The 110610-nt window shown below is 38.9% G+C and overlaps 3 protein-coding genes and 3 non-coding genes across 7 annotated transcripts; 5 read left to right on the top strand and 1 right to left on the bottom strand.

The window, feature by feature from the left end:
- Positions 1-13279: 13279 nt before the first annotated feature.
- On the top strand, positions 13280-25763 carry LOC117299676 (monocarboxylate transporter 12-like). Of its 2 annotated transcripts, XR_004520089.1 has the most exons (5): positions 13280-14108; positions 17417-17560; positions 18481-19326; positions 20678-20909; positions 25583-25763. XR_004520089.1 is itself a non-coding variant. In XM_033783227.1 (4 exons), the coding sequence occupies exons 1-4, from the start codon at positions 13877-13879 to the stop codon at positions 20827-20829; spliced, it is 1374 nt and encodes a 457-aa protein (XP_033639118.1). In that variant the 5' UTR covers positions 13280-13876; the 3' UTR covers positions 20830-21071. The 2 variants fall into 2 exon arrangements, 1 of the variants encoding a protein (XP_033639118.1); XM_033783227.1 differs by lacking the exon at positions 25583-25763 and having other exon boundaries at positions 20678-21071.
- Positions 25764-33682: 7919 nt separating this feature from the next.
- LOC117299467 (nuclear pore membrane glycoprotein 210-like) lies at positions 33683-73282 on the top strand. The gene is made up of 24 exons (XM_033783007.1): positions 33683-33857; positions 37352-37488; positions 39559-39690; positions 40232-40328; positions 40486-40636; positions 42158-42290; positions 43434-43562; positions 43693-43755; positions 44898-45010; positions 47059-47199; positions 48962-49102; positions 49793-49948; positions 51053-51161; positions 53593-53679; positions 54597-54742; positions 58770-58941; positions 59303-59423; positions 61442-61541; positions 64009-64201; positions 66906-67012; positions 68017-68118; positions 70495-70596; positions 72372-72500; positions 73136-73282. The coding sequence occupies exons 1-24, from the start codon at positions 33688-33690 to the stop codon at positions 73265-73267; spliced, it is 3063 nt and encodes a 1020-aa protein (XP_033638898.1). The 5' UTR covers positions 33683-33687; the 3' UTR covers positions 73268-73282.
- On the top strand, positions 71898-71970 carry Trnas-aga. The gene has a single exon. It is a non-coding gene; the product is annotated as a tRNA-Ser (tRNA).
- Positions 72158-72230, top strand: Trnas-aga. Its single transcript has one exon. It is a non-coding gene; the product is annotated as a tRNA-Ser (tRNA).
- Positions 73283-89211: 15929 nt separating the features above from the next.
- Positions 89212-97538, bottom strand: LOC117299702 (growth hormone secretagogue receptor type 1-like). The gene is made up of 2 exons (XM_033783253.1): positions 95438-97538; positions 89212-91423 (listed from the first exon to the last, which is right to left on the bottom strand). The coding sequence occupies exon 2, from the start codon at positions 90521-90523 to the stop codon at positions 89522-89524; it is 1002 nt and encodes a 333-aa protein (XP_033639144.1). The 5' UTR covers positions 90524-91423; positions 95438-97538; the 3' UTR covers positions 89212-89521.
- Positions 95250-95322, top strand: Trnas-aga. Its single transcript has one exon. It is a non-coding gene; the product is annotated as a tRNA-Ser (tRNA).
- Positions 97539-110610: the final 13072 nt, after the last annotated feature.

Genomic DNA, 110610 nt, shown 5'->3' with positions numbered 1-110610 from the left:
ATTCAAGTGATTGTACTTGCCAATATTCCTGCTGCCCAAAAAAGCGAGGTTAAGCTGCACGTTACGCTGCAAAAAAAAAGTGAACGTGAACGTCAAAATATTGTTTGTTTCTGGGTAACGTCACCACTTCGGGCGTTTTGCATGCTCATGTATAACGTCTGCGCGCACGTACGTACCTGACGTGACAAATTTTAACTTCACGTACGCTAAAAACGTGAGACTTTAACGACACAAGTTCCTGACGTTTACGCGGAACATGCAGCTAAAGGCCCTGTCACACCATGGCGTATCGCCTGAACGTATGCCAACGTATGCACAAAATTGTTCGAAAATGTTCAAAGTCCAAGAACGTCCAACTGCCCAAATAGTTGCATCACAAACTTTGACGCAGGCAATGGTGCGTATGTACGCGCGGCCGATCTAGTTCTTTTAATTATATATCTATGGTGTAGAACAAGTTTTTGTTCGCCATGGACGCGGTAAAAATTTCACGTTTGAAAGGTTACGCGCGAAAATGAACACGGGAGATAGACATTTGACGGCAACGCACAGAAAATGTACATGGGAGATAGGCTATGGCGGCCCCCATGCCAGAACCCGCGTATGTACGCGCGGCCGATTTAAACTTAGTTAGCCTATTCTATGTTTACAGCATGGCCATGCCACGCGCTACCTACGACCGTTGCATGTGTGTGTAACGTACTGCGACTGTTCCATGAACAGCCGGGATTGTGTATACGGGGTGCATGGCGCCTGTATTAAGCAGCGCTAGAGAACACTTGCACACTGATAAACGACTCGTCACGTCTATGCTTTAAAGGTTGTTGAGCTTGATATCTTCATTTTTAGAAGTATCTCAATGTTATTTAAGTTGTACATGACAATTTTGGTTTAACAGGCACTGCATGGACACTATTGCTAATTACTCAAAATAATTGTTAGCATAAAAACTTACTTGACAAGCATCGGAGATCGAGAGTTGATGATAGTATATTAAAACATTGTGAGAAACGGCTCCCTCGAGAAAGAAGTTTTCCACTACAATAGTTGAATTTGATTTCGAGACCTCACAATAATTAGAATTTGAGGTCCCGAAATCTTGCATCTGAAAGCACACAACTTCGTGTGACAAAGGTGTTTTTTCTTCCAATATTATCTCGCAACTTCGATGATTATTTGAGTTCGAACTGTTACAGGTTTGTCATGCATGATGTTGCGCTACACCAAAAGAGAAGACTGATATTTGACAATATTATTACCAAGGGTTTCCAGTGTTTTTTAACAATAATTCAAACATTATGATTGAGTTGGGAACAAAAACTGCACCCAAATGTATCTATCAATAGCTGATGGCTCAGAGGTGCCATGAAGCGAGACTCACCAGTCTATTGAATTCCAACACATTATGTAGTCTACTCCTTAGTACTAGATCATTGTCCGAACACCTTTAGGTACGGATTATTTGTCGCTAAAGTTTGCTGAAAAGATGTCTAGTTTTTAAGATTCGAACAGTAACTAAACCGAATCGTGGTTTAAGTTGCAAAATATATCATTGGACCCAACGAACATGTATTACAATACATGTACATTCATATAATGTTTTTTTAACAAGCAAACATGTTCGTAAAATTTGACTGCGGAATGAAGGCAAGATGAACGGCACATCACCGTCAATATATTGACCTGGGCTCGAGGCAACTATAATGGCGTGATTCTCGAGCCTGAGTATGACGTCAGATGTTAAAGCTATATGGCAGTCTTGGCTTTATAATTCAAGGGCCGAAATGGTTATGTTTGATAACAACGTAATGATTGGTTGGTGATGTTGGTTTGACTAGCTCCGATCCCCCACGCGGTACTAGTGCCAGTTAAAGACCATGGACACTATTGGTAATTGTCAAAGACTAGTCATCTCACTTGGGGTATCTCAACAATCATATGCATAATTAATTTTCTAGACTCTTGCAGTAAACTACAAGAAACGTGGTTTAAATTCATTTCAAAATATAAATAGGCTTGATATTTTAACGTAGAGTTATCGTACTTTTCATGAATGATGCCGTTTGATAACAAATTAATTCTGGCCCAGAAGTGTGAATCATTAGGAACAGTCAATAAGCGATTTAATCAATTACACAGGTAATTTATCCAGCCTTTGCACGACTATTCACCAAGTCCTAAAACTTCGACGTAGATTGACTTTTAACCATTTAGGCACTGGACCGCCTAGCCACCTAAAGCGATACACTGTATTATGCGGTAGGAGGAAACCTCGCTATAGCTTTTGTTTGTAGAAAATAAGAAACATCAAAATAAAACTAGGTAGTTAATAGTGTGCCTACGCATTGGTGAATCCATCTAGTTATTTATAGATCATTATTAATTTTTCTCTTCACAGTTGACTTGACGAAGCTAATGATGATGGAATAATTTAGCACTTACCCAACAAAACGCTTATAAGTAAACACAAAGGAAACTGTATTTATCACTCATGGTGATATTGTCGAAAACTTATGCCTTCGCAAATAATCAGCATTGAGCCAGATAAAAGCCTTGAAAAGCTATTGTATCCATTTTATCATTATACAAGAATAATCGTCATAAATATTACCGTAGGTTTTTTTTATTGTTCCCCAATGAGGACTTGTACAAATATTACCGAAAGGGTCAAAAATTGTGCGTTTAATTATAAATAATAAGCCTTGGCTTTCTTTAAAAAATTTGAACTACGATTTCAGTAAAGTTACTGCAAGAATCTTGAAAAGAAAAACAAAATTATTTCGGCAAACTCGGCTGATGCAGGGACTAGAGGGTTATAGCCGCTAAAACTAAAACTTGACTGCTAACTGTTCATGATTTTTTTTGCAAATAAATGAACGTTACAGAATTGGTGGAGATCACAGATTCACACAAAACTTACACGGTCTCATGGTGATGACAGTAGAAAACGTTCCTTAGAATATTTCTGTCTGAAACTTCATATTTGATGAGAAATAGATGAGCGTTTTGTTCATTTTTTTTTGGCGTCGATGCAATGCAAAGTTTGTAATCGGTTTTTCACTTTTCTCCCGTGACCCAGATGGCCGATCGATCTCGAACTTCTACAGGTTTATCAGTTTGTGTATACGGTGGATTACATAAAGTGTTTATACTGCCTGCATTTGGTTTGCTTGCTAAACCAATTATGTAATTTTCCTTTAATCATTTAAAGAATATTAGCAATATTAATCAACAGTAACACCCCTTTTCATCAAACGCTAAAACATGTCACTCGAGAGGTGCCATACATCTATGAATAAAAATGAGTATTTCTTAAGCAGCACGCTGAAGGACTGTGAATCTTTACAAGATGGTGTTTCTTATCTAAACATTTTACTTCCGACGCACGGTAGAGCCAAGCTCTAAACTGATCATAACAGTTGACAAAGCTATGTGTGTTAAATGCACTATTGGTAATTACTCAAAATTATTATTAGCATAAAATCTTACTTGGTGACGAGTATTGGGGAGTTGTTGATGGTATACAACGGTGTGAGAAACAACTCCCTCTGAAGTGACATCATTTTCGAGAAAGACGTAATTTTCCACGAATTTGTTTTCGAGACCTCAGATTTAGAATTGAGGTCTCGAAATCAAGCATCTGAAAGCATACTACTTCGTGTGACAATGGTGTTTTTTCTGTCATTATTATCTCGCAACTTCGACGACCGATCGAGCTAAAATTTGTGAGAAGAGTGGTCTTTGACAATTTCCAATGGTGTCCTGTGTCTTTAAAGACAGCAAGCCTTCATCGCTGATATCTAAACTTGAACCCCTCGCATAATGTCAACAAATATTGATTGCTTCGAGTAAACATTATAGCTGGCATGGTACTGTTTGGTCTTGTTTCGCACGTTGGCTTCTATTAACATATTTTAAAACAAATTTGTTTGACATGTACATCACTAAATAAGTACGTATTCATAAAATAATACCCAGACAGTTTTGCTATTCCTATTTGTGGGGCTGTTTTAAACCGGTTGTTTTTTAAACCGTTTGTGCGGGTTAACCCAAAACCTCGTTCACAGTGTGGGGAGTGATGGATCTCGCCGTGCCATTTTAGCCAATGGATACGAGGATGCAAGGCGCGCACAAATACATTATTCGAAAACGGTTTCATAAATTGCACCACACGTTCTATGGAACGCCAAAGAGGCATTTAATCATCGGTGATGGTCTGTTGCAACCGGCCTTTTAAAAGGCCAGCCCCCGATTTCACGAAGCGCTGCAACGCGTCGCAAGTGCAAGTTGCGACCGGTAACACGTCGTAAGTTGCGATGCGTATGAAATCGATTTCATCAAAGTTACGATGCGTTGGATGCGTCGCAAGTTTCTTGACAACGAGGAAGAACACGTCGTAAGTTACGACGACACATAGGGTCGTCGTAAGAATGCTATGTTTCATTTGTTTACGCACAAAATGCATGAAAGAACATAAAAATTACCACACGTAACTTCCGTGAACCAATCGGGAAGACACTAGACAACAAAATGGAAATTTACCCCCCCCCCCCCAATAAAAAAAGGACGGGTAATAGAAAAGAAAACAAACACACGCATAACAAACGAACACACACAAACTAAAACAACTAAACAAATAAATAATTATAACCCCCCCCAAAAAAAAAAAATACCTAAACACTAGTCCGAAACGGTGTAGTGTCTGCCATCTTGAATGAACTATAATACACGACTGCTTCATGACCAAGTTGTACACAACATAAAACAGCCGCAGAACTTTAGCAGTTCATCCTCGTCCAAAGGGTTGTTTTTATTAAGAGTGAAAATAGTTTGTATTGCGACTCGTCGCGCTTACGACGTGTTTGGTGAAATGTATTGTGGAACTCGTCGCAGCCGCGACGTGTCTTAGGTCTGCGACGCATCGAAAACCCTACGATGCGTCGCTACTTGCAATGAGTTTCGTGAAATCGGGGGCAGGTCACAGGTCTCGATAACGAAAACGAAAACGATACAAATGCACGCCCTTGATTGGCTGAATGAGCGTGGGCGTATTCTGCGTGGAGCAATTCAACCAATACAACGCGCGGTTTTTTTTTTTTTGCGTCGTGATCGTTATCGTTGTCGTTACCGCTGCAGCGTGAAGGTCGAGTTATAAACCGGCTGTAACTCGGCCTTAATACCGGCATTTTCGTGGCTGTGTGATAAGGGCCCCAGCCGAAGGAAAATTTTTGTTTGTTTTTGTATCATTCACAATTAGAAACTGGGAATGCGGAGAGCAATGGAGAGCTGTTGATAGTATAATACATTGTGAGAAACGACTCCCTCCGAAGTAACGTAGTTTTCGAGAAAGAAGTTACTTTCCACTAAAACAATTGAATTTGATTTCGAGACCTCATAATTAGGTTTTGAGGTGTCGAAATCAACCATTTGAAAGCACACAACTTCGTGTGACAGTGTGTTTATTCTTCCATTGTTATCTCGCAACTTCGACGACCAATTGAGTTCAAATTGTCACAGGTTTGTTTTTTGTGCATACGTTACACCAAGTGAGAAGACTGGTCGTTGAAAAATTACCAAAGGTGTCCAGTGTCTTTAAGAGTCACGTGACACACTCAATAATCACATATTTGTATACATGATATTCTTAATCAATGTTTTAATCTGTATGTTTATTGTTATACATGTTTTAGTGTTTTTGTCTGTGCTGTTTGAATCATGGCCAGTTTTAATTTCCCCAGTGTGGGATAATAAAGTTCTTATCTTATCCTAATACTTTGAAACGTAAAATGGTGGAACGTTGTTATATCACTTGGTATAGGTAGTCTCGCTATACAGTATATCGTACTAGGCATACCTGTTGGAGTCACCTTGGCATTTACATAACTTAATATTGCCACGGTAATCAATTAACCGAGTCGTAATAGAACTTATTACTTATACACGTAGGTCTACTCCACCCGCCGATAATTAACGTTTCGCCAGTGACTGGATAAAGTTTTCAGTTAATTGTTTCCCTCGCCCGTTTACCTTCAAAGATGTATTTACTAACAATGAAGCAAGCCCCGTATACGAAATTTACACTGTTTTCAAAGGCACTGGACACTATTGGTAATTACTCAAAATTGTTAGCATACAATCGTATTATTTTCGTAATTAACGAGCAATAGAGAGCTGATGATTGTATGCAACATTGTGAGAAACGGCTCCCTATGAATAAACATAGTTTTTGAGAAAAAGGTATATTTCACGAATATTAAACGGCTTCAAGTACATTTTTGTTGAAAACTTCGCAACCTCGATGACCAATTCAGCCCCAAGTTTCACAGGCGTGTTATATTATGCACATATTGGGATACACTAAGTGACAATACTGGTCTTTGCCATTTTACCGAACGTTTCCAGTGTCTTTAACACAATAATTGAATTAACTATTTGGTCGCACCGCCTCGCGACACCAGCTCGTTTGTAGTTGCATCAAGTGCGGTGTAATTTGATTAAAATTTGATCGTAGTTTTAACTAGTCTGTTTTAACATGTTAGTAGTTAAGGTAGTCTCTCGGGTACACTTTGACCTTTGCCCTAGAGGACAATGAGAGGTCAAACTGTACCCAAAATAGGGTAGAAATATGGAACACTTTGCCCTTTGCCCTAGAGAACAATGAGAGGTTAAACTGTAGCCAAAATAATTATGGAACACTTTAAGTTGACCTTCCTTCAGAGAGGTTAAACTGTGCCCGAAATGGGTTAAAAACAGTTAAAATGTCTCGTTGTGGTGCAATGCATAGGTAGTGTGTGTGTGTATTGGTATAGCAGTTGACAGGGGAATCCCCAAACAAAGAGTCGCGTGTGGGAATGACGTTGCAGTATGACTGGTCAGTGCTGGTAGGGAATAATATCCTCTGACAAAGAGGGCGTGTGGGAATGACGTTGCTGTTTTACTGAATGGTTGAAGGAAATAAATCCTATTGATCCGTTGAAGATGACGTTGAAGTATTATTAGTTAGGGTTATACATTGTATAAATTCCACCCGCATAGCCCATTGACTTATAAATATTATTTTCGTTGAACTATTATAACATCATAACTTTGGTCAGTTGTACGGTCATCATGTCTGCAGGAAAACATCATCGTTCGATAGCATCTTCAAGGGTTGAGCCAATGTGTAGCGGGTTGCGTTATCTGCGTCAACAAAACCAAACGGAGATCAGTTGTCCGCGATTAGTTCATTTATCTACACGATTAACGGAAAAATACGATGACCCAACAGTCTGTCAAAAGTCATGGGAAAAAGCTTGTATTTGCGTGGGAGTGTAACGGTTTGTTTATACAAAGGGTAAATAAACCAGTAGCCACGATTACAGGTGGTGGTGCAATGTGTGACGTCATGGGAGAGAATAGCTTTTAGGAGATAATCTCCGGGACTAAGCGGGCGCGTGCGAATGGCTATGAATGAGGAAGTTAATCCTTCACTCGATAGTGTTGTATTGATCAATTCACTCGATCAACTATACGTGGGCCCTATATATTACGTCTATCATAAGATGTGTTGCAATCTACCGAACTTTGCTTATACTTAGCTGTAGGTCTAAAACATGAGAATACTATAATGAAACACATAATCTGATGAGACGGGCGTGTTATTAAAATGAGTTGGGGTGTTTATTTAATAATTTGTGTTTATCGGAGTATATTACCTCGTGAACATCTCAGAATACAGGACTAAGTTTACTTTCCGTACATCGGAGTACCATGCAATACAAGATGAATGCAATGCAGATCATAAAGGAGGGTGCGTGGGGGTTTTTGTTCGATACATGTGCCAACATGACGTTAGTTTTGGTTAAATTTACTGTAAATATCGAGTATCTTACTCAGTCGATGGGCAATTGGCGGTGTATGTAAGTCAGACTGTTTTACGCAATGGAACGACTGTTCCAAAATTATCCTTTAAAGTCCATGGAGTGTTAACTATTCTCCCAAAACAGATTGAAGAAGCTAAGTTATCATTATCTTGTCCAACAAATTGTAAGTTCTTACATATCCAAGCTACATGTATGTATACACACACAAAGTAGGCGTACATACAGTTACATCCAATGGACACAACTTGTTTGTCCTCAAAACATCGTTGTAGCCTGCACACATACCAAGGAAGCAGGTTCAGTACCCTAGGTTTAATGAACTATCGATCGATGCCTCCCCTTCCTGCGAGAGTTGTGACTAAAGAGTATCACTCAGATAACTTATTTGCAAGTTTTTGTAGGCCCCCTAGACATCCATGCACAACACACGTTTTATAGACTAAACAACCATCCCTCCTATAACTCTGTGTTTTTACATATCAAGGGAACGTTCCATTCGATTCTTTTGAATCGAATATTTCGGCAAAGTGAAATCTTTGAGGTTTCATTCCCAGTTTGTTAAGATAGAAAAAACACTCACACCAATATCGTACTACCATTCATTGCATTAAACTGCTTTATAACGACAGATCGATGGGAAAACAAGTACATCCCTTCGTTTAGTGTACAAACAAATCTAACCCGTACATTTACCAGTTTAGGCCTAGATTGTTTGTTTTCCACAAGTTATCACAAAAAGTATTAATTAACTACTTGGTCCATCAAGACTCTTTTTAGTTGTGCATCATTACGATTAACATGAGAAATAAACTCACAAAAATCAGATGACATGCATGACGATCACACGTTTTTTGCACTTTATGTTTTTTGACGGTATCATAGTAAGTTCATTGATCTAAGCCTCTTTCCCAATACTTCTTAACTAAGTTGCAATAATAATGCTTGTTTTCGAAGTAAAAATACATTCGAGCATTAAACAATGATTTAAACACGCACACAAACGACTGAGTTGTCACAAACCTTTACCCGGAACAAGGGAACCGTAAAACAAATTAACCATTGCGTCACTCATCAAGAGTCCCCTTTTGTCCTTTTAACAAGACATATACTATTTTGTACACAAACAAGACAAGAGTTGCCAATGTTTGATGGAACCGGCTGTTAAAATTAATACGAAAACACCTTGTTTTCACTAAATGCAGTAGGCCCCCCCTACTTTCTTAGACAAAATTGACTTCGCCTTCGTATTGAGAGAACAAGTCTGGGTAATAAAACAAACCAAATGACTGGAACAAATAACGAATATCGAAACACATATTAAGAACAATTTACAAACAATATTGATATTAGGTAACCACAGAGAGATTGTTCGTCCGAGTAGGGAGAAACTGTGGATAAAGCGCCTTCAGTCCATTTTAACCCCCATGGCCTCAATATCCAATAAGGAAATGACTATGTCTTGTCCTTGAGTCCTTTTCCCCGCAGATATACCGCCCTTTATTCTGCCTCATTCACCAATTAATTACTTGTTTGTTCTCCATCTTCTCATCAATTTTGAGTTTGTCTTTTGTGCTCCCATCCGCCTGTGGTGAAACCAGCCCCTTCACTCTAAGCCTTGTCACAACCTTCTTTGTTTATCCCTTGCTTTTTCTGTGTGCTTTCATAACTTTCCACGTGACTGCTTCTGTCCTATACCTGATTACGTGTGTGTGTTGTATTTTCATTAGGCCTTCGAGCTAAGGTCGAAACGTCTGGTCACTAACTTTTTTGTTTTTACAAACATATTAAAATAAAACGAGAAACTAGAGAGAAAACGGGGGGGGGGGGGGGGGGGGGAAATGCACAAACACAGCAAATCAATACTTATCAATGACGAAATGAAGAATCACATTTATTGTCCCGCGCCATAGTTTCTGTATATTTATGGGCCTACATCGTTGCAATCACAAGTCCAGACACTTGGAAACCTCTCACAAAAATAGTCATTAAACAAAAAGTAAAAAACAAATTTAAACATAAAATAAACGACTGACAACCTATTTTTTAAACATTATGTGAACGATAAACAAGAACAAACAAAGAAAACGAGCTTAATATGAAATATTAATTAAAAAACTTGACGTTTTGAGCGTCACTGGGTGACAGATTTGTGCGCTATTATAAGAAGCCACTATTGGTAATATAAGTACTAGTAAGGGAAGCACGCCATAAAGGAAACTTAATGGACGTCAATCCTGCTTTTTTTCTGAGCTGTGAACTGCTGTACCATGTCATGTCATGCTCGATCCAAATATGGCGGCCCCAGGGCGGGCTCCGTGACGTCACCCACAACAACAAAATAGACTTAAGCAAGTCCTTTATTAATACATTACACAAACTAATTGAATCGTAATTGAAACTAATTTAATTACAACAATACAACTAGAAGAAGAAAATAATCTAAATCAAATTAACCTAGAAGTAAAAAACTTGAAAACGAAAAGCTTTATATAAAAAAAAAATAATAATAATAATAAAAAAATATATATATATATATATATATATTAAAAAAAATAATATTAAAAAAAATAAAAAAAAAAAATGAACACTTTAAAACTAAAAAGTAATTGTTTTTAAATAAAATTCTAAAAACAAAAAACTTCACGCTTAAAACACAAAACAAAACAACAACAACAAAAACAATTACAAATCATAACATACTTCCACAAGTAAACTTTCACGTTTGCAACTTACACATACTTTACAATTAAGTTATAATAGTAGACAAGCTTGGGTTTTGAAATTCCAAAAGTCACTTTTTAAAGATGTAAAAATACATAAATATGGAAACAAATAAACAAATAAATAACGATACTAATCAATCAATCAATAAATCAATAAATTGTGTATGAATAAATCAATAATCAATTAAATAAATATAAAAATATATGAATAAAATGAGTTTTTCGATCAAAACAAACAAATAATCAACTAAATAAATCACGTGTGATGTGTTTAAAATGTTATCAACTTTGTTTAAAATGAGTTTTTCGATCAAACCAAACAAATAATAGTAAACAAAAGTACGTGTGATGTGTTTCAAATGTTATCAACTTTGTTAGTATAAATGACGTAATACAACAAAACCTAGCATATTTTGGTAATTATTGCGTCACATCTCTGCTTTCGGTGTCTTTTTTTCATAAACAACAGATTACTGTTGTATACATTCAGAGTTTGTATGTGTTTAATTTTCTTAGCTAATGATTTTGAACTTAGAAGTTATTGTGCGGTAATTTTGTTATTTACAAGTAATTTTAGGATTTTTTCCTGTGACGAATGTCATGAACTATTTTCGAGGTGTAAAAATCGTAACCGCCATCTAGCCCGCCATGTTGTTATCAAACCACAACAGTGGTGAATGCGGTAAAAATGTTTGCTCAAATCGACATTAAGCTTTTGCAGACATATGCAAAGTCAGCATGTGCCTCAAATTGGACACATGACTTCAACCTGACACCAAAAACACCCTAAGAACCAAAATATATTTGGCGGTGATGTCAGAAACTTATATATATTACGTCACGAAGGTGAATGAAGTTAAAGTGCAGAAATTCAACATGAAAGGAACTAACTAGACGGTGAAATTCAAAGATAATTTGGATATTCATGATCCGTCAGACATTCTTGGAAACTTTACACATTTTACACCTAAAGATCTCGTCCGCACTCCGCTTAGTAAAATTACTTTACTGTTCAGAGTTAAATTACTCCATACAATACATTCGATGCCAAGGATCATCTGACAGATGTGCATATATGTGATGAGAATTGACATGGTTATGACATATTTTTACCAAAAAGGTGAAATTTTACCCGAAAAATGTCGGATTTCAGTGGTTTCTGCCCTGATCACACGTAAGCCCGATCGGGCTAAACATTGGTGTGCATTCATTGCTCATAAGGTCTGACATGGAATGACCCATATTAAAGAAAAACATTGTGCTGCCTGCCTTCAAACTCGATAGCTTTAATGTTTTATGTTGCCTCCAGGTTAACCTATGAGTCTTTAATAGTACATGTCAAGTGAATAAATAAAAAGAAATTGACTCATCATTAAAGGCAGTGGACACTATTGGTAATTACTCAAAATAATTATTAGCGTAAAACCTTACTTGGTAACAAGTAATAGAGAGCTGTTGATAGTATAAAACATTGTGAAAAACGGCTCCCTCTGAGGTAACAGTTCTTGAGAAAGAAATAATTTTTCACGCGTTTGATTTCAAGACCTCAGATTTAGAATTTGAGGTATCGAAGTCAAGCACCTGAAATAAAGCTTCTGTCACTAACATATGTGTTTTGATGAGTGGAATATGAATAAACAATTAACTAAGGTTTTAGCAAATTAGTTTCCATGTTATTTACAAATTTGAAAATAAGCCCGACCCGAGAGGGCGCTGTTCGTGACGTCAATCGAGGCACGATGAATCGCATGCAGTGTCAACACAAGATAGTGACCCTTGGCGCAAGCTAAAGACATGCCCTCAAAGTTGAAACAATACTTGATTTTTGTTCACGTTAGGCAAATGCTCCTTTAGGTTCGTTACGTCTTTCAGGTACCTTCTTCGACTTCCCTACTAGCTGGGAAAATTGTTGGAATGGCGTCATGCTTTAGAAAAGAACTTTAATTTCTCTTCATGTCAAAATGTGTAGTGTACTCCGGAAGCACGACGGCTCGAAGTGTTTGCTGCACAGCGCTGGAAAAGACGTCGGACCGGACCACTTTGCAAACTGACCCCATCTTTAGTTGTTTTGCTGCATCCAGCAGCAATACACCTGGTCGAAATTGCCAGATGTTTGATGTTCGATCGAGGCAAAGTCTGCCTCGATTGACGTCACAAAAGGGGTAGGCGGAGTCACCCCCACACAACTTCAGTAATTGTTTTAAACATATAAGTCGTTAGAAACAATTACTCAAAAAAAAAAATTATTGTCAGAAACATATACTCTACTGTTTGAAGAAAAATAATTTATATTTCCAGGTGACTTTAAGAAAAAATGCTTTGTATTTAAAAAAAAAATGTGAAGTGTAAAAAAGTGTAGTTAAATGTGAACCTGTTTTTTTAATTTTTATATTGCTTAAATTTCTGCCATCGGCTGCCGTTGTTCAAATTAACCTTGAATCATACATTGAAAAACTCTGCGAACACAGGCGACGTATTGTATGCTTGTCAAACACGTATTATCCCTTTATTTGTAATGTGTCACAATAATAACACAAATAAGTGACCTCTAAAAAGCACCCAGGTTCGTCACGCATGACGCTTATGGCGCTTCCCAATTGATATTACATATTGACTAACTAAGGTAGAGGTGCTGCAGTGCACACAGTTCAATGAACGTTGAAACAGAATTATGAAGCGCACAGATGGGTTCAGAGTAGTTGTTTGAAAGAACTAGCGGAGGAAGCTTGGCGACGAATAAGAGGCAGATTTTTCTAGACAGATGGGCCTGCGTGGGAAAAGCTGTGGTCACCCCAAGAGTCGTGCGATCGGGAAACCTGAATAAGCACAGAGTGTGGTAACCGTATAGTCTGCGAGATAGTTGATATACTACAAAACTAATGAGTTGAATCAAACACTAACTTGCATGAGTTCGGTGAGTGACTACACTTTGAACAAGTTGGATCCAGTGTTTTAATGTTAAACGTTATGAAGGTACTTCATTGAAAATCGTTAATCTCAAAAAAGTAACTACCACCGATAACCTTTGTATGTAAGGTGGCCCATGGAGTACACTTTGTTGATCAAGCTAATGCTACTGACGACACGACACCACACAAGCAAACTCACGTAAGGGAAGTTTTATGCGGACTGTCCGCTTTGCCTCAAAGGTCGCGTAGTGCATTCATAAAACGTTTGTTAACTTAGTGTCAAACATTCAGAACAGAAACTCTGAGTTTGAGTTATATCTGCTTGCCGGTATCAAGGACTGTTGATTATCAAGTCGTTTATAGAATTGAAGGTTGTTTAAAAATGAAGCCCGGCTGCTTTAAAAGCGTTTTGCACTTTTCAATTGATACGTTACAAGATGGTGGTCTCCATGGTTGGATTGCTGTGTTGGGTTTGTTTACAACCAAAGTAGTTTGGAATATTTTGGTAAAAGGCCTGGGTATGATGTTACCTGCCCTACAAGAACAGTTCGACACTTCAACTTGGTTAATTGGCTGGATGGTTGCTTTTGTCAACGCAGGAGGATGTTTCACAGGTAAGCACGATTGAGTTTGTTTTGGGAATACGACGTTCAGCTCAAACTATCACGTTTACGTCGTTGATAATGGGTGCGTTCGTTTAGCTTCCCTTGGTCGACCCTTGACTGCCCCCGGTGCGTTCGAATAGCTTTGACGTCATTCTAGGGGCTCACCCGGGTCAGCCCTCAGTGCCCTGCTTGTGGAATGGGTCACTTGGGGGGGGGGGGGCTGGCCCCAGGTTCATGACGTCACTACGAGAGCGGTGAGTGGTCGTTCGTTTAGCTCTTGTCGAGGGCTCACCCGAGTGAGCACCGCGGGGTAGACCTAAGCCCGGTTCATACTTCCTGCGAATGCGAATGCGATACGAATGTTGACGTCACAAATTCGCAACGAATAATTCGCAGCAGTTCAACTTTGTTCAACTCACTTGCAAATATCGCTGCGAAAGGAGGGTTGTGACATCAAATTTACGTCAAATTCGCTTCGCATTCGCATTCGCATGAAGTATGAACCGGGCTTTAGGGAAGCTAAACGAACGCACCCTATGATTGGTTGGGTTTCAACGGGGACACTTTAATGAAGTCACCACTGTGACAGGTCTCACCGACCAGTTGGTTTTTCATCTGCCACATCTGGAAAAAAAATCCACTGGACCTGCTATTTCAGTATATCCTGTACTGGGGCATCTGTCAACACCTTAAAGTGGAATCGCAGACTTTGGCGCCCAATTTAGCCTGGGATTAGGAAAATAAAGCTAGTTAGTCCATGAGTGCGTGTCTTGGTGGTTGATATTACTAAACAGTTTTTGCATGGTAAAACAAAAATTAAATAATACCATCCACATTAACTCAGGATTATTATAGCATTATATAGTTATTTTCAACGAATTTGATTTCGAGTCTTATTTAGAATTTGAAGTCTCAAAATCAAACATCTGAAAGCACCCACTTTCGTACGAAGGGGGTGTTTTTTTTATTTCATTATTATCCCCTCGCAACTTTGACGACCGATTGAGCTCAAATTTTCACAGTTTTGTTATGTTATGCATATTATGTTGAGATACACTAACTGTGAAGATTAGTCTTTGACAATTACCAATAGTGTCCAGTGTCTTTAAACATCAATGCTCGAAAAGTGTTAACAAGCAAGTCAGTTCAGAACGTGTCTATCAGAATTTCCATTTTATTTTCACAAATTTTCAAACCCCCCTTCCGATTGTTCTGGCTATACCGAATAATTATGTGGGTAAAAGTGATCAGCTTCCTCGTAAAGTCTGTTTTGCTTTAGAATTGTTGTTATAAAAGACATCCTAACAACGCCACTAAAGGAGAGATTTGGAGCCAAGACTGTGTTGACAATGAGTGGATTAGTTGCTGGTATCTATGGTGGCTTTAAAAGGGACATCGCAAATATATATTGACGCCAATATTGACGCCAATATTCACGACTTGGCCCTATGTCGCAAATATTGACGCCAATATTGACGCCAATATTCACAACATGGGTCAAATGTCGCAAATATTGACGCCAATATTGACGCCAATATTCACGACATGGGCCCTATGTCGCAAATATTGACGCCAATATTGACGGCAATATTCACGACATGGGCTCTATGTCGCAAATATTGACGCCAATATTGACGCCAATATTGACGCCAATATTCACGACATGGGCTACACGTCACAAATATTTACGCCAATATTGACGCCAATATTCACGACATAGCCCAAGTCGCAAACCCACTCAGGCGTGAATTTTTTTAAAGCTACTTGGGGAGTCTGTTTCCCACACAGTCTGGCACCCAGACCCACCGATCTCTGGCTGTACTTTCCTACGCATGGCGCGGCGCAGCACGAGTAGTCCTTGTTGTATGTGTACATTGTTTATGTTGCATGCAGCGCTCTGTTTTGCTGGCGGTGCACGACGTGTTCGAAGATCTTTTGCTGAATTTAACCCGAGTTTTTATATTATTGTCAGAGCGCGCGAGCGAGATCGGGACCAGTGCGCCAGACTATTTTCTTGCCCATCCAGCTACCTAGGTTGCTAAAAAAAACAATGAATATTCACGCCTGAGCTGGTTTGCGACTTGGGGCCCATGTCGTGAATATTGGCGTAAATATTTGCGACTTGGGGCCCATGTCGTGAATATTGGCGTCAATATTGGCGTAAATATTTGCGACGTGTAGCCCATGTCGTGAATATTGGCGTCAATATTGGCGTCAATATTTGCGACTTGGAGGTAATGTCGTAAATATTGGCGCCAATATTGGCGTCAATATTCGCGACTTAGGTCATGTCGTGAATATTGGCGTCAATATTGGCGTCAATATTTGCAACTTGAGGCTATGTCGTAAATATTGGCGTCAATATTGGCGTCAATATTTGCGACATAGGGCCCATGTCGTGAATATTGGCGTCAATATTGGCGTAAATATTTGCGACGTGTAGCCCATGTCGTGAATATTAGCGTCAATATTGTCGTCAATATTTGCGACATAGGGCCCATGTCGTGAATATTGGCGTCAATATTGGCATCAATATTTGCGACTTTGGGCCAAGTCGTGAATATTGGCGTCAATATTGGCGTCAATATTTGCGACTTTGGGCCAAGTTGTGAATATTGGCGTCAATATTGGCGTCAATATTTGCAACTTGGGGTAAAAGTCACGAATATTGGCGTCAATATTGGCGTCAATATATATTTGCGATGTCCCTTTAAAGCCACCATAGGTATCTCCATGATAACTGCGTCATCACTATCCATTTTATACGCAATCACCTTCATCTTTGCCCTGTTTTCTTTAACATTTTGCTCTTTCCGAACAGGTGTCTACCCCACTAAAGGAGAGATTTGGAGCCAAGACTGTGTTGACAGTGAGTGGATTAGTTGTTGGTATCTCCATGATAACTGCGTCATCCCTATCCATTATATACGCAATCACCTTCATCTTTGCCCTGTTTTCTTTAACATTTTGCTCTTTCCGAACAGGTGTCTACGCCACTAAAGGAGAGATTTGGAGCCAAGACTGTGTTGACAGTGAGTGGATTAGTTGCTGGTATCTCCATGATTATTGATAACTGCGTCATCCCTATCCATTGTATACGCAATCACCTTCATCTTTGCCCTGTTTTCTTTAACATTTTGCTCTTTCCGAACAGGTGTCTACGCCACTAAAGGAGAGATTTGTAGCCAAGACTGTGTTGACAGTGAGTGGATTAGTTGCTGGTATCTCCATGATAACTGCGTCATCCCTATCCAGTTTTGTTTGCAATCACCTTCACCCTTACCCTGTTTTCTTTAACATTTGCTCTTTCCGAACAGGTATCCTAGCAACGCCACTAAAGGAGAGATTTGGCGCCAAGACTGTGGTGACAGTGAGTGGATTAGTTGCTGGTGTCTCCATGATAACTGCGTCATTCCTGTCCAGTTTATACACAATCACCTTCATCCTTACCGTATTTGCAGGTTAGTATTACAAGACTCTGTTATTACGAAAAAAATGTGTCCGCATATTGAAGATTGGGGAAAGTTCTTAATTTCAAATAAAAATCAACCAAACTTGACAAAAACCACAAGTGTACGTTTAGTGTATAAATCTATAGAAATTGTGTACTTTTTGTCCTACAAAAAGTACCTATACCCTTTAAAGGCAGTGGACACTATTGGTATTTCCTAGTAAAAGTAATTATTAGCATAAAACCTTACTTGGTAACGAGTAACGGGGAGAGGTTGGTAGTATAAAACATTGTGAGAAACGGCTCCCTCTGAAGTGGAGTCGAGAAAGAAGTAATTTCCACAAATTTGATTTCGAGACCTCAGATTTAGAGTTTGGAGGTATCGAATTCAAACATCTGAAAGCACACGACTTCGTGTGACAAGGGTGTTTTTTCTTCCATTATTATCTCGCAACCTCGATGACCGACTGAGCTCAAATTTTCACAGGTTTGTTGTTTTATGCATATGTTGAGATACAGCAAGTGAGAAGACTGGTCCTTGACAATTACCATTAGTGTCAAGTGTCTTTAAAGGCACTCAACACGTTTGAGCTTTAATTTGAAAATTTGAGCTTAATTGGTCATCAAAGTTAGGAGAAAATGATGAAAGAAAAAAACACCCTTGTTGGACGAATTTGTGTGCTGTTAGGAATAAAAGACTCAGTTTCTGGCAAGAAGTTTTTTTTTTTTTTCATGAGAAATTACCTCTTCATTAAAATCTTTGCTACTTCAGAGGGAGCCCTTTCTCACAATGTTTTATACTATCAACAGCTCTCCATTGCTCATTACAAAGTAAGTTTTTAAGTTAATATTTGTTTTGAGTAATTACCAAACGTGTACCTTCCCTTTAAACATAACTTATATTTCCAGCTTGTGTGTTCTTTGTTATAGGATCAGCTGTTGGCATATCATTCGTGATAACGAAGCATCTGATTGGAAGCTGTTTTAATAAATCTGTCACAACAGCCTATGGCGTGGCGGGCCTAGGCAGCTCTGCTACCTTCCTTGCTGTTGTTCCCTTGATACAGCTTTTCCTGGACATCTACGGCTGGAGGGGAACAATGCTTCTACTTGGAGCATTATCATTACATCTCGCTCTCGTTGGAGCTCTGATGAAACCACCTGCAGATAGTGGGAGTCAAGATGGTTATGAGGCAGCTCTCACAGACGAGGAGCAATTAGAGACAGAGGCAGACAAAGTGGCACCAAGCAACCGCTTTGGCTGTTCTTGTTTTGCCAAAGTCTTTTCATTAACTAGAGATACATTCCAGCTTGAAGTGTTCTCATCCATATCCTTCTTGCTGGTTTTATTTGTGTTCATCGTGATGGAACTAACGTATTGTTCGTGGTTAATTTACTATGTGCAGTACACTACTGTGTCGAAAGGATTCACACTGGTAGACGCCTCACATTTTGTTGTCGCATATGGAATAGGGAGAACAATAGCTTCCATTGTGATTGGTCCATTGTTTCAAGCTGTGCATGTTGTCAGCGCATACGTATGGCTTACTGGATCTTTACTTATAGTCGCCATTTATTATGCTGTCGATCCATGGTTGACGTCATATTGGCCGATTGTTGCGAGTACTTTCTTTTATGGAAACGCTCTCTCAATAGCTTTTATACTCATAGATGTTGTCACTAAGAAGATATTCGGTAAAGAACGGTTGGGGCATGCTGTGGGGTTAATGGGACTTTCGTCAAGTGTGACGTCACTCCTTCTATTATATTTTCCAGGTGAGTTTTTGTTTTCGTGTGCAGCGACAACACCAACACCAACAGACTACAACAATTTTCAAAATGAAGCACAGTTATTGCTAAACATAACTTTTCAAAGTCAAACTACAATAAATTGTACAATTTATTCAGTTCCCGTTAACCCTGGAAAGCGCCCACTATAGTTTGCGAACGTGGAATCGTTGCTGTGTGATTGCTGCAGTCCCTATGGGGTTTTCACATATAATAATTGAGTTCTGAAATATGAAAAAAAAATGTTTTAATGCTTTTTCTAATTTCCTATGAATGCTTTACGATTCCTGAGGATTTAATTTTTGATTTTTGGGGTTGAACAAAGAATTGACTAGAGTGGGATTCGAACCAACGACCTCCGGATTAACGTTTACCGATTAAATTACCCAGTCAGTTTCCCTTGTGGTTTATATTGATTATTTAATTTTTGAAGATTTTTTTTTTACCATACAAAAACTGTATAGGGACAGCAATATCCAAGACAGGCACTGACGGACTAACCAGCTTTATTCTTCCTAACCCCATGCTAAACTGGGCGCTAAAGTCTGCGATTCGACTTTGAGGTGTTGACAGATGCCCAAGTACAGGCTAACATGAAATAGCAGGTCCAATGGATTTTGTTTTTCCAAATGTGGCAGATGAAAAACCAATTAGTCAGGGAAAAGGTCAAACAAAGCAAGGTTTTGTTGATGATTGCAAAACACTAACAGACTACAACAAATTTCCCAAATGGAGCACATATCTGATGAAACACGACTTTTGAAATTCAAACTATAGTGAATACAATATCTTCGTTTCTTTTAGACCAAAGTCAAGCGAAGCATTCAAACTTGTCCGTAGATTTACATTAAACTTACTCAGTTTGAAGATAATGATGGTAGAAAGCTTCCCTTAAAATATTACTTGCTGAGGTGTTGTTGTTTGTGTGGAATGAGTAAAACAATGTCAGCATGTCACGCGTAAAAACGTATTCACTGGTTAATAATAAAACGTTTTTTGCATGCGAAATAGTTTTCGTCTCACTAAGAGTGAGACGAAAAATATGTTGGTGACTATTTTTTCTCATTTCTCAAAAACTACACCACCTCAGCAAGTTATATTTTAAGGAAAAATGTATACCATCATTATCTTGTTAATCTGTGGACATGTTTTGTGTTTTAAAAAAAGTACCCAAATCCCTTAACACAGTTGCCTTTTAAGTCGCGTCATGTAGTTAACAGTTGGTTAAATGGATGTCTGCTTTTTACTGCTAATTGACTATGAGTTGTTTCAATTATTTTAGTGTCTTTGTTTCTAAGTTTCTCACATTGTGATATTTTGTTTTGTGTATACTATCCAGGATTGATTTACGACTTAACCGGAGACTACACCGTGGCTTTCAGTCTAATGGCTGGTGTACAGTCACTGGCTGTTGCTGCTGCACTTGGTTTGCGCTGGAGGCAGAAACACCATCCCAGTTCATCTGAGGCATCCCATCTAGGAACTACATAGTTTTTACACATATATCGTAACCGAAGGGCTTCAAAACAATGTGAGACTTTTGGAACGCTTGGTGGCAGCAGACTTACCAGGTAAAATCCACACGGGGAAGCTAATCGAACGCACCCGATATCTCCGTAATATTCACTACATCAATCACTTTAGCGGTAACAACGCGACAGGACTAATTTGGTTTGCGGTAACACCATGTGTGTATCTACAATCCAGGAGAGTTTGTTCTTTAGAGAACTGTCTTTCTTTATTCTACTACCGTGGAGTAGATTTATCGGATTGTTCGGGAGACTTCTCAGTTCTGAAAAAAAAATGTCCTGCTTTTTACCTACTATCCGGGCGGAAGGTAGCGAGAATTGGCGGGAACTACTATGCTTAAAGCCATTGGACACTTTCGGTAAACAGTATAGTCCAAGACCCACACTTCGTGTATCACAACTCATTATAAATAACAAACCTGTAAAAATTTAGGCTCAATCGGTCATCGGAGTCGGGAGAAAATAACGGGAAAACCCACCCTTGTTTCCGCACGTTTCGCCGTGTCATGACATGTGTATTGCAATGTAAATCTGTGGACATTGTGTTTTTTGTTAGGAAAAAGTACATAATTATACCCTTTAAGATTGGTTGGCTTTATCACATGGTGTAGTGCAGGCTGTGAACCAATGATAAGAGTAAAACTGCAAACTGCAAATGTTGATAAAGGAGATTGTTAAAATAGCTATTTAAAAAGTCATTTTGAGGGTGAAAGTATTATATCACTTGGTGCCGGTTGTGGATTTTTAAAATGCTAGCCTTGCTCTAGGCCACCAGTCGCATTATTCACTCCAAAAGAGACGCCGTTGTAAACCCACCGTATACTGTGCGTGTATTGTGTGTAATCACACCGCGCCACCCACCCGTATACACTGTCGGATCGCCCAGCACCCGCCGAACGACTACTGTGTACAAGTCATTCGCACACGTACCACTATATCCGTCAGCGGATACCGCTTAGGCCGACGCATGCGGATAGTGTATGGGGCGTCGTGTGGTGATAACATCGCACAGTGATTGGTGGGTTTTTACAGCGGCGGTCTTTTTCGGAGTGAATAATTCGACTGCCTTGAGCAAGGCTGTTAAAATGCTAAAAAATTAAGTACTTTTAATACACATACAATGAAATTGAAAATTGTTTACAAAGTGTTAAAATCTGATTGAGTATAAGGACACTTTGATCTGATTTGGCACTTATAGAGCTATAAAAAGCGTCTGACAACGCTGGTTTATGAAATGGATATTGTTATAAAGGATGTTCTAAAAGTAGAAAGATCCACTCAAAACTCGACTTGAAATTGACCTGGTGAACTTACAATATAAGCCATGCTTCGACACGCGGTATCAAGTACTGTTATGTACCGTGCATGCAGTATAGTATATATTATTGAGTTCTTGAATTCAGAGCGGGCCCGTGCTTGCGTAAACATCCATTGTCAGCCATTTCGTAGAACCAACTTGTTTGACTCCCACAAAATGGTGGACCGTGTTATTTCACGAAATGATATCTATACGCAATTTCAAGATACAGGTCTACAGTTGTGGATTTTAATATCATACGTAAATCAATATGAAACTGTAATCAACTAACTACCTCAAGGTATTGTTTTCTGACAATAAGTATGTACTAACAATAAAATGTGCACTAAATTAAATTCAAGCTTTTCTTCATCGCATTATGTACAAAAGCTCAGTACTAGTCTTGATGCAAGACGTTTCTCGTTTTCCTTTCACGCACAGCGCGGCCAACTCACCAACAGCGCCCGCATCGCCCGTATATACTCACCAAAATAAGCCCACTCAGGCGTCACACTAGAATAACGCCATAGACCTGCCTCCAGACCGGCGTGTATTTTCACCTTTGACCTACATTCATTTCACATAGAGATAGATACGCAGTCAAAGTTTATTGCGGATTGACAGCAGTGTACTTTTTGGGCATCTATGGAAAGCTCATGTCACTGCACGTTTATCGATGATATCACTGTATCCAATGGAATCATTTGATCCGAAGAGCAGGGACCTGTCTTTGTCATTGCGGATAAATACAGGGTCCCAGTCTAACTCACTACATCCATGCACTCACCGCTCGCGTGGCGTTGAGTTCGCTGGTCCCCCATCGCCTTGCTTTAACCAAAGGCAATGGGATGGGCAAACGTATCATGCACTGTCGTTGGTTTAATAGTTGACCGTCCCATCATGCATCACACTCACACTGCACCATGGGTGCGTTCGTTTAGCTTCCCTGGGTCTACCTCGGGTGAGCTCCTGACAAGAGCTAATCCAACGATCACACTCGCCCTCTTGTGGTGACGGCATGCACCTCAGGTCACCCCCATGTGGCCCACTCCACAAGCAGGGCACTTGGGGCTCACCCGGGTGAGCCTCGTCTAAGCTATTCGAACGTACCGGGTCGACCCAGGGAAGCTAAACGACGCAGCCCATAACAAGAATCTGTGCAAGCGATTAGCCCATCCCAGCGGTCCTGGATAGACTGGCCGCTGGGGACGAGCGAAGGCGTTGAATGGGCTAAAGTCAGCTGGGTATTGTACGTGCGGTCGATGCGGGCGGTGTTGGTGAGTTGGCTGTGCTGTACGTGACTGGAAAACAAGAAACGTCTTGCACCAATACCTGTTCGTCGTTAAATAATTGTTTTTGATCTGTACATCTAATAGTGGATCATAAATAAATAAAAAAATTATTCATGTAAACAAAAGATCTATGCTAATTTAGTTGACTATTAAACTCACTGAACACTTTTGTATTGGTAAATTGTCAAAGACCAGTCTTTTTACTTACTTGGTGTATCTCAACATAAGCATAAAATAACAAGCCTGTGAACATATTGGCTAAATTTGTCATCGAAGTCGCGAGAAAATGATGAAAGAAAAAAAACACCTTTGTTGGACGAATTTGTGTGCTTTCAGATAGGAATAAAAGACCTCTGGCTAGAAGTATTATTTTAGTGGGAAATTACCTCTTTCTCAAAACTTATGCTACTTCAGAGGGAGCCGTTTCTCACAATGTTTTATACTATCAACAGCTCTACAATGCTCATTACCACGTCAGTTTGTAGGTTAATACATGTAATTGTTTTGAGTTATTACCAAACGTGTTCCTTTCCTTTAATTGTTCAGGTTCTTGATCTCCTCCTGGTTGAGGAGGCGATCAAAAACCATGAGATTGCTGTACGCAGCTGAACCACTGTACGTATCAGATTTGTATGCTTGCCTACATGTGTTGGTCATACCCAAGTACAGCCTAGTACAACCATCAACACTACTACCACTCTGGGTGTTGATTTTATTCCCATTAATTAATTCCCCATCAACGTAAAGCTTCAACACATTCATTTCAATCGTTAGCACCAAGTGAAACCAACTCTGTAATGGGATCTGTGACTGTTGGTATTTGTTGGCCATTATGGATGTGGCCGTACGCACACGCAATACAAACTTATTTGTTTTGCTTTTGTACAAAAACGCAACACCCCTGGCTATACCGGTTTGTCCCCCGGAGCTTATGTAGTACCGGTTCTCTGTAGTGAAGCCTGATGACGTATCTATCTTCAGCCATAAAGACCACGTCATAGATTTACAGAGACCCGGGTCGGAGATACAGGTATTATTGAAGTCGCCAAGATCCAGGTATGAACCGACCTCAGCATACACTGCGCATGCGTGACCAGCTACATAAGGACCAGGAACCATCTTCACAAGGTCAAACTTCCCTCTGACGTCATACTCGGTGCTGATGACCGTAGTAGAGTTGCATTGTTCAGGGTTGCCGTCTCGGCGAAGCGATCGGTTGAGAATTAAGTGCTTCTCGAGGAGATCTGTAGGTTAGTTTGAGAAATCATACACTCGTTTTGAATTGTATGTTAAATTACACATGGTTTGGAACCGTTCAACGCGCAATGTTTTTGAAAGCAAGGGGCGCGCTTGATGGTAATGTCTTACACTTACGGATGTATATTCGATTCGTCCTGCACAGTTTGTATCGGCTTTATGTTTATGTTGTTGCGCCTTAGTTTTTAAGTTGCTTCAGAGGTAATACGGCTCCTTCAAAGGCAGTGGACACTATTGGTAATTACTCAAAAACTATTTGCATAAAACTTTTCTTGGTAACGAGAAATGGGATAGGTTGATAATATAAAACATTGTGAGAAACGGCTCTCTGAAGTAACGTTGTTTTCGAGAAAGGAGTAATTTTCCACGACTTTAATTTCGAGACCTCAGAATTAGCTTTTGAGGTCTCGAAATCAAGCATCTTAAAGCCACACAACAACGTGTGACAAGGGTGTTTTTCCTTGTATAGTTATCTCGCAACTTAAACGACTAATTGAGCTCAAATTTCAAAAGGTTTTTTTATTATTATTTGTATGCACATGTTGAGATACACCAAGTGCGAAGACTCGTCTTTGACAATTACCAATAGTGTCCAGTGTCTTCAAAGGTCATATTGGCCGTGGTGACTGTTTTGGGTATGAATTATTATACACCAAAAGTAAAACGTTTGAAAGCGCCATCACACGGTCAAAAGTATGGCGCATTACGTACGCAGGAAGGTATTTCCAAAAAAGGAAAACACAGTCTGAGAAGCGTCACCGACAGTAATGACCTTGTTTTTTTGGGCAAGACATCTGAAACATTTATTTTTACTTAGACAGTGTCGTGAAGTGATCTCCTAAACATTGTTTTGTTTTCTTTCTTTTCAGATGTGCATTACAATATTAACTAAAGTTGTTACGCCAAGCACATTAACAAGGTATTTTTTGTTTTAAATATGTAAAAGTATCGAATGGTCTTCATTTCAACATTAAAGCCATTACAAACGCCTTTCACAAGCATTTTACAGGCACTTCCGGTTTAGAGAGGTACCAAGGTCAAGAAAGGGTCACCAACCAATACATTTTTGTGAGGTACTGCAGCCCTTTCATATGTTGTATAGATTGTCAATTAAGCTTATGTGGTTGAGGAAATAATATGAACTTTAGACTGTAGAAGAGATGAACTAACCGACGGTGGAAATGTATGATTCAAAACACCTTAAAGGTCGTGGACACTATTGGTAATTGTCAAAGTCTAGCATTCACAGTTGGTGTATCTCAACAAATGCATAAAATAAGAAACCTGTTAAAATCTGAGCTCAATTGGTCGTCAAACTTTCGAGATAATAATTAAAGAAAAAAACACCATTGTCACACGAAGTTGTTTGCGTTTAGATGGTTGTCGTGACCTCAAGTTCTAAATCTGAGGTCTCGAAATCAAATTCGTGGAAAATTACTTCTTTCTCAAAAACGTTGGCACTTCAGAGGGAGCCGTTTCTCACAATGTTTTATACCATCAACCTCTCCCCATTACTCGTCACCAAGAAAGGTTTTACGCCAACAATTATTTTGAGTAATTACCAATAGTGTCCACTGCCTTTAAACACGGACTTTACACGAAGCTACATAGCGCGCCCTAGTGCACTGGAGCGTGACTCTGCACCGCGCACACTACACGTTGAACGTGTGTTACGCACGATTGTGTCCGACGGGAAACAATGGTTTGTGGGACACAATGGGTCGGACACAATGGTTTGTAGGACACAATGGGTCGGACACAATGGTTTGTAGGACACAATGGGTTGGACACAATGGTTTGTAGGTCATAATGGGTCGGACACAATGGTTTGTGGGACACAATGGGTCGGACACAATGGTTCTACGGACACAATGGGGCGGACACAATGGTTCAAAAATGATGTCGGACTTAATCGTCACCGTCGGACACAATCGTGCGTAACAAACGTGTAAACTATGTAAGCACCACCAATGGGGAAAATACATAATTCATGACGCATGATTTTTAATTCCATCAACCATGATGAACACACTGTCGAAATGGGGTTACTATCAAGCGTTTTCGCAGTTTTTAACGATTCACCTCTTTTTTTTTCTTAAACAAATAATACTTGGCGAGACAACTAACCTGTGCAGTTGAGCCATTTTCGGATCTCTTCTGCGTTGTCACTTTGCATGAAGGTGTCATAATAGGTAACGCTGTAGTGCCTGCATGGTGTGCGAGTATTCAGACCACCAACACGAAGCCTGGTGCACTTACAAGGGTCATCAACAGGAATGACCCAGCGGTATCTATTGCCTTCATTAGGGTCCCGCTCTTGTCCAATCGAACAATCGAAACCTGAAACAAAACCATATACCATGAACAAAGAAAACGTGAAAAAAAGTTAAAAAGTGAAGTTTAAAGTGTTATTTTGTCCAGCGGTTTGGGTACCCTTTTGGGTAGCAAAAGTCGATAGCAAAAGTCGAGAAAAAACTAAAGAAAGACATAAGAAACCGCAAACAAGTTGGGAAAGGCCCTCGCAGCTTCGCCACTCGCGTGTATGGTCTCCCGTTCCAGTCGTTTGGGACCGCGGCATTCGAAGCTGTCCAAGCCACGAAGGCATTGACAAAAGGCTACCGTAACGGCAAACAATGGGTGCGTTCGTTTAACTTCCCTGGGTCAGCCCCGGTCTGCCCCGATGCGTTCGAATAGCTTTTGACGTCATTCCAGGGGCTCATCCAGGTCAGCCCCAGTGCCCTGCTTGTGGAGTAGGTCACTTGGGGGCTGGCCCAAGGTAAACGACGTCACTGCATGTCAGGGGCTCACCCGAGTGAGCACAGCGGAGAAAACCCAGGGAAGCTAAACGAACGCACCCATTGTACAAGTTTCTGTTGAAAGCGCCATGTTTTGAATGATCCTCTCCCAGCCCACGTTTATTTCCATTATGAGGGACAGAATCTCCGGTGGGAAGATCTTACTTGGACACCGGCTTACAACCATTAAACTTTCCTCGGCAACTTAGATCAAATTAATGTGTGATTTTAGCGTTTTATGTATGACTTTTGATTGAGTGATTGATTAAAGGCAGTGGACACTATTGGTAATTGCTCAAAAGTAATTATTAGCATAAAACCTCACTTGGTAACGAGTAATGGGGAGAGGTTGATGGTAAACAAAATTGTGAGAAACGGATCCTTCTGAAGTGCCATAGTTTTCGAGAAAGAAGTAATTTTCCACGAATTTGATTTCGAGACCTCAGATTTAGGACTTGAGGTCTCGAAATCAACCATCTAAACGCACACAACTTGGTGTCGCAATCGTTTTTTTTCTTCTTTCATTATTATCTCGCAACTTCGATGACCGATTGAGCTCAAATTTTCACAGGTTAGTTATTTTATGCATATGTTGAGATACACCAACTGTGAAGGCTAGTCTTTGACAATTACCAATAGTGTCCACTGCCTTTAAGGTAATGGTATAAAGCATCTGTACGTTAAGCATTGACCTCTCTCTAATAGTAATACGCTACCGGTAAAGCACACTACCGATAAGGTAAGGAACCACTGCAGTTCCAATACCGTGTGTTGGCACACAAGCAACCACCTTAGACTGGTCCCATGTAAATACAGGCACTGGACCCAATTTCATGGAGCTGCTAAGCACAGAAATATGCTTAGCATGAAAGTTTTTCCTTAATTAAAACAGGATTACATGTTCATTTGTTGCATACTGCTTGTTACTGTGTATCCGACTGTTGTTTGCTTCCGAATTCCTGAAAATCACGTGGAAATTTGGTTGGTCATCATGATTTTATCGAGGAAAACATTTCATGCTAAGCAAATGTTTGTGCTTAGCAGCTCTATGAAATTGGGCCCTAGTCTTACCGGACCAATGACATCGGTGGATATGTGCAACGACGTAGGCTTTCAGTATCCTTGGTTAGTCTGCTAGCTCCGTAGTGACGTTGTTTGTCGCTTTATTTCCGATCATCCGCTGACGCATACTAATATGCATAACGTTTGTTGGTATGTAATCAAGTGTAGTCTTTAATTTTACACGTGTAAATTGAAGCAAAAAGGAAAAGTACATCTGACATCTGACAGGATACCGCCAGGTAATCAAGTCTGGCATTACTTCACAAGCCTCAAAGTGTGACGTCAGACTTTCAGGCTACGGCCACCTACACTTCAAAGACCCCCCATGCCACAGCTACGGAAGTGTAAAGAGGACATGGTAAAACAAAACAGCGGATTGTTAATTCGGCCGCGGGCCGGATTGCTATTTTGCCCGGTATTCCGCCGCCGTCCGGGCGAAACAGCAATCCGCCCGCGCGACTAGCAATCCGTTATTTGTTGTACCATGTCCTCTATACACTTCCGTAGAAATCACTTTAAAATCCAACAAACAATAGTTGTCAACTCATAGACCTTATCGCAAATACCAATGCGCAAGCGCAGACTGTTGAATGAGGTGCATTGTGGGATATATATGGATCAAATTTGGATACCAGCTAGACCACAATGCACCTAATTCCAAGCTTTACGCGCGCGCCCCGGTATTTGCGAAAAGATCTATACCATAGATATAGAATTAAAATAACTAGATCGGCCGCGCGTACATACGCGCCGTTGCCTGTGTAGAAAATAAAATTGTTCGCCATGGACGCGGTAAAAATGTCACGTTCGAAAGGCGACGCGCGAAAATTAACACGGGAGATAGGCATTTGACGCGCTAAATGTCACGTGCTGACGGCAAAAAGTCACGTGCTGACGGCAACGCACAGAAAATGTACACGGGAGATAGGCAATGGCGGCCCCCATGCCAGAACCCGCGTATGTACGCGCGGCCGATCTAGTTGTTCTATTCTATATATATGGTCTATACGGGGTTGGGTGCGTATTCCGCGGCCGCCCGGATAAAAAAAAATCCGCCCGGGCGATAAAGCGATCCGTTATTTTGTCGTACCATGTCCTTTCTGTACTTCCGTAGTAATTACATAAAAAAAACCAGCAAACATTAATCGACAACCTCGGAATGGTTGGGGTTAATGCCCCCGCGACAACCCCCATTCCCTTAGGTGTGCACGTTTTGGTAATTAGTTACTTAAAGGCAGTGGACACTATTGGTAATTACTCAAAATAATTATTAGCATAAAACCTTTCTTGGGGACGAGTAATGGGGAGAGGTTGATGGTATAAAACATTGTGAAAAACGGCTCCCTCTGAAGTGCCATAGTTTTTGAGAAAGAAGTAAATTTCTACAAATTTGATTTCGAAACCTCAGATTTAGAACTTGAGCTGTCGAAATCAACCATCTAAACACACACAACTTCGTGTGACAAGGGTGTATTTTTCTTTCAATATTATCTCGCAACTTTGCTAACCGATTGAGCTCAAATTTTCACAAGTTAGTTATTTTTTGCATATTATGTTCAGATACACCAACTGTGAAGACTAGTCTTTGACAATTACCAATAGTGTCCACTGCCTTTAATTGACAACCTCGGAATGGTTGGGGTTAATGCCCCCGCGACAGCGCCCTTTCCCCCAGGTGTGCATAACTCATAATTAGTTACTTAACGGGTGAATTTCGAACACGAACTACTAATCAGGATCCTGATACTAGTATATCCTTAGCAATAACTTATAAATTGCAATCTGGTATTGTGTGTTCTTTTTTTCCCTGTTGCATACACAGTTATAAAGGCACTGTACATGTTTGGTAATTATCAAAGACCAGTGTTCTCACTTGGTGTATCTCAACATAACCATAAAATAACAAGCGTGCGAAAATTTGGGCTCAATTGGTCATCAAAGTTGCGGGGTAATAATGAGAGAAAAAAAAAACACTTGTCACGCGAAGTTGTGCGCTTTCAGATGCTTGATTTCGAGACCCCAAATTCTAAAATTGCTCCTTTCTCGAAAACTACATTACTTCAGAGGGAGCCGTTTCTCACAATGTTTCATACTATCAACCTCTCCCCATTATTCGTTAATACCAAGAAAGGTTTTTTGCTCATAATTATTTTAAGCAATTACCATTAGTGCCTTTTGCATCATTTACGTCAAATTTGTTTGAAGATATTTGTTTGGTCTATAAAAAAGCGTTTGCAACCGTTTGTTATAAACTGCATATGGTTGGAAAGATGTTTAAAAAGTAGAATACAACGATCCACACAAGTTTGCCTCGAAATTGCGTGGTTTTTCCTTTTACTTTGCAAACTAACACGGTCGGCCATTCATGGAGTCAGAAATATGACTCCCACAAATGGCCGACCGTGTTAGTCGACGAGGTAAAAGGAAAACCGTGCAATTTCGAGGCATGTTTGTGTGGATCATTGTATTCTACTTTTAAAGCATCTGCCTACCCATATGCATTTTATAATATTGCGTGGTTTTCTTTTTACCTCGTCGACTAACACGGTTGGCCATTTATGGGAGTCAAATTTTTGACTCCCATAAAATAATGGCCGACCGTGTTAGTTCGCGACGTAAAAGGAAAACTACGCAATTTCGAGGAATATTTGTGTGGATCATTATATTCTACTTTTAAAACATCTATCTAACCATTATGCATTTCATAAAAAACAAACGCTTTTTATAGACCAACTCGTCCGATCCAAGGCAACGTATTCCTTTAATTTCAAGATCACGATTTTTTTATTTCCACAAGTCGCGTTGAACAACAACATAAAATTAGAACGCAACTTTTCCTATATTTGGCTTCATCAAACACAAACTTGTTATTTCTGCAGACATGCAGAAAACCATCACAGAACCACTGAACCACATTCTACTGGGATGTATTTTACGTGAGAATCACGGTGATAATCTTCTTTCTTAACAACTACGTTACTTCAGAGGGAGCCGTTTTATCAACAGCTCTCCATTGCTCATCGCTACCAAGTAAATTGCCAACATTGTCCGGTGCCTTATGTATAAATTATATATAAAAAAAAAAGAAACCCCCGCCATGAATGTGTAAACGTACTACCTTACCTTTAGCGTTTTTCATCAGTAGAAACATATAGAAAAGGGCGAGAACTCCAAATCCATCCATTTCGAATGATGTTCCAGCAACAAGTGATAGCAGCCACGAGTCTATCCACTGAGTATCACTATTGTTATGCGTGAAGTTCATTTAAAGGCAGTGGACACTATTGGTAACAACTCAACATAATTATTAGCATAACACCTTTCTTGGTAACGAGTAATGGGGGGTTGTTGATGGTATGAAACATTGTGAAAAACGGCTCCCTCTGAATTAATGTAGTTTTTGAGAAATAAGTAATTTTCCACAAATTGGATTTCGAGACCTCGGATTTAGTAGGTCTCGAAATCAAGCATCTGAAAGCACACAACTTCGTGTGACAAAGGTTTGTTTTCTGTCAGTATTATCTATCAACTTTGACGACCGATTGAGCTCAAATTTTCACAGGTTTGTTATTTTATGCATTATGTTAATGTACACCAAGTATGAAGACTAGTCTTTGACAATTACCAATAGTGTCCGGGTCTTTAAAGGCACCTGACACTAAGGGATACTTTTGGGACGCTTGGTGGCAGCAGACTTACCAGGTAAAATCCATTCTTCTCGGTAATGTGCGCATGCTCAGAACTAAGTAAACGACTGAAATTTACCTGGTAAGTCTGCTGCCACCTAGCGTTCCATTTGTAATAACTCAACAAAATTGTCATCACTATAAAAACTTACCTCGCAACAATTAGCAATGGGGAGCTGTTAGTAGTAAAACAAAACAAAAAAACATTGTGAGAAACGGCTCCCTCTGAAGTAGCGTAGTTTTTGAGAAAAAAAGCTACTTTCTCACTTAAATAACATTATTTGATTTTGATTCCGAGACCTCAAAATAAGATTTTGATAGGTCTCCAAATCAAGCATAACAAAATGTGTGTGACAACGATGAGTGTTTTTCCTCCATTATTATCTCGCAACTTCGACTTCTACTTCTACTTCTACTTTCTACTAGGCAAAGTCCCATGATGGGATATCACGCCAAGATTAGACTACCACTTGGGTTCAAGTTTGCACAGGTTTGTTAGTTTTGTGCATAATATTGAGATACACCTAGTGAGAAGACTGGTCTTTGACAAACCAAAGGTGTCCAGTGTCTTTAGCATGGGTTACATACACCATGGAGGTGTCTATATACCTCCATGCATAAACAGGCTGGGCTTTTACAATCCGGGGGGCAGTGAAGGATTGGTTGAAGCTCCCTCCATGTACGACTAATGGACTGATCTACTCGGCCGTCGGCGATGGCGGCCTGGGCATGGTCAGATTTGTTATCTTCGACTTCCTTCGGATCGAGTTTGCACTTCTCGCGGACTTTATTATCCAAGATTTCCGCTACAAGTATCTTCTTCTTAAACTTGTAGAGGCTCTGAACCCGTTTGTACTCACTTTTCTTTCCTGGTTTGGGGTTGGATTTGCCGGTGTACTCCTCCTCGTACATCAACTTTCCGCTTGTTATTTTTCGCCCTTCCCGATCGCGGTTTCTTAGAGGTCTTGTCGTTGAGTAGCCGTGTACTTTCCGCTTCGATCTCTTGCCAATTTGAAGGCTCGCTAGATCGAGCTTCTTTGGCAATGCATTTGCCCAAAAAGCAAAGTAGCCTACTGTCTCAATATAGTCTAAGTTTTGTAAGTTTCACCACCACCAACACATATCTTTGTATCTACACCTTTTATTTGCCACGTCTATTTAGTTTTTGTTTTCTTTCGGCACCTGTGAGTTATTGCTGCACCGGCTGATCGGTCAACTCGACATCGGCAACCTCCCAATTTAGCCTTCGAAGGCTTCCTTATTATAGGAGCAACCCACTGAAGACTGAAGCAGTGTTTTATTACTATTTTTGATGAACGTTTGAGGGCGCCATATCATCGGCCCAAAAGCGCACGGTTCCCAGACGTTGACTCACGAGAAGCTACGAATATTTATGTTTGGGATCTGACTATTTACAGTTCGCCATTCGACATGTGGAAAATGGCGCTCGTTTCTAATAAACTCGTCCCTTTTCTTCTAATTATTTCTTGTTTCTATGTGGCTGAGGGGCACAAACTCAATGTACCGAGGATAATGTTGCCCTACTTTGCTACTACACCGATAAATTTCACTCTAGAAGCAAGCGATGGCTGTTACCGGTGGTATGTATCAGTTGTTTTATTGTCCCATTCCGTCTCCGTGCGTGTGATCATGATGGAGTTGTACTGTAGTGTCTACTGCTGTAGGCCTGACTACTCCTAGAACTATTTCGGTTAAGAGAGATTTCTGATTCCAAATTCATTGAACCATGGGTCGTTAAACGCATGAGAGATGTTTGTCTATGATGAGGTTACGGGAGACGATAGCTGGACGAAACCGAAATAGTTCTAGAGTAAGGCCTGACTATCTCTTCTATGTACCCACATTGGGACGCACTAAAAACCGAGGAAAAGTTCCGTATGGTGCCACCACTTTTTCATTCGATATGAAATAACATAGTATCTAATTAACCTCAATCAATGAGATATCCCTTTTTGTAAAAAAAGAGTGAAAAAATGGTGGCGCCATACGGAAAGTTATCCAAAAGTCAAAACGGACAACTGACGACCCCTCACTCACGACAACTGACGACAAAAATGTTTCAATTATTTTAGGAAAAGTTCCGTATGGCGCCACCGGCAACCACTTTTTCATTCGATATGAAATAATAATAATAATAGTAGGGATGTCAAAACGGGTCACGTGACACGCGTAAAAATGGCGAACTTTTTCACGTCCAGTGTCAATGTTTCATCTTCCAAAAATTATTTTAACAAAATGGAGGAGAATAAAAAAAATTTTAACAAAATGAATGTATTAAGACCACTTTGATGTAGTACTTGATTGAATTTGACACTTACTATAATTTTAGTTTTCTAGAATAGGGCAATTTAAATCCGTACTTTGCGCTGAAAACATCGCTTTTCTGCGTCCCGTCGATTTATTAACTTTTTGTTTCCGAGCGTGATGAAGTTTTTCGTTGTGGTTGTAGTCTCACGAAATATGTCCCAATATTGTCATACTTCCCCTTAAAATGAAGCTTAGATGTTTATCTTTTCATATTTAACCCGGGTCAGGGCGATAAACATGATCTTGAATTAATAAAACACCGAACAAATGTAGCGTTTGATTAAACGCAATGAAAGCCTGTCAGCCCGCGATACAGTTGCATACCGTTGGAAAGCCCCATTCGTGATCTAACGAATGACAGCAGTGTCAAAGTTCAAGAACGAGGCAGTTTCCGATGAAAGCGCAATCAACACGAGGGGTTGCTCAAGTTTTATGCACCTATCCGGTACAGAGGTTGTGTATACAGCTAGTTGTCTGGTTTCCACCTCTTATAAAGAGTAACGCATGCAGCACACGGCAAAGCTGTTTACGGGGTGACGTCATTGGGCCGAAACCAGACTATTGTATGCTGCGCAATGGTTTTGCAAAATGGAGACTACAGCGCCGCGTCCCCCGTGAGAAGGCCGGTTTATAGTCGGTCGCGCGATGGTCGCGCGACGGAAGACTTGCGCGCAATCCTAAGACTGAGGCCTAAAAACCATGTCTTTTTATGATCGCGCGTCAAGATTTCCGACGCCCGACCATCGGGCTTGAGTGTGCATTGTTGACGTTTCCAAGGTTAAGATCGGACGTGTGGAAAGTGTCGCAAGTATTGTTTACCAAAATTGAAGAATAACAGCGGGAATTTTAAATTGTTTCTAGAGAAATTTTGGTTGTTTATAGAGTGTATTCATATTATCTTCGAAAAACAAACTTTTGAGTTGATTTTTATACTCTTTCAGTGTCATTAGTGTTCAGTTTTCAGAATTCAGTTCTCATTTTTTTTTTCAATTTTACTAAACTTTAACTGAAACGTCCAGTAGAGTCAGTGCACAACCTAGCTTCTGTATAAAACAATTATCAGTCTGTAAGTTGGAGCAAATTAAACACAGTTCAGTTTTTCTTTGATTTTTAATTAACATTTACTTTTATTAATAAATAACTTTAAGTTTAACACATATTTTCTACAGTACAACAACTGCCCTTATTTTGATGAAAATTCTTGAAACAACAATTACACCTAATTTGCATATTTAAAAAAAATAACAAATTTAATTAATTAACAAATTAGTTGGTGGATATTGTTTTTGCATACATATCCTAAAGGTATCTTGCTTTCCTATTCCTGGTCCAAAAATGAAGGTGGTGACATATTTACTTTTTGAGATATTCCTTTTTGAAAACGTGAGTTTATTATAGAACGGGATTCAAATAACCACCAATTATGCATAATTTGCATATTTAAGAAACAAAACAATAAACAGCATAATGTTTTTTTTTGTTTTTTTGTTAAATTATCTGAAATGAATCTCACTTTCCTATTCCTGCTCCAAAAATGAAGGTAGTCAGACATTTACTTTTTGAGATATTCCCTTTTGAAAACACAAGTTTATTCATTGTTTATTTATAAAACCGGGATCAAATTACCCGCAATTAGGCATAATTTGCATATTTAAAAAACAAACAATAAATAAGATAATGGATTGTTATTGTTGTTCTTTATTTTATTTTGAGGCACCTGACTTTTCTATTAGTGCTCCAAAAATGAACATTGTCAGACATTTACTTTTTGAGATATGTTCCTTTGAAAACATGGGTTTGTTCAATGTTTGTTTGTTTGTTTAAAAAGCAGTGAAAAGTCAATATTCACACCTTTCACTAATCCCTCGGGACTTTAGGTCTTTCTTTAAAACTTGTTAATTTAAATTCCTAGCAATCAAATTGTTTTATTTCTTCTATTCTCATAAAACTTTTTGCAAGGAAGTAATATATTTAGGTTTTGTGCGACTTGAAACCTTAGTTTGTTAATTAGGACCCTGATAACATTGTTATTTGTTTGTTTATTGTTTACGTTAGTTGCTATTAGCAACGGCCTTGTTGAACTTGACCTGTAAATTAATCATAACTTTGGAATCCCTTGACCGATTTTCTTCAAACTACCACCTAACAACTCCTATCACTGTGTTCTTTCATTATAGCCACATTGCAAAGCAAAAAAAAAAACATTATAATTTCAACTGACATCCCTAATAATAGTATCTGTTCTTATTTCATGTATTTATAATTATTGTTTACCGAAGCTCAATGATTGAGATATCCCTTTTGTAAGAATGAGGATGAGTGAAAAAGTGGTGGCGCCATACGGAAAAGTTATCCTCTAATTCTAGTTTAACTCAATTTTTACACATTGACATTGATTGAGTGAGATATCCCTTTTTTGTAAAAATGAGTGAAATCCTATATGCTATGTCAAATTTTTTTTTTGGGGGGGATATTTGTTTGTTTTTTTCCCTTACACTTCACTACAGTAAGTTACACCAACCAATGTGTATGCCGTACAGTACAATTTATACTCAGTAGGCCTACTTACCGCTTTCTTTAGCTTGCCTTTGTGAAAAGTAGGCGTACATGGGTGGACTTCAAAGTTTTTAGGGGGGGGGTAAAGGATCTCAGGAAAGTAAAGCATGGAGTATACAGCGCTAACAGTGTAATACGCAAAGGTGATTTTTAACCCAACCCAGTTAATAAACTATTTTGTTTTAAAAAATTCAACAACTATTTTGTCCAGGCGTTCCTCACGGCCGGAAGTTGCTTCAGTCAAACCTATGGAAGGTCCGGACCATCAATGCTCGCATTCTGCCAAAGTGACTGCACTGTCCACACACCCAGTGCAGATGACCAGTGTAATATTCGCAGAGGAAGAAGGTAGGCCTACTATGTACAAGTTGGTCATTGTTTGTAAATATTATGGTTATGGTCAGTGTTGTACCTGTAGCTAACAAATTTTTAGTGGTGGGCAGCTTAATTTGAATTTGGTCAGAGATTGCGAGCAGTGCGCACGTGCTCTGTTATAAGGATTGTTTTCAGGGCTAAATATTAATATTTGAATCACTTATTTTACACAATGTGCAAAATGCACATCATGCAAGAGATTCAAGAATCACAATATTTTAAAATATCATACAACTATTACAAAAATGTACCAATACGAAATAATTGTGATGCATTTGTAAACATACTGTAAAATAGAGCAGATAATAAATTCACCACTAGCTGAAGCTGTACCACCAGAGATACTGCTATCATCTTCCAATCTTTTCCGTTTTCCCAAAAAAAATCCAGCTTACATTGCGAGGCCATCTTAAAATGTACATGGATCAATTTAAAACCCAGCCTGCTGTCAGCACAAGCATGACAACAGGTGGACGAAGCGAACGTGTTTACATGCCTAGTACATCCGGGATACGCGAACTGGTACACTAGACTTTACACCGTGGCTACAACGCTGGTTATGTTCAGGACTGTGATTGGGCGACTAACAATAATAACAAAGACTTGTAATGTGCACATATCCACCCCGCCAAGTGTTCAAGGCACCGTGAAACCAAAAACAAAACAAATGAAAAACAGAAGCAAAAACATTAGTCCTTGAAAACCTGTGACAAAGGTTAAGAAGTTTTTAGAAGAGATTCAAATTTTGTGGTACAAAGACAAGATCTAAGATTAAGTGGAAGAGAGTTCCAGATGAGTGGCGCTGCTGAGGAAAAGTTACTATTCAACTTACATAAGCTTAGGCGATATCACGATATTATTCAAATATCGCGATACTAACTTGGAAATGATTTTGATATCGGATCGATTTGGTTTTAATCGAAATATTGATATATCGCGATATATATCGCGATATATCTCGATATATCGTGATATATCGCGATATCGATTAAATATCGCAATATCGGGATGTATTTTTTAGCTGAGACATCTTGCACCCCATAGGTTTGGAGTAAAACCAGAAGAATAGGTCATTAGAACACCTCTCTTATGCTGTGACTGTCTCTTCTACAACTTTCACTTGGAGTTTGAAGACTGATGATGTCAAATTTAATTAATCGCGATTATATCGAATATCGCGATATATTGTTGGCGATATATCGTGAATAAAATAAATCGATATCGCCCAAGCTTAATTCAACTAGTTACGCTTCAATATCAGACCCTGTTGTTTTGAACTACTTTGTGCCACAGGGGTCAGTACTGGGCCCACAGTGAATTACACTGTACACTTAACCGAATTGTGACATTTTCCTGAAACTTAATCTGAATTACCATTTGCACGCAGACGACACTCAGCTATACGTACATCACGTTTAAATCTTCTCAAAAAACGCCAATGTATCTATTGTAAGACTCAAGAGATGCATCCAAGAGATTCGATGTCGGACACAACCAAACTTCATGAATTGATTACTTTGGACTTTTGACCACTTCCATTTACCATTGATGTTTGATTATTCTTTTTTTTTTTCCCAGCGAGTGGTCAGATCATTAAATGTAATGTCATCGTTGATAAGATTGACCTGATCGACATAGTCGCAACGACCAGGGTGCTCTACCTTGGGGATTACATTTGACTCTTTACCACTCCCATTCACTGTTGATATCTATTATTACTTTTCTTTCCCCAGCGAGTGGTCAGATCATTAGATGTGATGTCATCGTTGATAAGATTGACCTGATCGACATAGTCGCAACGACCAGGGTGCTCTACCTTGGGGATTACATTTGACTCTTTACCACTCCCATTCACTGTTGATATCTATTATTACTTTTCTTTCCCCAGCGAGTGGTCAGATCATTAGATGTAATGTCATCGTTGATAAGATTGACCTGATCGACATAGTCACAACGACCAGGGTGCTCTACCTTGGGGATTACATTTGACTCTTGACCACTCCCATTCACTGTTGATATCTATTATTATTTTTCTTTCCCCAGCGAGTGGTCAGATCATTAGATGTGATGTCATCGTTGATAAGATTGATCTGATCGACATAGTCACAACGACCAGGGTGCTCTACCTAGGGGATTCACCGGAAGAGTTTGAAGTCAGGGCACTAGACGATGAGGGTACGTTTGCAGGGCTGTATGCTTCATTTTTGAAAGGGCAAGGGAAACGAGGCATTTTCTTCTCGGTAAAGGGCACCCTATGATGAAATTGCAAATTTGTACTGGAGCATTTCAAGGGCACCAAGGCAATGACCAGGGGACACGGAGGCAATCGCCTTCGTTGCCTCCGTGAAGTATCAGGCCTGCGTTTGTAGAACCCTAGCTTCAAGACAAGGTTTTAGTCAGGATTTTAATGTCACTGTGATTTCAGCCTCATTCAACAGCACAAGCACCAATAACATTGTAAAATATTTTGTAATTTCCTCTTTTTGGGTGAGGTTACAGTTACATGACTGTATGAAAAGAAAACAAAATATGGTTATAAGCAATTGCTCTGGGCATTTGTATTTTCAAATATGTTTTCATAACTTTAACTTAAAAAGTATTTTTGATTTTATAAAATAAGTTAAAATTATAGTATCATTTAAGGTGTTTTCTCGCTTTTCAATACGCAATAGATTTAGACAGTCTTTTGAGTGGAACTATATATTTTTTTTTACAGATAATACCTTCACTAGTCTACAGGGTTTGGAGTTTGAATGGTCCCTACTGTCTGATAATGACGCTGATACTGTCATCGATGCTAAAACCATCTTAAGGTGAGCCTTCTACAAACCAATGTTACTCATGTCAGGCTTTAAAGACAGTGGACACTATTGGCAAAACACCCCTAAAGCAGACCAATTTTCCAAACGTCCCAGCATCAATCTTGAATAATTACTAATTTTAATGTGATGATCAAATTCATCTTTTCAGATTGGTGACCTATCATGAGATGCCCTATGACCCGCCCAAGTACATCGAGCGTATGGAGGAGCAGGGCAAGCAGGGCGACCGCATCTTGATTGAGGGCATCAGGGCGGGGTCAGCCAAGGTCGCTGTCCGCTTGACCTCTCCAGGATTCAAGGTAACGTTTTATGTAGTAAAAATTATAATTAAAGTATAAATAAATGTACTTGGTTCTTATATAGCGCCTACATAAAATATGACAACCGAAATACATCAAGCTGGAAGTAACCAACCCCCTTGTCACTATTGGGAATTGTTTTCTTCACTGAAACCCTATTTGGGGGCTTGAAAATCTGTACAAAAATGGATGAGCTGGACGATCTGTTTACTCCTTATTTGGTGGGTTGCACCCTAGACATTCACACGTTTCAATCCCATTCTAGTCATTTTTATTCTACATTAATAAATATCCCAGACAGTTTCGCTATTCCTATTGGTGGAGAGCGCTCCACGTGGGGGTGTTTAAAGGCAGTGGACACTATTGGTAATTACTCAAAATATTTATTAGCATAAAACCTTTCTTGGTGACGAGTAATGGGGAGAAGTTGATGGTATAAAACATTGTGAGAAACGGCTCCCTCTGAAGTGCCATAGTTTTCGAGAAAGAAGTAATTTTCCACGAATTGATTTCGAGACCTCAGGTTTAGAACTTGAGGTCTCGAAATCAACCATCTAAACGCACACAACTTAGTGTGACAAGGGTGTTTTTTCTTTCATTATTATCTCGCAAGTTCGACGACCGATTGAGCTCAAATTTTCACAGGTTTGTTATTTTATGCTTTGAGATACACCAACTGTGAAGGCTAGTCTTTGACAGTTACCAATAGTGTTCACTGCCTTTAAACAGTTGATAATGACCAGCTGGAGTGATCGATCTTGCAGGAGTGATCGATCTTGCCCCGCCATTTTAGCCCATAGATACGAAGATGCATTACGCGCACAAATACATATCCGAAAACTGTCCCATAAAAATGCGCCACACGTACAGAGCTAGACGTCGGAGAAACAGATAAGTTGTAACAGAGTTTCCTACTTCATTACGTCTTTTTACCAAATGGCATAATGGGAATAAAAGAGTGGTGAGTCGTTCTTAAAGGTATTGGACCCTTTCGGTAAACAGTATTGTCCAAGTCCCGCACTTCGTGTATCACAACTTCTATATCAATGAACAAACCTGTGGAAATTTAGGCTCAATCGGTCATCGGAGTCGGGAGAAAATAACGGGAAAACCCATCCTTGTATCCGCATGTTTCGCCGTGTCATGACATGTGTTTAAAATAAATCCGTACTTCTCGATATCAAGAAGTGATATTGTTTTACTGTTTTCTCAAAAAGTAAAGCATTTCATGGACTAATATTTCAAGAGAAGTCTTTCACCACTACCTTCTGTAAACCCTGTAAGTTATTTGTAAATCTGTGAACTTTTATTTTTTTTTCTGTACTGAAAGGGTCCAATGGCTTTAAGCAGCCAGTTAAAACCTTGCAGGGTCGAGAAAGACCTTGTTACTAGTCTTTATTCCGATTAAATTTTAACTTAAATGTTTAAATGTCGTTTCAAAAGGTGGTCGCGTTACTAAGAAGTTTCTTTATGATGTGCTTGTTGTATCTTCACAATAATATTTGTTTTCTTTGCAAACAGGATGTGAAGATGAGTGTAACGAGGGTGATAGTGATCGATCACCTGATGCTGAATCCAGCCCATGATATCTACATCTTGGTCCACGCTCAGATCAAATACCAGGTGGAGAAACTCAAAGAGAGCAAGATTACAGGTGAGTCTCGTGGTACCGAGTAATCCGGTAATCGGTGGGATGCCCCTGCATTGTCAGATTTACACGGCTGCCCCACCGGTCTGCAGCCAGTAGACCGTCAGGACACAAGGATACCCCATTTTTTTTTTTTTTCACACTTTTTTTGGCAAAGCAACCTCCCTTTCAGACGGTTTTACAACAACTAAAATACAATGGGAAACTTTAGACTATCTGCCAATCACCAAGAGAGGGCGCTCTTTACCAGGTAGTGTCAACAACTTAGGAATAGGAGAAGCATGAGTGATGGTCACTGACAGCAAATACCTTGTGTTTTGCGTGTTTTTGATTTTGTATTTAGATTTAGCCAAACCTGCATTTTGTTTTTCATAACACAATGCCAGCATAAACCAAACTGTTCTGGAACAGGACGTACTGGACACGAGTTCCCCAAGGATAACAAGCGGTGTGCATGAGTTTTGGGGAGTGTTTCTTTTAGGGTAATTAGCAAAAATTCCAAAATGCTGACCTACCAAAAATTGAGAAGAAATCTGTTTAGTTTAGTTGTATGACAATGTATATGATTTAATTTTCAAGAGGCTGAGAGACTTCTAAATATTTTTTGAGTATTTTTGAATTTTTAGCATTTACCATTGTTTGCTATAGGAGTTGTGCACCCTTACCTGGTAGGTCTGCTGCCCTCTAGTTGCAGAGCTTTCAAAAAGTCTCCCATTGCATGGTTTTCTTTTTACCTCGTCGACTAACAGAGATTTTTTAATGTAAATTTGTATTAAATATTTGTTTTTTACAAAACTACAAATATTATTTTAAAAATTGTTGACGGTAATTTTTGTTGTTGTTAATTGCGCATTTACATGTAAGTGTTGAACTCGTGCACTAAAGTTTCAAACCATGAGTATGACATGCAGTCTTCAAATTTGCACATACCAATTTTTTCACCTGCCAACTTAACTTGTGTCTTGAAATCATGTGCCCTCTTTGTCTAATGTAGGGTTATCTTTCATCACTGCTCACGTATGGCACGATTAAACAAGGCAATGTGATCTCCTCTCGACCAATCAGAATGGATAAACTGTTCCAGGATTGGAAATAATATGATTAGAAGTCACAAATATTTAAACTTTTTCTCCTTTGCTTTTTCATCAGTCGTTCCTATGCCTTCAGCACAGTACAAACTTGAGATTCGCAATAGTGGCATAGCGAGTCTGGACACCAAGACGTCTACAGTTACCGGTGTATCACTGGGTACCACTGAGGTTGTGCTTAGAGACAAGAGTATCCTTTCCAAGTCAATATGATATAATATTTATATTTTTGTGTGGGTTTTCTAGCTATATTTTTAGCTTATCTTCCCCATGTATTTTTTTGTATGCATGTACATATTGAACTTAACCCAAACACCCAGACATCAAAGATGCTGTGAGTCTCCCAAGCTCATCCGTTCATGTCATCGAACCCAAGTATCTTGGTAAGTTCTTTTGAGAGTCCTAATCTGTGTTCCTTCAGTACGTGGAATTCTCAAACAGTTGTCAGCCAAGCAAACTCAAAGATCTGCAGCTCTTTTCATCACCAATAACATACGCGGCTGGAGGGAGCAGAGACCGCGCAATAAGAGCCAACATGGCCCAATGTCATGGCTCTGGTTACCGTAAGCACAGAATCGGCGCTTACGGAAGCAGAGAATTCTGTGCTTACGGCAAGCGTATTTCACGGGTTAGCAGCGAATTTTGGCTTCTGCGCGTGCGTACTCCACGTTACTAGGCATTCTACGCTTACAAGGCTAGCGCAGAAATTCGGCGCTTGCACGTAAGCGGGGAATCATGAGCGTAAGCGCAGAATTCGGTGGTAAGCAGAGCCATGAAATTGGGCCCCGGTCCATGGGGTGGGAGCCCATTGAGATAGGGTCAGGATTGTCAAAAATGTTTGGATTCTTTTCTGTGCGTTACACAACACTCGGGACCATTGGCTGAACAGCGCATCATGGAATAAGGACACAGGTGTTACGACAGGGACTCGAACCCACACTCTGCTGATCAGAAACACCAGAGCTTAAGTCTGGTGCTCTTAATCGCTAGGCCACAACACGCCATACGGGTCGATGTGGCTTGGTGCCAAAGGTGCCCTTACAAATGCATCTGCAGCTCAAACACATTATACATGTAGCCCCATCCTTGCCAGATCAGCTTCTCAGCTTCAAAAATATTCACTTATAAATGACAAGAAGAAGTGCATGGACAATCAAGTCAAGGGGTGTCGTGACCGAGCGGATAAGAGCACCAAACTCAAGCTCTGGTGCTTCTGTTCAGCAGAGTATGGGTTCGAATCCCGGTCGTGTCCCTGAGCAAGACACTTTTACTACAATTGCTTCTCTCCACCCAGGGGTACATAAATGGGTACCTGTGAGGGCAGAGATGGTTCTTGTGATTGATTTAGCCGAGTAACGCATTCTTTGCACAAGGCTGTATACTCCCAGGGAGCTGAGATGGTTTAAGGAATGATTTAAGTCTCCGGTGGCCAGGGGTGACAATTTGAAGAACTTTGGGACACCCTTCGGGTGTGATAAATCACTACATAAAAACGTAATATTATTATGATTATTATTGATTTCAGGCTTTGTTGTTCTACCTGGCAAGAACTGGGTGTTGGAGACGGGTCGTCTGTATGAAATCATGATTGAAATATACGACAGAGACAGTCATAAGATGTTCCCTGCAGATATACCAGTAAGTCTTACTTTATAGGTGTACTCAATATGTGCAGTTCAGTTTGTTTGTTTGTTTTGTTTGTTCGTTCGTTTGCTTGTGTGTTTGTCTGTTTGTTTGTTTGTTTGTTTGTTTGTTTGTTTGTTTGTTTGTTTGTTTGTTTGTGTTTGTTTGTGTGTAAACATATAGTGTTTGTCTTGTTTTTCTATCATATACAAATTAAGTACATGTTTTAAGCAAGTTTTTTTTTCTTTTTTCTAGTATTTTAAATTTATTGCTGTTAATCTCTCTTACTATATATTGTAATATTTTTACTGGTCATTCTTTGATTTTTTTCATTTACTTTTTGTACCTTATCTTGTAATACATAGTTTAAGGATTTTAAAGTTTTTGTGATGTATTTTGTAAGTTTTATTTTTTTATTTTTTTTTATAATGAATCCAACCGTATGTTGTTGCAAAAAAAATGAACCTTACCTTAGCTAGTATGTGTTGTTCTGTAGTCAACATAGGCCTGTAGTCAACATGTAAACTTAGTTGTACGTATATAGGATTTGAGGCATTGCATGGTGAGGTATCAGTATATATTTGGTTTGCGGTAGCACGATGTGTGATCTACTTGCCAGGTAGAGTTTGTTCATAGAGAACTGTCTAGCATTAATTCTACTGCCGCGGAGTAGATAATCGGTTTTGGGAAACTTCTCAGTTCTGAAAAGAACTGTCCTGGTGATGAGTAATGGGGAGAGGTTGATGGTATAAAACATTATGAGAAACGGCTCCCTCTGAAGTGCCATAGTTTACGAGAAAGAAGTAACTTTCCACGAATTTGATTTCGAGACCTCAAAGAGCCGGTTTGGTCTCGACGTTTTGAACAGTATACTCTGCTCGTCTTCGTCTTCAGGACTAGCAGAGTATACTGTTCGAAACGGCGAGACCATGGAACCGGCTCTTATCAGAGCCACCACTCCTTCAAAAGAGTTTTTTACCCATGGTTGTACCCGCAAGTTTACTATTCATATTTATATTTATAGTTGCTCTTATAAATGTTGAAGATTTTCTCTCTGACGTCATTGTGGAACCGAAACATGAAGTTTCTATTTGTCTGTGTGCACGCTCGTTGACCTCGTATTGTACATGTACATGTAAAGGACATCATGTCGTGGCACAATATGCTGTCTAACAAATCAAGAATTGCGGGGTGAATGGCTTCTCTTTGCGATATTGCATTCTGTTTTTCTATGAGCATTACTCAACACATTGGACCAAGAGCTTTACGTCCCATTCGAAGGACGAAGCACCATGGTCATGTATTTTGCTTAAGGATACAGGTGTCATGACATTTGACTCAAGCCCACTCTCTGCAGCCTCGCTACCATGCAAGGCATGCTGGGAAAAAATGGCGCGGTGAGATCGATCACCCCTGGGAACGAGGTTGCACTCTCTGCTGATCAGAAACACTAGAGCTTGAGTCCGGTGCTCGAGCTTGAACCCCAAGACTACGACGCGCCATTAATAAATGACAGAGCCTAAGACAAAATCCAGATCCAAGCTGTGGCTACAAAAGAGCCTTTTTTTTTTTCTTAAGACGGTGGACACTGTTGGTAAATGTCAAAGACCAGTCTGCTCACTTGGTGTATCTCAACACATGCATAAAATCACAAACCTGTGAAAATTTTAAGCTGAACTTAAAGACTTTGGACACTAGTGGTAATTGTCAAAGACCAGTGTTCTCACTTGGTGTATCTCAACATTAAGCTTACTCAACGTGCATAATGAAAAAAAAAAAAACCTTGTCACACGAAGTTGTGTGCTTTCAGATGCTTGATTGCGAGACCTCAAATTAATTCTAAATCTGAGGTCTCAAAATCAAATCCGTGGGAAATTACTTCTTTTTCAAAAACAACGCCACTTCAGAGGGAACCGTTTCTCAACATCAGATCAAATTACTTTTATTTTAAAATAAAATCATGCGTTTTTTTTCTACATGTTTTGGTAAAGCTGAGTCAGCTGATAAAATGTGTCCCATATTTATCCATTTGTTTCACATGTTTGTTAATATCTTCTAAACAGAATATTCGGATAAAAGCTGATTTTGCTGGAGAGTACTTTGAGGTTCTACACTCGACGGTAAACGGCACGTATCATCATATCCGTGCACTACAGAGTGGATTGACAGAGATTGAAGCCGCCCTTGTTTCTATTGTCAAACCGGTGAGTTGCTAAGCATTTCATTCTCATGCTTACCAGATTAGAGTATGCACTATACTAATCCTCCAATCAGATTTGCAGAATTGAGTTGGATATGGGACGTAGACGCGCTATATTTTCTGTATTTCCACGAGCGCGCGTGTGATAACATAGTTATCTTCAAGCAAACTTGGCGTGTGACCCTAGAACACACAAGACACAGGTAGTGATATTAGCCGTGCAATATAAATACATGTAGGTTTTGATCACCACTCCATTCTGTGAATCTGATACGAAGATTACTCTGGTTTATTACAAATTAATGTTCAGTACATTTATTTCAATGCTGTCATACAAAACAATAATACAATAGCATACATTTATGTCAAAATTAAAACAAGCAATATAGTATGAGGTATGATTAGGTACACAATACTTCAAAAAAATAAATAAATAAATAAACAAGTAGTAATTTAAAGACAACATTTAGGTGTAAGGTTAAGCAAAATGCTTGTGTGCCCTAACCTATTGACAGACAAACATGATACCAAGGAACACAAACAAAGACAAAGACAAGGGACAACATGGTCAGACGATAGGTGTAGGCCTACAAACAACACAAAGGCGAGTCATCATTAAATGGACTCGTACTATTAAAGTCATGAATTATAGGGTCATGAAGATTAGCGCGTACTTGAAGATAAAAACCGTTATGGCTTGGCTAATAACACTACCTGTATCTAGTATGTTCTATGTCAGGCGTCATGCTTGTCACGATAATTATGTTGGATATGAGACGCAGAAGCGCTTTATTTTTCCGTATTCCACTCGCGCTTGTGTGTCGTGGCCGAGTGGATAAGAACACCGAACTCAAGCTCTGGTGTTTCTGTTCAGCAGAGTGTGGGTTCGAATCCCGGTCGTGACACTTGTGTCCCTGAGCAAGACACTTAACTATAATTGCTTCTCTCCACCCAGGGGTAAATGGGTACCTGTGAGGGCAGAGATGGTTCTTGTGATTGATTTAGCCGAGTAGTGCATATTAATGTTGCACAAGGCTGTATACTCCCCACCAGGGAGCTGAGATGGTTTAAGGAGTGATTTAAGGCCCAGTGACCCGGGGTAATAATGTGAAGCGCTTTGGGACGCCCTCCGGGTGTGAAAAGCGCTATATAAAAACGGGTTATTATTATTATTATTATTATAACTTATAATGTACAATTTGTGACATGGATCAAGTTGAGTCTTATGGAAATGTAGAGTAACATATTTCCCTATGACAGTGGGGAAATTGTTCCAAACCATAGGCCCAGCTACACTGAAAGCTTTTTTTGACGTAGATCTTTGCTTGCTTTGGGAAAATCCAAAGCAAGTGGTATTACATGTAAGTGTGCTTAAAGACACTGACCACTGTTGGTAATTTGTCAAAGACCAGTCTTCTCACTTGGTCATGTTGGTGTATCTCAACATATGTATATATGTATAAAATATCAAACCTGTGAACATTTTGTGAGATAATAATAAATAAAAAAATACCCTTGTCACACAAAGTTGTGTGCTTTCAGATGCTTGATTGAGGTCTCAAAATCAAATTCGTGGAAAATTACTTCTTTATCAAAAACTGAGTTACTTCAGAGGGAGCCGTTTCTCAAAATGTTTTATACTGTCAACCTCTCCCCATTACTCATTTCTGAGTAAGGTTTTATGCTAATAACTATTTTGAGTAATTACCAAAAGTGTCCACTGCCTTTAAGAATGTTTAGTCTTGATTTGTGCTTTCTCCTGTCAGGATGGAGAGATGGAAACCTTTAAGATACCCATCAGAGACGCTCAGGAAGCCGAAATCTTTGACCCCATCAAAGTGCAGCCGGAAACTGTTGTGTTTCCGTGGCAACCAAGGAAGCCGGCTGCATATCAGTACACACTGAAGGTAAGAATATCATAAGTTGTCTCTTTAGTACATTCCAAGGAAAAAATTCCCATTAAAAAATAAATCAATGGGATTTAATGGGATCCGATTGAAAATTTGAATAGGATTGGTGTGGAATTTGGGACATCTTCAATGGGGTCCAATGGGATCGACAGGGGATCCCATTGAATCCCAATGAGTCCTATTTTAGATAAACATTGAACTGTTATGTTATAAAGTTTATAACACACATACATGCAGTGAATGGTACCCGCGCATTGTGTACCGCGCGTTGTATGCTACACGTCGTATGTTACCAGCTAGCGATCATGTGGTAGGCGTCGGGGCTCGGCCTCTCACGCTGCATGGATTAACAGACGCCTCGGTCAGTGAGCCATACTAATCTCGCTACGCGAATTTCTTAATGAGAAGATCAACTGACGGAAAAGTGCTTTTAGAACCCCTTGTAACATGGTATGCCGTCATGTTATGTCATGACTGTCGTTAGAATTAGACAGCTAAGGTCATGACCTTTTCATTAGCAGCTCTTGGTGGCGCTATGCAAGTTGCTAGATGCAAGTATCCGAGGCTTGCAAAATGGGTGATTGGAATGAACGTTCGCTGTCCCATGGGAGTTATTTTAGAAAGTTTTGGTTATAATTACTTTTATAAAGTTTTTTTATAAAGTACGAGTCATGTTTCGGTACACAGGCTACTGGTGGTACTGGCAGCTACATTTGGACGTCAGGTAACCGTAATGTGGGAACCGTTAACGTCCATGGAACCATCACCACGGCAACAGAAACAGGAATGACCAATGTGACGGCTGCCGACAATCGCAATCCAGCTCACTTTGGTTTGAGTAAAGTAAGTTTTTTGTTTTAATTAGGGGTTAATATTTATTGGTGAGAATGAAAATATGATTGTTTACATATTTACACTGATGGTATGAAGAAAGATGGTCATTGTGGAAAACTTCACTTTAAAGGCAGTGGACACTATTGGTAATTGTCAAAGACTAGCCTTAATAGTTGGTGTATCTCAACATATACATAAAATAACCAACTTGTGAAAATTTGAACTCAATCGGTCGTCGAAGTTGCGAGATATGAATGAAAGAAAACAAAACACCCTTGTCACACGAAGGTGTGTGCGTTTAGATGGTTGATTTCGAGACCTCAAATTCTGAACTTGAGGTCTCGAAATCAAATTCGTGGAAAATTACTTCTTTCTCGAAAACTATGGCGCTTCAGAGAGAGCCGCTTCTCACAATGTTTTATACCATCAACCTCTCCCCATTACTCGTCACCAAGAAAGGTTTTTTGCTAATAATTATTTTGAGTAATTACCAATAGTGTCCACTGCCTTTAAGTATTTTTTGGTTAAATGCTTTGGTTTAAAAAAGAATGAGTGAAACAAGTTTTGATCTTGTGACACAAGGACACAGTGTCTTGACTTGGATTTGAACCCACACTCTGAAGACTTGGATGAATATTTGATGAGTATGTCATAAGACTAAAAACACAATTCACGCAGTGCTCCTAATGCGATTTGAACCGGGGTCTGAAAGTTGGAAGGCCAAGAAATACATCAACTCGTAATTGTTTAATAATAATAATAATAATAACCCGTTTTTATATAGCGCTTTTCACACCCGGAGGGCGTCCCAAAGCGCTTCACATTATTACCCCTGGTCACTGGGCCTTAAATCACTCCTTAAACCCATCTCAGCTCCCTGGTGGGGAGTATACAGCCTTGTGCAACATTAATATGCGCTACTCGGCTAAATCAATCACAAGAACCATCTCTGCCCTCACAGGTACCCATTTACCCCTGGGTGGAGAGAAGCAATTATAGTTAAGTGTCTTGCTCAGGTACATTGTGTTTTTAGTCTTATGACATACTCATCAGATATTAATGTGTACGAACAAGCTACTACTTGTAGTAACTAATTGCTGTGATTGATGACAGGTGTATGTACTCCCACCCAGTGATATTGCGTTCTTTGATACTACAGTAGAAGCTTTGGTGGGTTTGACCCTTGACCTCCCTCTAGCTGTGTTTGCTCTCCTGCCTGGTAGTAAGTACATTAACTTTCCAATTTCAATTCAAACTTATATATAATTCATTTCCATACTTTATGTGTCTTTGTGTTGTGTTTTGTTTTTGTTTTTGGTTTTACTGCGCCTTGAACACCCAGCAGGGTGGATATGTGCGCATTACAAGTCTTATTATTAGTTATTATTATTATTTATGAAAACAGTGCAAACAGTTTTGTTTAAGGAATAACCAATAAGCAAAGCTATTTAATGAGGGTGAGAAAATCATAAATAGAGTATGGAGGCATCATCTGGAAGCCGAGGCTTACGTGTTTGTAGGGATGCCTGGGGACAGACAATAAATAGTGACAAGAACGAACGGACAGACAGTTAGAACAAAGACAGAATTGATCAAGACAACAATGATGAGAAGACTAATTGCACAATATTAATAATACCAATAAAAACAATAATAACAAGAAATCAAGTAATCATAAAAAAACATTTGCTGACAACACAGCCAACTTCACAAACTTCACGTCAATAATCAACAAAATTCACCATACCCACTGTATTAATTTTCAGATTTGTTTTGAGAAGTTCTTGAGTAAACTTTTTAACTTTGAAAATTGTATTGCCAACAATGAAACTCTGACTTGACAAAAGAACGACAACAAAGGCTATTATTATTCTTAGCTTTGGGAGTATTTGTGTTTTTGTGTAGGCATTCCTTTTCTGTTGGTGGGGGAGGTCATACATGTATGTTCTTTTGTTTGTTCGCTCTTGAAACAGAGCTACAATCCCGGCCAAAATGCTTGGGCCACCCTTTCCTAACGTTGTATACAACGATTCCCTGTGCACTTCCCATTCACATTCAAAACATTTGTCCCCCGCCCCCCCCCCCCCCCCCCCCCCCCCCCGCTCAATGTTGACTGTTACTCAGAACACAACTCAGAACACAATCAGCAATTGGAATGTTGACTGTAACTCAGAACAAAATCAGCAATTGGAACCAACATTGAAAGGGGGCAGGGGGGCCCAACGAGATATGGCCGGGATTGTAGCCCTCCCTGATTCTGCAGAAAGATCCCTGAAATAACCATTCCATATTCTGATGAACAACATTTTCCTGATTATGGAAACTTTGTCCTTTTTATGTTGAATATAATTCAAAAATTCTCCCTGACTGTTTCTGGTAATGAGACCATGGATGCCTCATAAATGAACTTCACCCTTGGGTGCACAAGGCAGTCGCTAGCGACCACCTAAAAAAAAAAGTCAAATTGGGCTTTGATACGATCATAACTTAAAGCCAGTGGACACTATTGGTAATTGTCGAAGACCAGTCTTCTCACTTGCTGCATCTCAACATATGCATAAAGTAACCAACCTGTGAAAACTTGAGCTCGATTGGTCGTCGGAGTTGCAAGATAACTATGAAAGACAAAAACACCCTTGTCACACGAAGTTGTGTGCGTTTAGATGGTTGATTTCGGCACCTCAAATTCTAAACTTGAGGTCTCTTTGTGGAAAATTACTTCTTTCTCGAAAACTACTCCACTTCAGAGGGAGCTGTTTCTCACAATGTTTTATACTACCAACCTCTCCCCATTACTCGTCACCAAGTAAGGTTTTATGCTTATAATTATTTTGAGTAATTACCAATAGTGTCCACTGCCTTTAAAAACACCCATATTACATTTTATACCACCCTTGTTCGATTGTTTAGAGCAATATTGTTGAGCTTTTGTTTGATGTGATGTTCAACGAGGGGTGCTATTGACAATTTTTGAGAGAACACGGTTGAACATTTTAATTATTTTTTTAAAAAATTAATCTGTGCACCAAAAGGTTGCAAGCTCCTATAATAATAATAAATAATAATAATAACCGTATTTATAACGCGCCTTTTGCCAAAGGATACAAAGCGCCAGGTATTATTACTGCAAGGAGTGGGGCGAATTTTTTGATATAAGACCTAATCATTAAGCACCATGTAATGGTTTACAAGGTGCTGTGGCGCAATATGCTGCCAATCCAGCCAGGAACTCCGGGGCCAACCCCTCCTCTTTTCGATAAGTGCACTGGGTTCTTTTACATGCGTTTACACAACACATGGGACCAACGGCTTTACGTCCCATCCGAAGGACGAACCAATGGTTATGTGTCTTGCTTAGGGACACAAGTGTCACGGCTGGGGATTCGAACCCACACTCTACTGATCAGAAACATCAGAGTTTGAATTCGGTGCTCTTAACCGCTCGACCACGACACTATGCTCAGTGCACTACAGATTTGGTTTCACAGGCTGTTCATGTATACTCCCCAGAGAGCTGAGATAATTATTGAAATCATGTGACAAGGGATAATAATGTTTGAGTGCCATCAGCGTCACGGAGTGACAGACTTACATGTACATGTACAGTGTTTCATAAGAAACTGTTATTGTGTTTTCCTGCTTCTTGTTTTCAGGTAAGAAACGTGTCGCAATAAGTGACTGCAGAACGCTGCCGTTGACCATCACTCTATCAGACAATACAGTTTTCCAGAAGACTGAAGGTAAGAAGCATGCTTAGCACGCTAACGCAAGTACAGACTGGTCGACTTGAGCTAGTTTCATGACTCTGCTTACCGTAACCGGGATGTGATTTCTTGGTATTTAACCAGAAAGCTTTTTTTTTTTGTACACACCCATTTAATTTCCATTTAGATCAAATTCATAAAAACATCAAGATAATGACCAAGATTGCAGAATATGGTTTTTAAAACCAAAGATAAATGTACATGTACGTAATCAAGTAGGCTTCGTGTTCGGTCAAGCTTTGAGTTCACACAGGTTTGTTTTAAAGCAATCGCAAAAACATCGGTAAACAGTATTGTCCAATGGCCCACTCTCAGTGTTTCACAACTTAGATGTCAAATAACAAACCTGTGAAAATTTAGGCTCAATCGGTCATGAAAGTCGGGAGAAAATAAAGGGAAAACCCACCCTTGTTTCCGCACGTTTCGCCATGTCATGACATGTGTTTAAGATAAATTCGATATCGAGAATTGATAATTGTTTTAATGTTTTCACAAAAAGTAAAGCATTTCATGATAATTGTTTTAATGTTTTCACAAAAAGTAAAGCATTTCGTGGAATATTGTTTCAAGGGAAGTCTTTCACCATTACCTTCTGTAAACCCTGTAAGTTATTTGTAAATCTGTGAACTTTTAATTTTTGTTCTGTTCAGAAAGTGTCCAATGGCTTTAAACAGCCTATCACATCCCTGCCGTAAGCAAAAAAAAGATCTGTGGGCATAAAAAAATGGAAGAAGCTCTAGTAGTAAAAAAGCAGAGTGTCTGTTGAGATGATTTTTAAGTCTGATGGTGCTTCCAGAGCTCCGTGGAAATCTCCAGTGGATGATGCTTCTCGATCTTTCTTGAGAAATCCTTAGAGGTGATCTTATGCTATTCCATCTCGTACTTAATCTTAGACTCACCCGATCACGTCGACGGAGCATGCACCATGATACCAGTGAGGGCGCTAAATTCAGGTCACACGCAGGTCACTGTCACGTACGAGTACGGATCGGTCAGACTACAAGCATCCGTCACTATCTCTGCTTATGTTCCTCTCCAGGTAAGACTGCATTTATAAGCACTACAGGAAAGCTTCATTACACACATCATTTATGTCTAGCAACTCACACCTGTTATCTCCATGTAATTCCTTTTCCAAACAGTTGACTTAAAGGGCCTTGGATCAGTTGGAAACCATTTGTTATGAAAAACATATGGTTTTCCTTATACATGTACGTCATGAACTAACACGACACGCCATTTTGTGGAGTCAAATTTTTGACTCCTCAAAATGGCCGACCGTGTTGGTTCGCTAAATAACATGAAAACCACGCAATTATGAGGCATATTTGTGTGGAGCATTATATTCTACTTTTAAAACATCTTTCCAACCATACGCATTTCAAAACAAACAATTTCAAACACTTTTCATAGACCAACTCGCCCGATCTAAGGCAACGAGTTCCTTTTATTTGATCATGTGTGACCAGTGGTATTGCTGAATGCACGATCCTTTGCAATTCTATCTAATGTACCGTTAATGTACCAGCCGTCGATTTCACAAAGAGTTAGGACTCATCTTTTCTCGAGTTAGGACGAGTAACTCTTTCTAACTTAGGATTAATCTTAAGGTCTGCATGCTACAGTGCGGGGTTGGGACTCGTCCTACATGTAAGTACTAAGATTAGTCTTAAGTTAGGAAGAGTTTTGTGAAATCGACGGCAGCTGGCAAAACATAGGATTCGAACTGCCTCTACAGGTACCGGGCAACCTCGGTAGTCTAGTTGGTAAGACACTGCTCTAGAATTGCAAGGGCTGCGGGTTTGAATCCACCCTGAATAATATGCCTGTTTGCACAGGACTCAGGAAAGTACTGAGTATACAGTGCTACACATCTGTGAATGGGTAAAAAACAAAATATTGAAGTCTTGTATAGCCATGATAGCGCACGTACGTGTATCTACCAAACAAGGTGCTCAAGGCGCTGAGTATATACAAACTGTAAGAAAGATAGGTTATTGCAGTGATGAATTCTGAGACCCAATTAATTAGCACCTTATAAGGGTTTACAAGGTGCTATGGCGCACTAAGCAGCCACAGCCAGGAACACTGGGGCGAACCAATTCTCTTTTCGATAAGTGCACTGGGTTCTTTTACATGTGTTACACAACACATGGGACCAACTGCTTTACGTCCCATCCGAAGGACGAAGCAATGGTTTAGTGTCTTGCTTAAGGACACAAGTGTCACGGCTGGGGATTCAAACCCACACTCTGCTGATCAGAAACACCAGAGTTTGTATTCGGTGCTCTTAACCGCTCGGCCACGACACTTCAAAAATTAATACACAGGACACTATTGAGGGTTGGAAGACCGAGAAGAATGCTTGGGTGATAACTGATAAATTTTCAACTTGTATGACTTTTATCCTTTGTCCAGTATTTCCGGATGTCTGTGTGCACACATGACTCCTGTGAGGTATTAAACAGGTTGAATGTTGGCAGAAAATTGTTGAGAGTTATTGAGAGTTGAATAATTTCAAATGCCCTTGTTTTGTTTGTGTTGATATTGGGAGGTTTTGGTTTTTTTAAACATTTTTTTTTACATTTTTGTTTTTGAGTTGTTTCTTATTTGGACAACTGTTCATCTGCTTATTAAAGAAAGTGGACACTATTGGTTGTTGTCAAAGACCAGTCTTTCACCTGGTGTATCTCAACATATACATAAAATAACAAGCCTGTGAAAATTTGAGCTCAATCAGTCGTCGAAGTTGCGAGATAATAATGAAAGAAAAAACACCCTTGTCACACGAAGTTCTGTGCTTTTAGATGGTTGATTTCGAGACCTCAAATTCTAAACTTGAGGTCTCGAAATCAAATTCGTGGAAAAATACTTCTTTCTCGAAAACTACGTCCCTTCAGAGGGAGCTGTTTCTCACAATGTTTTATACCATCAACCTCTCCCCATTACTCATTACCAAGTAAAGTTTTATGCTAATAATTATTTTGAGTAATTACCAATAGTGTCCACTGCCTTTAAACTATGCATACTCGTCGAGAGGAGAAATAATCATGTTACAACAAAATAATTGTTGCACACTGTGATTTGAGGTCCATGTTTTTTTTGCCATTTCCCCCTCGGGTGCACAAAACGTCATGGACCCCGTCACAGCATGCAACAATTGTATACTGTATTATAAATAAGGGAATCAATGTGTGGTAAGCTTGGGCGATATCGATTTATTTTATTCACGATATATCGCCGATAATATATCACGATATTCGATGTAATCGCGATTAATTAAATTTATCGTGATTTATCGCGATTTATCGCAATTTATCGCGATTTATCGTGATATATCGCGATATATCGTGATATATCGATATTTCGATTAAAACCAAATCGATCCGATATCGAAAATGTTTCCAAATTAGTATCGCGATATTCGATAATATCGTGATATCGCCCAAGCTTAATGTGTGGTGAAGAGGTTTTCAACTAGTGGTTTAATCCCAACGAGGCCTGGTTCTTGATAATTTTAATGAGACGAAGTCAAGGTAAATTATCAAGAACCAGGCCTCGGTTGGTTTTAAACCACTAGTTGAAAAACGATTCAACACACTTTGATTCCCATTCATAAATACCTTTTCGGTCAAAAACATCAACACTTTTTGGTCAAAAAGTAAAATAAATGCAAAAATTATAATTCTTCAACGATTTCTTTCAACACAACACCCCTCCAGCTATGAAATGGTAAGGCCCTCAGGTAAACAACTCCTTATAAGGGAATGCTGTGCGCGTCGCGCGTATCTTGTGATGTGGCACAACTGTTTCAATCAGCCGTTGCTCTTGACCAATAGTAATGAAGAAACTGTCTTATAAGCAAGCTGGCGTGGCCTCATGATGTTTCAACACTTTTTACTGGTCATAAACAAAGGTTTATACACACCCACTTGACGCGCGTTCCACCAATAGGAATAGCGAAACTGTCTGAGGTATTTATGAATGTTTGTTTTACAAACAGCAGAAATGTTCTATACTACTTTGTTACAGTTTGTGTTGATGGTGGTACACCTGCATTGTTTTTTTTTTAAAGGATTTGGGTACTTTTTGTAACAAAAAACACAATGTCCACAGATGTACATTAAACTGACACCGTTTGAAGATACATGTAATGATAGTAGAAAGCTTCCCTGAAAATATTACTTGCTACGGTGCTGTAGTTTTTGAGAAATAAGTAAAACAAGTGTGGGCTACAATTTTTTTTTTTCAGAGGACGTTGTCACCTACTCCTAGGGCTGAAACAGGGTTACCCCTGGCCGGTAGAGCAGAAAGCTCTACCCCCCCCATTTTACGTAGCAAGTGTCACGACCAGGATTCGAATCCACACTGTGCTGATCAAACATTAGAGCTTGAATCCATTGCTCTTAACCGCTCAACTACATGTACAACACTGCATTTTAGTTTCTATTATCCATTTTGAGGTATGGTGGACACAACACTATAACACTGTTAGGTTTGGATACATTTGTCTGTATACACCCAAGCCACACAGTGCACTCCTATAGTGACCACCATTAAGCTTGGGCGATATCGATTTATTTTATTCACGATATATCGCCGACACTATATCGCGATATTCGATATAATCGCGATTAATGAAATTTGACATCATCAGTCTTAAAACTCCAAGTGAAAGTTGCAGAAGAGACAGTCCTAGCATAAGAGAGGTGTTCTAATGACCTATTCTTCTGGTTTTACTCCAAACCTATGGGGTGCAAGATGTCTCAGCTAGCAAATACATCGCGATATTTAATCGATATCGCGATAACGATATTTAGATTAAAACCAAATCCATCCGATATCGAAATCGTTTCCAAATTAACATCGCGATATTCGATAATATCGTGATGTCGCCCAAGCTTAAAGATACCTCACAATTGAAACTAATCACTGTTGCTCGAAAGCTAAAGGTACATGTAACCCATAAGCAAGGAAGCTACATGTAGGTATGTGAACTACATGGAATCCCTACCCTTCCCTAATATTCTATCATTTTCTAATATTCTATCATTATTCCTGTCTAGGTGCTTGATCCAGAAGGAGTGGCTGTAGTGACCCCTGCATCTTCCAAGACGTTTGTACTCTCAGGAGGTCCTCGGCCCTGGGTTCTTGAACCGTCTCGATACTATGAGACTCTGTCTGCTGAACATGAAGAATGGGTCGCTACTAAACACGTCAAACTCTATGGATCAAACAGTGAGTTAGACTGATTGTAGTTTCAAAATTATTGATTCGGCTTATGGCGAAATTCTTCGCTTACTGCTTACTGGGTCGATTTCACAAAGAGTTCGGACTAGTTTGAAATTTAAGTTTACTCCTAAGTTAAGTAGGACGAGTTACTTGTCCTAACTCGAGATAAGACTAGTCTCAACTCTTTGTGAAATCCACCATTCGGCACGGTTTTACAATAAAAGTAATTATAAAAATAGTTGCTTCTTGTTTTATACTATCAACAGCACTCTTTTGATTGTTACAAAGTGCTAAAAAATTACCAATAGTTTCCAGTGGCTTTAAGACTGAATTAAACATATAACATATTTCAATTTCTTTACAACAGAGAACAACCACGTCTTTAATGTGGTGTGTCTGCAGCTTGGTGAGCAGACGTTTACGATTACCGTGGGCAACAGTCCCACTGCTAAGAACAAGCAGCCAGCCGTCTCAAGGGCTACAATCAAGTGAGTCAATTTTTTTTTGTAGGGAAACATATCAAAAGTCTATTAAAAGGTTCTGAGCTCTTTTTGTAAGAAAAAACACAATATCCACAGTTATACATTAAAGACAGTGGACAATATTGGTAGTTGTCAAAGACCAGTCTTCTCACTTGGTGTATTTAAACATATGCATAAAATAACAAACCTGTGAAAATTTGAGCTCAGTTTGTCGTCGAAGTTGCGAGATATGAATGAAATAAAAAATACCCTTGTCACACGAAGTTGTGTGCTTTCAGATGCTTGACTTCGAGACCTCAAATTCTAAACTTGAGGTCTCGAAATCAAACTCATGGAAAATTACTTCTTTCTCAAAAACTACTTCACTTTAGATTGAGCCGTTTCTCACAATGTTTTATACTATCAACCTCTACCCATTACTCATTACCAAGTGAGGTTTTATGCTGATAATTATTTTGAGTAATTACCAATAGTGTCCACTGCCTTTAAACTCACACCCATTGAAGATGTGACGGTAGAAAGCTGCCCTTGAAATCACTTACTCAGGTGCTGTCGTTTTTGAGAAGTGTGTAAAACAACCCACAAAATATAGTTTTGTCTCAGGAGACAAAAATTATTTTAGCATGTACAACATATTTCCTTAACATTGTTTGTACGAACTTCGCAATAACTGCAGCACCTCAGCAAGTAGTATTTCTTAAAGCCAATATACACTTTCGGTACAGAAAAAAAATAAAAAGTTCACCGATTTCCAAATAATTTACAGGGTTTACAGAAGGTTATGGTGAAAGACTTCTCTTGAAATATTGCTCCATGAAATGCTTTACTTTTTGAGAAAACATTAAAACAATATCAATTCTCGATAGCGAGAATTACGGATTTATTTAAACACATGTCATGACACGGCGAAACGTGCAGAAACAAGGTCGGGTTTTCCCGTTATTTTCTCCCAACTCCGATGACCGATTGAGCCTAAATTTTCACAGGTTTGTTATTTTATATATAAGTTGTGATACATGAAGTGTGGGACTTGGACATTACTGTTTACCGAAAGTGTCCATTGGCTTTAAGGGAAGCTTTCTAACATCATTATCTTCAAGCTGTGCAAGTTTAATGTAAACCTGTCGACATTGTGTTTTGTGCTACAAAAAGTACCCCAATTCAGTAATGGAAGGGGGGGATGGGGCTGTTCAAACTGTTATGTTGTTACATTTGAAGGCTCGGGAGCATAACCATGTTGTATGTGTATATACACGTACATATTTGGTTTGCAGTAACACCATGTGTGTATCTACATTGTATATGTACATGTACTTGCTGGGTTGATAATTTTCTTATGAGAACTTGTCTTGCTTTAAATTCTACTTCTGCGGAGCCGATTTTTTTTGAATTCGGAAGAACTGTCAGTTCTGAAAAGAACTGTCCCCTGCTTCGTAACCATTACCTGGGTGGAAGGTAGGAAATCGACAGTGACTACTATTTTTTGCTTTCGGTTTGAGGGGACTTCTCGTTATTAGTGTAGCTTCACTCCTGTACATTGTACATTGCGTTATTCTACTGCCATGACTACCGCAGAGTATACTTTTTGGAATTTGGGAGATTTCTCAGCTCTGAAAACAAAAAAAACTGTGCTACTTGTATTAACTACTATTGTACCTGTGTGGAAGGTGCAGTACAAGTAGGAAATCTACAGGGGCTACTGTTTTCGCATTAGTGGATTAAGGGGACTTTCTCGTCATTACATTGTAGCTTCACTAACTTGCATTATACTCTACCACCCTGGAGTAGATTTGTCCAAATTCTGGAGAATTCTCAGTTCTGAACAGAACTGTCCTGCTTTTTAACTATTACCTGTGTGGTAAATCGACAGGGACTACTATTTTTGCTTTAAAGTGAGTTACACATGTACATGTATAGTTGTTCTCAACGTTTGGACGAGCAAGCTCTAGTCATTGTCAGGGGACTTTTATTATTATATTTTATTAACCTTGTTTAATGTTTGCCTCCCCCCCCCCTTCATTCAGATTCCTGTGTGCTTCACCAGTGCGGTTACAGCTCATACCGGTCATTAACCAGCCTCAGCTTGAAGAACCTTGCCCAATCACTTTAGACTCCAACAATCAGGTAAGATCTACATGTACTTACATGTACAGCTGGTTTAAACCGGTTCAGTCTGGTTCTATCCACCTCAATCAGGTCCAGACCACCAGTAGGGTTACAGCTCATACCAACCTCAGCTTGAAAAACCTTGCCCAATCTCTCTAGACTCCAACAATCAGGTAAGATCTACTTGCAGCTGGTTGAAACCGGTTCAGTCTGGTTCTATCCACCTCAGTCAGGTTCAAACCACCAGTACAGTTACAGCTCATACCGGTCATTGACCAGCCGCAGCTTGAAGAACTTTGCCCAATCACTTTAGACTCCAACAATCAGGTAAGATCTACATGTACTTACATGTACAGCTGGTTTAAACAGGTTCAGTCTGGTTCTATCCACCTCAATCAGGTCCAGACCACCAGTAGGGTTACAGCTCATACCAGCCTCGGCTTGAAGAACCTTGCTCAATCTCTCTAGACTCCAACAATCAGGTAAGATCTACTTGCAGCTGGTTGAAACCGGTTCAGTCTGGTTCTATCCACCTCAGTCAGGTTCAAACCACCAGTACAGTTACAGCTCATACCGGTCATTGACCAGCCGCAGCTTGAAGAACCTTGCCCAATCACTTTAGACTCCAACAATCAGGTAAGATCTACATGTACTTACATGTACAGCTGGTTTAAACCGGTTCAGTCTGGTTCTATCCACCTCAATCAGGTCCAGACCACCAGTAGGGTTACAGCTCATACCAACCTCAGCTTGAAGAACCTTGCTCAATCTCTCTAGACTCCAACAGTCAGGTAAGATCTACTTGCAGCTGGTTGAAACCGGTTCAGTCTGGTTCTATCCACCTCAGTCAGGTTCAAACCACCAGTACAGTTACAGCTCATACCGGTCATTGACCAGCCGCAGCTTGAAGAACCTTGCCCAATCACTTTAGACTCCAACAATCAGGTAAGATCTACATGTACTTACATGTACAGCTGGTTTAAACCGGTTCAGTCTGGTTCTATCCAACTCAATCAGGTCCAGACCACCAGTAGGGTTACAGCTCATACCAACCTCAGCTTGAAGAACCTTGCTCAATCTCTCTAGACTCCAACAATCAGGTAAGATCTACTTGCAGCTGGTTGAAACCGGTTCAGTCTGGTTCTATCCACCTCCGTCAGGTTCAAATCACCAGTACAGTTACAGCTCATACCGGTCATTGACCAGCCGCAGCTTGAAGAACCTTGCCCAATCACTCTAGACTCCAACAATCAGGTAAGATCTACTGACAGCTGGTTTAAACCGGTTCAGTTTGGTTGTATCCACCTCAATCAGGTCCAGACCACCAGTGCGGTTATAGCTCATACCAGCCTCGGCTTGAAGAACCTTGCTCAATCACTCTAGACTCCAACAATCAGGTAAGATCTACTGACAGCTGGTTTAAACCGGTTCAGTCTGGTTCTATCCACCTCAATCAGGTCCAGACCACCAGTGCGGTTATAGCTCATACCAACCTCAGCTTGAAGAACCTTGCTCAATCTCTCTAGACTCCAACAATCAGGTAAGATCTACTTGCAGCTGGTTGAAACCGGTTCAGTCTGGTTCTATCCACCTCAATCAGGTCCAGACCACCAGTGCGGTTATAGCTCATACCAGCCTCGGCTTGAAGAACCACTAAAAGTAAAAGTTAAACTTTTTTTTGTTAGAGCCGGTGATGGTCTTTGAAATACCATTCACTCAAAAAAATATATTTTTTTATGTTTGGGACCAAATATCTGACATACATGTAGCATCTTTAACAAACGCTTTTAAATGCTTTTAAATGTGCCCCTTTAAGCAAAAGACTAGTCCTCATTTCTTTGTCCTTGGATGGGATGTAAATTGATACGAATTCCCATGTGTTGTGTTTTGCACGCAAAAGAACCCAGTGCTCTTATCGAAAAGAGAAGGGGTTCACCCCGGTGTTCGATAGTTTGATCGGCTGCAAACTGCACCACACAGTACCTAGTGCACCATTGTGCATGGCAATTTATGAAGGTCTCGTACTTAAAGAATGCATGGACAATTTTGTAAATCAGTTGAGAACATTTTAAAGGGTCTATTTAACTTTTGTAGGACAAAAAACACAATGTCCACAGACTTACACTAAACTTACACAATTTGAAGATAATGATACATGTAGTAGAAACCTTCCCTGAAAATACTACGTGCTGAGGTGCTGTAGTTTTGGGGAAATTAGTAAAACAATGTCATGAAAATAGTTTTCGTCTCATGAGACGAAAATTATTTTAATCATTTACAAATGTATTTTCATGACATTGTTTTACTCATTTCTCAAAAACTACAGCACCCCAGTAAGTAAGATTTGAAGGGAAGCTTTCCACTATCATTATCTTCAAACCCTGTAAGTTTAATGTAAATAATAATGGACGTTTTGAAAAAGTACCCAAACAGATTCTTTGAAGTGTGACTCTAACTTTTCGTCCCCACTTTCTTCTCCAATCAGCTCCCAGTGATGAACAACGCTAATCTAGACATCATGGTGCGTGCAGTGGACAGCCACGGCAACTTCTTCCATAACTTCTCCTCCGTCGTCGTCTCATGGACAAGCTCGGACAACTCCCTGGCCTCCTTCAAGACCCCTCTGACTGCATACTCTGATGTGGATGGCGAGATAAGAGGATCCAAGATCCTTAAGGGTGAGTCCATTCACAGTGTGGGGTAGATCTTTAACAACCTATAGGTTATACAATTGTTGCACGCTGCGACGGGATCCATGGCGTTTTGCCACCGAGGGTGTACAAAACCCATGGACCCCAGTCACAGCGTGCAACAATTGTTTTGTTATACCTTGGTAACATTGTTATTCCTCTTCTCAAAGTTCTGTTGTCATCTTCAATAATGGTTTAATAAGCAGACGAGCAGTTCAAATAAGAAACAACTCTTCACCTGTTCCCTCGAACCCGCGTGTTTCGTACAGCGCTGGAAATTTACCAACGGTGGGAACGATCAAGGTGATGTACACCTGTGTACATCACTTTTCATGTTACCCGGCGCGCTGTGCATTACGCGTAGCGCGCATCTTTAGCCATGATACATGCGTATTTGTTGCATGGCACGTGATTGGTTCTCGACCAATCAAACTTCGCAATTTGTACAGAGGTATAACAATATATCTTGTGATTGGTTTAGAACACGAGAAAATAGAATTGGCTGTTGCAAACAACTTACTGTACCAATCAAATGGACTGATGGTATAAATGCAAAAAAATAGTTAATGGCCTGACGTTTCAACCCTAGCAGAATCTTTCTCGAAGGCTAAAACATGTTACATGTACATGTACATGTACATGGCATGTGTGGGTATTGTTCGCAATACTTTTGAATTCCTTTTGAATCCCGCTCTACTCAATGTTCTCTCTCTTAAAGATGCTATGTCAGATTTTTTGCCAATTTGACCAAAACATTTTGATTTAAAATTCAATAGGTATTTTGATGGGGGTCAAGAAAGTTACAAGCTTTCATTTGAGCCATTGCTCGAAAAAGTCCACCAATTATTAGTAACAGTGAAATAGAATGATCAAAATTTGTTTTTGTCGGGATGCCGACAATATTTCACATGACCAATTCTTATGTGTTTTATAAGAAACGTTTTAAATTTCTGTCATGGTTCCTGACCATTAAAAGTGAAAGTTAAACTTTTTTCCGTTAGAGCGGGTGATACTCTTTGAAATACCATTCAGGGCAAGCGTCCTTTCGTTATTAATTTTCATATTTAATAAACTAAAAGTTTTTCAGCCAAAAAGAGGAGGCCATTTTGAAGGCAGTCATTAATCAAAGAAACTGTGACATTTGCTTGATGAAACTAATTAAACTGTTAAAGATATCCACGATTTAAATGTTGTTTGAGTCAAAACGTCCTTCCGTTACCGTGGAATTGCCCTTCACTCAAAATAAATTATTTTTTTAATGTTTGGGGCCAAAAATTTGACATGGCATCTTTAAAGGGTTTGAGTTCTTTTTGTATGACAAAAAGCAGAATGTCCTCAGATTTTTATTAAAGATAATGATAGAAGAAAGCATCCGTGGAAATATTAATTGCTGAGGTGCTCTAGTTTTTGAGAAATGAGTAAAACAATGTCACAAAATTTGTTTTTGTCTCCTTCCCTCTCAGAAGAAAAAAATATATTTTAGCATGTACAACATACATATGTACATGTATTGTGACACTTGTGTCCTTGAGCAAGATACTTAGCTATAATTGCTTCTCTCCACCCAGGGGTAAATGGGTACATGTACCTGTGAGCGGATAAGAGCACCGAACTCAAGCTCTGCTGCTTCTGTTAGCAGAGTGTGGGTTCGAATCCCGGTCGTGACACTTGTGTCCTTGAGCAAGACACTTAACTATAATTGCTTCTCTCCACCCAGGGGTAAATGGGTACATGTACCTGTGAGCGGATAAGAGCACCGAACTCAAGCTCTGCTGCTTCTGTTAGCAGAGTGTGGGTTCGAATCCCGGTCGTGACACTTGTGTCCTTGAGCAAGACACTTAACTATAATTGCTTCTCTCCACCCAGAGGTAAATGGGTACCTGTGAGGGCAGAGATGGTTCTTGTGATTGATTTAGCCGAGTAGCGCATATTAATGTTGCACAGGCTGCATACTCCCCACCACGGAGCTGAGATGGTTTAAGGAGTAAATTAAGGCCCAGTGACCAGGGGTAATAATGTGAAGCTCTTGGGGACTCCCTTCGGGTGTGAAAAGCGCTATATAAAAATGGGTTAAAATTATTATTACGCAGCTCTCCTAAAAACATTTCTCTGTGTTTTTACTTTTTTTTTTTCAAAAACTTTATGACTAACGAAGCTGAAACTTATATAGGTAAATTATATAACACATATATCTTCATTCACAGTGAGTAGGGATTCATGTCATGTCCAAAAAATTGATCTACAAAAGGTATCAAAACCCTTTAAAGGCAGTGGACACTATTGGTAATTGTCAAAATCCAGTCTTCTCACTTGGTGTATCTCAACATGTACATAAAATAACAAACCTGTGAAAATTTTAGCTCGATTGGTCGTCGGAGTCGCGAGATAACTATGAAAGAAAAAAACACCCTTGTCACACGAAGTTGTGTACTTCCAGATGCTTGATTTCGAGACCTCAAGTTCTAAACTTGAGGTCTCGAAATCAAATTCGTGGAAAATTACTTCTTTCTCGAAAACTACATCACTTCAGAGAGAGCCGTTTCTCACAAGGTTTTATACTATCAACCTCTCCCTATTACTAGTTACCAATTAAGGTTTGATGCTAATAATTATTTTGAGTAATTACCAATAGTGTCCACTGCCTTTAAGCACAGAATAACTACAATTGTTACAACTGTACTTTGTTTTACAGCATGGGAGGTTTGTAAAATGCACGCGAAGCGAGGAACAGTCTCGGTCACTGCCTCGTCCTCTACCTACGATGCGGCACTCTTCAAGAAACACAATATCCAATTGCCTGTAAGTTACCCAAAGAAGTAATTTTTAACCTTGTCAAAAAAATGTCAGATTTCTCAACCATTAAAGGAACATTACAAAATTAATAAGAAACAAAAAACGTGAAGATCACAGATTTACATAAAACTTACACGGTCTAATGATGATGATACAGTAGAAAACATCCCTTAAAATATTTCTGTCTGAAAGTTAGTATTTGATGAGAAATAAGTAATCTAATTTCGCTTTTGGAGTTACATGTAAACGCTCAGTCAGCGTTTTATTTATTTTTGTTTGGCCACCGATGCAATGCAAAACTTGTAATCAGTTTTTCACTATTTTCTCGTGACCCAGATGGCCGACCGATCTCAAACTTCTACAGGTATGCAGTTTATGTATATGATGGATTACATAAAGTGCTTACACTGCCAGCAACTTTTTTGCAAGCAAAACCAATTCTGTAATGTTCCTTTAAAGACAATGGACACTATTGTTTATTACTCAAAATAGTTATTGGCATAAAACCTTTCTTGGTGACAAGTAATAGGGAGAGGTCGATCGTATAAAACATTGTGAGAAACGGCACCCTCTGAAGTGCCATAGTTTCCGAGAAAGAAGTAATTTTCCACGAATTTGATTTCGAGACCTCAGATTTAGAACTTGGGGTCTCGAAATCAACCATCTAAATGCACACACCTTCGTGTGACAAGGGTGTTTTTTTCTTTCATTCATATCTCGCAAGTTCGATGACCGATTGAGCTCAAATTTTCACAGGTTTGTTATTTTATGCACATGTTGAGATACACCAACTATGAAGGCTAGTCTTTGACAATTACCAATGGTGTTCACTGCCTTTAACTGAAAGATTTAAACACATGTCTCATCAGTCAAAGCTATTGTGTGTTTGCTTGGGTACACTTACCATGTCTCCCCAGTATGTACGAAGTTTTTTTGCAGATGTGACTGCATCTTCTAAAATTAGAGAGGCATGAGCCATTATTATTCTTATTTCTTGTTGTCGTTGACAGTTGAAGTTGTATTCCCTGAGTGCATCTCTGGAGTTGATTTTAGTGAAGGAAGCAACAATTGAACCTGAGCAGATTGCCATCTTCAACCATCCATCTAATAGGGTGAGTTGACTTTCTTAAAGGAACACGTTGCCTTGGATCGGTCAAGTTGGTCTTTGAAAAGCGTTTGAAACCGTTTTTAATAAAATGCATATGGGTAGAAAGATGTTGTAAAAGTACATGTAGAATACAATGATCCGCACAAACATGCCTCGAAATTGCACAATTTTCCTTTTACCTCGTCGACTAACACAGTCGGCCATTTGTGGGAGTCAAATTTTTGACTCCAATAAATGGCCGATCGTAAAGGAAAACCTAGCAATTTCGAAGCACACTTATGTGGATCATTGTCTTCTACTTTTAAAACATCTTTCCAACCATAATATGCATTTTATAAAAAAAACGGTTACAAATGCTTTTCATATACCAACTTGTCCGATCCAAGGCAACGTGTTCCTTTTAATGAAGCACTTTTTATCGTAGAGGCGTCATGGTCTGGTAGGTTATTCGCTCGGCTCCAGCGGCCAGGTCTATCCAGGACCGCTGGGATGAGCTAAGAAAGCTTGTTCAGATTCTTGTTTAATATATATATCGAAGTCTTATATAGCGCACGTATCTACCAAACAAGGTACTCAAGGCGCTGAGTCTATACAAACTTTCAGAAAGATAGGTTATTGCAGTGATGAATTCTGAGACCCAATTATTTAGCACCTTATAAGGGTTTACAAGGTGCTACGATGCATTAAGCAGCCACAACCAGGAACACTGGGGCGAACCCCTTCTCTTTTCGATAAGTGCACTGGGTTCTTTTACATGCGTTTACACAACACATGGGACCAACGGCTTTACGTCCCATCCGAAGGACGAAGCAATGGTTAAGTGTCTTGCTTAAGGACACAAGTGTCACGGCTGGGGATTCGAACCCACACTCTGCTGATCAGAAACACCAGAGTTTGAATTCGGTGCTCTTAACCGCTCGGCCACGACACTTCCACGAAGTGCGTCATGCGTGCAGTGCTATTTATATGATGCAGTGTGAATGTGATGCATGATGGGACTATGATCATTTTCTGGATAGACCAATAAGCAAGCTTGATACATTTGCCCATTTATTCTGAGTAATTACCATTAGTGAACAGTGCCTTTCAAGGAAGGACACTATTGGTAATTACTCAAAATAATTGTGAACATAAAACCTTACTTGGTAACAAGTAATGGGGAGAGGTTGATAATATAAAACATTGTGAGGAAAAACGGCTCCCTCTGAAGTGATGTAGTTTTTTAGAAAGAAGTAATTTTCCACGAATTTGATTTCGAGACCTCAGAATTAGATTTTAAGGACCCGAAATCAAGCATCTGAAAGCACACAATTTCTGCGACATAGTGTTTTCTTCCATTATTCTCTCGCAACTTCGACGAGCTTAAATTTCCACATATTATGCATATGTTGAGATACACCAAGTGAGAAGACTGTTCTTTGACACTAACCAAACGTGTCCAGTGTTTTTAACATAAACTCTCACCTGGAAAATATAGAAGAAGGAGGAATGTCACACCAGCCAAAGATCCCGTCCATCCAAATACATGGCCCATCCGTTCTTTGTCGAAAGTCTCCTTTACAACAACATCAAGTAGTATTGCTGTCATTGACACAGCATTTCCAAATACGAAAGCATTCACAGTCATAAGCCAATAAGACGTCAACCAAGGATCCACGGCGAAGTAAATGGTTTCTAGAAGTAGAGCTAAGGCAAGCCATGTGTATGTGCTGAAAACTTGAACAGTTTGGACCAACGGACCAATCACAATGCAGGAGAACCCCCTCCCGAGTCCAAAAGCAACGATGAAATATGATTGGAGGATTAGTGCAGACAGGAAATTCTCTGATGCAACTATCTCACTACTCCCTTTGCTCCTCTCAAGCCATCACACTGACCCACCCTTCTTCCAAGACGCTACCCACACTTGGTGATAGAGCCTTCACTACCGCTGCTCCCAAACTGTGGAATAAACTCCCAGTATCTCTTCATGATCCACAATCTGTCAATATCTTCAAAAAACTGCTCAAAACTCACCTGTTCTGTTGACAACATACATTTAACTGTAAAGCACATTTGAATATGTAATGTACATTATATGGAAAATAATAATAATAATAATAACTCATTTTTATGTAGCGCGTTGCACACCTGAGGGGTGTCTCAAAGCACTTCCATCATCATTACCCCTGGTCACTGGGCCTTAAATCATTCCTTAAACCATCTCAGCGTCCTGGGGAGTATACAGCCTAGGCGCAATATATGCGCTACTCGTTAAAAACCAAGAACCATCTCTGCGCTATAAAAGTAAACGTAAATACATTATCATTATTATTACATTACTTTCAGTTGTACCTTATACTTGAAATTATTTGACTTTGTGTTCCCCTTTCTTTTGAAGGTTCATTTTACACTACATGGAGGTTCTGGACACTTCCAGGTCAAGCCGAGTATCCAAGGACTCGCAGAAATCACCTACGATGACAAGAGGAAGAAGATCGAGGTAAACAAAAAAAAAATAAGTTTAAATTTTGTTTTATTAGACTTTACGCTGGCATAAAAATATAAATACGTGTATACAAATCGATACATATTAAGTTACAAAGAAGCAAAATAGCTTAAATACCTAGCCAGTGAGTGGCGAGGAGGAACAGGTCGTCCTGCCACAACAAAAAAAGAATAAAACGCTCATTGCAAACGGGAAGTTGGTTTTATTTATTTCTCATCAAATATGACATTTCATGCGGGATTTTAGTTTTATTTGTTTCTCATCAAATATGAAATTTCAGACATAAATATTCTAAGGGATGTTTTCTGCAACATCATCATTTAATTTTAAACTGTGTAAGTTTGTTCTTAATCTTTGATTTTAAACATTTTATTTTTTCTTACCAATTCTGTAACAAGGTTCCTTTAAAGCCATTATACACTTTTGGAACAGAAAAAAAAATGAAAGTTCACAGATTTACAAATAACTTACAGGGTTTACAAAAGGTAATGGTGAAAGACTTCTCTTGAAATATTATTTAATTAAATGCTTTACTTGTTGAGAAAACATTAAAACAATATCAATTCTCGATATCGAGAATTACGGATTTATTTTAAACACATGTCATGACACGGCGAAACATGCGGAAACAAGGGTGGGTTTTCCCGAGTTTTTTTTCCTGACTCCGATGACCGATTGAGCCTAACTTTTCACAGGTTTGTTATTTTATATATAAGTTGTGATACACAAAGTGTGGGCTCTTGGACAATACTGTTTACCGAAAGTGTCCATTGGCTTTAGCATGTTTAAAGATTAAATGAGAAATGAACCATCCTGTAGTCTTTGGTGGAATCTGGTGGCATAGCTCTGTGGTTTCAGACACTTTAGTATTCAAGCAATGACTCTCACCCATTGGACTAACATGTTATCATTGTATCTTTTATATAATGAATAGGGTAGATGGCCTTAGCTTTCGATCCAATCCGGACCTTTTTCAGAGGCATAAAACAAGTACAAACAAATACATATCCATTTATAGAAAAAGAGAGGGGGAAAGGGATTAAGGAAAGGATCCAGAAAGAAGCGGGAAAATAACAGCCAATCAAAGTTCCTATTTCAGAAACAATATTGGTGGCTATGAACCAATAGGAGTGAAGTGGCGAGGACAAAGGATGTTTAGAATGAAAGGAAGGGTTACTGGACCATAAAAGTGGTAAATGTATTGTTCGACAACAATGCAGGGAGACATGAAAGGGTAGGATTAGAGAGCAAGTTGCATCATGATGCAACTAACAATGGTCTCTTGCTACCGGGCAATCTCGGTGGTCTAGTTGGTATGACACTGCTCTAGAATTGCGGGGGTCGTGGGTTCGAATCCCACCCGAGTAAAATGCCTGTGATTTTTTTCACAGGACTCGGGAAAGTACTGAGTATACAGTGCTACACACATCGGTGTATATGGGTAAAAACCAAAAATTAATATTCTTTATCCCCGATGCAAATTTAACATCTATTAAATCGTTTGCAGTACCCGCTGCTAAAACATAGGATTCGAACTGCCTCTTGCTACCGGGCAATCTCGGTGGTCTAGTTGGTATGACACTGCTCTAGAATTGCGGGGGTCGTGGGTTCGAATCCCACCCGAGTAAAATGCCTGTGATTTTTTTTTTCACAGACCTCGGGAAAGTACTGAGTATACAGTGCTACACACATCGGTGTATATGGGTTTAAAAAAAAAAAAAAAAAAAATTAATAACAATGGTCAATTGTATCTTTTATATTATGTATAGGTAGCACCAATGCACGATGGTATCTTGACCATGACAGCCTTTGACCTTTGCCTTACAACCTCCCAGCATGCATCATCCAAGATTCACATAGCAGGAGTGAACACCATCAAGTTGAAAGTTGTGGATAAGGTACACTTCCTTGTGTTGTCTGAATTTCTCAAAAGAATTTATCGTTTATCCAAAATAAGAAAACAAGTCAAACAAGGATTTATCTTTTGATATGAAATCTTTATCCCCGATGAAAATTTATTATTTTCTTTATACATTTTATTCATACAATTTTGGATAAAAATATCCATATAAAGTTTGTTATAATATAAATACAACTTTTGTAAACTTTCTTTTCAAATTAACATTGAAACAGAATGTTAACCTTCAAGCTCAATATGGGAAAGCTCCATTAAAGAGACAGGCCATAATAAAGCATACTCTTCCTCCGGCAACTCACACCTGTTATCTTTATGTAATTCCTTTACCCATCAGTAAATGATGGTCGGAATTATTCATCTCAAGTTTTCTGCCAGCACATGTCTCCTGTTTTTCTTGTTGATGTCATGAGCCTATTTACAAAGCACTGTTCTACCATAGCATCACACTACGTGTAGCATGGAATTGTCAACGTACATTGTAAACACACCCAGTGAAAATTTGTTGTAATTACCAAACTCGGAAATGGAGCTTTCTTGTAATGTGTTGTCGGAAGATGTCCAAAATTGACCATAATTTCACTCTATTAATATCTACGTCCTCCTTCTGTGATACAGGTTCAAGTTGATCATGACATCACAGCAGCAGTGCAGGTACTAGACTCTACAGGCCAGCCGCTGTCCGTCTCCTACTTCCCATTGATGAACCTACAACCTAAACCAGGATCAGATATCATCACAATAAGGTAGGACAATTTTAAATTCTGTGTTTGTGTACTATTTCTTTTTGTAATTTACCAAGCCTACGGAAGTATACATTGTAAGCTGCAGCAGCGGAAATCTCAGAAAATTTGTTAAAGACTCTGGACACTATTGGTAATTACCAAAGACCAGTCTTCTAACTTGGCAGCTTGGTGTATCTCAACATATGCACAAAATAACAAACCTGTGAAAATTTGAGCTCAATTGGTTGTTGAAGTTGTGTACATAAATAACGTAAATAAATACAATTAATAAGAAAAAAACAACAATATGTAAGTAACTAAAATAGACGATGCATTTTGGGCCTCAGTAGGTAACTTGTTCCATGGATGTATTACACATATGTACAGGATGCATTTTCTCTTCATGTAACTTTTCCACATCTACATATTAGTGTATTAAAGACACATACACTTTTGGTAAATGTTGAAGACCAGTCTTCCTTCTTGGTTGATCGAATTGCATAGAATAACTAACCTGTGAAAATTTGAGCTCAATTGGTCGTCGAAGTTGTGAGATAATAATGAAAGAAAAAACACCTTGTCACACGAAGTTGTGTGCTTTAAGATGCTTGTTATCGAGACCTCAAGTTCTAATTCTGAGGTCTCGAAATCAAATTTGTGGAAAATTACTTCTGTCTCGAAAACTACGTTACTTTAAAGGGAGCCGTTTCTCACAATGTTTTATGCTATCAACACTCCCGCGACTCGTTACCAAGTGAGGTTTTATGATAATAGTTATTTTGAGAAACTACCAATAGTGTCCAGTGCCTTTAAGTGGTCGGTGTATAAGCTGCCTGGACAACAAATAGCATCAGAAAAACAAGATTATATTTTTCTGTTCAGAAGACAAGTTTTGAAACAGCAGTGGTTGAGGTAAAACACCAATCAAGTTGGCCATTTTAAATTGTGTGTGTGTGTGTGTTAAATAATAACATCGTTGTTGATGGACTGCAAGCTACTTACGGTAGCTGCCCAGAATTTACATAAGCCGCATCAGAAACTGCCCATCGACATTCCATCAGCCGATTTCATGAAGCGCTAGGATTAATCCTACACGTATCTCTGGTTTCAATGTGTCCTAACGTCTTTGGAAAAGGAACTTAACTCGTCCAAAGTCCTAAGATTAACTCTGGGTTAGGAAGATATTGGTGAAATCGACAGTCAGAATACACTGCTGATGTTGTTGCAGCTACTGACCAGCAACTTAAATGTTCAAGTGAAGTAGTGTCTGCTTTTGAACGTCGGCATGCAGCGTGCGTGTGCATAATGCAATGTACATGTACATGTACATCATATTCTATTGTTTTATTCGTGTAGCGCTTATTTGTTGCACAAGGCTGGATACATGTGAGGATGACATGCTCTATCAAGTGATTTTCATTTCATTGACTTTTGGAATGATGCGTTATTTCAAAAATTGGGTCAAAGGTCACGATAACATATTAAAGATCATAGTGACTTGTACAAAAATAGTCATAAAGTTGTAAATTTTGAAGAGCCCAACTGTTTCTTAGTGGATTCTGATAGAGGAAGACATGCTCTATCAAATGATCTTTATTTTGTTGATTTTTGGAATGATACATTATTTCAAAAACGGGGTCAGAAAATTTATTTTTGATGAAAGAATTGATTTGAGCATGCAATTCTCATCAATTTGATACCAAATTTGCATATATGTGATAAAAATTGACATGGTTATGACATATTTTTACCAAAAAGGTGGTATTTTACCCTAAAAATGTCAGATTTTAGTGGTTTCTGCCCTGACCACATGGAAAGTCCGATTGGGCTGAAAATTGGTGTGCATTCATTGCTCATTAGGACCTACAAGCACAGCAATTTTTATCAAAATCGGAAGACATGAGGTAAAAAAGTGCGTTGGTCTGACATGTGCACTCCCCATGGAGCTGAGATGGTTTAAGGAATGATTCAAGGCCTAGTAACTAAGCTTGGGCGATATCGATTTATTTTATTCACGATATATCGCCGACAGTATAACGCGATAGTCGATATTTGAAATAATCGCGATTAATTAAATTTGACATAATCTGTCTTCAAACTCTCAGTGATAGTTGTAGAAGAGACAGTCATAGCATAAGAGAGGTGTTCTAATGACCTATTCTCCTGGTTTTACTCCTTATGGGGTGCAAGATGTCTCAGCTAGGAAAATACATCGCGATATTGCGATACTTAATCGATCGCGATATATTGATATTCTGATTAAAACCAAATCGATCCGATATCAAAATCGTTTCCAAATTAGTATCGCGATATTCGATAATATTGTGGTTTCGCCAAAGCTTAATAGTAACAGTGGTTTAATTTGAAACGCTTTGGAAAGCCCTTCGGGTGTGAATAATTTACATTATTGTTATTATTTATTCATTATGTATAACAATTACATGTTTGTGGTGAGTTGACTGCGAATCTGTGTTAAATGAACCTGAGGTCAAAGGTACATTTGTACGGATCCGACATCCGCTCAAGGCTACATGTACTACACGTATATGTATATACTGATGTTCAAAGCTTTGCATGGTGTAAAAAAACTGTAACTCTTCTCCCAGGTTTACTATAGAGGGCGCCCTATCTACCATGCCCCATGGTTCCTGAGACAGAGCCTAAGTCATACATATAATTGTCCAGCTCGCTTTCAGGAGCGTGGACAATTACGCTGCTCTACCCACCTCTCTATTCTACCGCCCCCCCCCCCCCCCCTCCCTGGGGGACTATAGAGCTCTGTACATGCTCTCGTTATGTTTGTGGCATTGAATTTGCAGATCCATCTAGCATTCATATCATCTAAATCAATACAATGTCTCTTAGCCTTGGAATTGGGAAGTGTTAGGCTCGGCTTCAAAATAATCATGTTAATTTTATGGTTGTAAGGGCACCAGACATGATATTCTTTTGATTTGTTTTGCCCTAGGCAGTTTAGGAGAGTTGTGGTAAAAAAGCCTGAAGTGTCTGTTAAAGCCTATACCATTTCGTCTGCTCGGAATAGACCGACCCAGTAGGCTGTCTTGATTAAGTTCTGTGGTGGTCGGGTTGGCATTGTGGTACCTTTCCTTGTCTTCCACCTCCAGGACCATGGTTCGAATCATGCTAGGGTCGTTAGTATTGTATATGGACTGGGTTTTTAGTCCCTACCCGAGTGCGTGGGTTTTTCCCTGGAACAGTTCCAGGGGTTGTCCTCTCACATCTACAATCCCGGCCAAAATGCTTGGGCCACCCATTCCTAACGTTATATAAATACATTCCCTGTCCACTTCCAGTTGGCAATAAACATTGTCTCCCCCCCCCCCCCCACGAATAAATGTGCACGGTTTTCGTTCGAAATTAAATCACGAAACACCAAGGCTCTTGCTTTCTGTATCCATGTATCGAAATGCTTTTCTTCATTTATGAATTCTCTCTGCTCCACCAAAGATACTGCTGTATATCTGTGTGCAGGCAACTTCACAAACTATAATAAACGAACTTGCAGACAATCCTGCCAAAATGCTTGGGCCACCCATTCTGAACGTTCTTGGCCTCGCAACCATTTTGAAATAAAATAAAATAAAATAAAACTTGTTTCTGTACGTATGTTTTACTCCTGTTTTTGCTCGAAATTTTTTTTTGAAACAAAATGGCATTTAACGCTTTTAATGCCCATTGTTGCCTTTTGTAAAAATGCACCTACAGAAACAAAACAGTTTATTTGTATGGCCTGATTATTGCAGGGATTGAGGAAAAAAATTGATTGTCAAAGTAAATTATGGCCATTAATAGGTTCTGATTAGTTCGTATACTGCTGCTGGAAAATATGTTTGATTGAGTAATAAATCTTAAAAACATTTGTTATTATTGTGAATTATCCACACACCGATGTTTGTTGGGACAGTACATTGTAGCGGCCGCAAGGGGATTAAATCTACTGCGACTCAAACCAGTAAAAATAAATTGAAATTGTCCAATGTTTCCTGCATCAATACTAGGTATAATCTACAATTGTAAAGTAAGACCATGTATTTCTGTTTCTCAATATTCTTTTGGGGTCGAACAAAAACAAATTTGACTCGAGCGGAATTTAAACCAACGACCTTCAGGTTAACGTGTTAGTAGCTAGTCGTGTGTAAATTTAAAGGCTCAATGTGCAGGGTCCTATTTTATAGAGCTGCTTTTAAAGGCAGTGGACACTGTTGGTAATTACTCAAAATAGTTATTAGCATAAAACCTTGCTTGGTAACGAGTAATAACTCGTTACCAAACGAGTAATTACTCGTTACCAAGTAAGGTTTTATGGGGAGCTGTTGATAGTATTTAACACATTGTGAGAAACGGCTCCCTCTGAAGTACACATGTAATGTAGTTTTTGAGAAAGAAGTTTTTTTCCACAAATTTGATTTTGAAACCTCAGATTTAGAATTGGAGGTCTCGAAATCAATCATCTGAAAGCACACAACTTCGTGTGATAATGGTGTTTTTTCTTTCATTATTATCTCGGAACTTCAATGACCGATTGAGCTCAAATTTTGACAGGTTTGTTATTTTTTGCATATGTTTAGACACAGCAGGTGAGAAGTTGTCTTTGACAACTACCATAAGTATCCAGTGTCTTTAAGCAGAAACAATTTAACAATTTTCATTTCATAGCGCTGCTAACTGTAAAAAATGAATTAAGCATGCTAACCTACCAGTGCTTACTGTACTCAGATGTACATGTATGATGTTACAAGACAGCATTGTAAACTGTTTTTCTTGCTAGCCTATGAAATATGCTTACTCAAACTTGTTTTGCTTTAGTTAGCAGTTATCAGTACAGTTTTAAAAGCATGTTAAGCAATGCTAAAAAAAATGGGCCCAGCTGTGTATGAAACTAATTGTCAAATATACATGTATGTACATGGAATTGAGGCATTGCATGGTGAGGTATCAATATATTTGGTTTGCCGGGTAGAGTTTGTAGAGAACTGTCTTGCTTTATTCTACTACCGGGGAGTAGATTGTTCGGGTGTTCGGGAGACATCTCAGTTCTGAAAAGAATTGTCCTGCTTATTAACTATTACCTGGGCAGATAGGCTGGGACTACTACTTTAGCTTGTATACATGCAGGATTGTAATTAACTCTACAACTGTATGTACTATCGCGGAGTCAGTTCTTGAAATGGTCTCAACGTTTCAACTAACTTGCTCTAGTCATCGTCAAGTATCTACATGTGCATTGTATGTACATGTAATTAAAGCTGTGATTAAAATTGGTCAATTGCAGAAGGCAGGATCAAATTCCATGAAGTTGTTGATCGAGGTTGGCCTTGTTTAATGGCCAGATTCTTTCTGTTTGAGACTTACACACAAACAGTAGAGTACACTTTATGGAAATACATGTACTAAAGCGCTTGTCAATCTTCAAGTCTGTGTTAAACGGGCCGTGCATGGCTAATGAAACATGAACACAGTGCGTCTCTTTGTATAGCCCCAGGGGGGTTAAGAAATCTTCCCTGGCTTATGATCATTGATCACTCTTGTGCCCGAGCCCCCCCCCCCCCCTCCAATCCATTTTCAATCCATCCATCCACGAACTCTCTGTACAAGTCTATGATCCAGGCACGACTATTGCTTCAGACTTGCTGACTCTCGATCAAGCTCCTGTAAGCCAGTGTTTTACTTTTAAAGGTTAGATAAAATAATCACAACACTGGATGTTTTCTTGAGAGTGTCTTCACGGTCTTGGCCCAGTTTCTCTAAGTTGATTTCTGCGAAGCCGCAATTGTGTATGCACTAAATCAGACATATACAATGGTGCTTAACCCATATCTGTATAATTACGGGATTTCCAGTGGAGCACACAAACGCTGTATTAAGCGGTTAAGCAGGGATTTCTCGTAGAGCACACTGACGCTTTACTGCGTGATTTCCCATACAACACACACGCTCTAACCGCCTTACTACTGAATTTTCACGAGTTAATGAACATAAAAAATTACTTGTTAAATAGTATTGGAGAGCTGTACATACATGTATATGTACGTACATGTACATTCAGCGCAATATTTGTTTGCTTGTCAAGAGGGAAAAACGACTGCCCATTGATTGGCTACCAAGGAGGCATTTAAATGAATTTAGAGTGAATGACTCTTTACTCATTACTACCATTCCCAAATCAATATACTTATGACGGCAGTAAATTGACTCAGAAATTATTCATACAGTAATAATAATAATGACACTTATAGATGTGCAACGACACGTACAAGTAAACATTTTTATAAATGCTCAGGGTGCCAACACGAAATCCAGACATGAAAACAAATAACTTAAACAAAACTAATTAAAACCTACGCGTACAGTGCATGGCCATCAAAATGTGTTTTTAGCTGTCTCTTAAAGGGAAGGTAAACTATTGGTAGTTGTCAAAGGCCAGTGTTCTCACTTGGTGTATCTCAACATATGCATAAAATAACAAACCTGTGAAAAATTGAGCTCAATTAGTCATCGGAGGTTGGAGAAAATGATGAAAGAAAAAAACACCCTTGTTGGACGAATTTGTGTGCTTTCAGTTGGAATATGTTAAAGACTTCTAGCTGTAGAAGTCTTTTATTATTTTAGTGAGAAATTACCTCTATTTCAAAATCTATGCTACTTCAGAGGTAGCCGTTTCTCACAATGTTTTATACTATCAATATCTCTCCAATGATCATTACCAAGTCAGTTTTTAAGTTAATATTTGTTTTGAGTAATTACCAAACGTGTACCTTTCCTTTAAACCATGGAGCAATAAACTTATTGCTCCATGTTTAAACACTGGTCATGCTGTGGAGCATAACCTCAATAAGGATGGTAAGGAATTCAAAAGATGAGGGGCTGCTAACGCAAGGCCATGATCACCCATTGATTTATTAGTTCTTAAAGGCACTGCACACCAATGTAATTACTCAAAATAATTTTCAGCATAAAACCGTACTTGGTAACAAGTAATGGGGAGAGGTTGATAATATAAAACATTGTGAGAAACAGCTCCCTCTGAAGTGATGTAGTTTTCGAGACAGAAGTAATTTTCCACGAGTTTGATTTTGAGACCTCAAGTTTAGAATTTGAGGTTTCAAAATCAACCATCTAAACGCACACAACGGTGCAACAAGGGTGTTTTTTCTTTCATTATTATCTCGCGTGACTTCGACGACCGATTGAGCTCAAATTTTCCCAGGTTTGTTATTTTTTGCATATGTTGAGATACACACCAAGTGAGAAGACTGGTCTTTGACAATTACCAAAGGTGTCCAGTGTCTTTAAGTCAAACATTTTCATATCCATTGATGATGGAAGGCAGACTTAAAAGCCTGTTTCCGTCATGATCTGTTTGGCAATACCAAGGTTACCCACGTTATATACTTGTAATTGTACTTTTGATATTCCTTTGGGCTTTAATTTCCTTATTCAAAAGGTTAAGAAACTATCCACATGGTATGGTACAAAAATGTAGGGCAAAAGTGTGAGGGCATTAGCTCATAATCTGCTTGTATGACCAACATACTTAAAGGCACTGGACACTGTTGGTAATAGTCAAAGACCAGTCTTCTCACGTATAAAACAACAAACCTGTGAAACTTTGGACTCAGTTGGTTTTCGAAGTTGTGAGAGAATATTGCTTGAATTTGAGACTTCAGCTGAGGTCTCAAATTCAATATATATATATTTTAGTGAGAAATTACTTTCTCAAAAACTACATTACTTCAGAGGGAGCCGTTTCTCACAAAGTTTCATACTATCAACTAAGCTTGGGCGATATCGATTTATTTTATTCACGATATATCGCCGACATTATATCGCGATAGAATCGCAATTAATTAAATTTGACATCATCAATCTTCAAACTCCCAGTGAAGAGACAGTCATAGCTTAAGAGAGGTGTTCTAATGACCTATTCTTCTGGTTTTACTCCAAACCTATGGGGTGCAAGATGTCTCAGCTAGCAAATACATCGCGATATTGGGATACTTGATCGATATCGCAATATATCGCAATATATCGATATTTCGATTAAAACCAAATCGATCCGTTATCGAAATCGTTTCCAAACTAATATCGCGATATTCGATAATATCGTGTTATCGGCCAAGCTTTCTATCAACAGCTCTCTATTGCTTGTTACCAAGTAAGTTTTTATGCTAACAACTATTTTGAGTAAAGATGACATCAAGAAAAATTTAACAAATGTTAATAATTGTACATTTTTTTTTCCATTTTTTTTTTCTTTTCTTGCAACTTTGATGACAAATTGAGCCCAATTTTCCCAGGTTTGTTAATATGTTTATGTTGGGGGCACATGGTATGAGAATACTGAGATACCAAAAGTCATAGCCTGCCTTTTAGTGCCTTCAATATTAAACAGACTGCCTATCAAAATCGGTCACTTAACGAGGAATCGTCGTTTGAAGTCCCCAAACTACCATAAAACACTTTATGAGGCGTCACGGATAATGATTTTTCTCCCCGTCCACAGTGAAATTTAAGAATCACAAATAATGATCCATGCCATAATACCAAACATTTGAACATGAAACAGACCACCTACATGTGTATCAAACTAACCCTCTTCCATCTCAAGCGCATTCATCATTGTAATTTTGTGATTTACCAACGTGTCATTTTGATTGTAGTTGCTCACTGGTTGAGTGAGAATTCCACAATCACATAATAATAAACACCCAATCTCAAAGATGCTTTGTCAGATTTTTGGCCGATTTGACCCAACAATTTTGATTTAAACTTCAATAGGTATTTTGATGGGGGTCGAGAAAGTTACAAGCTTTCATTTGAGCCATTGCTCGAAAAAGTACGCCAATTATTAGTTGCAGTGAAATAAAGTGCTCAAAATTAGTTTTTGTCGCGATCCTGACAATATAGCACGTGACTAATTCTTATGTGTTTTATAATAAACGTTTAAAAAAAAATTCATGGTTCCTGACCATTAAAAGTAAATTTAACCTTTTTTTCGTTAGAGTGGGTGATAAGCCTACTCTTTAAAATACCATTCACTCAAAAAATCTATTTTTTAATGTTTGGGGCCAAAAATCTGACATAGAATCTTTAATCAACTCCCCCCCCCCCCCCCCCCCCCCCCCCGACATCTGCAGGTCTGATACATGTTCCGTACATGTTCCTTTGGAGCCAACAAACAAAGGCAATTGTGTTTAGTGCCCTCGAAATGCTCCAGTAAGACAAAATGTTGTGGTTACCTTTGCCTTTTCAAAAAGCATACAGGCCAGCATCTGTGTAGAAAGTTTTGGGGTAATTTTTATAAGACAAAACACAAAGTCCACTAAAAATTTACATTCATAAATACCTCAGACAGCTTTGCTATTCCTATTTGTGGAGAGCACATTACGTGGGGTGATTATACGGTTAATAATGACCAGCTGGAGCTCTGTTTATAACTGGTTGTTTTTGGATACTAATGCACTGGTCTTTTTCACACGGCAACGACCCTTCCGGTTTTAAACGGTCGTTTATGAACTTGCCGCTACCCTTTTATTCCCTTATTAAACTTACACCGTTTGACGATAATGATACATGCTTACCTTCAAATATTACTAACTGAGGTGCTTAGTTTTTGAGACATGAGTAAAGCAATGTCACGAAAATTTGTTTTTCGTGCTAAAATAATTTGTGTGACTTAAACAAGTTATTTTACTCATTTCTCAAAAACTGCACTCACCTCAGCAAGTAATATTTTAAGAGTTCGTCTTTCTACATGTACCATCATTATTTTCAAACTGTGTGAGTTTGATGTAAATCTGTGGTCATTGTGTTTTGTGTCCTACGCAAAGTACCTTCATACGTAGACCTTTTAAAGCCATTGGACACTTTTGGTAAACAGTATTGTCCAAGGCCCACACTTCATGTACCACAACTTAATATAAAAATAACAAACCTGTGAAAGTTTAGGCTCAATTGGTCATCAGAGTCGGGAGAAAATAACGTGAAAACCCGCCCTTGTTTTCGCACCTTTTTGCCTTGTCATGACAAGTGTTTAAAATCAATCCGTAATTCTCGATATCGAGAATTGATATTGTTTTAATGTTTTCTCAAAAAGTAAAGCATTCCATGGAATAATATTTCAAGAGAAGTCTTTCACCATTACCTTCTGTAAACCCTGTAAGTTATTTGTAAATCTGTGAACTTTTAATTTTTTTTTCTGTACTGAAAGGGTCCAATGGCTTTAATAGATCTTAGCACTGCTTGGAAAGAATTGTACTGCGCCTGATTGCATCCATCCTGGATTAATAGGGACTTTTCGTTTTCGACGACGGATGGTTCTGCGACGGTTGTTCAGCTAAACGTTGTCGTTTTCAGCACAACGAAGACTCATCCCATGTACAGTCGTAGAAATTGAGGGACGACCGTCCTCAAAGCCGACGCATGCGCAGATGACGCCAAATGTCATCTTTGCCGTCGCAGAACCATCCGTCGTCGAAAACGAAAAGTCCCCACTACTGCTCAGGCGAGCGTTGTATTCTAAACTTGCCGGAAAAAGACATACACGTAAAGGGCCCACTGTAGGCGATTTCATAAAACGTTAGGATTAATCCTATCTCGAGTTAGGTCTAGTAACTCGTCCTATAGGATCTTGATATTTGTCTGCACAAATCACCTCAGTCCCACATGCATCGCTAAATTTTGCACTTTTCTAGCATGATCTGAAACGCTGCGACATCTAGGGCCATTTTTGCTCTTGATCTTGACATTTTATCTATAGGGTGGGTTCAATGCGACCTACATGCAATGTTTATGGTAAGAACTCAACTCGTGTTAAGTCCTGAGATTAATCCTGAAGTTAGGAAGAGTTTGGTGAAATTGACGGCTGCCTCCATCGTAGGCCTGTACCAGGTATCCAGGTTTCCTGAAAACAGACGTCAATATCCAGTTCCATTTTAATCAGTTCCTTTACCTGAAACTTGGGGTGAATGAGATCAACGTTCTTGCATTTCTCCATATTCCCCATGTTTATTTTTGTTTAGTTTCCAGGGGCATTTAAGAGGGGGATCGATGGATATCGGGGACCCAAAGGAAAATTACCCCAAAAAGCACAGCCCTTCTCTTTCCGATTTCAGAATTTTGTTTTTATTGCCAATTTAAAGAATGGCATGTGATTTATATCTGAATTTGTTTCCCTTACTTTTTGACTTTTTTCCCTGACCTCCTTTGACATTAAGATTTCCATGAAAGAGGCAAACTCACTATCACCTACAATGTAGTCAGCGGAGGCTCCTGTTAGGATCAAACCTGTAGATTATATTAGAAGTGATGTCAGGAGTCCATTAACCTCTCAAATATAACAAGCTATATCTTCAGGGAGTTTCATCTTCAGACCAAGGGGATCGTTTTTCAATTTTCACAATTAATTTGATTTCTCCGTTGTTCATCCCTGGATTTTTCTGTGCTTTCTGCCTGCGTTATCTCGGTCGAGTGTTGTTGTTGGTAAGCGCCAAATTTCTAAGCATAGAATGTCTAGTAAACTTGGAGTATAACACGCTTGAAGATCACAAGTTAAAACTTGTGATGAGAGAACACATAAATGTGCAGTGTTCCTCCTTCTGTGCCAGACTGCCATCTGTTTATTACAATGCACTGGATGGGTGAATACACATTACCAAAGGATGAAGAAACTGTTTACCAACATGTAACGAAATACTTCTAAGAAATAACAAACTACACAGTGCAGGGGTGCAATAAAACAGCTGAAGGAGACAAAGTAAACAAGAAAGGCAATTAACTTGAACCATGAATGAAATAACTTGAATTATATACAATGTATTTTCTACCCCTACTATGCATGCTCACAAGCCAAATTTCCCCATTAACTAGTAAAATTAAAAAAATAGTTAATAGCCTGACGTTTCGACCCTACATGTAGCAAAGTAAAGGCTAAATGACAACACAACAAACATGAACAGGTAACTAAGTGAAACATAAGCAGTGAAGTGGAAATACATGAATGGGGTTAGAAAGCATACAGAAAAAAGGACGGGGTCAAGTACAGTATTCTTTGCTCACGGTAAGCTTAGCCATAACATTAGGCATTGAGCTTGAGTCCGGTGCTCTTTTCCGCTCTGCCATGACAGTACGACACGCTACCTTTAAATCTGCCTCATTACCTAGTTCCTTAACAAGCAACTGTGGCTGCAGCCAGTGGCAACGCCACTTCATTTCACAAAGTAGGCCATCCTTTTCTATCCCTTCTATGGAAAGCACTCAGGGGCTGGTGTGAAATGAACTTCCACTTGATTAGAAAGTCAGGACAGATTTATCTTCAGAATCCCACGCAATGGTCGTTGACAGTAATAGGTTTACACCAAGCATGATAGTTTGTAGTATTTTTTTCTTTTCTTTTTTTTATCAGAAAAGTGTTTTTAAAGACATACCCTCGAACAACTTACTCAACCTGAAGGCAATTTCCCTTTAATGTCCGCCTTTTAATCAGCCATCCGAAAATGAAAGTGTCCGCCCCCCCCCTCCTTACCCTGTGACTCAATTTTTACAGGGCACCTTGTATATTATAAAGATTTTACACGAGTGTCAGACCTTTTTGTCAGCTAAGAATCTCGCCCTCGAACCTGCTCAACCAGTAGACAGTTTCCCTTTAATGTCCGCCCTTTTATCAGCCATCAGAAAACGAGAGTGTCCCCCCCCCTCCTTCCTTCCCCTGTGACTCAATATTTACAGAGCACCTTGTGTGTATAAATATTTTATAAGAGTTTCAGACCTTTTTGTCAGCGAAGAATCTTGCCCTCGAACCTGCTCAACCAGAAGACAATTTCCCTTTAATGCAAACAGCATCTGACTGGGACTAACAGATGGTTAATCAGAGATGATCACTGCTTTGGATAATTGTCTAATTGGGGAGATAATCTCTTAAGTGTGGGGGGGGGGGAGGGGGTCGTAGTGTTGAGAGAGTGCTGATACTAAGCCTGGGGGACGATATCATGATACTATCGCCATGATATGATATTGAGGACAACAGCCTTAGTATCAAGGTTTGTTTTTGAAAATACTGAGATAGATGACGAAGATGATATTTTTAATTTGTTTTATTAATAATAATTTTAATTGGCTTCTTAAATAGTACACACAAACGCCTTTAGTGACGCTCAGGGCGCTTCAACATTAAAGGCAGCGGACACTATTGGTAATTGTCAAAGACCAGCCTTCATAGTTGGTGTATCTCAACATATACATACAATAACGAACCTGTGAAAATTTGAGCTCAATCGGTCATCAAACTTGCGAGATATGAATGAAAGAAAAAAACACCCTTGTCACACGGAGGTGTGTGCGTTTAGATGGTTGATTTCGAGACCTCAAGTTCTAAATCTGAGGTCTCGAAATCAAATTCGGCGAAAATTACTTCGTACCCGGAAACTATGGCACTTCAGAGGGTGCCGTTTCTCGCAATGTTTTATACCATCAACCTCTCCCCATTGCTTGTCACCAAGAAAGGTTTTATGCTAACAATTATTTTGAGTAATTACCAATAGTGTCCACTGCCTTTAAGTGTTTGAGTACAAATGATAATAACAATAAACATGTATACCCAATAAATTGCTCTACCTAAACAAGTTAAAGAGTAAACATTAATAAAAGCAAAACCATTGGTGAAAGCATAATTTAATTATTTTGTTTTAATATTCAGACCACGCAACACTTTAAATAGTACTCTGTTCAGATAAACCCTTGCGCACTCTATGGGACTTTTGTAGGGCTTTTAAAACATATACATTGTATGTAATGGAACACAACAGTTTGGAACACAAGGATGTCAGAATATGTGGATGTTCCTCGTTCCTCGAACTCGACTGGTCAGTTATGGGGACAGGGCTTACTCCAACATAGCACATAGACTCTGGAACTCACTTCCGGATTACCTCGGACAAATACACAACATCATTCTCTTCCAGCAGAAACTCAAAACACACTTATTCTTGCTTGCTTTCCAACACCTTGACAAAACTTGACCGGCGCCTTTGAATGTTTCTCCTTCTCAGTAAAGTGCGCCTTATAAATGCTGTAGTTTATTATTATTTATTATGTCAGAACATGTTGTAGGAATGTAACACAATTTAATGCATATTGTACAATAGCAGAATGTGATACCTGGACTGTTCCATTTCATGAGGTGTAGTCTTGCGAAATGGAGCAGTCAAGATTTCAACTTGTGATTATAAATATTCTGCTACCTTAAATTAATGCACTGTATATTTGTTTTACATACCTCACAGTCACACATAGATTCTTGTTATTTATTATTTTTCATAGAATTCATAATTTATTTTAACAATAATAAATACAAAGTTTTGAACAAATCATTTCATAAGAAGTTGTTATACGGCTGATGAATACACAATAATGTCTTTAAAGGCATTGGTAATTTACTCAAAATAATTGTCTTCATAAAACCTCACTTAGTAAGAGGCACACGTAATGGGGAGAGGTGGATAGTATAAAACATTGTGAGAAACGGCTCCCTTTTGAAGAAGAAGTAATTTTTCCACGAATTTGATTTCATGACCTCAAGTTTAGACTTTGAGTTCTCAAAATCAAGCATCTAAAGAAAGCACAAACCTTTGTGTGACAAGGGTGTTTTTTTCTTTCATAGTTATCTCGCAATGAGCTTAAATTTGTTCACAGGTTTGTTATTTTATGTCTATGTTGAGATACACCAAGTGAGAAGACTGGTCTTTGACAATATTACCAATAGTGTCCAGTGTCTTGTGATACCACTACTTGTCTTAAGTTCCAACTAATGTGGTTACACTCTATGTGAACATAAGTTTTTATGCCCCCAACGCTTTCTCAGATTGTGTATCAAAACTATGGGTTGTTCTTCCTCATGGACAAATACCTCTGTATATATTTTTGGCAATATGTCAAAAATGTCATCACCTTTTGAAATGAAATGTTCACGTAATAGTTTTATTGTACAATGTAGATCTACAATTTTATAAGAGATTAAAACTGTCGAAACAGTTTGTTAAAGGCAGTGGACACTATTAGTAATTGTCAAAGACTAGCCTTCACAGTTGGTGTATCTCAACATGTGCATGAAATAACAAACCTGTGAAAATTTGAGCTCAATCTGTCATCGAACTTGCGAGATAATAATGAAAGAAAAAAGACCATTGTCACACGAAGTTGTGTGCATTTAGATGCTTGATTTCGAGACCTCAAGTTCTAAATCTGAGGTCTCGAAATCAAATTTGTGGAAAATTACTTCTTTCTCGAAAACTATGGCACTTCAGAGGGAGCTGTTTCTCACAATGTTTTATACCACCAACCTCTCCCCATTACTCGTCACCAAGTAAGGTTTTATGCTTATAATTATTTTGAGTAATTACCAATAGTGTCCACTGCCTTTAAATAAAGGAAAAGGTACAATGTACATGTACATGTAGTGCCTACAGACCTAATACGTACACTTCACGGAGGCATTAAAGGTGATTGCCTCCGTGCCCCTCGGTCATTGCCTTGGTGCCCTTAAAATGATCCAGTAGAAATTAACAATTTCCTCATACATGTACTATGTAGTGTGGCCTTATTTACCAGCGAGAAAATGCCTTGTTGCCCTTGCCCTTCCAAAATGCCTTGTTGCCCTTGCCCTTCCAAAATGCCTTGTTGCCCTTGCCCTTCCAAAATGCCTTGTTGCCCTTGCCCTTCCAAAATGTCTTGTTGCCCTTGCCCTTCCAAAATGCCTTGTTGCCCTTGCCCTTCCAAAATGCCTTGTTGCCCTTGCCCTTCCAAAATGCCTTGTTGCCCTTGCCCTTCCAAAATGTCTTGTTGCCCTTGCCCTTCCAAAATGCCTTGTTGCCCTTGCCCTTCCAAAATGCCTTGTTGCCCTTGCCCTTCCAAAATGCCTTGTTGCCCTTGCCCTTCCAAAATGCCTTGTTGCCCTTGCCCTTCCAAAATGCCTTGTTGCCCTTGCCCTTCCAAAATGCCTTGTTGCCCTTGCCCTTCCGAAATGCCTTGTGGCACTTGCCCTTCCGAAATGAAGTAAACATGTACAGGCCTGCCGTCAATGTTATCAAACTCTTCCTAACTTTGGATTAATCTTAGGATGAGTTACATGTAAGTTCCGTATCTATAGATGTTAGGACACATCCTAAGATATCATACTAACTCGAGCGTTCTGTGACATCAGCTGCTGGGCCTATTCTTTTCCTATGTGTTGTATTTTGGTATTTATTTTTTGGTACATTTTATCTCAGACTGCGTTTGTACCAACTCTCAAATTAGTCATTCTAATAGCAGTGTAGCTATTGGTAGTCTGTGTGGTACTTCCTCGGCGTCTCCTCCAAAAGCACCGTCGGCAACAGAAGGCGGTCACCACTGCGGTGCGGTAATCAGCGTTGGTTGTGCTATACACCACTGGGTTGACGCTAGAGTTAATCGTCAACAGCATGAATATGACCGAGTGTCCTATGTTCATCACGCCGGGGTCAACTATGTTGAATCTACTGTAAAGGTTAAAGGTCGTCACAGCGATATGGAACGAGAAGAACACGGTTGTGTTGATGGTCAGCATCTGGACCATCCGTCTCTGATTGACCGATGAATCGGCCATCTGACCGAGACTCCTCAGCAGGCCTGAGATCATGCAGGTATAGAGGACGATGTTCAACACTAGGAATGTGGGATTGATGCACAGGTGAACGATATCCAGCGCATGTTGGTCGCCGTCGGACAAATTAACTCGGAGGAGGTTATAACCAATACTTGCGAGGAGTGAGATAATCCAGACCACGACTGCCGCTTTGACGGCAAGGCTCTTGCTGAGGACTTCCCGTGCACGGAACGGGTAGTTAATCGCGAACGCTCGTCCCAACGCCACTACCGTTACAAAGAACATTGATGCCATATACGCCACGTAGTTCACTACCAGAGTTGCAAATGAGCCGTCTCCAGTCACAAAGCGGAATTCCATTAGAGCAAGGTACATGATGTCTGCCACGGCCAAGTTGGAGAGGTGGATGTTGGCCGTGGTGTGCATGGCTCGGACACGGAACACAACGAAGAGGAACATAACATTGAGGAGCAATCCAAGAGGTGCTATCCCTTTGAATGAGATGGAGTTGATGATATAAGGCCAGTAGTACGACCCGGGTGGGTCGTCGTAGTAGTAATAGTAGTAGAAACTCCAACTGGTGTCGTTGTAGTACGGGTTCGGCATTTCCGTTGGCTCCATGGTGTACATTTGATCAATCATACCCACAATATACACTTCTGATGTAAGTAACTTAGTCCTAGACTGTGTCTTTCAGCTGCTTGTCCTGGATTAACTTTAACAAGGTTCTTTTAGCCGAGAATTAACAGCTCGCAAAAACCACTCACAAGATCGGGTTTTAATCTGTGAATTCTTGAATTTGGTCATCCACTCATACACAACGTAACATTAACACACTTCTAAAGTAAACAATCTTGTTCCACAGCGTTCATCTGCTAATTGTCCTGGACTAATGTTAAGAAGATCTTTTAACTGGGGTTTCAACAGCTCACAAAAACCAGTTACATGCCTATGTAGACAAACAAAAGAACACTTCTATTTGTTGCATCCCTGTGGAGACATGTTTTGTTCTCTACTTTTTTTTCTTCAGGTGGTTAAAAACACAATTCCCTGCGGAGAGCCACAGTATTTAGAGACCTTTTGTGATCCTTTGTTCTGTTTTGTTCTCGGTCACCTTGAGTTTGTGAATACAAAATCAGTAAGCCTTTGGCTGCTTGTCACTGAAAGCAGTGGGCAGTAATATCCGTTGATTCTAAACTTGACTCTAAACGAGACCGGAAAGTACGCTGTAGCAAGGCCCACTACCTGTAATGTAGCCGTAAATGAACACTGATTGTGTGCCCTGTGCTGACAATGTCTTCATTATCTTGTCAGATGATTCGACTGGTGTAGACTTTTATTGACCGACAGATCTGTCACTTTTCACAGAGAAGCCTACCCATGTAACTGAAACGGCCGTTCCTGTTGGAGTTACATGTGCACCTGATTATTGGGTGTTGTTACACCGCTGTTTGTGAATATTGAGGTGTATCATTGTCACTGGATGATAATTCTCGCAGATATCCAGGAGGATCGAGTTTCCACCTTGCCCAGTTCCTGATTCTGCAAAATGACAAAAATAGAGGTTTACGTTTTAGGATTGCTTTTCGTTGGAAGTGAAATTCTGTAAGGGTTGAATCAAATTTCAAGGATGTGTAAGATACATGTACCTGGGGTGGGTTTCACAAAGAGTTAAGACTAGTCTTAGCTTGAGTTAGGACGAGTTACTGGTCCTATGTAAGTTAGGACTACATGTAGTCGAACGCTTTTAATATCTCATACGACGAGTCCTAAGTTAGGATGAGTCCTAACTCTTTGTGAAATCGACCCCTGGTACTCTGTGTCAATAGAGGGGGGGGGGGGGGCACATCAGTCTTGAATTTGAGGGATCTGAAAACACACAACTTATTAAATGCGCCAATGGTGTTTTGTCTTCCATTATTAACAACAAATTGAGTCACAATTTTCACAGGTTTGTTATTTAATGCACATTGTACACCAAGTGAGAAGACTGGTCTTTGACAATCACTAAAACGTTTCCAGTGCCTTTAAACCTCCAATTGGAAACTTTTCATTACATCTAAGGTTTAGTTTATTGCAACCTTGGCATTGTCAGCATACTTACTTACGAGAGAGTGAGAGGAGATAAATAACTTCAATCTAGTAGGTTTTCAATAAGAGGCATGTTTATGGTCAGTTATGTGAAAATACTTGTACATGATATACAACAATGTACACCCTTTTGAAACAACCACAGTTATAAGCCATATTAAAGCCAGTGGACACTATTGGTAACTGTCAAAGACCAGTCTTCTCACTTGATGTGTCTCAACATATGCATAAAATAACAAACCTATGAACATTTGAGCTCGATTGGTCGTCGGAGTTGCGAGATAACTATGAAAGAAAAAAACAACCTTGTCACACGAAGTTGTGTGCTTTTAGATGCTTGATTTCGAGACCTCAATTCTAAACTTGAGGTCTCGAAATCAAATTCGTGGAAAATTACTTCTTTCTCGAAAACTATGTCACTTCAGAGGGAGCCGTTTCTTACAATGTTTTATAATTTCAACCTCTCCCCATTAATCGTACCAAGAAAGGTTTTATGCTAATAATTATTTTGACTAATTACCAATAGTGTCCACTGCCTTTAAATGATCAACAAACAGGTGTACATTGTACATGATATACAACATTGTACACCCTTTTGAAACAAACACAATAGGCCATTTTAAACTGACTGGACAAATATTTGCTCAAAATATTTGTTTACTTTGTTCAACGAAAATCCAAATGTAACACTATGGTACAAGGTCAATAACTGGAAGTTCTTATCTGTTATCATCACAGGTCATCATGGCCTTAAACAAAACTTATGATTAATTTTGAGAACAAAATACAAAATCTTAATCAGCGAAGGAATTTTTCACTCAGAAACTAACTTTATTTTTTTTTTTTAGCTAAATGCATTCTTTTTAAGACCACTCTTGATCAACAAACTCTATTTACCAGTAGATCCAAACTATGCCAATTTTATAAAATTTAAATAAGTACACATTGCACTAATGGACTGATACATGTCTGCCGATGACCAGTTTCTGCTGAAAAGTCATTGTTTTAAAGTGTTTTGATACCTTTTGTAGATCAGGTTTTTGGCCACGACATGAATCCCTACTCACTGTGAACAAATAAGTACATGACAGATAATTAACCTGTAGAAGTTTCAGCTTCATTACATGTAACTTTTTGAGAGAAAAAAAAGTGAAAATCACAGAGCATTGTTTTCAGGAGAGTTGCATAAAACCGAAACAAAATTATCGTGTTACTGAAAGAAAATTATAGTTGGAAATTGTTTACTTATTTCTCAAAAGCTACAGCACCTCAGCAAGTAATACTTTACGGAAGCTACCATCATTATCTTTTTAAACCGTGTAAGTTTACCGTAAATCTGTGAAGGTTTGTGATTTTATGTCGTATAAAAAGTACCCAAACCTTTTAATAATTACTCAGTGACTTATTATTATTCCAGGTGTACAAAACCTAGCCAGTCTAAATATTTTGCTCAGGAAAACTGTCGGTTGCAATCGCTATATCTGTTGACTTTCTTCAATCTTTTCCGAAGCTATCGCACCTCACCATCTGCAAATTGAGTTGTTTAAATAATTAGGTCTTTTACAGTCAAGGGAAGCTTTCACAGTCAAGAGAAGCGGTGGGTGTGAACAAATGTTTGCAGTTGTAGAAATAAAATTGAAGCCTTGAATATGATGGAGTGATTGCCCGTTAGAATCTGTACATTTTCCATTTACAATTCAATTCAATTCAATTCAACGAACATTTATTTCCACAAAGGGTAATCACTTAATAAGAAAACAAAACAATAGATACATCAACACTAATACGTGGAGGCATAACCCAGGAAGCCGAAGCTTATAAACGGAATGCCTTAAACATTCAAAAATAGACTTAAGTAAACAATAAAGAACAAGCAAAAAAAAAAGACAAAACAAAACAAAACAAAACAAAACAATGAAACAAAAACAGACAAACAAACGGAGTGGACATAAACTGTAGTAGAAATCAGACTGACTTATGCAACATTAATAAAAGAGGTACCAAGCAAAATAAAGCACATTTAAACCAAGACAAAAAAACAAATGTACTTGTAAACTATGCTATCTGGGAGATAAGATGGTTTTTGAAAAGCGGTTCTAAATCGGCCAACAGAGGACTTTGATTTCACAGATTGCCAGAGTCCATTCCATAGACGAGGTCCATAGAAACGAAGTGTGTTCATTAAGAATGATGTGCGGGCAAGAGGAATATAGTAGTTATTATGTGATCTAGTATGGTAATGAAGTTGATTAATGTCGGTGATTGTTAGTGTGTGTAACCTGGCAAACAAGGGTGCTGTGTGCTGGTCTTAAAGCCATTGGACACATGTACTGGTCTTAAAGCCATAGGACACTTTCGGTAAACAGTATTGTCCAAAGGCCCACCCTTCGTGTATCACAACTGATATAAAAAATAACAAACCTGTGAAAATTTAAGCTCAGTCGGTCATCGGAGTCGGGAGAAAATAACGTGGAAAACCCACCCTTGTTCATGTTGTTTCCGCACGTTTCGCCGTGTCATGACATGTGTTTAAAAGAAATCCTTAATTCTCGACGACGAGAATTGATAGTTGTTTTAATGTTTTCACGAAAAGTAATTAAAGCATTTCATGGAATAATATTTCAAGAGAAGTCTTTCACCATTACCTTAGAACTGTAAACCCTGTAAGTTATTTGTAAATCTTTGAATAATGGCTTTAAGTCTTTAAAGAGAGTGGACACTATTGGTAATTGTCAAAGACCAGTCTTCTCACTTGCTGTATCTCAACATATGCGTGAAATATAACAAACATGTGAACATTTTAGCTCAATTGGTCGTCGAAGTTGCGAGATAATAATGAAAGAAAAAACACACTTGTCACACGAAGTTGTGTGCTTTCAGATGCTTGATTTTGAGACCTCAAACTCTAAATCTGAGGTCTGGAAATCAAATTCGTGGAAAATTACTTATTTCTCGAAAACTACGTCACTTCAGAGGGAGCCGTTTCTCACAATGTTTTATACCATCAACCCCTCCCCATTACTCGTTACCAAATGAGGTTTTATGCTGATAATTATTTTGAGTAATTACTAATAGTGTCCACTGCCTTTAACCCTAGACTTTTATTGTGTCTTTCTTTACAAGTTTGCCTATAAATTAGTGTTACAGTGACAAAGAAAACAATTTATGAATGTAATAGATGATAAATTTGCATCGGGATGCAAATTTAACATCTATTAAATCGTTTGCAGTACCCGCTGCTAAACATAGGATTCGAACTGCCTCTAGCTACCGGGCAATCTCGGTGGTCTAGTTGGTATGACATTGCTCTAGAATTGCAAGGGTCGTGGGTTCGAATCCCACCCGAGTAAAAATGCCTGTGATTTTTTTTTTCACAGGACTCGGGGAAGTACTGAGTATACAGTGCAAACACACATCGGTGTATATGGGTAAAACCAAAAATTAATAATCTATGAATGATCCTACCTTTAACAGTCACATGTTACAAAGGAGTCCTTCCATGGGCTTAATTCAAGCTTAATTCCCGCTTAACAAAGTTAAGTAGATTGTTATCCGGTACAACCTCTCCAGGGAACTTAAAACTGCAACCCCATGAAGTTCTCCTCTCAGCTAAACAGGAGTTCATCCACCCCGGAGCATGATGTATTCCTGCCTCAAGTAACTTGTTGGTTTTGCAGAGGTGGTCCTGATTATGTTTACATTTCAGCGGAGCCTGGCTTGCCTCGCAATCGTGGCGACGGTCGTGAAATTGTTGAATCACAGAGATTATGAGATTGGTGTTGGCCTCAAAAACGTACAGCTGCTTTATTTATTATTATTTTTTGTTAGTCAGTGTTTCAGGCCCTCATGCTTCACTTTTGAAAGGACAAGGGCAAAAGCACATTTCATGGGTACCAGTAATGACCAGGGGCATTGAGGCAATCCTAGGGACGGTCGTGAAATTGTCAAATCGCATAGATTATGAGATTGGTGTTGGCCTTGGAAATGTTGCAATGCACAGATGATTAAGCTTTTTTGAGTTGGTGTTTGTCTTTCTTTCTTTGTTCCTCTGTACGGTCACATATATTATAACACTTATCTCTGCACGAAAACCTTAAAGGCACCAATGTATCAATCGCTTGAGAGTTTTGTAGTTAATTATCAACGTATTACTTCTTAAGGTGTTGAAAATCTGTTAGTCTCTCCTTAACAGAGTTGAGAGTTAGTCCAATTCAAAACTTATAATCCGTTGACCTCAGAAACGTTACAAAGTACAGCGGATTGAGTTTTTGTTGAGTTGGTGTTTCAGACCCATATACACGTACTTCGCTTTGTAAGGGCAAGGGCAACATGAATATTTTCTCCTTGCTACTGGAACATTTGATGGGCACCAAAGTAATGAACAGGGGCATCGAGGCAGTCTCCTTTGGTGCCTCCGTGGAGTATGAAGCCTGGTGTTTGTTCTACTTTCTTTGTTCCTCTGTACCGTCACAGAAATTATATCCACACAAAAACCTTAAAGGCGACGCACAGTCAAATGTATTCTAATAAATTTGTTGATAGTTTTCCAGCTCTTCAACTTAAAGCATTATTAGGTGTACTGTTGAAGATCTGTGAGTTTCACTTTATTGGAGTTAAGAGAAAATCAAAAGCTGTTGAACTCAAAACTCTGGGAACACCTCCCGACTTAATTTTGTCAGTGAAAGCTTGTTAGTAGATTCGTTATTGACTTGTACCATCTCACTCTTTGAAGAAGTCCTCCAAAATTAAAACGTATATCTTTGCACAATAACCGTTATCTCCAAGGCACCACAGTGTCTTGAAGATCTGTGAGTTTCACTTCGATGGAGTTTGAAGAAAGTCCAAGCTGTTCATCTTGAAATCTTGTATCCTCCTCTGACTTAATTTTGTCTTCCGACTTAGATTCGTCATTGAAGCTTAGTGTGTGTTCTTTATTGGCTCAAATCATCTCATTGTTCATCATTCTATGAAGAAGTCCTCATATTTTGTCCTCGTAAAAAAAAGTCCTCATGTTTCATCGAGGTGGACAACACAGCACATAGCCAATAATGAAGTAATCTGTTTCAATCAAGAAACAATGTTGTGATTGCTGTTACAATCCCCAGAGACTAACTCCAGGAATTACCTGTCACAAGTTTCCAAGTTTGATGGATCAGAGCTTGTCCAAAGCCTCGTCAATTTTGTTGGTAGTTAATGTTTCTCTCCTCGCCAATTAAGTGAAAGTGAACTACTCTTACAAAGGGTTTCGATGTGTAACTGACAGGTTTTCTCACTGTTACTAATGATATTCCACTCATGGTTGAGTATCCGTCTGCGCCCTTGGTGGTATAACTCCTCAGTCCAACCTTCCGTTTTTCTGCGTGGAGAGAAGTTTCCTCAGCCGTTTATTGTTTTGTCAGAACTCACAACCCAGACGTCCTGGCAACATATGGTCTGACGTTCTGACCGGATGATCTGAAGATTCCGTGTATGTCAGGTTTAATTAGTCAAGCTGGTCTGTGCGCTGTGGTGCATGAAGATGAGGGGAGATCTGGGAGTGATGTACGCATGCCTGCAGTAAGGCTGGCATGAACGTTGGCAGGCCTTGATCTTAAAGGCACTGGACACTATTGGTAATTGTCAAAGACTAGCCTTAACAGTTTGTGTATCTCAACATGTGCATAAAATAAAAAACCTGTGAAAATTTGAGCTGAATCGGTCATCGAACTTGGGAGATAATAATGAAAGAAAAAAACACCCTTGTCACACGAAGTTGTATGTGTTTAGATGGTTGATTTCAAGACCTCAAGTTCTAAACCTGAGGTCTCAAAATCAAATTCGTGGAAAATTACTTTGTTCTCGAAAACTATGGCACATCAGAGGGAGCCGTTACTCACAATGTTTTATACCATCAACCTCTCCCCATTACTCGTCACCAAGAAAGGCTTTATGCTAATAAATCTTTTGAGTAATTACCAATAGTGTCCACTGCCTTTAAAGGCACTGTACACTATTGGTCCAAGTCTGTGCGCTGTGGTGCATGAAGATGATGGCTAGGAAAAGTGTACGCATGCCTGTGGTAAGGCTGGCAAGAACGTTGGCAGGCCTTTCTATTAAAGGCACTGGACACTATTGGTAATTACCAATGTTCTCAAACTAATTGTCAGCCTAAAAGGGTGGGTTTTTTTTTCCATTATTCTCTCCGACTTGCATGTATATGCCCTGTTGTCTTAAAAAAATGTGTCAGGCGGCCATGTACACAAACAAGTGAAAAATCTTCTTTTTTTTTCAAAAAGGCAGGACGCTAAACAATGTTCTGTTTTTTTGGCCGTAGGCTGTCATGAACATTGGTCTTTAGTAGTAAGAAAATGCTCCGACTCGTAGCGCTTGACTCCCCACCGTCATAGTCGGCTGATACTGATGAATGTCAGTGGCGGTTTGCTCAAGCCTCTCGCCTACATGGAAAAGAGTAATTATCACAGCTGCTCCAATACTGTGTACTCCCAGGTGGTGTGCTCGTTTCAGCACGCATCAATTATGCACAGAGTGTCTACATGTAGTTCTCCACAGGGCTTTCATGTGATACTCTCGGCCTATGATAGGGTAGACGTCTTTAACAGTCAACAGGTCCTGTTGGAGATGATTGACATACTGTGTACAAGGCTTAAACTACTCACTGGTGTATGCTTGTTCAGGTGTTTAGTATAGTCTAGTCAATTAAAGCCAAAATATGGCTTGACCTAGACAAAATTGCAACAGAAATGGTTCATTTGAAGAAAAAAATTATGTGAAAAAATATGATTCCGACTTTGTATTGGGTGTGCATATTTTAGGGGGAAAACGGTAATTTTTAATTTAAAGATGCCATGTCAGATTTTTGGCCCCAAACATTAAAAAATAATTTTTTTTGAGTGAATGGTATTTCAAAGAGTATCACCCGCTCTAACGAAAAAACTTTTACTTTTAATGGTCAGGAACCATGACAAAAATTTAAAACGTTTCTTATAAAACACATAAGAATTGGTCACGTGAAATATTGTCGGGATCCCAACAAAAACTAATTTTGAGCACTTTATTTCACTGCTACTAATAATTGGCGGACTTTTTCGAGCGATAGCTCAAATGAAAGCTTGTAACTTTCTCGACCCCCATCAAAATACCTATTGAATTTTAAATCAAAAATTTTGGGTCAAATCGGCCAAAAAATCTGACAGCATCTTTAATGCAAATTATGCATGTTTCCCCTCTTAATTTTTTTCTATTTTTTGGATATGTTGTTTTAGAGGGTTTCAGGAGACACTTGCAAATTTTGTAACACATCTTCCTCAGACTTCTGAAAGCACACATGCATTGTGCAAACAAGGATGCTTGTTTTTTGGGGTTTTTTTTCATGCAACTTTGACGACCAGTTGAGCCAAAATGCTCACAGATTTGCTTTTTTATGCATATTGGAATACACCAAGTATGAGAACTGTGCCTTCGAACCATGTAAGTTTAAATTAAATCTGTGCACGTTTTTTTATTTTTTTTATTTGTTTATATATGTGTCTACAGTCTGGTGCCTTTAACCAGTACTCTTGTAGTACAAGTTTTATGACCAGCCTCGACACTGAACCTGTCACTAGATGACGTCTAAATCCTACCGTCTCCGGCTTGTAAAACACTTTCAACAGTCACCCTATAGACCCGTAATGGCAGAAATGTTGTGCATTCTTGATTGATATCTTTAGCCCAGGCAAGAAGTGTATTTATAAATCAACAGTCTGCAAGGGAGCTGTTCACAGAGTGCAAAGTACATGTACACTGTACCAAAACATTTTCAAAGACGCATGAAGACTCTCCTGAAGACGAGCAGAGTATACTGTTCAAAACGTCAAGACCACACCGGCTCTGTCCAGAGCCACCACTCCCTCATAAGAGATATTATCTTTGGTTGTTCACGCAAAATTACATGTACTACTGAGTATTGTAATGTAAGTTACGTGTTATTCTTCACACCATGCAAGGCTTCAAACACCATTTGCTTTTGAAGATACTAATTAGGTTTCATGCCTGATGCTTCATGGAGGCAATCGCCCCCCTTGCCCCCTGGTCATTGCCTTGGTGCCCTTGAAATGTTCTCTCATAGAGAATATTGATATTGTTTTCTCATAGGATGCCATTTCCCAAGGAGAAAATGCCTTGGTGCCCTTGCCCTTTCAAAACACTTTTCAGGCCTGGTACTTTGCATACGCAACAAAAGCGATTGCCTCCGTGCCCCATGGTCGTTGCCTTGGTGCCCTTAAAATGCTACAGTAGATGTTTAATATTTCCTCATGTAGGATGCCATTTCCCAAGGAGATACATGTATTAAGCCTTTATGAGATATGGCGGACACAATGCTACAATACAATTATATTGGGGTAAATTTTGTCTGTTCACACCCAAACCTAACAGTGAACTCCTATAGTGGTCGCCATATCTCAAAAAGGATAATGCCTCGATCCCCTTGCCCTTTCAAAAAACGAAGCACGACTGGTTTAATTTGGCTAACATAACTCAAACAATTATATGTAAATTTATTTGTTGAAGTAGCTATGGAGATCCCTTCTCTTCAGCTCAATTACTAGATTCTCTTCACTAGTTTCCTGTCAACAGGTCAACGAAAGAATCGTGTTCCAAATTTTCTATTTGTAAGAGTAGCTAAAATTTAAATATGAATAGTAAACTTGCGGGTACAACCAATGAGTAAAATCTCTTCTGAAGAAGTATTTGTATATTTATAACACTTTCAAGGGCAATCTTCCGAATCGCAGCTGATAACAAATTAAAGTCACTGGAAGTGGTATTTTTTCACAATAAAGCTTTTGTCACTAATATAATTTATGTGTTTTGATGAGTGGAATGTGAATAAACAGTTAACTAAGGTTTTAAAAAATCAGTTCTTATGTTATTTACAAATTTACAAGTAGACCCCGTCCCGATAGGGCGCTGTTCGTGACGTCAATCACGGCAGACTTTGCCTGTAATGCGTAGAGTAAACACAATTGCAAAGTACATGTACGGACCAAGTCGTGAGTTTGAAACGTACCAACTCACGACTTGGACGTACATGTACTTTGCACGTGTGTTAACTATACGCATTGCAGGCCCCCAAACAACTTTATATATTATTTAAACATATAAATCGTGACAAACAATTACTAAAAAAATTGTTTTATTGTTCGTAAGCATATACATTTGTACTCTTATGTTTGAAAGAAAAAAAATTATATTTCCAGGTGACTTTAAAGAAAAATGCCCTGTGAAGATCCATAATGAGTCTGTATCTTCACATATCCCAATTTCATAGAGCTGCTTTAACACAAAAAGTAGCTAAGCACATCATTGTATGCTTAATACCAGATGAAGGTTACCAACCAAGATACAATGTCACATGTTTAATTTGTATTCTGCTAAATTTCTGCTCAGCAGAAAATCAGTTAAGCTTTAAAATTGGGCACTAGTTAATTATATAATGTTACTCAGGCATGCAACTTTTCAGCTTATTGGCTGATTTTCTCTGTTTAAAAACAGTGCAATAGAAAATTGAAAAAAAAACACTACAAAAGTTGAATGTGATCGACCACTCCCTTTTTTTCTTTCAATTAGAAAGTTGCATGTCTTGTTGTTGTGATAACATTTTACCATGAAGATGAAATACATAAACGACAGTAACGTTAAGAAATCACAAAAGAAAATTGTTGATCAGCCAAAATTGTTTGTGTTGCGCATTCAATGGCATAGCGGCACGCTATTTCGCATACATTGTACCTGCAGCCTGGTACATTGTACGTTGGCGTGTGTATGTGGACATCCCTCCAGTATTTGTACGAATTGTAATTCTCATTTTGTTGTGCACCTGTATTGTCTGTAGTATCTCCGTGCAAAGTTCCTCCTCATATTCACCCAATGCATTATCGAAATGTCAATCAGGGTCTTATCTGTAAAATCATTTTCATCTTTGAGTCATTAACTTTCTATCAAACCGGCCTCACTGCACAAGGTTACCAGGATACCGCCTGGATGAGAAATGCCAGCCTTTTTTTCCGGATTCAATATTTCATCTGTCTGCATTATGAGGACTTTGGGGAGGGGGGGGGGGTCGTCAGATAAGCAGGAATATTGCTCTTGTCTTCTATCCCAGTGAGTGAGGATACTGTTGTTGATTATCCTTGAAATATTACTGTTATAATATTACATACCATTTCAACAAACTAAATAAATGAAATAATTTAAAAACAGAAGTAAGGAACATGTAATTCGGAGCCAAGACTTTGTTTGTTTACATTGTTCATGTTGTTGGGATTTAAATGGGGGGGGGGGGGGGGGGGTCGTCAAATATGAATAAATAATGCTCAATAATCGTCTCATCATACTGTGTCCTGGACTCTCCTTGATATACTGCAGGAGTTAGGCAATTGCCATAAATAAGATAACTAAGTAAAACAAGATAATAAATTAAATAATACATTTAATGGTTATATCATTTTATTTGAAGAAAAAAGAAAATCAAACAAGGTTCACACCAACTCAATTTTACAAAGTTGTTTACAATGTTAAGAAAAATAGATAAATAAGATTGAAAAAAATGTGTACATAAATAACGTAAATAAATACGATTAATAAGAAAAAAAACAACAATATGTAAACTATGTATAACTAAAATAGACGATGCATTTTGGGCCTCAGTAGGTAACTTGTTCCATAAATGTATTACACATATGTACAGGATGCATTTTCTCTTCGTGTAACTTTTCCACATCTACATATTAGTGTATTAAAGACACATACACTTTTGGTAAATGTTGAAGGCCAGTCTTCCTACTTGGTTGATCGAATTGCATAGAATAACAAACCTGTGAAAATTTGAGCTCAATTGGTCGTCGAAGTTGTGAGATAACAATGAAAAAAAAAAAAACCTTGTCACACGAAGTTGTGTGCTTTCAGATGCTTGATTTCGAGACCTCAAATTTTAAATCAGAGGTCTCAAAATCAAATTCGTGGATAATTATTCCTTCCTCGAAAGCTACGTTGCTTCAGAGGGAGCCGTTTCTCACAATATTTTATATTATCAACCTCGAGTAATTACCAATGGTGTCCAGTGCCCTTAAAGCCATTATACCCTTTCGGTACAGGAAAAAACAAAAAGTTCACAGATTTACAAATAATTTACAGGGTTTACAGAAGGTAATGGTGAAAGACTTCTCTTGAAATATTGTTACATGAAATGCTTTACTTTTTGAGAAACCATAAAAACAATATAAATTCTTGTTAGCGAGAATTACGGATTTATTTTAAACACATGTCATGGCACGGCAAATCGCACGGAAACAAGAATGGGTTGTCCCGTTATTTTCTCACGACTCCGATGACCGATTGAAACTAAATTCTCACCGGTTTGTTATTTTATATATTAGTTGTGATACACGAAGTGTCAGACTTGGACAATACTGTTTACCGAAAGTGTATAATGGCTTTAAGTCTACTCAGATCCACACAATTCTTTCATTCCAATTTTGCAACACGTTACCGGCCGATTTGTTATTAAAACCTTCTTCAGTTGGGGCTGTTCGTGTTTCCCCATTGAAATAAATCTAATTATTACATTCCAATTCCTGAAGCATGCGAATGCTATGAATATGTTTCTGTCACGTTCCGTTGGATTATGCATTATTAAGAATGTCGCCTGATGACAAGGGTAATCTTGATTAACTAGTGGGCAAGAAGTACATTATCTCTGGGCCAGTGTTTATGGATTCATTAGACGAAGAATGGACTTCTGGTCATTGAGGGTACTTGTAAAATCCAGTGTCATGGCCGATCGATGTAGAGCATCAAATTTAAGTTTTGGTGGTTAAGTCGTCAGGATGTCGGTTCGAATCATGTTTATATGACCTTTTGATTATTTGTTTCTTTAAACGTATGTACACCTTTTTCACTTAGCGAAATTTTGATTATTACGTGAATGAAAATGCACAAAACTTCCTTGTACACTGACTTGAGCAGACAATGTGTCTCCTGTATTTACGTGTTTGCTAAGCGCGAGACGTGCACACACAGTTGATCCATTCCTGTGCATCACGTCCGACTTGCAAACGGAGTAATGTACAAGCTTATTGATTTCAAACCCATACTATAAATGTGACGCCTCAGGCCTGTTGCCACGTATTATTAATATGTATTGCGTTCTTTAATTCATATCACTTGCTCTAATCTTATTTTCTTACTGCTGTTGTCAACATCGCAGAAATGCACATGCTCAAACTGCTCTTGTACAACATTGACCTCAAAGTAGTATTCATTATTATTATTATTATTATTATTATTATTTATATTTTTTTTTTTTTTTTTTTGGAATAAGTTGGTGTGCAGAAAGAGAGGTTCAGATTTAACACTTGCCCCCAGGCCCAAGGCAAGAGATTTTAGCCTCAAACCAGTAAAGTTCAGAACTGGAAAAGGGCAGTGGTCTTGCATTTGTTAAAGACACTAGACATATTGGTAATTGTCAAAGACCAGTCTTCTCACTTGGTGTATGAACGCACAAAAATAACAAACCTGTGAAAATTTGAACCCAGTTGGTCGTCGAAGTTGCGAGATAATAAATGGAAGAAAAATCACCCTGGTCACACTAAAGTTGTGTGCTTTCAGATGCTTGATTTCGGTACCTCAAAATCCAATTTGGAGGTTTCTCAGAAAGATACTCCTGTGCGATCTCTCCGCTCTAATTCCAATACGCATGATTCAAGTTACTATACTAAGAGTAGCAAGTCATGGGGCGATAGGTCATTTTCCCATGCTGGACCCCATTCTAGAATGACTTGCCTCTACAAATCCGCAATACTTCTAACATAAATACTTTTAAGGTTTTAGTTGAAAACCACTTTGTTTAATCTCGCCTATACGTAACTGGTCTATTTGTCATATTTTTAGCTGTGTGTGGTTCCCCCTCCTGTGTGCCTTGAGCACCTCATTTTGGTGGATTTTGGCGCCCTAATATTCTTTATTATTATAATTAGAGGTTATTGAAGTGATGAGTTCTAAAACCTACATGTGCATGTCGCACCTTATAATGGTTTACAAGGTGCTACGGCGCGTTCAGCAGCCACAGCCAGGAACGCCGGGGGCAAACCCCTTCTCTTTCCGATAAGTGCGTCCCCTTGGGTTCTTTTACATGCATTACACAACACATGGGACCAACTGCTTTACGTCCCATCCGAAGGGACGAAGCAATGGTTAAGTGTCTCGCTTTTAAAGGACACATACAGTATGTCATGACAAGCCAAGCAAAACTGTTAAATGCAGTCAACAGCTGTCTGCAATGAGATAGAAATAATGCTAGACTTTCCGTTTCATTGCTTGGAATGTTCCTGGCTGATAATGCCAACTATTACTTGTTTGACAGCCTGAGTCAGCGCAGGTTGCAGACAAACCATAAATAAGAATTATGTCAATGAAAGTGTGACCCAGAGACATTTTTCTTTGGTTCTTTCTTTCTTTTCAAAGTTTGTTTGTTTTCTTTCTTTATGTACAAAATGTGTATGTGGAGTTGATCTTTGCAACATGTAACTCCGTTTATTAGAAGCATACTGCAAATTACACAAACATTAATAAAGGAACGTTACGGAACTGGTAAGAAACAAAAATCATGAAGATCACAGACTTACATGCACGTCAAACTTACATGGTCTTATGATGATGAGGATAGTAAACAAAAATCACTTGAAATATTTCTGCGTGAAAGTTCTTATTATTTTGATGAGAAGTAAATAATATAATTTCGCGTTTGGAGTTTATCGCTCGGTGGACGTTTTATTCAGTTTTGTTTTGGCATCAACATGATCAATGCAATGCAAAATTTGTATCGGATTTTCACTATTGTCTTGTGACCCAGAAGGCTGATCGATCTCAAACTTCTACAGGTTTGTCAGTTTTATGTACATGCAGTGGATTACATAAAGTGCTTACACTGCCAGCAACTGTTTTGCTAGCAAAAAAAACAATTCTGTAATGCTCATTTAAGGGAGTCACAGGAAATAATATAGTTAAAAATAAGTAAATAAGTACAGGGAAACTTATTCCGTAGACATCTACAGCTCTATTATTATCATTATTATTATTTATTTTACCTCAACAAATAATAATAACAATAAATACCTCAAGTACATCAAAAAGCACAGCAAAAGTTAAACATTAATATAACGATCAATACAAATAATAATAGCGAATACAATACTTATTCAAGCAAAAAGCACACAGTAAATATAAAATATAAAAAAAAAACAGAACAAAACATGACAGGAGGGCAACTAGATGAGCAAAAATAAAGAATGAATTGAAGAGGAGCATGCAGGCATGGGGATAAATTAACTGAGGGAAACAACTGAATTTGGTCATTTATTAATTTGTTTTCCGATACATAGTAATTTTACCTTCAATAAAAATACAGTTTGTGTCTGCTCAGTCACTCAATGTGTCATGTGTGGTGCTTTGAGAGCAATTTCATCATTATTTTCCAATTATCAAAACGGCCATAAATCTAAGAAAAACCTTCTATCAGAAAAAAAAACTACCAGCCTGATGAAATTCATTTTTAATCTTTGCCAAACAAATAAACAGAGGAAGATGTATCGCCAATACACTCAAATTAATTAGTCTCGTCACAGTACGCTCTTAGCAAATTTTGTTCAAAATTATTCAAATTGTATGAGGAACCTTTGTGCTACTGAGCTGACAGTGTACTTTTTGCTGCCGTTTGGACGACGAGCACTTTATTGATGACTAGTATAGAGTCTGATTGCCACTTTAAAGAGGGAATCCACGGTTGAATTCATTTCTACTAGATAAAGAGGGACTATGAAATTGGGGGGGACATTTTTTCAAAGTGTACCTGTAGCATATCATTATAAGCACGGGACACTAATTGGTATTTTCAAGACATTCATGTTAGCATAAAAGCATTCTTTGAAGCAAGCAATGTAGAGCTGCTGATACATTAGTATAAAACACTGTGAGAAACGGCTCCCTCTGAAGTAACATATTTTTTTGTTTAAGGAGTAATTTTATCACATTTCTTCACGTTTTGTTCTCACTAACATTTGAGTTTGATTGCGACTCCTCAGAATTTGATATTGATTTTTATCGAAATCAAGCATCAGAAAGCACAGCTTGTGCCACAAGGGCGTTTTTTTCTTTTATTATTATCTTGACGACTTGCTCATTTGCGGAGCGCGCACAAGTTTTTATGGTTAGCCAGGTTCCTTCAATTGTAGCAATTAATTGTACCATAATTGATAAGTGGTAAATGGGAACCCGACAAAAAAAAGCCAAAGATTTGTATCTTTCCCTCGTGTTTGGAGCGGTCTGCCAACAAATATCTGCAACTCCCTCACCCTCGATTCATACAATTGTTTTAAAAGATACCTGTGTCAGCACTTCCAGAACCTGTAGAGTTTTTCCAAATTGGTTTTAATTTATCTGTTGATAAAGATTAGCCCTTTTCTTAATTTCTATATTTTTATTTCCTCATTTGTACATTGTTTTTAGGTCAGCTTTTTTTAAACTCAAATGTGCACTTCCAAATAATCTTGCTACATATAAATAGGTTTTTCTTAACATACATATTTATTTTGTTCTTATTATTTATTATATTTTCCAAAGTTTATCTTTACTGTTTTTAAATGTTTGTTAAAGATTATATTCCTATTTTAAGATTGGATTGATAGGCTTTCGAGTCACAGTGGTTAGGTTCACTTTTATTAATCCTGGCCATCTTAGAATGGGCTTGTCCGGTCTGTTTTGATGATTGTCTTGCTTGATTGCCAGTGCTCTGTCTCATTCAATCATTGGTTTACAATTCTTCTAGGTGTCATAAGTTTACATTCGTTGTTTCTTATACTGTTATATTTCTTTAGTACGGTAATATTGTATCTTGTACTTTTTGTAGAAATCTTGGCCGAATAAATAATGATAATAACAATAATAATAATATCAAATTTGCTGAGGCCAAGGATACGGAGTAGATTGGACCAATTTATGGGGCTATCGCCTGATACAAACAGCTTGGAACCTTGCTGTGTCACATTACATGCATTGATTCACAGACACGGACTAAAATGTCCTAGTTCTGAAGTAATTTCTTTCAGACATGTCAGAACAAGAAGTAATAGTGACTTGCCCTCCAACTGACAGCAACCAATATAGGGAGGAGTGGATTAGTTGTATTTAGTTCTCATCAAATATGACATTTCAGACAGGAATATTTCAAGGGATGTTTTCTTACTCATTGGACCGTGTACGTTTTATGTAAATCTGTGATCTGCACAATTTTGTTGTCTTACTACAGGTAATTATGTATTAACGTTCCTTTAAATTGTCTCCTGGCAGACTCCCGCACCCCCCCCCCCCCCCTTAGCACCTTCCTCCTTGTTTGCTCTTTGTCTGTCTTGGTTGTCGGCCAATGCTCTTACAGTGATATATCCCACACCTGTGAATTGATATCCTACACTGAGTGGCCTGCCATAACTTTTAAAGGGTCTGGGTACTGTTTATAGAACACAAAACACAATATTCACAAATTTAAATTAAACTTACAGGGTTTGAAGATAATGATGGTAGAAAGCTTCCCTGAAAAATATACTAACTGAGGTGCTGAAGTTTAAAAAAAAAATAGTAAAACAAGTCACAGAAATAATTTCCAAAAAATATTTTAGAATGTAAAATATATTTTCGTTAAATTGTTTTACTCAATTCTCATAAACTACAGCACTTCAGCAAGTAATATTTTAGAGGGTGCCTTCTTCTATCACTACATGTATCTTCAAACTGTGCAAGTTTTATGTTCATCTGTGGACATCACGTTTTCACGTACAAAAAGTACCCAAATCCTTTTATAAGGGATTCAGCAACCTCAAAGACAGTGCCCAAAAAGCTCTGAAAAAATACAAACTTTTAGGGGTCAGCACCTCAACAAAATCTGATCTGTTTTTCCTTTTTTTTTTTTTTTTTGCATCAACAATTTTTCACATTAATCCTTATACATGATCCGGTTCCAACTTCCCCACTCTTGCCGACCCATTAATTCTGCTTAAATATTGTACCATGTCATATGAAACACTCTGTCACTGGTATTCTGCTTAGATTTTCTTACACATTTTTAGCAGAAAAAAACATCTGAGCACAGCAAAACGATGCTTACCAGGCTTGGGTTACTTGTTAATGACATAATAAACAATCTGTGACTTGTTTCTGCTTAAATGTAGATTTTGCTTAGCAGAAATTTTCTCTGCATATCCACCATATAGAGAACCACTGTCTTTGTGTTTGTTTGTCCTGTTAGTGTTTGTCCATGTCTTTCCATGTGTAACTTTTTGTGTGCTTTAAATATCCCAGGCATTGTTCTGAAAACAAACTACGTTTGTATTTACTCACATCCCTGGGGGACTCCACCCTACAAGCTTGCTTTTGGGAGTCCTCCACCACTTAATCTATAGTGTATCTTTACTACTCTATGTTATATCTTGTCATCTGAAATGATTGAGTGGAAATAAAACTGAACTGAACTGAACTGAACTGTTGGTGATATTTGTCTGCTTATTAGCAGCGTGGCCTTTTATTTGAGCCCATCTTTAAATACCATGTCATATGTACACTCTGTGACTGCTATTCTGCTTAGATTTGCTTAGCAGAAACTGGTAGCTGAAAAAGCAGCTGAGCACAACAAACAATGCTTACCAGACTTACACACTGTAGGTTACTTGCCAATGACATTACATATACAATATGTGACTGGTTTCTGCTTATGTAGGTTTGCTTAGCAGAAACCGGTAGCTGAAAAAGCAGCTGAGCACAACAAACAATGCTTACCAGACTTACACACTGTAGGTTACTTGCCAATGACATTACATATACAATATGTGACTGGTTTCTGCTTATGTAGGTTTGCTTAGCAGAAACCGGTAGCTGAAAAAGCAGCTGAGCACAACAAACAATGCTTACCAGACTTACACACTGTAGGTTACTTGCCAATGACATTACATATACAATATGTGACTGGTTTCTGCTTATGTAGGTTTGCTTAGCAGAAACCGGTAGCTGAAAAAGCAGCTGAGCACAACAAACAATGCTTACCAGACTTACACACTGTAGGTTACTTGCCAATGACATTACATATACAATATGTGACTGGTTTCTGCTTATGTAGGTTTGCTTAGCAGAAACCGGTAGCTGAAAAAGCAGCTGAGCACAACAAACAATGCTTACCAGACTTACACACTGTAGGTTACTTGCCAATGACATTACATATACAATATGTGACTGGTTTCTGCTTATGTAGGTTTGCTTAGCAGAAATTGCTTGAGTGATATTTGTCTGCTTATAAGCAGCCTTTAAGTAAAATGAAGTAACTCATTGATACAGTGTTTCTCTAGTGTATTAGTTTCTGCTTAGTTTTGCTTAGCAGATTGTTTAAGCACTATGTTTTTTTCTGCTTATAAAATAAGGAGTGTGCCCGGGTTTTGAGGTCCATCTTCAAGGACTGTGAAGTTACTCATTGATTTGGTTCTCTTGTGTATTACTTTCTGCTTAGTTTTGCTTAGCAGATTGTTTTAGCGATATTTGTCTGCTTGTAAGCAGCGCGGCCT

Source organism: Asterias rubens, chromosome 14, assembly GCF_902459465.1.
Source record: "Asterias rubens chromosome 14, eAstRub1.3, whole genome shotgun sequence".
NCBI classification, from domain to species: Eukaryota; Metazoa; Echinodermata; class Asteroidea; order Forcipulatida; family Asteriidae; genus Asterias; species Asterias rubens.
The sequence above is the reverse complement of the archived record's forward strand: the minus strand, read 5'-3'. Positions and strand labels throughout refer to the sequence as shown.

Coding starts and splice junctions, on each gene's coding strand:
- LOC117299676 (XM_033783227.1), top strand. CDS start 13,877: ATGAAGCCCGGCTGCTTTAAAAGCGTTTTGCACTTTTCAATTGATACG. Junction 14,109..17,416: donor CGCAGGAGGATGTTTCACAG/GTAAGCACGATT, acceptor CTTTCCGAACAG/GTATCCTAGCAACGCCACTA. Junction 19,327..20,677: donor CCTTCTATTATATTTTCCAG/GTGAGTTTTTGT, acceptor TATACTATCCAG/GATTGATTTACGACTTAACC.
- LOC117299467 (XM_033783007.1), top strand. CDS start 33,688: ATGTGGAAAATGGCGCTCGTTTCTAATAAACTCGTCCCTTTTCTTCTA. Junction 45,011..47,058: donor TGTTCCCTGCAGATATACCA/GTAAGTCTTACT, acceptor TCTTCTAAACAG/AATATTCGGATAAAAGCTGA. Junction 49,949..51,052: donor CTCACTTTGGTTTGAGTAAA/GTAAGTTTTTTG, acceptor GATTGATGACAG/GTGTATGTACTCCCACCCAG.
- LOC117299702 (XM_033783253.1), bottom strand. CDS start 90,523: ATGATTGATCAAATGTACACCATGGAGCCAACGGAAATGCCGAACCCG.